This window comes from Malania oleifera, chromosome 13 (assembly GCF_029873635.1).
Source record: "Malania oleifera isolate guangnan ecotype guangnan chromosome 13, ASM2987363v1, whole genome shotgun sequence".
NCBI classification, from domain to species: Eukaryota; Viridiplantae; Streptophyta; class Magnoliopsida; order Santalales; family Ximeniaceae; genus Malania; species Malania oleifera.
Window position 1 is genome coordinate 14,466,550 of NC_080429.1, and position 125,583 is coordinate 14,592,132.

At 36.1% G+C, this 125,583-nt stretch overlaps 3 protein-coding genes across 3 annotated transcripts; 2 read left to right on the plus strand and 1 right to left on the minus strand.

The window, feature by feature from the left end:
• The first annotated feature begins 41,515 nt into the window (after nucleotides 1-41,515).
• On the plus strand, nucleotides 41,516-42,780 carry LOC131146821 (ethylene-responsive transcription factor ERF027). The gene has a single exon (XM_058096617.1). The coding sequence runs from the start codon at nucleotides 41,612-41,614 to the stop codon at nucleotides 42,380-42,382; it is 771 nt and encodes a 256-aa protein (XP_057952600.1). The 5' UTR covers nucleotides 41,516-41,611; the 3' UTR covers nucleotides 42,383-42,780.
• Nucleotides 42,781-67,858: 25,078 nt separating this feature from the next.
• Nucleotides 67,859-68,862, plus strand: LOC131146578 (dehydration-responsive element-binding protein 1A-like). Its single transcript, XM_058096246.1, has one exon. The coding sequence runs from the start codon at nucleotides 68,035-68,037 to the stop codon at nucleotides 68,716-68,718; it is 684 nt and encodes a 227-aa protein (XP_057952229.1). The 5' UTR covers nucleotides 67,859-68,034; the 3' UTR covers nucleotides 68,719-68,862.
• A 479-nt stretch (nucleotides 68,863-69,341) lies between these two features.
• Nucleotides 69,342-109,689, minus strand: LOC131146263 (valine--tRNA ligase, mitochondrial 1). The gene is made up of 21 exons (XM_058095736.1): nucleotides 109,578-109,689; nucleotides 109,372-109,434; nucleotides 89,576-89,632; nucleotides 89,222-89,391; nucleotides 88,509-88,581; nucleotides 84,848-84,913; nucleotides 84,669-84,752; nucleotides 83,732-83,809; nucleotides 83,536-83,619; nucleotides 83,257-83,336; nucleotides 82,776-82,833; nucleotides 82,400-82,702; nucleotides 82,123-82,293; nucleotides 76,729-76,928; nucleotides 75,804-76,206; nucleotides 74,955-75,206; nucleotides 74,369-74,869; nucleotides 73,800-73,891; nucleotides 71,982-72,081; nucleotides 70,265-70,410; nucleotides 69,342-69,763 (listed from the first exon to the last, which is right to left on the minus strand). The coding sequence occupies exons 1-21, from the start codon at nucleotides 109,578-109,580 to the stop codon at nucleotides 69,580-69,582; spliced, it is 3,168 nt and encodes a 1,055-aa protein (XP_057951719.1). The 5' UTR covers nucleotides 109,581-109,689; the 3' UTR covers nucleotides 69,342-69,579.
• Nucleotides 109,690-125,583: the final 15,894 nt, after the last annotated feature.

The window sequence follows — 125,583 nt, forward strand, 5'->3', positions numbered from 1 at the left end:
GGATTAGCCAAGATAAAAAGCACAATCCAAAGCCAAACAGAGGAAGTAGAGAAAAGCAAATGAGAGAGGAGTTGAGATTCAACACCAAATGTCACCCTAGCTAATCCCCAATATGTGTGTGTGTGCGTGCGCGTGCGCGCGTGAGCAAATTAATCAATCAATAATGACTAATTAACAAGGGTATAAACAATGGTTAATTAATGACAAGAAGGAACAAGGAGGTGGTCGCTATATAAGGAACAAGTCAAGGCAATAATCAATTACCATTAGACAAGGTCAGAAAAGATTTAGAGAAGTTTAAAGTGAACAAAGGAAAATATAGGATGGACCTAGGCCCACCCATGAGGCATAAAAATGGGATTTGCACCACCTTGCACGTGATAAATGCATGCAACGTGCCAAGTCAAATCTTTTTTAGGGCAAGCTCCCTCGAAATGAATGTGTCGTGCCTTGCTTTATGCACATGTGGGAACTATAGTACTAGTTTATTCAAAAGGCCTAAATATTGCTACCATAAATAAAATGTTTCAAGAGGAATTAAATGATCAATGACAGACAACTTTACAATACAAGCCAAGTGGCAAGATGCCAAATGTATAGGTAAGGTTTTCGAAATACAAGTCCACTCAAAACCAACAACCTCTCACAATTTTGAAAGGCTAAAGGAATATCTAGATCAATCAATTAGAATCTAATTCATTGCATTTTGCGTATTTAGGCTATGAACTGGACATCTAAACCTAGAATAAGTTGTGTGGAAGAGCTACAATAGGAGATTAAATCTCAATGAACCACAATTCCCTATAGTGAACCATTGAGCTTACAATACATCTTACACTTTTCAAGTTTAATTGTTCAAGTGGTTTGGCATAATTAAGCTATGTGCCTTTCCTAGAGTTCATGAGTGCTCTAGCAATCATGCCTAAGATTAAATAGAAGAGGCACCACTCCATATTAATACGGGTGAATCAAGCATGCATTAAAATTAAACACACTACCCATAAGGCATATGGAATTAACCAAAAATAAGATCTCAACATCATTCAATGCAATATTGTATTATCATTATTCATATGAGTACACAAAATAAGAATCAATGATAGTGTTGGCCAAGTCAACTAGTGACTTGTTATTACCTTACTTCATGGAATCTCCAATCACATTGGTTGGATTACTATTGTAACGCCCCAGACTTTCCACGTGGGGCCCAGAGTGTTATGAGACCAACACACGTCCCTAATACCATTCACGCAACAAAAAATAATAAAATAACCTCGAACATAATATACTAGAGTTCAATATTTGTACATCAACAAACTCATATCATACAACCACATCCTCCATATTACAAAACCTAGATGAAATATATTAAACATAAAACTAAAAACATAACTGCTCTGGTACTACTCACAAAATTACCCAGCCTTGGAGCTATCTAAGCTCGATCACCTGGATAACCTGAAAAGATTTAACCAATGATGGGGGTGAGACATCTCACAGTAAGGAAGAAATAGTTTATAACAGTGTGTGACTGAAGTGTTTAATATATAATTAAAATATCCATCCGAAATGCATTCACGATCCACAAGCAACCAAAATATCATGCTCATATCACAACATGGTCAACGTCTTTGTCATCTAATCACATGCCCACAATCATAAATATTTTACTAATAATTCCCGAGAATAGGGAAGTTTACCCGCCCATACAAGTTGATTCCCTCTGCTCTAGTGCTAACACCAGGGCACTCACCTTTCTCAGTAAGTCCTCGGGTTATGTATTCAGGTAAAGTCACCGAGAATAGGGAAGGTCACCCGCCCATACAAGTGGCTTCCCTCTACTCTGGTATCCACATATAATTACCAGAGTACTCGCCTTCCTTAGCAAGTCATCGCATGGAGTAATCTACTTTACCATAAATAATTAATTAATTAAAGTCACACACAACCAACCATATTCGTTTCACAAAACTCCACAAATATACGCATATCACAATCAATCCACACAAGATAATCATACCGTCTTTAATCATACCTACACAGGGTCTATATCCACATATCATGTAATTATCCACATAGGACTCTAACACACACGACATGCATGTCCACACAGGACTGGTCCAAATAGGACTAACCAATCACATCGATTACACAGTCCATAAAGGATTGGTCCACACATGACTAATCAAACCATATAGCAAATATGTCCATATAGGACTAGTCCACACATGACTAACCAATCACACAGATTACACGGTCCACATAGGACAACCAATCACACAACATATACGTCCACACAAGACTCTAATAAAACCACACAGGTTACAAAGCAAACACTCCGTTCATGGTAAATAGGTAAACAACCTCCTCATACCACTGCCAATGTTTACCTCTCAATATGAACGCTCATATAACGACCTCCTCATACCACTGTCAATGTTATATGACGGTTATACCAGGTACGATATAACGACCTCCTTATACCATTGCCAACGCTATATCATAATTTACATGAACCACAACACAAGTCAACAACAACCAATCATTCAACACATCCACAGTATACACAACATCTGCATCCACAATAAACTAGTATATTCAACCAGGCAAATTTCATAGTCAAACAATATTCGCAGTCTTAATAATTTATCATTCCACATTACTCACAATCATTTAATTATCAAAAATGGTTTCAACCACACGATTTTTCCCAATATAATTTATCTATCTAAAAGTAGCCTTTTCAATACCAGCATAGTTTAAAAAAATTATACCTGGATATGTAGAACTTTATACCTGAAATTAGTCATTTAAAATTATTAAAAAACTATTATAAAATAGTTCCCCTTACCTGCTCCTTGGGATTCGGCCTAAAATCAACAAAATGAGACCCTGTAATCCCAAAAATTTCAAATTCCTCAAATCTTAGTAAAACACCCTTATAATACTTCGTAGGCTCCAAATACCTAATAATAATAATAATAATATCTTAAATTATTTCACTTACCCTGGTTTTGGGATGTTTCCCAAACTTCTCAAATTGAAGATCCGCTCCGCCTATATTGCAGAGAATCTTCCTAAGAGTTTCGTGGTAGCTTCCGATCATCAAACCGAGCTAAATCCAGCCCAAAATCGTAGAGAGAAGGTAGTAGGGCCGAAATTCTAGAGAGAGAGGATGCATGCGAGAACTTTCATGCTAAAATGAAAGATCTCACTATTTATAGGCAGGCTTGTCAACGAGTCCTAGTACACAGTTCGACAATGAAACAACACACTCGTTGACGAATTTCAGTAATGTGAAAACCCCTCTCGGTAATTCCTTGTCGACGAGACATGTGCCCTCGTCGATGAGCCAGGACAGAACACTCGTCGATGAGACCAGTTGGTTCATCGACGATTACTCACTGTCACCTTTACAAATTTATTCTTCCTTCTCTTCTATCCTTCTTATTATTTCAAATAGTTTAAAATTTTCTAAGTCGTTACAACTGTCACCATCACTCTCGACATTTGGTTATAGGCATTAGCCTCATTCCCTCGATGAATCACATACACCAGTTCTTTTCCTAGTGGTTTAGTCAAAAGATCCACCAAATTCATCTAACTTTTCATAAGCTAAGGATATTAAGCTATTAGATGCTTTTTACAATACCATATTTTAGGCATGAATCTCTTCTTCTTCTTTGCACAAGGTATTGCAACCAAGTAATCTTAATGCATAGACACAAATGGTGCTGGTATCATCCTAAAGGGATATTGGCTAAGAAATTTCTCAGCCATTCAGCCTTAGTATGTGCCATCCCTCGGGCAATAAACTCATATTTCATTGAGGACAAAACTCTAAATATCTGCTTGGCAGATTTCCACCCCACAACATCTCCTGCCAAAGGTGAAAACATAACCATTAGTGGATTTCTTCTCATTTGAACGAGAGATTTAGTTCGCATTGATGCATGCTTTTAGCACAATGGGAAATCCACTTTACACGACACCATAATCCATGGTACCTCTTAAGTATCTTAATAATCTTTTCAAATCATTCCAATGGTGATGGTTAGGTTTTTGATTATAACTACTTTGTCTACCAACTACATATGCTACATTGGGACAAGTATGGTTCATTAAATACATTAAGCGACCAATTATTGTGGAAACAGATTTCTAGTCAAGATGACCAAATTTCTTAAGCACTCTTTCTATGCAATGTTATTGTGATAACATTATCTAATGTGTTCTAGAAGTCATTACACTCAATATTTAGATCTTTCATATTAAGCTATAAGGCAAGAAAACACTTATCTAAACAAAGGGTGTTCCCCAAGCCATAAGGCTCCTTGCTTTCAGAGCGGTTGTTTCCTTGGACTCGAATCCATGACCAACCAATCACTAAGGAGCAACCTTTCCATTGATCCAAAGAAATCCCATGGCTATCCCAAAAATTAACATAACATTATATATAGATCAATGATAATGCAATTTCCATTTTCATTCTTATTACACACTTGTTCACATAGGAGTAGAAAAACATTACAATCCAACACTTGATCAAAATTTTCGTGCCATTGTTTGGGTACTTTCATAAGATATTTTACTATTTTACGAACTTTATTTTATTGTCATGCGACCATAGATGCTCAAATTGCAACACATAAATTTCTTCATCCAATTAACCATTCAAAAATGCAACTTGTACATCTATTTGATGAATTATAACGTTATATGCTAAGTCCATATCTATGAAAACTCTAATTGAAGAAATTTTAGTCACTATGCAAATAAATCAAAATAGTCCACATTTTTTTTTTTTTTTTTTTGTGTAGCCTTTCGCAACTAATCTTTTTTTTTTTTTAATTACTAAGGAAGTTCATTAAGGGCATCAAGGGGATGCCACCCAAGTACAAACAAAGAAAACTACACCAGTGTGTCAAAAAAATCAAGGATTACATGGGTGTTATTCAGAATCGTTCCACCATGTCAATTAGAAAAGACAGCAATCCAACTATCTTTGACAACATTAAGGGACAGAGCTGATCCTCCGAAAGCCCTCTTGTTTCTTTCCCTCCACATCAACCAAAAATGGCAAGGGGAATGAGGGAAATAGCTCTCTCCTCCTTCCCTTGCAAGCGTAGATACCTTTCCAACCCCATAACTCACCCTCCACTGTTCTGAACCCACTACTCCCGCACAAGGGAAATGGCCAAATTCCAAAAATTTCTAGTCCAAGAGCAAAGCATGAGGATGTGCTCAACTGATTCAACATTTTCCAAACACAAGTAGCTCCTATTAACTAGAGGCAGGCTATCAATGGTAAGAATCCTTCCAACAGTTGCCCCCCATGTGAACCTTTATAGGGGCTGAAGTTCTCGAGGATGGTCTTCAAAGGAGATAGTTGCTGTTTTTTGCAGGAAAAGTGATATATTTATAATAGGATCTGACTCTGAAATTCCAATTTTTGTCAAGGATCCATTTTGGCTCATTGGGAGTGTTCCGGCACTGGATTTTGTATAGGCAGCATAAAATTCTGAAAAATTGTCGATTTGCGACATTCCTAGTCCACAGAATGTTCCAGGAAGTCCCATGGTCTGTGAGCTAGAGATACTTGCTAATAAGGGCTTCTTTGTCACAAGCTAGCCTGAAGATGGAACGGTGTTTTCTGCTAAGTGGAGACTTGCCACACCAGGTATCGTGCCAAAAGTAAATATTCTCCCAATTTCCCACTCAAAAATAAATGAGAGAAAAAATTTCCCATCCTCGTCTTATGAATTTCCATACATCAACACCATAAGCTCAGTTCACCACCTTGGCGACCCTATCCATACCATGTTTAGAGGCAACGAGTTCCCTTTAGAAATGATACTTCTCCTTCATGAATCTCTAGAGCCATTTCCCAAGTAGGGCCTTATTGAAAGTAAAAAAGATCAAGTCCTAACCCTCCTTTTTGCATAGATTTTTTGACCAACCTCCTATTTGACAAGATGATATTTAAAATCATCACCCATGCTTCTGTACAGAAATCTCCTTTGAACTCCTCCCAACCTCTAAGCAACTGAGCTAAGGATAGGAGAGAGAGAGAAAAAAATATCCCAGGAGGTTTGATAAGGTGCTCTAGATGAGGGTAAGTCTCCCACATTTTGGTTGGTGGTTCCTTTTCCAACCAATGAGTTTTCTCTTAGATCGTTCAATGCTAGGGTCCTAAACTCCTTATCTTTAAATTTGGCACCAAGAGGGAGACAAAGATAGGTAATAGGAAAAGCCCACAGATTACACCTTAACATACCACCAAGGAAAGGCTCCTTGGAATTATTTAACTTTTACCCAAACTCATATTCAAGCCTGAAACAGCTTCCAACCCTAGGAGAAAGCACCCAAGGTTGAGAATTTGTTAAGGGTTATCTTGACAAAAAATGATGGTGTCATCTACAAAAAGAAGATGTGAGACTTTGAGTTTTTACTGTTCCTTCCGATACAAAGCCCATTTGAGAATGCCTCCTTTGAGGTTTATTATCAAGAGGCTCAGCACTTCCATAACAACGATAAAAAATAAAGGGGAGATGGGATTCCTCGCCTCAGATCTCAAGATGAGCAGAAAAAGTCTGAAGGGCAGCCATTAACAAGCATCAAGAAGGAAGGAATAGAAATATATTGGTAGATCCAGCTACACCATAGTTCCAGAAATCCTATTTTTCTAAGAATATGAAGGAGAAAGTCCCAATTTACATGGTCAAAAGCCTTCTCAATATCGGAGTTACAAACCACTACTCTTTTTCTAGTATCAATATTTAAATAAAAAGCATTCATATAATAAGTTTTTGGTTTAAAAACTACTCAATAGAGTAAGGAGAGAGATTTAATGGAGAGGATGCACAATTCTTATTATAGAGTCCAAGCCTAACTCTAAAAATTGTACTAAATATTAACCAAATCAAACGTCATATGTATACAAATTTGATTTGGATAAATTATACATAAATGTAGTTAATTGTGTGAAATAACTGTATAATATATAAGAGATTGCTCGATGATGATAAGTTTAACAAATTATTAGTATTAGCATTTTGAGTGAGGCACTATGAGAGCGGACAATGCAATGCACTTTGGTAATTGTGAAAAATATTTTTATTATTTATTGTCTACACTTTTAAAAAACTAAATAAAATATTTATACAAGAAAATGAGTTTTCATATTATGTTGAAAGAGAATTATTAACACCAGAAACCTTGTTTGCAAGTATAAATGCATTCATTCCCTAAATGATAAATAAAAAGACTTCGTTCCTTCGCGAAATCCTTATTTTCACATATCGATTTTTTAACTATCATTTCTTGGTATCACCCTTTATTTTTCAATGACATTGAATTGTGTAGATAGCATTTATGTTTGTAACTCATAGTGTTGCCTTCTCTAGCAATCAATGAATGTTTATTTTAGTGGCTAATATTTATAAAATTTAATTAGATTAAGTAATCACTATTAATCTATTAAAGTTAACCAATTATCGTACAACCACATAAATATGAAAAGACCGTTTTTATTGATACTTTCATTAATTTTAACATAAAGTATGATTTAATTTTTAACTAAGGAAGGTAGAAGACAAACACCCCCTTAGTTTAATGGCTCCCATTCATTGATGTGTAACAACATCAATGGTTCAATATACATACATATATATATATGCCATGATCTTATTCAAGTCGCTATAACATAAGGCTCTAATTTTTTTATTATTTTATTTTTCCCATTTTTGGTTGGAGTGGGGCAGAAGATCAATTGCCCTCCCTTTTAGAGGACAAAAGCCGTTTTTAACGGTTATAGTTGGGACATGGGAACATGTGTGCGTGTGGATAAGAGAGAGAGAGAGAGAGAGAGAGAGAGAGTGTGTGTGTGTGTGTGAGAGAGAGAGAGAAGAGAGAGAGAGGGCATTGATTGGTGTGGGGAAGGGTGCAAGAGAGGAACCAATGTTAGGTGGTCATATGAGGAGGATTGGGATTTGACCAAAATCAGTAAGCTCACATGTGAACTCTTTTAAAAGTTGAAGGGTCCCCTCTTCAGCCCTCTGCCTCCCCTTGTTGTATGGCCTCACCTGTGGCCACTGCTTTTTGGGTCCATGTATTGTGTATGTAGAGCTATCCCTCTCATTGATTCATTCATTGGGCGGTGTCATCAAAATTTTAGGGTTATTTGCTATCATTGTTATTTTTTGTTTATATTTATTTATAATAAAAAAATAGATTATAAAAATATGTTTGTTTATGTTGTCAATTTTTTATTTCTGTTATTAATTTTCAACCATTTACTAAAAAATTGAAAACTATATTTTATAATTTTTAGTTATTTTCACAACCTTATTGCAATGTTCCAGAGAAGAATCCAAAATGGCGAAAAATAATAATATTAAATGTTCGATGTAGTCGCCACTAACCTGTTATTTTCTTAGGTATGGTTAGCTTGCCTAATTACTACTCGTTGATTAGTTTATAGACTAATCCCAAAGTTAAGGAACTACCATTCTATAAACGGTATTTAATTAATTATGAATTATCTTTAAATTTAATATAATGGTCTTTAATTAACTCATTTAAAATAAATAAATAAAATTTCAAAGAAAAAATAAAAAAATAAAGTGCATTCTAAGAATGTCTAATAAGACTACCAAATGAGAGGATCTTGTTAGATAAACTCCTCTCATAACTAATATAAGTGAGGTCTGAAATATCTCTTTACCGTTTGTTTAATCATTGGGATGCATATATACAAAATAGAATATATATATATATATATATATATATATTATAATAATAAAATCATCAAATTTGAGCAAAAAGAGTCTTTAAAATATTCCAACATTTTTCAAAATTTTCTGAGACTTTTAAAGACTTTTCTTCATTTTTTGGTATTTTTATTTTTCTATTTTTTTTGTTATCTGAATCAAAATAATTCAAATATTTTATTTATTTATTTTTTAAAAAAATATTTTTTTTCTAAATTTTTTACTTTTAAAAAAAAATTAAATTGAACCAACGATTCAAAAATCAAACCGGTTCAACCAGTTTGAACCGGGTTTGACTCAATTAGGGTGGGCCACATGTTTGCCAGCTGTGGAGATACGTGGCTCTATTTTATGTATATTTTTTAAAATTTATTGTAACAAGGTGATGTCAGCATGACGTCACGTCACCCGCCATGTGGCAATTTCTAGTAGGCTATGGAAGTTTGACATGGATCGATGACGTGACAACAATCCGAACGTCCGGAGAAAACACAAATTAGATGCCCAAGATTATGCCACGACGCCTTCCGAAGGCGTGGTCCTAGTTGGGTTAGCTGATTTGGATTTGGCTATGATTGAATTGGGCTAGGAGTATGGGTTGATAGGCTTGGATTTAAGATTGGGTTGCAGAATAATTGGGCATTGGGCTTGGATTTAATTAAATAGGCGCAAAAAAATTGAGCTAAGCTTAGATTTAATTAAATGGTCTGTAGAACAATTGGGTTAGACTTAGATTTAATTAAATGGGGCTTAACCGATTGGGTTAAATCCAATAGGCTCAAACTAGGAAACAAGCTTATCGGTTTTAGTTCACTTGGGCTTGGGATTGGGTTAAAGGTCAATGGTCAATGGACCCAAGTCTAAGTTGGACCTAGGTCTTAAGTCTTCGAATCAATTGATAAAGATTTGGGTCAAGTTGACCCGTATTTGAGTCAAATCTTGGATAATCGGGTATGTATATTTGGATTACGGGTAGTGAATCTGGATGTGGGTAATCAATTCAGATTAAAATATTTACTTGCATTCAAATCACAAAATTTTGAATTTAAAATTTTTTAATTTTAATTATCTAGTAAACGAAACAGAACTAAATAAAATTAAAGGAATCAACCTTTGTCTTCTAACTCTAATTTTTAAGTCTGCTACTTTGATTCTCCACTGCTAATTTTCTCACTGCTTCTGCAATTCAAACTTCTTGATCTTCTGTTTTTGTTTACCTTCTCAATTTCAATCACTCAAACTCTTAGCAATTCTTAAGCATTTTTTCTCTATATTTGTTTGTTTCTCGCACCCTCAGAAGCCCACTATTTATAGGCTTGTGGGATCAATTCAATCAATTATGATTTGATCAATTAGCACATAATTTGATCAATCAAAATTGAATTGAATTGATTAATTTGTGTTTGCATTAAACCAAAATATCACCACATGCTTCTTATGTAAATTCCCGCATGTCTAATTTGTATATACCTCTTTTGCTTCGAAGTTTAAAAATGAAGATGTTGGCCCACTTTATTTCATTTTTTAATTATTTTTTTTAATGTATTCAATTTTTTTCCATGTATTCAGTTTTTTTTTTCTTGTATTTTTTTTCATTTTATTGCATTAATGAATTCTGCCCATTTGTGTTATAGAAGCCTCAAACAGAATGAGGTGTCTACTGTTGTCCCTCTTTATAAGTTTGTTACTTAGGATGACAAGAAGACCTGACTCTTGGTTTCCTGAAGTAACAAATCTATAAAGACAAAAGATGCGAATTTTGGAGTGAGCCTTATATAACAAAACCATAACAAAAGAAAATGTATGGAGTTACATAAATGCATGAAATCTTGGTCAACTCAACAAACATACCGAGTAAGTTGTAAATTGTTATAATTTATGAAAAGATCACTACTACGGGTTTGGGAACAATGCCACATACTACTAAGGTAGATTACAATTTTAAAAATGACTACTTAGATTTGGGAACTAATGTCACATGCCTCTGAAACAGCTAAAACAAGTTGGATGCGACTACTTAGATTTGGGAACTATTGCCACATGCCTCTATGATAGCAGAAACAACTTGGATGCGACTATTCGGATTTGGGAACTAATGCCACGTACATCTGAGATAGTCGAAACAACTTGGATGTGACTACTTGAATTTGGGAACTAATGCCACATGCCTCTAAGATAGCCAAAATAACTTGGATGCAACTGAAATTAGGAATAGCTTCCCAAGAGGGGGGGTGAATTGGATTCTAAAAATTTCTTTTGATTCCTTTTAAAATACCTTAAACTTCTTTTATTTATTTTAACCAATTCTTGACTTGTTTTTTAATTCCTTAATCAATCAAGAACTTAGTTCTTTTATCCAATCAATTAAACACAATCTTCAAACCAAACAATCAATTTATTTGTCAAGTACAAGTTAAACAACAAACAACCAAACAAAGATATAAAGTATTCAGCACTTTGGTAATATAAGATCTTGAGATAGTTTATTTGTTTATATAAGCCCTGTGATTATGAATTATAATTTATGCTTACTGAAGTAAAGCCCTGTATAAATAAATCCAATCACTCTTTCCAAATATTTAGAATTCAAATAAACTCTTGGTAAATTTATCTTTGAGGTGTTAACCAAGTAACGTACTCCCGTATGGTTTCCGCAAGATATGGTGTAACCAACGTACTCCCTTTCGGTTTCCACAACCCAAATCAAAATTGAATTTTAAGTTTACTTGATTTCCAAATATGCATAGTATGTATAATTTAGATATTTAAATCATCCACGCAGTTGTATATGAACTGAAAATAAAGAATAGGGAAAGAGAGAGTGAGACGGAGATTTTTACGAGGTTCGACTTATACCCAGCCTACGTCCTCGCCTTTGGCAAACCACCAAAGGATTCACTAAACCTATTCCGTTGACTGGTGGAACAAAGCCGATTACAACATTCCTTGGTTAAGGCTAGAGCCTGCCTTCTCCAAACGATATTCCCTCATTTGGTCACTCCTTACATAGGTTAGAGTCCGCCTCTCTAAGCAATATCCCCTTGCTTAGCCAACGATCCAAGCACCTTGGAATGTCAATGAACTACAAGAAACATAAGATAAAATCTGCGTACAAGTATACTCTCTCAAAGAGCAAGTTAGTACAATTTCAACACTATATACTTAAATGTAAAATATCAATAGGAAATAGAATGAAGCTCAAGTGTAGAATTCACCAATATCCTTCTTAGAAGAGGATTAGCAGTAGGAATTCAAAGGAAGAAGGATCAACACTTCAGAGTTCTTAGCAAAAGAATTTTCCAATGAGTGAACAAGAGAACTTAGGAAGAACAAGAATACTTTCAGCTTCTCAAAACAGATTTTTCAATTCTTAGTCTCTTATTTGTTTTGCAAAACTATGTATTTATAGGCTTTCAAACTTTCAAAAGTTTCCTTAAAGAATTTCTCCATTTATTATAATATTTAAGGTTCAAACGGCTATAATTTAAAACATTGGAATTTTAAAAATTTGTCCGTTGAACAATTTTTAAATGTCTGATAGCAGTGACCCCGTTTCAGTATTTTGGTCATAACTATTTCTGTATAACTCCAAATTAGGTGTTCTTGGTGTCAAACGAAAGCTAAGAGAAAATCCTACAACTTTCATGTTTATCACTATTTAAAATAATGAGGTTTTGATAGATAAAAATTCACCTCAATGCGGCTGTATAAAAATTGACAGCATTTGGGAAAAAACTCTTTTTGGTGCTCTTTATTCCAAAAATGATTTTAACCTTTTTAAAATAATTTTTGACCTTATAAAAATATTATTCAGGTATTTTAAAAAGTATCTAGGTCTAAGAAGTTAACCTAAGAGTTTCAAAATATTTCAAATGATATTTTAAACATTAAGCACTTACATGAGACTTCTAAAATATTAACATTCTAAGTTCTTAAGTCTTTATGCTTTGTCATATATGAATCCTGAAATATCATTGCTCACATAATTACATTAAATTTCACTTGTTTGTTAGCATCAAAACAAGATAACAAGATTTTAAGCCTTGTAAGGCCAACAGCAACTACTCAGATTTGGGAACTATTGTCACATGCCTTTGAGACAGTAAAAAAAAACTTGGATGCGACTCCTCGGATATTCTAAGATATTCAAAATAACTTTGTTGCAACTACTCATATATTCTAAGATAGTCAAAATAACTTGGATGTAACTACTCGAATTTTGGAACTATTGCACATGCCTCTGAGATAGTCAAAATAACTTGGATGCGACTACTCGAATTTGGGAACTAATGCCACATGCCTCCAATATAGACAAAATAACTTGGATGCGACTACTCAGATATTCTAAAATAGTAAAAATAACTTGGATGCAACTACTCAGATATTCTAAGGTAGTTAAAACAATTTGAATGCGACTATTTGGATTGTCGAGATTGTAACTCCTCGAACCCACCAAGTGGGGCCCAGGGTGTTATGTATTCCATTCACCTATCTCTGATACCAAAAATATCATTCATGCAGCGGAAATAATTAAACATTATCCATTAAAATATCAGAGTTCTATTCTATACAACCCAAAAAGTGTATCCATTCATTTTATATTACATAATCTAGAATTTAAACATAACTTTTAAATGCTTCATATCTTACAACTACTTGCAATTACTAAAAACTAAACCCTGCCTTGGAGCTTGCTAAGCTTGATCATGTGAAGGACCTGAAAAGTTAATAATTCGCTAGGGTGAGACACTTCTCAATAAGTATGGAATAAATTATAACAGTATGTGGCAAATGAGTTTTAGTGTACCCAAAATATATTTGTTTGTTAATCAACAACAACAACTGCTAATACGCTTATATACTATACTCACATATACATATCCAATCTTTATAGCGAAAGTTCTTGAGGATTGGGGAGATTACACGCCTATACATGTAACACCCCTTTGCTCTGATACCATTTGTAACTTTGCCCTTTTAATTTGGATGAGGCTACAACTGATACTTATTACGACACTCACCTTGCTCGACAAGCCCTCGGGCGGAGAGTTTTACTTCACCATAATATTCATGCATTTAAATTCACATACATGTACCCACACACATTCAACATCAATCACACATTTCAGTCACATCCACACAGGATACTGCACAAGTTTCACATCCACATAGGATACTGCACAAGTTCATCACAATCAACATTTTCTGCTACACTTCCCAATAACCTATTCATAGTATATCGGTAAAACAAACTCCTCAGGCCGGCCAACGTTATATCATGATTTATGCCCAGGCAATATGATGAACTCCTCAGGCCCGCCAACGTTCTATTGTGATTTATACGAATAACCACACAAAACAATTCATCCAAACATATCAATTCATTTACCACAGTAATCACAACCAGTTTATTATAAAGAGTTATTCTCATGCCACACAGTTTGAGTGTTAATTATACTATTATATACTGTAAATAATTAATATACCCCACTAACATTGGTTTTTTCCCCTCAAATATAAATTATAATCAAAACCATCATTTTCAAATACCCAACCCGTTCAAAAAATTATACATATATACACAAAATTATATACTTGAATTTAACCGATTCAAATTTGATAAAAAGTTGGTATAATTTATTCCCCTTACTTGTTCCTCGAAGTTCTACCTAAAACGAACTGGAGATGAAAATCCTACCTTTTCGAAACTCATGGAGGACGGAGACCAACAAGCCAAGAGAAAAGAGGCATGATCGGAGAGCAAGCACAGACTCTAATTAGGATTAAGAGAGCGAGAGAAACCCAAAAGAAGACCAAATCCCGAAACCCTAGGTTTTTGAGAGAGAGAGAGAGAGAGAGAGAGAGAGAGAGAGAGAGAGAGAGAGAGAGCGAGAGAGGAAATTTTCTAAAACAAAATAACCCAACTTCTATTTATAAAGTTATTGCCCAAGAAACCATCGACCACTTGGCCTTTGCCAAACCCAAAAACACCCTTATATGCTCTCGGTAGTTATATATGTGTATATGGGAAAAACTAAGTATTTTGAGTTAAGTAAATCCTAGAAGATGATTATATGTTTATTTCTCAGTGATATATATTTTTCCCAGGAAGCTATTATATCATGAATTATCACTCAAAATGTATGACATGAGTATGATTATTTTTACTATGATTAAACATGATGGCTTTTATATAGTAATGAAATGACAGTTTAGACGACTTTATGCTGAGTTTATACGGCTTTTGCCTAATTCAGACAGCTTTATGTCGAGTTCATACGACTTATGCTGAGTTATGAAATGACAGTTTTATATAGAGATATGATATGACAGATTTTATATAGAATTGTGAACATGTCAGATTTTATACAGATTTATGAAAATGAGATAATGTTAAAGTTTATTATATGAATTGTATTATATGGTAGCAGAACCTTGATGGTCTAGTTATGATTCAGAACACAGTACCGTAGCTAGTATTACATGCAGTGCAGCCACTCTATTGGGAAAGTATAGGCGGATGGCAGTCGATTGGCCCTTGAAGTGATGAATAACAGGAGCAGGTTATCCACCGGATCTGGACCAAGTTGGGTGGGCAATCGTACTATAGACAATACAGTTTTGACTCAATCTGGTAGGCCAGTCATGGCTAAATCCAGCCTTTGGACCGCACAACCCAATCAAAGGGGACTATACATGATGTTATATGATAGTTCCAACAAGAAAATTATTTTATGTATATATATATGTAGATATATGAAACCATGATTATCTATTAAGTTAAAGTATGTTTGAGTACAAAATATGTATTTAAAATTATATAGGTATGAGTTATGGTATGTAAATGTTTTTTTTTTCAATTAAAGTTAAATTAATGGTTATGTTTTGCTTATGTAAAAACTCATCTGCCACACATTGATGATAATTTATTCCATCTTACTGACAAGTGTCTTATCCCAATAATTTCAACATTTTAGGAAATCCAAGGAACCAAGCCTAGAGAGCTCCAGGGCAGGACTAGGTAGTGTAGTTTTAGGGTAAGTACTTGTTAGACACAGTTATGTATATGAATATACTTTGTGTATCTCCACTAGGGATGTATTATGGATTTTGGGGATATATGTGTGTAATTATGGTGACATTAGAACTCTGATATTATATTTGGGGTTTATATATTTATGCTTCCGTTGTGTTGTTTAATATGAGTTATGGACAGGTGTCCCGATACCCCACTTTGGGTACGGGTCAGTATAGTTATGGTATCAGAGATTATGTATGAGAAATAGCACTGCGGACCCCATTGGATTCCGGGTGCTACAGTTGTGGTATCAGAGCAGTAGAATTTTCAGGTCGTTATAGGTGACGTCAGCATGGCGTCTATAAAACTAAAAAATAGAAGAAATAAAATACAATATTATTTTATATATGAATTTTTGGCTTACAAATAATTGTTAGATCTTGAAATTTAGGCCATAGTTTAAGTTTTTAATTTGAAATTATATGAGAGTTAAATAAAATTTAGAATAAACAACATAGTTAGACCTCAAATTATTAAATTGTATATTATTTTTTTGAATTTTAAATCATAACGCTTAACTCTTTAAACTTTCATAAAAAATTACAATTGTATTTAATCACCTCATTTCAGTTATATAATGTGACTAACGCATGATTGTATTAGGTGAATTAATCCAAATAATACACCTTAATTTTGTAGGGTAAATAATAAGGCTGACTTTCGAGTCCAACTCAATTATTGGACCCCATTTTTCAACTTTTTTACATGAACAAAAAAAAAAAAATGTTACATTTACCTACCAATCATCATATTTTTTCTTACTCGTTATTTTAAATAATTATACTATATACATAGTATAATACCCACAAAGCAATGACTATATATACGGTACAATTATTATTATTATTACATAGGAACTTCAGCCACCAACAAGCCCTTCGGACCCTCTGGTGCGGCACCAAACCTACGGATTAGCGTCCTCCCCTTAGGTCTCGCTGATCAGGTAAAGTCCAGAATGCGGACACGGCTTCTATGCATCAGTTGGACGTTCGGCTAACTTGACCCCCAGGACACATCTCCATTATCATCCACAGTCCCCACTGGCTCACGGAAAACTCTCACCATTCACGGTCCCCATTGGCTCACAGAGTAAATTCTCACTATCCATAGGTACCGCTAGTTCCCTGAGTGTATCTACTTGAAATTGAACTCCCGATACTCCTTCTTACGTGCTGATGTCTTTCCACCACGCCATACCCGTGGGGGGTATGAAAATTTAATATAATTTTGTATCAAAGTTTTTCAAATCAACACAACTCAAAGTTTTAAGTTTAAATTTAAATTATCTAAATTTGTATTGTTAAGAGGTGGTACAATGATTATTACATATGAAAAACTACTTTGATTTTCTTAATTAATATTCTGCATTTTATGTTAAAGGTATGTCTAAAATATTTTATAATGTATTATTTCTTATAAGAATAACCTCTTAAAATCTTCTTTTACATTATTATACTTTTTAAATATTTTTTCATTAGTATTATAGAAAAATTTTATAAAAAGCATCTTCAGCATATTTTATGAAAATATAATTTCATCATATGTTTTACATCATTTCCATTTAAAAAAAAAAAAAAACTGAACTTTGATGCTAGAACCTCTTCTTTTCTTCAATTCTTTGTCCATTTTCACTCGCCCAAAAATTTGAACCGAAAATATTTATCATAAAGGTCCTAAAAATTAACCATTGGAGTTTCCTTTAACTTATTCTCAATCAAAGTATCGGTAACATTTCTCGCTGTTTCATGAGGACCTTAGAATCATAATCATATTAATCATTTCCGTCCTCTTATTGAAAATATTTCTTCAGTGACTTATCTATGTACTAACCCTATGCCTTGAATCTTATGAGATTCGTCCCATTAAAGTTGTCATTTAAGGTTGAGGCTTAATCTACCATTATATGTATGACCAAAATCTTTTTAGTACATACCATATATTGTTGGGCCGTAACATTGTAATTATATGAAAGCCAATACTTTTAGCCTAAACATAAGTATATATAGATGAGTATCCATATATATAAAATAAAAAAAAAAATCTTTTAAATTTGTTTAGATGAAGGATTTTGGTGTGAAAAGGAAAATGAGAAGAAAAGTCTTTTTCTATTGAATTTTTTTTATTCATATAAAATATTACTAAGAATAAAAATGTATTCTAATATGATTAAAAAGTAAGGAAAATTTAATGTGAATGGTTTATAAAATCAAATATTTGTTCATTGATTCAATATATTTAAAAAAAAATTTTTTTTTTTGATAAACAAACATAAGAAATTAGATTCTTTTCTTTTTTTAGGACTAAATATTGCATAAATGATCATTTATTAATAAGGAATGGAAGACCAAATGACTCTCGATTTTAGAAATCAATTATGGCCACCATTTCAGAAGTTATGGATAATGTTAAAATTTTAGTGAGAGGTGAGAACTCTTTTTTTTGGTTCGACAGGTGGCTGTCATCAGGCCCGTTATCTGTGAGCACTGAGAATATTTTGAACAAAAAACTGTTTATTAAGGATTACTGGCTAAATAATAATTGGAACTCTAATTTAGTATGAGAGTTGGTTGGTGCTGATAAAACAAGGGAAATTTTGCACCAGGTGTCAGCGGGTAAAAGTGGACAGGATATTTTTGTCTGAAAGCCTGCCCCGGACAGTAATTTTTCTACAAAAACAGTTTAGGAGGCAGTGAGGAGCAGAAGTAATAATTTTTTGTGGAATGACTGGTTTTAGCATTCTTTATTGCCTAGAAGAATCTCAATGTATTTATGGAGAGCTTGATTTAGATGCTTGGCTGTAGATGATAGAATTTAGGCCAAAGGAATATCGATGACTTCGGCTTGTGATTGCTACGTTCAGAGAAGTTAGGAAAACATTGATCATATCCTTTCTTTAAGTGAGGTGGTTTTAGAGGTTTGACGTCGGGCTAGTCTGGCGTTGGGGATTCCTTTCCAACGATCTTTTCCCTGGAAAAACAAAATGCCAAATTGGTTCCACTATGCTCAAAAATCGTCTATTAAAGGTATTTTAATCAGGCTGATTCCATGTTTGATTACGTAGTGCCTCTGGAATCGAAGATGTAAAGCGCGAATGGAAGGAGTTTATCAAAGTAGAAATCAGATGTGGAGAAGTGTTCGATTTTGGGTTAGTTTTATTGTTGAGAGCACCAATTCTTTTCAAAAATTGAAGAAGTTGGACATTAGGATTTTGAATGAGTTTCAAATTAAGCATCAGGGAGTTTGCGACAGGCTTGAAAAAATTATTTTGTGGGTTAAACCTCTAGTAGAGTGGATAAAACTTAATTATGATGGGAGTTGTAGCAGCAATCCGGGTACGTCAGGAGGTGGAGAAATTATTTAGGATTGCCATGGTATGGTAAAAGCGATTTTTTCAAGTTATTTTGGCAATGGTACGAATAATAGTGCGGAATTAAAAACTATCAGGGAAGGAATTCGTTTGTGCAAACGTTTGCATTATGTTAATGTGATTTTTGAAAGTAACTCGCAAATTGTAGTTGATTGATTTCGGAAAGGTAGATGTACTTTATGGTATCTTTGAGAATTTTGGGAGGAGCTCGTGGCGGAGTTAGAAGGAGTAAATGTCATTATGATGCATCAATATAGGGAAGACAATAGTGCGACTGATTTTTTTGCTAAAGAATGAGAAATGGGAAACAATATAATTTACGAAGAACAACACCTTCTACCACGTTATCTGAAAGATATCCTTTAGATGGATAGGTGGGGTCTCGTTGCCGTTCGTCGTTAGTTCAATTCTAGAGTTTCGTTTGTTGTATTTCGTTTTTAATGTTGATTGTTTTTATGTTTTTATCTTCTTTGTTAGTTATGTTTAGGTTGGTTTGTCATAGTTTGGTTGGCTTGTTTTAACTTGTAATCACGGTATTTTTCGCCAAAAGTAAGAGTATATTAATAAATAAATGGAGGTGCTGCCCTCTTTTACTAAAAAAAAAAAAAATTCTTTTATATATATTTTTTTCTTTTGCCTCATATTTTTCATGTCCCAAACAGAGCCTTCAAATATGGGACAAATTGCATTACCTTCACCTAAATTCTTTAATAAAATCAAAATCAAACTTTATTTTTCCGGTTAGGAAAAGAATCACAAGGATTTGGGCATGCAATTAGACGCAACTTGTTTGGACCTAGTCTTCCCAATCATAACTGGGTAGTAGTTTGTGCTAGGCAAATGATTTGTAGGTCAAAAGGCGTACGTTTTAGGGGTTTGTTTGGTATATTTTTAATTTTAAATTTTATTCTTCTAGAAATAAAATATTGAAATGTCCTTATTGCATTCCTAGTTTTCTATATCTATTATTAATTTGTAATTATTTTTAAAAAAAAATTAAAAATCTAACATTATGATTTTGAATTATTTTGCAACCTAATGTCAAAATACTTTAATATGTACAATTAACTTTCATGAATTGAATCGTTCATTATCTATAAAATTTTTAATTAAAATTAAAATAAAATGATAGCATGAGTTTAAAATATAATTAAAATAAAAATATTCATAAAATTTCTAATTTTTTAAAAATAAAAAAAAATCCATTTTAAAAATTAATTTCAATATTTTATACTGTGATGCACAATATGATTGTTCTTGTAAAGTTAATTTTAAAATATATAATTAAGTAAAAAAATTTATAATAATTTTTGTTCTTATTATAATTTTTTTAAATTATATTTTTATACTTTTATTATTTTAATCATATTTTTAATCATTATTGATTCACGGAAAAAATGAGTATTTGCTAAATCGAGTTTTATTTTATTTTTTTTCGTTTGAAAAAATTATTTTTTCAATAACTTGAAACTCTAACCTGAACAAGCCCTTCTAAAGTCTCTGAAATAAAGCGTGACTAACCCCACAAGTCCCTCTAAATAAATAAAGAATTGACTTATGTGTAGAACCGAATCTAAAACCCTTTACTACCGGAGAACCTTACATTGTGCTCATGTCTACTTGAGTCAATCCTTAAGGCAAACAAGTTGTTAGTCTTTAATTTTTAATTAAATTTTTATTTTTATTTTTATTTTTTAAAATATTTGATAATGATAGCAACGACTCTCAAGATAATTAAGTTGGATTTTGTGTAATCATTGCTTAATTATATCTTATTATTATTATTATTATTATTATAAGATATAATTAAGCAATGATTCCTCCTAGTTAGATTCAAAACTTATAGATATATTACAAGATGTTAATCGTGTTATTTAATCTACTATTGCTTAGCAAAAAAAATTAATATCCGAGTCATTAAAGTGACATAAAATCCACTAAAGATATGAGTCGTGGGTACCTCAAATCTGTATGGGTTCAAAGGTCAACATGATATTTCATAATCGATGTTCTCTCATTTCAAACTATACGTGCATGAAGAAACTGTTTCTTTTAAGTCATTCTACGTCATTGCGCTTTACCAAACAAATCCCATCCCATTCATGAGCTATTTGGGTGGGTTTAAGGTTGTGTAAAAATTCGAAAAATTGAATTAATGAGAAAATAAAGAAAAGAAGAAAATTTGGTTTGGTGTAAACCAAATCGTCGACGATTTTGTGTAACCGCGCCCCAATAACGGTAAAACGATAAAAATGATTTGGTTAAAAAGTCAAACCGTCGACAGTTTTGTCTGGTAGTACTGAATTAAAAGAGAATCATGTAGCTCATTTCATTTAAAAATAAATAAATCTCTCTCTCTCTCTCTCTCTCTCTCTAAACCTACGAAAACCCTCTCCCTTCTCTCTTTGATTTCTCTCTGATTTCAGCCCGATTTTAAAAATCAAACACCACCATGGGGTCCTAGGAGCGACCCATAGCAAATTAATCGTAGCAATTTTGTGTTTTATGCATTCTAGGCACCACTCCAAATCTCAAGTAAGGGAGATAAATTATCAGTTGTTTTACAGTTTAATTGGTTATTTGGAGTATTTGGGCCTTGGAAAATGTGAATATGATTATAATTTTGGGGTTGAGTTGATTGAACTGGAAAAATAGGATTTCAGGATTTTTAAACTCCGAAACGCCACGAGCGTGGGTTTAGGATCTTCGCTGGAACTCTCTCAGTAAGCTAGTAAGGGGAATAAATTATAACGAAATTAATTGGTTGATTAAAGTATGTAAAATTGAGAATATAAATATTTTCCCTAAGATTATTATATTATGATTAGCAAACAAAATTGTGTGGCATGAGGAATATGAAATAACTGTTTTATACTAGGAATGTGATGAAATGAGATATATAAATGATGTTATGAGATATATGAATACGTTTTTTGTATGGATATGCTAATCTGAGATAAAATGATATGTTTTATACAGATATGAAGATAAGAGAAACACAAATAGGTTTTACTGAGAAATGATAATATATGTGATATATAGATATGTCTTTCAAAGAAATTATGAAATATGATTTACAGATATGTTTTTACAGAGATATGATAAAATGTGAGATATAGATATATTTTACTGAAATGATGATATACGTGATATGCACAGAAATGTTTTATACAGAAATGTTGAATTGAAATACATACAGATATGAGATGAAATGAATACAGATATGATGTAAATGATGAGAATAATACTAATATGATGAGATATATAGATGTAATGAAATGTGAATACAGAAATGTGGAAATGAGAACCCTGATGGACCATAGTATACAAAGCACAATACCGTTGCTAGTATTTGTAATTAGTGCAACCACACATCTGGTACAAAGTATGGCGAGACAGTCGATTGGGCCTAAGAAGGGTTGTGTTACCCCCTGAGGTCCAAACCAGGATTGGGTAGGCCAATTGTACTATAGACGCATTCCCCGTTTTGATCTAACCGGGTAGGCCAACCACGGTTAGGTCCAGCCTTCGGGTCGCACAATCCGGTCATGTGGGGTGAATACATGACGATGTGATGTGAATATCCTCACGATGGTTACTCATTACAGACATGATAATTGTATATCTTAGATACGATGAACAGCCATGAGTTACGTATGTGTAGTGCTATATGCTGGTGGATACTCATGGATTAGAATATGGATATGGAAAATTAAATGAGAATGAACAACCATAAGTTATAGACGTGTTATGCTATATGCTGGAGGATACTCACAAGCTAGAATATGAACATGACAAATGATATGAAAACCTATGAGAATATGAGTTAGAATATGATTATAAGTATGAGAAATGACAGGGTACGTATATGATATAAGAAATGAATGAGTGTGTATATGATATGAAAAATGAAAGAATATGAATATGGTATGAGATATGAAAGCTTATGTATATGATTATGAAAATGATATGAAAGTTTATGAAACTATGTTTATATATATGATTATGAGTACAAACTTGTATGTTTCTCCCAATTGATATAATTATTTAAATGAATGTATTATGATATAACCAAACTTATGTTGCCACACATTATGAATAATTTATTCAGTCTTATTGAGAGGTGTCTCACCCAGAATTTAAACATTTTAGGAAACAAAGACAAACAAGGAGAGAGAGCTCCAAGTGAGAGGAGACCATAGTACCCTAGTCATCATGGTAAGCCTTTTTTAGTTGGGGATGTGTTTTGTATGACCCCCAGAGTATTTTGTGAATTTTTAGGGAATGTATATGGATTTGGGTATGTAAGGATGAATAGAACTCTGGTATTTGCATTTGGGATGATGTATATATTGACTTTCATTGTAAAGACCCGGAAAATAATAGTAATTAAATAAAGAGAAAAAGCAGAATTTAAAGAAGGTAAAGCAGGGTTCTTCTCAAACCTCATAACTCCTCTCAGAGGAGCTATCTTCAAGAATACTCGATCTCCCACTTCAAACTCTAACTCTCGGCGGCGAGTGTCTGCGTAACTTTTCTGCCGACTCTGCGCAGTACTGATTCATTCTTTAATTAGTCATACCTTATCATACGCCTGTTGTACAATCTCTGGACCCAAAACCAGCCTCTCACCTACTTCATCCCAAAAAAGAGTGGAACGACATCCCCTACCATACAATGCCTCGTATGGTGTCATGTCGATGCTAGCCTGATAGCTGTTATTATAAGCAAACTCGATTAGCGACATAAACTGAGTCCAACTACCCCCAAAATCTAGCACATATGCACGAAGCATATCTTCTAATGTCTGGATCATCCTCTCAGTCTGACCATCATTCTAGGGCTAGAAAGTAATACTAAATGCCAACTGTATACCCATAGCCTCTTGAAAGATTTTCAAAAATCGTGAAGTGAACCAAGGATCTCGGTCCAAGACTATAGATACCGGTACACCATGGACGCGAACTATCTCCTGAACATATATTTCTGCCAATCTATCCATGGAGTAGTCGACTTTAATAGGGATGAAATGGGCGGTCTTCGTAAGACGATCAACAATCACCCAAATTACATTCAATCCATGTCGCACTGATGGTAACCCGGCAACAAAATCCATAGAAACATGATCTCACTTCCATTTTGGAATAAAGAGTGGCTGCAACTATCCTACTGGTCTTTGGTCCTCAGCCTTAACCTGCTGGTACGTCAAAAACTACTGTACAAATTCGGCAATTTCTCTTTTCATCCCACTCCACCAAAAATACTCTCACAGATCTTGATACATTTTAGTACTACCTGGATGTATGGTGTATAGGGATCTATGAGCCTCCTCCAAAATATTCTTTTGATTTCAGTATCTGTAGGAACACATAGAATAGTACGGAATCGCATGGCTCCGTCATCTGATATGCTGAACTCCTCTCCCTTGCCATCCCACACTTTAGCCTTTACCTTTTCTAATTCTGCATCATCACCCTGAGTTGCCTTAATTTTCTCATATAGTGTAGGCTGTACAACCAAGCAGGTAAAAAAAGCCCGAGGACTATCCTCTACAAACTCTATGCTAAGTCTCTCTAAATCTATCAGGATAGGATGCTGAACCTTCATAGCTGCTAGTACTGGTGCCACTGATTTCCTGCTCAGAGCATCTGCTACCACATTTTCTTTCCCTGGGTGGTAACTAATAATGCGGTCATAATCTTTAATAAATTCTAGCCACCTCCTTTGCCTCATGTTCAATTCTTTCTGAGTAAAGAAATATTTCAGGCTCATATGATCCATGAAGATCTCGCATTTTCCACCATACAGATAATGCCTCCAGATCTTAAGAGTGTACACCACTACAGTTAACTCCAAATCATACATAAGATAATTTTTCTCATACTCTTTAAGTTGTCTAGAAGCATACACAATAACCCTACCGTGCTGCATCAGTACACACCCAAGTCCCTTCAAGGATGCATCACTGTATATCACAAACCCATCCTCCCCCAATGGGATAGCCAACACTGGGGCAGTAACTAACCTCTATTTCAATTCTTAAAAGCTCTGCTCATAGTCATCGGTCCATTCAAACCTTACATTTTTCCTCGTGATCCGTGTCAACGGACCTGATAAACTAGAGAAACCATTAACAAAGTGTCGGTAGTAATGTGCTAAACCCATAAAACTCCTAACCTCTTGAACATTTCCAAGTCTTACCCAATTTACCACTGCCTCTATCTTACTCGGGTCAACAGATACACCTGCCTTGGAGATCACATGGCCAAGAAAAGAAACCTGCCTCAACCAGAATTCACATTTCTTGAACTTCACATAAAACTTTCTCTCTCTCAATGTTTGCAATACCAGCCTCAAACGATGCTCCTGCTTCACAAAACTCCTCTAATAGACTAGTATATCATCAATAAATACAACCACAAATTGGTCCAAATACTGATGGAACACTCAGTTCATTAAATCCATGAATACCGCTGGTGCATTAGTTAACTCAAATGGCATCACTAAAAACTCGTAATGCCCATATCTCGTTCGAAACACTATTTTCGAGACGTCTTTTGCCCTCACTCTCACCTGATGATAACTGGACCGCAGGTCAATTTTGGAATAAACTTGGGTCCCCTAGAGCTAATCAAACAAATCGTCGATCCTGGGAAGCGGATATTTATTCTTAACTGTTTGTTTATTTATCTCTTTGTAATCTATACACATCCTCATGGTCCCATCTTTCTTCTTCACAAATAAAACTGGTACCCCCTAGGGCGACACGTTGGGCCTGATAAATCATTTATCCAGTAATTCTTGCAATTGATCTTTTAATTCTTTTAACTCGGTTGGGGCCATTTGGCAAGGTGCTTTAGATACTAGTGTTGACCCCAGTAGCAGATCCACAGTAAATTTAACTTCACAATCTGGTGGCAAACCAAGTAATTTTTCTAGAAATACGTCTGAAAATTCTCTAACCACAGGAATTTTAGCTTGTTTCAGCTATTCTTTTGGAAACTCCTTTATGTAGGCAACAAATCCCTGATAGCCTTCTTGAATTAGTTTCTTCATCTGAATAGCTGATGCAAGCTGTGGTGAAGAACGTACTCACGAACTAAGAAATCTGTATTCTTGCTCGCCTGGAGGTCTAAAAATCACTTCTTTCAAATGACAGCTAATACTAGCATAATTAACAGCTAACCAATCCATACCTAGAATTATATCAAACCCCTGCATATCCAATATCACCAAATCAGCTGGCAATATTTTTCCCTCAATAGTCACTGGAAACTCCCTAAGTACCCTCCTGCATCTCACCACTGACCTAGTCGGCGTAGCTACAACCAACCCAATATCTAACCACTGTGCCTCATACCCCATTAATTTTGCATATACCGATGAAATGAAAGAGTGGGTGGCACCTATATCAAACAAAACAACAGCTATACATAAGAAAGCAGTAAGGGTACCTATAACTATGTCTTTAGCTGCAATGGCGTCATCCGGCATCAACGTGTATACTCTCGCCGGTGCAATATTCCTCTGCTGTCCTCCACGGGGCACCGAATAACCACCCCAAAATGGTCTGAGAGCTGGTGCCTAAGCTGGAAATCCCTGACACGACCAAGATCTGTGCCCCGATCTCCCGCATCGGTAGCAAACATCCTCACCCATCCTACACTCACCTGGATGTCTACGACCACACCTAGGATAGGTAGGAACAGCCTATCCACTCTAAAAACCACCGCAACCCGTCATCCGTCCCTGATTACCTCCATATCGATCTCCTCTCCATGGCCCTCGGCTGGAAGTTGCCTGTAGATCATATGTAACGACCCAAAGAATAATGGTATTTAAATAATAAAAAATGAGGGAAATGGAAACAAGAATAAAAGGAGGTAGCCGACTTCGTAGACTAACACAGGGGTTTCGTCGACGAGGGTTCCTCAGGATCTCGTTGACGAGAAGATACCGAGAGAGGATCTTTGGGAAGTCTAAAATTCATCGATGAGGGTGTAGATTCATCGACGAACTTTCTACAGGACTCATTGATGAGGTGACATGGCTCGTCGACGAATCCCACAGTATAAATAGCCTAAATCCGAGTTAAATGCATACTTTTTCAGAAAAATTCTCTCATTTTCTCTCTCCTGCGGCCTCTCCCTTCTCTCTCTTCGATTTCGGCCCCGTTAGTCACCGGATCGACGATCTGAGGTCACCACGATGCTCCTGGGGAAGTTTTCTCCAAGTCTTTTGGAGCGGATTGTCAGTGGGACGAAGTTGAATTTCATCCCAAATTCAGGGTAAGGTCTTTTAAGCAAAATTTGGCTTTCCAGCAGTTGTAGAAAATGTAGTAGACGTAGAAATAATGATGTTTTGTTCTAGGATTTATGATTTTTAGGGTGTTGAGTAGAGAATCCTGCGAGTGTAGGACCCGTCATAGTAGGAGATTTTTAACAGAAATCAGGTAAGGGAAATATGTTATGCTAGGTAATACTAGTATGATTTCAGTATGAATTATATGTTTTCACCAGATTATTATTTCACAGTAGGAATTTATACAGTTTATCAAATACGTTTAAAATGTTTTAAATTACTGTGTGGCATGAGAATATGGATATAGTACAGAAACATGTTTTTACGGTATTTTCAGGAATATGTTTTATAGTATTTTCAGAATACCATGATTATACAATTTTCAGTACCATGACATACAATTTTACAGTTCATTTCAAAAATACAGTTGATACAGATACAGTTTATCACAGCGTCATGGTTAATACAGATACTACAGAATCATGGTAAAACAAATAGATTGTATATAGCAATGTACTATTTAGTATCAGACCTGATGGATCAGATTCAGCAGAGCGCGGTTCTGTTTCTATATACATATATTCAGTATAAAGTGCAACCACCTATTCAGATAATAAGTGGTAGTAGGTCGATCAAATGCCCACGAGTGGACAGACTTCCAATCAAATATGGGTTGAGGAGGGCTGATCAGACTGATGGGGTATAGTGGTTTATCTTGATAAGCCATCCAGGGTAGATCCCGCCTTCGAGCCGCACAACCCTATCATGAGGGGTTAAATCATGACATACAACCATCCAGTGAAGTTTTCAGTTATTATTATGTATGTACAGTTTCACGGAAACATGGAATCTACGTATATCTATGATAAAAGTATCATGTATAGAAACCTAAAATACAGATATGTTAAGCAACATGGGAAGGTAATGGTTATATTATTTGTACTATATTTACAGATTCAGTTATACGTGATTATATAGAAACAGATCTTCTCAGTATTGTAACTCATTTGCAACACACTAACAATAGCATATTTCGTCTTACTGAGCGTCGTCTCATCCCATTACTTTAACATTTTTCAGGTGATCCAGGTAGGCGAGCAGATCGGGTTGGCAGATAAAGGGGCTTCAGTATTGCCCTGTCAATAAAGTGAGTATTTATGTATAGCCCTAACCAGTTAAGGGTATTTTTGGAAACGGTCATATATGTATATTTTGGTTAACATTTTAGCACTCTAGTATTGTATATTTTCTTGATTGTTTTTATATGAATTCTGCTTCTTACTGCTTGGGTTGATGGTTTGGTTTAATCTAATAGGTATCAGAGTAATATAAATTTCATTGTATAAAAAAGAAAAAAAAAACTCAATTAAATAGCAAGTCGTTACAGTTTGGTATCAGAGCTTAGGTTGCTAGGTTCTGTAGACTTAGAGTGCAGCGGAAGCAATACCAGAGTATAGGAAAGAATTTGAGGTTTGCTATGTGGTCTGGGTACAAGATTACCGTGGTGATTTCTGTATTTTTCCTAGGGTGACGATTTCAGGAAAATCATAGTAAACTATTATTGGATCGTGTGTCTAGGTTGCAGAACTGGAAATTGAGTTAAGGTCAGGGAAGGTAGTTAATTTTGAATTGGTATAAGATAGGTCTGTGTAGGAGATAAGGTGCTTCAGTGTGTTTCTTGTTTTTTAGGATGGACCCAGGAAGCAGTGGTTTGAATACTGGACAGGATAGTCCAAGACCTTCCAGCATAGGTGGAGGAGATACAAATGTTGTGCTGCACAGCGTCACTCAGTAGGTGATGGCTATGATGGCTAGGATCTCTGGGGAGCATGGCTGTTCGATCGAGCAGTTTACGCGGATGAAGCCTCCATCCTTTGCTAGAGGAGATGACATGATTGTAGCTGAGAATTGGGTCTAGGACATTGAAGAGATGTTGGCAGTGCTTCCTTGTTCGGATGAGCAGAAGGTAGTGTTTGTAGCATTTAAGTTGACAGGGGAGGCGAAGCGTTGGTGGAGATCAACGTGAGTGATAGAGGAGCAAAGACCGGTTCAAGTTCCAGTGACGTGGGACTGATTCAAGGAGCTGTTTTTTTAGCGATATTTTCCTGCTATCATTCAGAGCGCGAAGGCAGTAGAGTTTATGCACTTGGTACAGAGATAGATGACAGTATCTTAGTACGCTGCTCGATTTATTGATTTGTCGTGTTTTGCTCCACGTCTGGCACCTGATGAAGAGAAAAAAGGCAAGGAAATTTGAAGAGGGATTGAGGCAGAACTTATTTGAGCAGGTAATCGGCTTCAGAGCTCAAACAGTTATGGAGGTTGTAGACAGAGCTGCTATCATTGAGAGTGGTATTCATAGGGGTATAGTGGCTCAGATTCAGAGAAAGAGGCATGCACCTCAAGGCTTTCAGGCTAGCTCCAGTAAAGGTTCATGGAGAGGAGGTCGCGGTAGGGGAGATCAGAGACAGATGGCGAGACCTCGTGAGAATCAGGGTGCACCGATTTTCCTGGTATATCAAACGTGTGGAAGACGTCATTTGGGGGAGTGTCGGGTAGGGAGAGATGTGTGCTATTGCTGTGGGAGACCCAGCCACATGGCACGTGCATGCCCCGATTTGCTAGACCAGGTCCCAGCTCCCAGGTCCTATCGGGGAGGATATCAGGCGCCTTATGGAGGTTCGTAGAGGAATGTGGCCCCGACGAGGGTTTATGCATTGACGACGGGTGATGCCGAGGCTGCTACGAATGTGGTGACAGGTACTTTTACTGTTTTATCACATTTAGTTATTGTTTTATTTGATTCAGGTGCTACTCATTCATTTGTCTCTACATCCTATGTTAAATTATCCGGAAGTGAGACCCAATTATTAGATATGGAATTGTCAGTAACGACACCGTCAAGGTCAGTGAGACGATGTCAGAGAGTGCTCAGAGGTTATCCTATAGAAATTCATGAGAAAGTGCCACCAGCAGACCTGATTGTGTTTAAGATGTGTGGATTTGATGTAATACTGGGTATGGATTGGTTGGAAACTGATCACGCCTGTATTGATTGTCATCAGAAAGAAGTAGTTTTCAGACCCCTGGTGAGCAAGAATTCAGGTTTATTGGCTCTCGTGTACGTGCTCCATTGCAGCTGGTATCAGCAATGCAAGCGAGTAGATTGCTCCTAGACGGAAGTCAGGGTTTTGTGGCTTTCGTAAAGGAAGTGTCAGAGATTGAAGTGAAGCTTGACAGTTACCTAGTCGTGCAGGAATTTCCAGATGTATTTCCAGAGGAGCTACCAGGGTTGCCTCCCGAACGCGAGGTGGATTTTCCTATAGATTTGCCTCCAGGGACAACGCCGATCTCTAAGGTTCCTTATCGTATGGCTCCAGCAGAATTAAGAGAATTGAAGAATCAGTTACAAGACTTGCTGAATAAGGGATTTATACGACCCAATATATCGCCATGGGGAGCTCCAGTGTTGTTCGTAAAGAAGAAAGACAGGTCTTTAAGGATGTGTATTGATTACAGAGAAATAAATAAGGTTACTATTAAGAATAAATATTCTCTACCCAGTATCGACGATCTATTTGATCAGCTCTAGGGTACACGGGTGTATTCTAAGATCAACCTCCGATCAGGGTATCATCAAGTGAGAGTAAAGGCAAAGGACGTTGCGAAGATAACTTTCAGGACCAGGTATAGGAACTATGAATTTCTTGTTATGCCTTTTGGTCTGATGAATGCCCCAGCTATGTTCATGGACTTGATAAATAGAATTTTTCACCAGTATCTAGATCAGTTTGTAGTAGTTTTTATTGATGATATACTGGTGTACTCAATGAGTTTTGAGGATCATGAGGTGCATTTGAGACATGTTCTCCAGACACTCAGGGAAGAGAAACCTTATGCCAAGTTTAGCAAGTGTGAGTTCTGGCTTAAGAAAGTTGCATTTTTAGGCCACGTGATCTCTGGAGATGGTATTTCAGTGGATCCCAGCAAGATCGATGCAATAGTGAATTGGGTTAGGTCGAAGAAAGTGCTGGAAGTCAGAAGTTTCTTGGGACTGGCAGGTTATTACCGTTGATTTGTGGAGGGATTTTCGGTTTTGTCAGGACCTCTCACGCGGTTGACCAGGAAAAATGTCAGATTTGTGTGGGATGAAGAATGTGAGCAAAGTTTTCAGCGATTAAAGCAGCGACTCGTCACTGCACCAATATTGACGATTCCATTAGGAGGTGATGGTTATGTGATTTATAGTGACGCGTCTTTGAGAGGACTCGGGTGTGTACTGATGCAACATGGTAGAGTGGTGGCGTATGCGTCCAGGCAATTAAAAGAATATGAAGAGAACTACCCTACTCATGATCTGGAATTGGCTGCGGTTGTACATGCACTGAAGATCTGGAGACATTACTTATATGGTGAGAGGTGTGAAATATTTTCTGACCATAAGAGCCTAAAGTATTTCTTTACACAAAAAGAGTTGAATATGTGCTAGAGGAGATGGTTAGAACTCATCAAGGATTACGACTGCACCATCAGTTACCACCCAGGTAAAGCAAATGTGGTGGCTGATGCTTTAAGCTGTAAATCAGAGGATACAGCACAGTTAGTAGCAATAATTCAGCACGCAATTCAGATGGACTTGGAAAGGTTCGGTGTGGAACTAGTAGCAGATGATCCTCAGGAATTCTTGGTCGATTTGGTTGTACAACCCACACTATATGAAAGGATTAAATTTGCTCAGGTGGATGATCCAGAATTAGTAGAGGTGATAGCTAAAATACAGGATGGTCAAGGAGAAGAATTCAATATTTTTGACGATGGGGTTTTGAGATTTCGCACCAGATTATGTATGCCTACAGATGACAGTATCACGAGGACGATTCTAAAATAGGCACACATATCTCAATACAATGTTCATCATAGCAGTACGAAAATGTATAGGGATCTGCGGGAGTATTTCTGGTGAAGTGGCATGATGAGGGAAATAGCAGAGTTTGTATAGCAGTGCTTGACATGCAAGAAAGTTAAGGCTGAGCACCAGAGGTTGGCAGGACAGTTGCAACCACTTTTCATTCTTGAATGTAAGTGAGACCATATACTCATGGATTTTGTCACTAGGTTACCGCCGGTGCCGCATGGTCAAAATGCCATCTGGTTAATTGTTGAAAGGTTGACGAAGACAACGCACTTTCTACCCATTAAGGTTAGCTACCCTATGAATAGGTTAGCAGAGATTTACATACAGGAGATTGTTCAATCCCATGGAGTGCCGGTATCTATAGTCTCGAACCGTAATCCACGTTTTACATTGCGGTTCTGGAAAAGTTTATAGGAGGCACTAGGGACTTAGTTAGCATTTAGCACCGCTTTTGATCCTTAGATAGACGGTCAGATAGAGATAACTATTCATATACTTGAGGATATGTTACAAGCGTGTGTAATGGATTTTGGGGGTAGCTGGACTCAGTATATGCCATTGGTGGAATTTGCTTACAATAACAACTATCAGGCTAACATTGGTATGGCTCCTTATGAGGCACTTTATGGTAGGAAGTGTCGTTCTCCTTTATACTGGAGTGAGTTGGGTGAGAGGCGAGTTTTGGGGTCAGAAATAGTACAGCAGACGTACGATAAAGTCTGACTTATTCGAGATAGAATTAGTACAGCATAGAGTCGGTAGAAAAGCTACGCAGATACTCACTGCCGAGAACTGGAATTTGAAGTGGGTGATCATGTATTTCTGAAAATCGCACCGCTGAAGGAAATCATGAGGTTTGGGAAGAAGGGTAAGTTGAGCCTTAGGTTCATTGACCCATTTGAGGTACTCGAGAAGATTGGGTCAGTTGCCTATCGGCTGGCTTTACCATCATCTCTATTTAGTATTCAAGACGTGTTTCATGTTTCTATGTTAAGAAAATACGTCCCAGATCCTTCCCATATCATCAGCTATGCAGAATTGGAACTCAGTGGTAATCTAGCATATGAGGAAGCTCCAGTACGGATCTTAGATAGAAAAGAACAGGAATTGCGCAATAAAAAGATACCACTAGTAAAAGTCCTGTAGAGGAATCACGCGGTAGAAGAAGCCTCATGGGAGCTTGAAGGAGAGATCAGACAGAAATATCCCCACTTGTTTAGTGAATACAACAGTGATGTATAAATAAGGTAATAGTAATTTTCTTTTATTTAAACAGTGGAATTGTAATGTAGTGTATAGGATAGGTAGTATTTTGGTTTTAGGGAAATTTTCTTTTATACTTGTAATCTCCCAGAACTACCTATATAACCACGGTATTCCTCTGCCATAAGTTAGGGCAAATAATAAAATAAGTAGACCATTTTGCCTTTAAGGGATGATAAGTTTTATGAATAGTAAATTTCAAGGACGAAATTTTATAAGGAGGGGAGAATGTAACGACCCAAAGAATAATGGTATTTAAATGATAAAAAAGGAGGAAAATGGAAACAGGAATAGAAGGAGGTAGTCGACTTCGTCGACGACGTTGCATTTTTGATGTGATAATCCCAAGAAATTTTCCAAGCATCGTCGATGAACACAGGGGTTTCGTTGAAGAGGGTTCTTCAGGATCTCGACAACGAGAAGATACCGAGAGAGGATCTTTAGGAAGTCTGAAATTCATCGATGAGGGTGTAGATTCGTCAATGAACTTTCTACAGGACTCATCAACGAGGTGACGTGGCTCGTCGACGAATCCCACAATATAAATAGCCTAAATCCGAGTTAAATGCATAATTTTTAGCAAAATTCTCTCATTTTCTCTCTCCTATGGCCTCTCCCTTCTCTCTCTTCGATTTTGGCCCCGTTAGTCACTGGATCGATGATCTAAGGCCACCATGATGCTCCTAGGGAAGTTCTCTCCAAGTCTGCTAAAGCGGATCGTCGGTGGGACAAAGTTGAATTTCATCCCAAATTCAGGGTAAGGTCTTTTAAGTAAAATTTGACTTTCCAGTAGTTGAAGGAAATGCAGTAGACGTAGAAATAATGATGTTTCGTTCTGAGATATGTGATTTTCAGGGTGTTGAGTGGAAAACCCTGCGGGTGTAGGACTCATCATAGTATGGGATTTTTAGCAGAAATCAAGCATGGGAAATATGTTATGCTAGGTAATACTAGTATGATTTCAATATGAATTATATGTTTTTACCATATTATTATTTCACAGCAGGAATTTATACAGTTTATCAAATACGTTTAAAATGTTTTAAATTACTGTATGGCATGAGAATATGGATATAGTACAGAATTAAGTTTTTACAGTATTTTCAAGAATATATTTTATAGTATTTTTAGAATACCATGATTATACAGTTTTCAGTACCATGACATACAGTTTTACAGTTCATTTTAGAAATACAGTTGATATAGATATAATTTATCACAGCTTCATGGTTAATACAAATATTACAGAATCATGGTAAAATAGATAGATTGTATATAGTAATGTATTATTTAGTATCAGACCCTGATGAATCAGATTTAGCAGAGCACGGTACCGTTGCCATATATAGATATTCAGTATAGAGTGCAACCACCTATTCAGATAATACGTGGTAAGTAGGTTGATCAAATGCCCACGAGTGGACAGGCTCCCCATCAGATATAGATTGAGGAGGGCTGATCAGACTGATAGAGTATAGTGGTTTATCTTGGTCGGCTGGCTAGGGTAGATCTCGCCTTTAGGTCGCACAACCCTATTATGAGGGGTTAAATCATGACATATAACCATCCAGCGAAGTTTTCAGTTATTATTATGTATGTACAGTTTCACAAAAACAGGGAATATATGCATATCTATGATAAAAGTATTATGTATAGAAACCTAAAATACAGATATGTTAAGCAACATGGGAAGGTAATGGTTATATTATTTGTACTATATTTAGAGATTCAGGTATACGTGATTATATAAAAACAAATCTTCTTAGTATTGTAACTCATTTGCCACACACTAACAGTAGCATATTTCGTCTTACTGAGCGTCATCTCATCCCATTACTTTAATATTTTTCAGGTGATCCAGGTAGGTAAGCATATCAGGCTCGCAAATAAAGGGGCTTCAGTACTACTCTGTCTGTAGAGCGAGTATTTATGTATAGCCCTAGCCAGTTGAGGGTATTTTGGGAAACAGTCATATATGTATATTTTGGAGGACATTTTAGCACTCTAGTATTGTATATTTTCTTGATTGTGTTTATACGAATTTCGCTTCTTTCTGCTTAGGTTGATGGTTTGGTTTAATCTAGTAAGTATCAGAGCAATATAAATTTCATAATATAAAAAAAAAAAACCCAATTAAATAGCAGGTCATTACATCCTGAGTTGCGGATCTCTTCCTCTAACTCTGAGCTGCAGCACCTCTTTGCATACCACTCTCTATAATAGCAGCCATATCCACCACTTCTGGGAACGTCTGAGCCAGGAAGCCAATGGCTTGCTCAAATAAATTCTGTCTCAGGCCCTTTTCAAACATTCTTGCTTTCTTTTCTTCATCTGGTGCTAAGTGTGGGGCGAAACGGGACAACTCGATAAATCATGCAGCATACTGCGACACTGTCATCTGCCCTTGAGTCAAATGCATGAATTATGCTGCCTTCGCGCTCCGAACGATAGCAGGGAAATATCGCTCGAAGAATAATTCCTTAAACCGATTCCATGATACTGGCATTGCATCCGGCCTCTGCTCCTCAATCAAACGTGTTGATCTCCACCGCGCTTTGCCTCTTCTGTTAGTTTAAATGACACGAATGCCACTTTCTGCTCATATGTACATGCCAATACAGCTAGAATCTCCTAAACATCCTAAAGTCAATTCTCAGCTACCATCGGATCAGGTCCTCCAACAAAAGAGGGAGGTTTCATCTGCATAAACTGCTCGATCATGTAGCCATGCTCTCCTCCTTTCCTAGCCATCTCAGCCATCACTTGCTGAGTAATGTGGTTGCACTCTATTTTGTAAGTAGCAACGGTACCGTGCTCTACTGTATATATAATTGTCTGTAATTTCCACAGGGTTCTGATATCATGTAATACTGTATACATACATACATATATATATATATATATATATATATATATTTATCTTGTTGTTTTTAACATGATTTCAAAATAACCATAACATTATAATCTGAACTGTAAGATCTGGAATGTCTGATTTAAATATTTATAATATTTGTCTGTAATATTTGTAATATCTGTCTGTAATATATGTATTATCTATCTGAAATATCTGTAATATCTGTCTGTAATATCTATCTATAATATCTGTGATATCTGTCTAAGATATCTATAATATCTGTGATATCTGTCTGAGATATCTGTAATATCTGTCTGAGTGTTATGGTTTTTGGAAATCATGTTATTCTGAAAATGCAATAAATCTTACTTCCTGCTAATAAACTGTATAACTGGATATCTGTAACATTTCATAATCAACTTACTAAACTATAATAAACACAAACCACACATCTGTGTAATCAAAATTTCATGCTTTATATTTGTAATTTCTCTGACATAATAATACTCATGATATTCTAGAAAAATAACTGATCAATATGCTTGTAAATATACATGCATAATCTGCTAATAAACATTCTAAAAATACCCTAGCATAGCTTATTTCCCTTACATAATTTTTGAAGAGTCCCTACTGCACTCTGGCTCTATACCCACAGGGTTCCCCGCTCAACACCCTGAAAACAACATCCCCCAGAACAAAACATCATTATTTCTTTGCATACAACATTTCTTATAACTGTAGGAAAAGCTAATACTGAATAAATTGTCTTACCTTGAAATTGGGATAAATTTCAAACCAACTCCACCAACGATCAGCTTCGGCAAACTTGCAGAGAACTTTACCAAAAGCGTCGTGGTGGCCTCAGATCTTTGATCCGGTGAGAAACGGAGCCGGGATCAAAGAAAGAAGAGGAGGGGAGCATTTTAGAGAGAGAGGGTGATTTTACGCTGAAAATTCTGTCAAAGTCCAATTTTAGAAGTACTTATAGGCCTGGATTCATCGACGAGACACGTCATCTCGTCAACGAGTCCTGAAGAAAGTTCGTCAATGAACCTGCACCCATCGTCGATGAATTTCAGACTTTCAAAATCCCCCTCTCGGTATCTTCTCGTCGACGAGACATGTCTTCGTCGACGAGATCCTAATGTATCCTCGTCGACGAATCCCCTGTGTTCGTCGACGAGGCCCTAATTAATTTCTTGGGTTATTACAGTAATCTCCTAGGACCCTCCCTTGTAACCACGGTTTTCCTCCGCCATAAGTGAGGGCAATTAATAAAATTTCAATATTTTCCATAAGGTTGATAAATGTGATAGATAGCAAATTTCGAGAATGAAATTTTTGTAAGGAGTTTAAGGTTGTGTAGAGACTCAAAAAAATGAATTAATGAGAAAATAAAGAAAAGAAGGAAATTTGGTTTGGTGTAGAACAAACTATCGACAGTTTGGTGAGAGGCCAGAAAATCGTCAACGGTTTTGTGTAACCGAGCCCCAATAATGGTAACAACGGTTTGGTTAAAAAGTCAAACTGTCGACAGTTTTATCTAGCAGTGCTGAATTAAAAGGGAATCCTACAGCTCATTTCATTTAAACAAATCTCTCTCTCTCTCTCTCTCTCTCTCTCTCTCTCTCTCTCTCTCTCTCTCTCTCTCTCTCTAAAGCTACAAAACCCTCTCCCTTCTCTATTTGATTTCTCTCCAATTTTAGCCTGATTTGACGATCAGACACAACCATGGGGTCCTAGGAGTGACCCTTAGCAAATTAATCGGAGCAATTTTGTGTTTTAGGCATTCTAGGCACCACTTAAAAACTGAGGTAAGGGATATGAATTATCAGTTGTTTTATAGTTTAACTTGTTTTTTGGAGTATACGGGCCTTGGAAAATGTGAATATGATTATAATTCTGGAGTTGAGTTGATTGGACTAGGAAAATATGATTTCAGGACTTTGAGCTCCGAAACGCTGTGGGCATAGGTTTAGGATCTTCGCAGGAACTCTCTTAGTAAGCAGGTTAGGGGAATAAATTATAACATATATTTTTGAAAAATTAACTAGTGATTAAAGTATGTGAAATTGAGAATATGGATATTTTCCCTAAGATTATTATATTATGATTAGCAGACAAAATTGTGTGGCATAAAGAATATGAAATAATTGCTTTATACTCAAAATGTGATGAAATGAAATATATACATATACATAGAAATGATGTTATGAGATATACAAATACTTTTTTTTATATGGACATGCTAATATGAGATAAATTGACATGTTTTATATAGATATGAAGATATGATAAACACAAATAGGTTTTACTGAGAAATGATAATATATGTGATATACAGATATGTTTCTTATAGAAATGATGAAATATGATTTACAGATATGTTTTTACAAAGATATGATAAAATGTGAGATACATATATGTTTTACTGAAATAATGATATACATGACATGCACAGAAATATTTTATACAGAAATGTTGAATTGAGATACATATAGATATGAGATGAAATGAATACAGATATGATGGAAATGATACAAAAATGATGAGAATAATACTGATATGATGAGATATATAGACGTAATGAAATGTGAATACAGAAATGTGGAAATAAGAACCTTGATTAACCATAGTATACAGAGCACGGTGTTGTTCCCAATATTTGTAATTAGTGCAACCACACATCTGGTACAGAGTGTGGCGAGACATTCGATTGGGCCTGAGATGGGTTGTGTTACCCCCTAGGGTCCAGACCGAGATTGGGTAGGTCAATCGTACTATAGACGCGTTCCCCGTTTTGATCTAACCGGGTAGGCCAATTGCGGTTAGGTCCAGCCTTCGGGCCACACAACCCGGTCATGTGGGGTGAATACATGATGATGTGATGTGAATATCCTCAAGATGGTTACTCATTACAAACGTGATAATTGTATATCTCAGATATGATGAATAGTCATGAGTTACAGACGTGTAGTGTTATATGCTAGTGGATACTCATGAGTTAGAATATGGATATGGGGAAATGAAATGAGAATGAACAGGCATGAGTTACAGACATGTTATGCTATATGCTGGAGGATACTCATAAGTTAGAATATGAACATGAGAAATGATATGAAAACCTATGAGAATATGGGTTAGAATATGATTATGAGTATGAGAAATGACAGGGTACGCATATGATATAAGAAATGAATGAGTATGTATATGATATGAAAAATGAAAGAGTACGAATATGGTATGAGATATGAAAGCTTATGTATATGATTATGAAAATGATATGAAAGTTTATCAAACTATGTTTATATATATGATTATGAGTACAAACTCGTATGTTTCTCCCAGTTGATATAATTATTTAAATGAATGTATTATGATATAACCAAACTCATGTTGCCACACATTATGAACAATTTATTTCGTCTTATTGAGATGTGTCTCACCCAGAATTTAAACATTTTAGGAAACAAAGACAAACAAGCAGAGAGAGCTTCGAGGGAGAGGAGACCATAATACCCTAGTAATCACGGTAAGCATTTTTTTAGTAGGGGATGTGTTTTGTAGGATCCCCAGAGTATTTTGTGGATTTTTGGGAAATGCATATGGATTCGGGTATGTAAGGATGAATAGAACTCTGGTATTTGTATTTGGGATGGTGTATATATTGACTTCCGCTGTTTGGTATACTTTTATGAGATAGACTGATCACCCGATACCCTATCTCAAATCGAGTCATGTTGATATATGGTATCAAGGACATGTGGTAAATGATGGAATATTATTATTTATTATTTTATGGAAAAAAAATGGTAGAAAATCGCTTCGTCACAGGTTGTTTGTCCAGGAATAATCATGTTATAATTAGCTTCAAATAATAGTTCCACCTAATTATGGATTAAATTTTAGATGAATATTGTCTTAAAAATATATATTAATAATTAAAATTTAAATTTTTTTATATTTAAATTTTTTAATTCAGATTTTGACAAAAAAATTTTGAAAAATAAACTAAAAATTGAACAATTTTCTTTTGTGCAACACCAACTCAATGTGAGAATCCTTAACACACAAAGAGAGAGAGAGAGAGAGAGAGAGAGAGAGAGAGAGAGAGAGAGAGAGAGAGAGAGAGAGTACAATTTTAGTAACATTAATAAACAGTATTTTTTTCAATTTCTCATCATAAAATGCATTTTATAAAGGCGACTTGTAATTTTAGTGATCGTAAGGTCACGAGTTTGATTTTCCTTTTGAGGTATTACGCCGATGAATTACTAGGAATACGTCAAGGGATAAGTGGCTTTCACTACCAAATTTGATGTCGTACCATAATATTCAAAGTGACGCGATAATGGATGGGATACTCGGATAATTAAAAAAAAAAATTATAACCAACAAAATTAAATACTCTTCCCAGACATATTGTAGAACACCAACAATCCGGTGTTGTCATCTTTAATAAACTTAAAATTTCTAACAAGGCACCATCCATTATTTTCCCATTTATAAAACCGCGTAAATTCTATACTTTTGGGCATACCAAATTAAGAATGAGTGGAATGCAGTTTAGTGTCGCAGCAGCCTCCAATCCTGGTTCTAGCCGTCTCTTATATATATTCATTTTTATTTTTATTTTGTATTATCTTTAACGGCGAACTTGAGAAATATTAATGAAGAATGAAAAAGAAAATAGGAAAAATTTTACATTTTTAAATGTTTAGATATATGAAGAGAGAAAGGAGCCGGAGCCTCCGGTGTGGGTGGGGGACTACTGCTGTTACTAAAGTAGGGAACAGCTAATTACTAGCTTTACGCCTAATACGTGTGCGCGCTGTAACCTCTCATATCATAAGACAATATCGCTCCTCCTCTAGCTGACACCAGGGCTCCGCGAATTTCCCACGCTTTCTCCCCCTTCATTTTTCTTTTTTCTCCCCCCCTTAAAAAGCTTAAACCCATGCACATAGTCAGTCTACGCCAGCCCCGCCCACCCATCATTTTCCTTTCTTTTCTTTTCTTTTCTTTTCTTTTAATCCCATCCTCGGCTAATTATTATTACATGGATGATTTCCCATCCGATGTGCCCCAAACCCAAAGTCACCAACCCCCCTACCCCCCTACACCCGTAGGACACCTACTCCATCACCACCCTTCCCCCCCAATCCTTTTGGGTCATGGCCAACCACCGCCCCCCTCCTCCTCCTCCTCCTCCTCCACCATCCCCCATGATGAGCCGCCACCGCCACCGGCCGCGTCGCCAACCCTCCTATCCCTCGGCGGCCCGTCGGGCCACTCCACACCCCCCAACACTCCCAAAGGACACTCCAATTATCGGGGCGTCCGGGCGCGGAGCGGGAAGTGGGTGTCGGAGATACGCGAGCCACGTAAAACTACGCGCATATGGCTCGGAACGTACCCGACTCCCGAGATGGCAGCCGCCGCCTACGACGTGGCCGCTCTTGCCTTGAAGGGCCCTGATACGACCCTCAACTTCCCAAACTTGATCCTGTCGTACCCGATTCCCGCTTCCTCCTCTGCGGGCGACATTCGGAGTGCGGCCTCCAGTGCGGCAGCCTCGCGAAGGGTGAAACCGGAGGGCGGGGAGGGTCCGGAGCCCGGCGGAGCGGCGGAGAATGCGGTTGCAGCCGCAGGCACGGAATGCGCGTCGGGAGAGGAGTTCATCGACGAGGAGGCGCTTTTCGACATGCCGAATTTGCTGGTGGACATGGCGGAAGGAATGCTGGTGAGCCCGCCAAGGATTGAGTCGTCGCCCTCTGGAGATGATTCGCCGGCGAATTCCGAGGGAGAGAGCCTCTGGAACTATGATTAATTGATGAGCCGAGTTGAGGTCTGAGTACTAGTCCACGTGCGTTCATCTATCAATCAATAGAAGAAGACCTGCTCCTGCCAAGCCAAAAAGATAAGAAGAAGAAGAGAACCGCTAGAAGCCTAGAAATATTGGCAGCAAATTTTATATATCCAAAAATTTTATATATATATATATATATATATATATATATAAGAAAACATAGTGACGAGTGGTCAACCCTTGGTGTGTTGGATTTCGGGGACGATGAGGTATGCTTAGAATCTACTTAGCTTTTCTTTTTGCAGGGCTAGGTACTTGATTACTAGGTAAATTATCAGTATTAATGTACATATATAAATTAGAGCGTGATGTCATCCTTAGTCTTTTATAATATATATTTTAAATATATTTATATTGCAGTCTTTCCCTCTGCTTTGGTCTGTCAAAGTTTAACGCGTTTTGGTTCTTGGTCTATTAAGTGTTTTATTTTCCTCTTTCTAATTTTTTCAACTCTTTTTGTGCTTTTGGGTTTAATTTTTCTGTTGTACAAAGCAAAAATTGCCCTCGTTTCAACTTCTAATTTTACTTCCAACAACACACAGGAAATTTGCAATTCATTTCATCAAACTCCAAATTACCAAGCTTCAAAAACACGTAGTTCTGATATATGATTATACATATATATATATATATATATATATATATAGAGAGAGAGAGAGAGAGAGAGAGAGAGAGAGAGAGATGAAAGTAAAAATGCATTCCCTGTGTGCTACTGCTATCTAGCTTTCTGTCAGGTTCAGGGTATTTAACTATTTTAAAATTTTAAAAAACTTGCCAATAATTATGAGATAATAATTATAAAGGGGCCCAAACATGCATGCAGCTTCCATAGCAGATATTCATGAAATTTCCAACGACTGTGTTAATTGAAGACTGCCGGGATTCAACCACTCCCCCCACCACCCTGCACTGCTTGTGGACCTCATCAATCCTCTCACATTTTTTTTTTTAAATATATATATATACACACACACACTGATTGATCAGCGAGTGCGCGCCCGCCAAAACAGTTGACTGTTTCTAAAAATTAAGATGGAGAGCGTATCAGGTCGACTGTATATATATATATATATATATATATATATATCACGCTTATATAGATATGCATATCACGCTTATATATATATATATGCAGGACTACTGTTACGTACTGCGTGCAAATTAAGAAATTAATTGATTAAAGCGGGAGTAAAGTACTACTTTTAACCTATGCATCCGTGAAGATATTTATGTTGTTGTGAAACATTCATAAGTTTTCCTCAACTATTGAAGAAAGCTTTCCATTTTCTCACAGCTGTTGACTGAATTCTCTTGGTTGGGAAAATGGAATTGAAAAACCTGCACAAGGGCAGCTTTAAACTTGCCTACGGGTAAGTTCCTTTTCTCTTCAATGAAGCTTCAATTTTTCCGCAGGTAGCTCCATCGTGGCTAATAAAAACGTGTGAAAAGGATTTCTTTGGAAATTCGATCCGGCCGGCCATAGTTAAAGAAGAGGAAAATAGTTTCCAGGTGGTGTTGATTGATTAGACATCTGCATAATCCATAGAGATACTGGAGCCCTTTCGAGCTAATTATTACTGTGGAACCATTAATGCCACCCACCGTTTTTTGTCCAGACAAACATTGCCCTTCCCAACCTCAAAACTGATGTGGATCCAACACGTGTTTTCACACTTTATACTTACACACACACACACACACACACACATATATATATATTAACTGTTTTATATCTGATCTACCTATTGACAAATTGTATATTCTATTACATGTTAATCGGCCATAGATTATCTCGCTTGATTTGTTTTGTTAGATTCATAATTATGATATTATGAATCAAAATAATATAATTGATTATAAAGACGTTCATGGATTAAATTTATTAAGGAACATGCCTTACTTAATTTGTTTAAAAATAGTTTTTAAACTATTAATTTATATCTTCCATATTTAGAAATATAAAAATTATATTTTAAATAGTGAAATTTTTATTTTTGAAATTTATGTATTAAGAATAGCTATGTTTTCTACTTAAATTTAAATGAAGTTTACATTAATGATTGTATTTTAAAGAATAGTTATGTTTTTTATTTAGTAAGTGTTTTATGATTTTCCAAATTATAAATTCGAACATAACTTCAATTATTATGTCACGAAATAAGTAATGCTCTAAACTATTGGCTATACCAGTCCCTCTCACAATTGGCCTTCAAAGGACAGCTCATCAGCCAGTACTGCAATTGTGTCAAATTTGAATTCTCAAGAATAATTTTCTGTTACACATGTGCTCCATTTTCTATTTTGTAAAAGTTGAAATCTGCTACACAACATATTCCTTTCTTGATATATATAAATATCATTTTTGTATTGGAGATAATACATACAAGAGAGTAATACAATTCCTCTCAAGTCAGTTCATCATTTTGCTACTTTAGCATTCATACCTCTACTTTGTCAAGGTATCAAAGCACGCTAGGACTCATGTCCATCATTCCAGGCCTTTGAGCTCATAAAGCTTTTCTCCTATGATTGAAATTCCAGAACAACCAAAAATTTCTTCATCTCAAACCTCTGATACCTCTCTTTCCTTCCCCACAAACTTAATCATTGTCAAATTAAACCATGAAAATTATCTCCTGTGGAAGGAACAACTCATGCCATACCTCAAAGGACTGAATCTGTCAAGGTATGTTGATGGAACCATCATTCCTCCTCTATTGCTTGATGAAAATTCACAGCAACCAAATCCTGCTTACTTAGCTTGGCAACAACAGGATCAAACCATCATGAGTATTCTCATTTCCTCCTGGCCTCTCCGAGTCTTTGATTGCACATGTTCTTGGGGCTTCCTCTTCTCGCGAAATATGGAATATCCCTGAAGACCTCTTTGCTGCAAAATCCCATGCTTGCATTATGCAATTACAACTACAACTCACAACCCTAAAAGGGTTCAGATTCCATTGATATTTATTACCAGCGAGCCAAACTTCTTCAGGATACTCTTGTTATGACTGGTAAAATTTATCTCCTTCAGATTTTATTACATTTCTCTTTGTCGATTTGGGCTCAGATTATGATTATGTTGTCACCTCCATTACTAATCATGTGGAACCTCAGTCCAACTCAAGTTTACGGCCACCTTCTTACTCATGAATCTCAGTTAACACATCAGCAAATTGGTCTCACGACATCCCCCTAGTTCTCCGCCAATATCACTCAAAAACAACCTAGCAACTCCACCAGCTACCATATGGTCGATCCTCATCCAGATCTACAGCTCCTCTTCAACTTTTGTTTTTAGACGTATGGGGACTCGCACCATTGTTATCTCATGGTGGTTTTAGATACTATCTCTCCCTTATAGATGACTACAATAGGTATACCTGGATTTTTCCAATAAAATGTAAATTCAATGTAGTCCCAGTGTTTCTATCCTTTAAATGTCATGTAGAAACTCTTTTTAATACAAAAATTAAAGCATCACAATCTGATTGGGGTGGTGAGTTTAGATATCTCAATAATGTGTTACAATGTTTCGGTATTTCTCATCACATTTTTTAAATGAAAACCCTAATTTTATTAATAGACCTCACTTATGGCGGAGGAAGACCGTAGTTATAAGAAAAACATATGAGATTTACCAATGAACTAAAAAAAATCATCATAGACATCAAAACCAATACTCAAAAAAAAAAAAAAAAAACCAAAACCATTATCTAACTAAAACAATCTAAACATGCATATATGTAAAAACTAGAGAAAAATAAAGGAAAAACCATATGATGACAATAATGATACCTCTCATTTTACTCGACAGCACATCACATACAAAATTTTCTTATCCCTATGCTCACTCTCAAAAACATCAACACATTTTTTAGAATGGACTTACCCTTCTTGCTCATTCTTCCACACCTCACTCTTACTGGTTTGATGCCTTTGTCGCAACTGTTTTTCTAATTAATAGACTCCCTACTCCCATTTTGAATAACAAATCTCCCTTTGAAGTTTTGTTACATAAAAAATCAGACTACCTGTTTTTAAAAAAATTCGGTTGTCAATGTTGGCCTAATCTTAGGCAATATAATAATCACAAAATTAGCTTTAGGTCTCTCCCGTGTGTTTTCCTTGGCTACAACTCTTCTCATCATGGCTATATGTGCTTTCATATATGTTCCCACTGCACTAATGTACATATCTCATGAGATGTACTGTTTGATGAAACTAACTTCCCCTTTTCCTCCTTTACCCCAAGCCCATTTCCTCCCTCTCAACCCATTTCCTCGCATGTTCCCTTACCCCTCCTTTCCCCTTCTCACCCTCCTGGGCCTTCCCACAATCTTCATTTCCATTATCCTCGGCCTAGCTCATCCGCACATCGTACCATTAGTAATACATATCTCTCACACTTTTCCACTTCAACACCTCATAGTTAAAGCCCAGTTCCACTTAATTACCTCCACCCACCATTGACATCTCCGATCCTTTTTCAAGCCCAAGCCCACCCACTTCTAGGGCACCTCTCCTTCATCTCTTTTGGCGTCACCTCCCCATTCTATTCATCCCATGCAAACCAGAGCCAAATCCAACATCCATTGTCCCAAACTCAGAACTGACGGCACTATTTCCTGGCCTCTGCCTCTGGCCCATGCTACTTCCACTGCTGTTACAGATGAACTCACCTTTTGTTATTGATGCTTCCAAATTTCTCAAATGGATACGCGCGATGCAGCTCGAATTTGATGCTCTCATGGTCACTAATACATGGTCTATTGACTTTGATGTATTCCCAAGAGGGGAGTGAATTGGGTATTTAAAATTTATTCCTAAGTTTAGTTAATTCAAAAATAGTATTTCACAACTTAGGGTCTTTCTATATACACATAAACCCAAATGCGCAGATAATATGTGGAAATTAAATCATGCACTATAACATACACGTGTAGGAATATAAAGTGCTGAGAATATAAAGTACACGCACGATATGTTATCGGGGTTCAACCAACTAAGCCTACATCCCTGCCTCTAGGTCGCAAGCCCGAGGATTCTACTAACGCTTACTTAATGGTTGGAGCGGCACTAGTTACAATCAGGTCAATTAGCGAGGCTAACCTCAACCTACACCTTACCAGGATGGTGCACCTAACTTTCCTAACCGGGTCTAAGTCAATCCGGTACTATTCAACAGGGCTACTCTCCCTCTTCAGACTCATGCCAGGAATACAACAAATATTCAAATTTGCGTACAAACAAATGCTTCTTACACAAACAAATAAGTACCATTGTGCACCAGCATTAATCAATGCACATCAATGATATAGGAACATATAAGCTCAGTGATGTAAATATGTGCAATCAACACTCAGTCTAATAATTATTCTCAAGCAAGCACTGGAGTGTGTAACCTAGTTTTTCTTTGAAACACAATATAGAATATTTCAATATCAATCGAGGGTTTCAAAGATGCTAGCAAGATTATTCAAACAGCGTCAAAAATATTTTCTTAATTTACTAGGCACAAGAGATGTTTGAATCCTAACTTGTAAAAATGATTTTGCACACAAAAGAATGGGCTAAGGTAATTTGCAAAGTGAATGCAAAAACCTACAAACCACTTAGTTTCCCCACACTAGATTTATTAGATTAAATTCGTAGGTAAACTTTTGCTTAACTCTCAATATCAAACATAATCAACAATCAACACAAGTGAGAGTGTATGCGTTAGCATCTATCTTTGAAACAACATGCATATTATAATTTCAATCACAAATATAGTTTCAAAGATTTCAATAGCTCAATCAAATATCTCAAACAAGATTTTCAAAAGCTCAAGCACAAGAGATATTTTTGAAAAATAAGCTTGTCAAAAATATTTTTCTTCACAATACAAGACAAACTTTTGAGTCTTGCAATGAGAATGCAAAGACTCACAAGCTTAAGAAGGTTTCTCCAAAAATGAATTTATGAACTAAATCACTGGGGAAAATCTTTGGGCTTAACTCTCAAGAAAATCAACAAAGCAATCGCAAGTGTGAGAGTATAAGCTAGTGTAGGATCTCTCAAGATACTCTTACTCAAAAGGATTTGGGAAAAGAATGATCATATGGATGAGTACATGGATTGTGTATAAAGAAAGGGCATTCAAAAATTTGGAGAGAATTTTCTTAATCTAACTCCCTAATCTTGTCTTAAATTTTAGCAAATGATCCCATATATATAGACATGCGAAGAATTATGACCGTTAGGGACATGAAGGGTATTATTAGGATTGTTTTAAAACGTTTTAGCAAAGCTAACCCTATTTCAAAAATTTAGCCGCAGTAAAAAAACTTGTCCAACCCGAAAGTATTAGTCTACTGAACTTAAGGTTCGATTGACCAAGTGACAAAGTTCGGTCAACCATGGAAAAAATGAATTGAGAATTTGGTCAACCGGACTAAGGTTCTTAAAGGTGATTTTTCCAAATATCCACGGTTCGGTCGATTAGATGATTTTGAATTAGGTAGTTCGGTCGACCAGACAGTTGGAATACGTAGGGGTTCGGTCAACTAGAGCGCTGCCCATATAAATCTGGTCAGTCGACCAAGGGGCCAAAACATTGACCCAAGGAGGTTTGGTCAACCAAACTGAATAAACTTGGCTAGGTTTGGTCAACCGTACTGTGGTCAAATAGTTTACCACTGGCTAGTTCGGTCGACCAAGCTGAATAAGCTTGGTTGGGTCCGTCGACCGAACTTACTTATTTTGTCCAATTTATTTCAATTATTTCCTCTGATATTATAAGTAATTATGGGGACTATTTTGTGCAAGTGTGTAAGGACTTAGGGTCAGTTTACGATCTAAGATTTTCAATTAAACCTAAAAAACCTAGCTTCGGTTGACTAAAGTCAGCCCTAAAGTCATTTGATTAACCTATGGTCTGTCTACAATATTTCTGAACTTACAAATCCTACATGCATGATATGCAGTAATTATTACAGACCTTTGAAATGAAATTATTACAAACCCAAAATATATTAAAACAAATAATGAATATGTCGGGTATTCACTTCTTTTCAGGTTGTCATATGTCATTATATGAATTTGTCAATAAGAACCTGCACACAAGCTTGCAACCATTAAATACCAGAGTATTTGTCATTATCAAAACTGAGAATGACCCATAGGGTCAACATGGTCATTGGTTCCTACTATCTCTTCTCAGAACATTGTTGGTTGTCGACGGATTTTCAAAACCAAGCATTAGTCGAATGGCTCCATTGAATGGAGGAAGGTCAGATTGGTAACCAAGGGCTACAGTCAATTTGAAGGTTTGGACTACAATGAGACGTTCAGTCCTGTGGTAAAGCTGACTTCCATCAAGTTAATCTTATCCATTGCAATTTCCTTTGGTTGGCTAATTCACCGATGCCTTTTTGTATGACACTCTTGATGAACATGTGTTAATGACTTAGCCACCTAGGTTTGTAAACCCTCAATTCCCTAAATATTTTTTCAAGCTCAATCATGCTTTATATGGCCTTGAACAGACTCCTCGCTCTTGGTATGCACGTCTTAGTTCTTGGCTGCTCGAATTGGGCTTTGTCGCTTCCAAATCAGACACCTTCTTGTTTATTTATCACCACCACTTTGTGGTTCTCTATTTACTAGTCTATGTGGATGATATCATGCACACTAGCTTTGATTCGAGTCTTCTAGCTCACCTTATTTCGATTTTAAGCACTGATTTTCCTATTAAGGATCTGGGGTCTTCACATTATTTCTTGGGCCTTGAATGCAATCGTAGTGATATTGGTCTCATGTTATCTCAAAGGAAATTCATTTTGGACTAACTCAAAAAGACAAATATGTTGAACTGTAAACCTGTTAGAAGCCCCATGCCTCCTTTCACTAAGTTGTCTGCTTTTGATTCTACCTTTGTGGAAGATCCTTCCTTATACCGCAGTGTAGTGGGCATTTTGCAATACTTTCTATTCACTAGACCAGATATTAACTTCTTTGTCAACCGAGTTTATTAGTTTATGCATGCCCCATGTGTCTCCCTTTGGCAAAGTGTTAAGTGTATTTTGCACTACCTAAAGCATACACCTATGGACTACTCGTTACACCTTCTCCTCATCATTTTCTAGCCGCCCACACCTATGCCAACTGGGCAAGCTGCCCAGATGAAAGGAAATGTAAGAACCCGAACCATGATATAGGGGTTAATTATGTAAAATAGGGGTAAAAATGGAATTTCACAAACTTCTTCGACGAAGGCTGAAGGCTTCTCATTGACGAAATTCAGGAGCTCGTCGACGAGTGAATTCCGATAGGTCTAGGAAAATGTGAAATATCTGGCTCATCGACGAGGCTGCCAATTCCTCGACGAGGCTAGTGAAGAATTCGTCGACGAGGACCCCAATTCATCGACAAATCTACTCGGGTCAAAGGTGCTATAAATGAGATTTTGGGTTGCTTTGGGACTAAGTTTCCCCAAAGACTCTCTCTCTCTCTCTCTCTCTCTCTCTCTCTCTCTCTCTCTCTCTCTCTATAACTCTCCCTACACTCTCTCTCTGTAGATTCCTTCACCGATCATTGATGGAATTGGGAATTTGAAGTTACTGTGAGGATCAAGGAAGGAATCTCTACGTTTCTAGCGGATCGAAATTCCGTTTTGAGCGTTTTCGAGTTTCGAGCTAAAATTGAGGTAAGGCTCGGTTTTCGTTTCTGATTCGGTATATGTATAGTAGTACGGATTGTAAGCATGTACTGTACTGTGGTTTGTAGGTTTTGGAGTCTCAGTTCGTAGTTTTGGGGACCGTAAAGTTCATAGTTGGAATTCGGGTTAAGGTAAGGGGATTCAGTTTATATCAGTTCATTTTCGAAATCAGGATCGGTAAGCTTGTAGGCTACGATCGTATGTATGTTTTGGCTACTTATTTAGGGAAATCTATCAAGTAAAATACGAGATTTTCTGGTTATAGTTTTTGAGAAAAATTGAGGATTTCGGGTATCATCCCTACTTTGTTTTGGAAACTGTTGGTTATGCTAAAATTGTACTATTGAGGTGACCGTAATCCATATTTTCATAAACTGTATACTTGAAATTGTAATAGATATGATTTTTCGTAAACCAAATAAGTGTGGTATGTATGAATGTATGTATTTGTTCCAAGTATTTGTAAAATAGTTATGTGGCGGCTTATTATCGTACGCTGAAATGTATAGGAACGTGAGTTTCAAAATGATTCCAGGGATTTGTAAAACAGTCATGTATCGGTTAACTACCGTGGGCGAGAGTGGCCGGCTCTATATCCGGGGTGTGAAATATCACCAGTATGATCCGGCTGGTCACCAAAGGGTGTGTTTTACACCGTATGTAGCAATGTAATCATTGTGGGCCTAGGTCGTTGAAGCATAGTTGTGCATGCGGCAATGTAATCGTTGTGAGACTAGGTGACCTTGTGTAGTTGCGTATGTGGCAATGTAATCATTGTGGGCCTGAGTCGTCACTTCGTAGTTGCATGTGTAACAATGTAATCGCTGTGAGACTAGGTGACCTTGTGTAGTTGTGTATGGAGCAATGTAATCACTGTGCGCCTGGGTCGTCACATTGTAGTTGCGTATGTACCAATGTAATCAATGTGAGACTAGGTGACCTTGTGTAGTTGCGTATGGAGCAATGTAATCACTATTAGGCCTCGGTCGTCGCAGCGTAGTTGTGTATGTAGCAATGTAATCGCTGTGAGACGAGGTGACCTTGTGTAGTTGCGAACTAGTATGACGACACTGACCCTATGTTTTGGGTATCGTATGTACTGGAATGGTTTTGTGAAAATACTGGAACTGTATGTATATGTATGAAACTGTATGGAAATGTTTCAAACTGTATCATATCTTTTATAGTGTTATGAAGTATGTAAAATAACACCGGTATATCACACACTGATATAGCCTGCTTTCTTCCTTACTGAGAGGTGTCTCACCCCGAATGTACGTACAATATTTTTCAGGTCCCTCAAGTAGCCGTAAATAGCATCCTAGCATCTGAGAGCAAGGGTGTCGTAGCTACTCCTAGTATCTACTAGGTACGAGTTTTGGTATCCAGGTTGTCGGGATAGTTTTTTGGACACCTGGGGTATGTGTTATAATTATGGGAATGTATATCCTAGTTTTTATAGACTTTTGTATGATACTGTTTATGTATAAAAGACCGTTTTTCGCTGTGTATTTTTGATGAGTATGGATTGGTATGTATATGTATATAGGGCAACCATGTACCCCACGGGGTCAGACCCTCTTATTTATCATGTACGTTTAAATTGATACAAAGACAGGTTAGGTTACTTAAATTCACACCTGGGATCCACTTGCGGGTTTGGGGCGTGACAGGAAATCAACTAGTGGCTATTGTATCTTTTATGGCAAGATCAAATTTGGTTTCATGGAGCTCAAAGAAACAACTCACTATATCTAGATCTAGTACGAAGGTAGAATATAAAGCTCTTACTCATGTAACCTGTGAATTATTGTGGTTGCAATCACTTTTGTCTGAGCTCGAAATTTTCTTGTCAAAGCCTCCCACTCTTTACTCTGATAATTTGGGGGCTACATATCTCTCCATGAATCTTGTGATTCATTCCCATACCAAACATGTGGATATTGACTATCATTTTGTCTATGATCGAATTCACGCAAAAGATCTTCAAGTCTCTTTTCTCTCCAGCAAGGATCAACTTGCCGACATTCTTACAAAGTCCTTATCAATTTCAAGGTTCTCAACAATTCGATCGAGCCTCACTATTCTTACAGACATGTATGGCTCGCGGGGGCATATTGGCAATACCAGTCCCTCTCATGATCAGCCCTCAAATGACAACTCATTAGCCAGTACTACAGTTGTACCAAGTATGAATTCTCAAGAATAATTTTCTGTTACACATGTGCTCCATTTTCTATTTTGTAAAAGCTGAAATCTGTTACATAGCATATTCCTTTCTTGATGTATATTAAAATCATGTTTGTATTGGAGATAATACACACAAGAGAGTAAAACAATTCCTCTCAAGTCAGTTTATCATTTTGCGGCTTTATCATTCATCTCTCTACTTTGTCATAAACCAAGGAAAAAAATATTCTTAGGAATGATAAGTTATCCCCTAATCACCGTAAATTATCTAATTCGAACTACCACTTAAGTGAGTCAGATATAAATTTAAATTTACTTTCCCTCTAATCTACCTAATCTGCCACGAATATCTGATTCACTTTGTTAAGCCTTAATCTATAAATAGTTATATTTGCAGTTGCTTTTAAGTGGTGCCCAACAACTTATTTCCAATTGATTCTAAAAAAGTACCTTTTACAAGTAGAATCTATAATAGTACAAGTCAAATATCACTTAACTTTTTTTAAAAGTGTTTATTTTAAGTGATAAGAACGATATGCACTTTTCTTTACGTGATTTAAAATGGAGACTGGGTTCTATAAGAGTAATTAGATGCTTAAGTCGAGAAGAATTTTAGAAAGAATGTAAAGAGAATGAAACCTTTGGAGGGTTGGGCCACCTACTTTATCCTTAGGGCTATATTCATTTGTACTCTGGCCAAAAAGTTATCTTAGTATGTAGTTTAGCAACTTGTAAGTTGTAATGGTGTAACAAATTGACCATCACCAAAATTTATGCAATACCTTTTGTAATTTTGTAGAAACCCAAAGATGTAGACTTCAGAAGGAAATGGGTATACCCCTAATAAAGGAGGGAAATAAGGGCAACAATTCCCTCGTAATGAAAATATAACCACTTATTTAAAGGGCATTTATTTTTTAAGGATAAAATCTAGCACAAAAAAAAAAAAGAAAGATAGCACGACCATCGCTACAATTACTAATTAAGATTACTTTAATTTTGAGTTTGAAAGTCAAAGAACGCCCTTTGAAGGGCCAACAGAGGCCTCTCATACTCTTTTCCTCCCTATTGCATATGATTCATTGTCAGCAATTTGTAAATGCAAAGATTGAGACTAGGGCAAATTTTTTTTGGGCCAACAAATATCCTTTTTATCGTAATGGCAAAATAGTTTCTCAATACAAATACATGTCCCAGCTATGCTTTTTTGAGGGGAAAAAACCCTGCAAAAGCAATTTAATTTTTAATTTTCCTGACATTAAAAACCCTAGATTTGAAAAATAAATAAATAAATAAATAGATGCCAAAAGCCCCACAACCTATTGTATTTTCAAATTAATATCATATATATATTTACATTATGTCTAAAATTAAATAATACAAACTTCAAATGATGTGAATATCTAAATAAATTCACATATGTAATTAGTGACTATAAATTTATATTTCCCCAAGCAGTGCAGATGAACAAAAGTTCCATATACTAATAGAAATTCTGTGTGTTCACATTTCATGCATGGAAATGAAGGGATCCTCCGACAAACACTGTTAATTTTTTTAATTAATTTGTTGATGCCTCCCTTGAACTTAATTAGAGTGGGATTGACAACTTTAAAAATCAATAATCAAAATGCAAATGCAAATGCATGAATCCACCCATGTTGGTGCTGGCCGACCTGCGGAGACCTTCCTTCCTACTTCCTTGATTCCTTCTAAGGAAATTAGGACCACTGCCGACCCCAAATCAGCCGGCGCCGGAATAACTTACATGAATTAAAAAACAACGAAGGAAAAGTCAAAAACAGTCGACATCTATGGTGCGGCTTGGACTGCTCCCAAACACAATACACTTCGACTGGTTTTGACCATTGACACCCCACCCCACCCCACCTGTCTACATCCATCCAACCATGCATCTCTCTCTCTCTCTCTCTCTCAGACGTGCACTGATTGGTTTTCGACTGTTTATTACTTTAGATTAATCTTTGCACATCACTACTAAAATTATTTTAGTTAACGTTATTTAGATGCCCACTTTATGTATTTTTCTTTTCTTTTTTTATTTATTACGTCAGGTGTCCTCAGCCGGCATCTACCAGATTACCCTGAAATGCATCACATCCAAGACTAATCCCTCGCTCCACAGAACCCACCCCAATGCCCTGCAAGGGGTAAATCGAGATTTGCTCAATCAGGTAAAAACTTGTTAAAGTTTGCTTCGGTTCGGTTTTTGCATTACTGAACCAATATGTTGTGCTCCGTCAAACTGACTAATTATATAATATTGTTGTTCTCACTTTTTCACTTTCTCACATTTTTTAATGCAAGTATATATGCATATATCCATGTATATGCAATTTTTTTTTTATTTCTTTTTGTAATTTAGTTAACTTTATTTTTTGTGTATGTAGCATTGACTTACTAACACTTATTGTAATTATATTGTTAAACAAAATGTGGCCTCAAAACTAAAATGTCAATATATTAAAGTGTTTTCGAATATGAAGAAAATGAAGATGTTATAAGTATGGAGTAGCCATTAGTTAGTGCTAGAAAAATGAATGTTAGCTAGCTTGTGCAACAAGCTAGGTGACTTTTTTTTACATCTTTATTTTTAGTTCAATCAATATTAGTATAAAGTTACGTTTGGAAGTGTTAGCACCAGAAGAGTCCATATATGTGTGTTATATTTGTATATGACTCTTATACTTAGTGGGATTCACAAATAAAGGAAGAAAAACATGAGTTTTGAAATATTCTTAAGTGGCAGCAGAAGACTCGTCGACGAGTGTCTTGTACTCGTCGACGAGGAGATCCAGAGAACAAGAAAAGCTCAGAGATCCTTAGATACTGAGAGTCGAACATAGGCTCGTCGACGAATGTCTAGTTATCATCGACGAGTGTCCTTCTTGGTCTTGTCGATGAATCTCATGTTCTCGTCGACGAGAAGTTCTCGGCTGCGAGCAATTTTTTGAATTTTAAATTTGAACGTTAGGGTGGTTGGGTAATCGGAGGGAAACCTCTAAAACATTATTATATATATCATTCTAGGCATGTATTGAGTGAGGGATCATTTTGAAAAGTGTATTGTGTACTTCGAGATTTTCATAGTAAAACTTGTGTGTCATTGCTTCTGTGGGTGTAGACTTCACCGAACCACGTAAATCTTATTGTTGTTCTTGTTGTTTAACATTTTCTAATTGTGTTGCATTTACTTGTTGTAATAATTCCACTATGTTTCATATTTACCCTATCCATATCACAACAGTATGTTTGATACATATAGGTGAGCACCAACTTGATCTAAAAACTTAAGTCTATTGGGTTTTGGGCCCAACCATATATATAAACGCCCATCATCCACTCACTTTTTTCAATTTGGGATAAACTCACGAGTGAAATTATCAGCAATCTCCCTCTCACTTATGAGTTCCAATTGCTCCCCCTTAAACGGAAGTTGCCCACTCATGAATTTCAACAATTCTTCCTTGAACAGAAGTCTTTTTATCCCTTATGGGACTAAGAAGTATGAATTTCAGATCATAAATTTGGATTTGAGTGGATTTAGACAAATTTCAGTACTATTTTATCTGACATCTTATCTAAACCCAATGTAAATTTAAATTTAAGATCTCTTCAAATATAAGATAAGGTAGTGTTTGAAAGCATAAATTTCAAATCTTGAATTTTGATTTGTATGGATTTGGACAAATTTTAATGCAATTTTACACATTATTTTATCTAAACCTAATAAAACTTCAAATCTATAAATTTGTTCAAACATAGGATAAGTGGGTTTTTAAAAAAAATGAAAAATCAATTGTATATCAAATAGTTGTTAGAACAGAGCATTAAGTTTATGTTATTTTATAAAAAAGAAGATATTGATGTCGTGCTTTTAGTGTCCAAAAATCATGAAAGAGAATGATAATGATTTCTTACTTTTAATTATAGCTCCTTTCCATACAGGATAGCGGGGAACCAAAAAGCAATATTAATTCATTGGAAAGAGTGGTCCATCCCCTGCATCCGTGCTTCTTCTTCTTGTACGCCATTTCTATCACCATCTTTGTTAATACAAATTTTTAAAGAAAAAAACATGTGACCATTGTATTTCAGTGACTGTTCCAAGAACGGCTGGATTCTATTAGACTTGTCCAAACATTACCTTAGCTTTTCCATTCTATCAAACACCGACCTTGGTAGAAAGTGGAAAACTATAAAAGCCCAAGCCTAAGCCCATCGCCTACTCCAAGCCCAAGCCCAAGCCCAAGCCCAGCTAGGCTTACTTGGTGGGTTGGTCTACCAAATCACAAAAACCCATGAATGGGTTACCCTTTCATGTCCAAACCTAGTCCTCCATAATAATTTATAAAAGGGCGAAAGGCGCTTAACAAAAATTTTCGAAAAATCAAAAATCGAACCCAAACCGAACATTTTAACATCTTGGTATGATTTTTCGATTCTAGTGTTTGGTTTCGATTTTCTAATTTAAAAAAACTGATTTCCAGTTTCGGATTCGGTTACATGGAAAAACCGAGAACCAAAAAACCGAATTAGATATTTTTCTTAAAAAAAAAAAAAAAAAACCAATTTATAACTCTTAAATTATACCTCAATTATTTATAAAATTATACTGGTGCACCTTTGTAAGAAATCTCAAGGAGGTTCCAGTGTTCCACAGCCTCGTCCCGTAGATCGAGCACGTCCTCGTCCGCGTCGACTGCCTCATATCTGACGATGACGCTGCCTCCGTTGCGTCCGGCTCCGACAGGGCCCGTGTCGTCCCCTTCTCGAACATATTTCGTCTCATTTTAGGTAGCATCGTTAACCCCTCTAGGCGCTCGGTCAATTCTTAGGTCCCAAGCGCTCGGTCTCCTCGTCGTCGGTGGTCGCCGTGGGTGGTGGTGCTCACGGCGGTGACAGTGAAGAAATGGATGAAGGCAGGGTGACCCACCATTCGCACACCCAGGTTTTGAAGAACTTCAACGAAATCTGCTTATTCCGGATCGAGTTTCCGAGCGGCGAATTGGGCGTTGACGATGGGATTTTGCTGAAATGGAGTGCTGAATTTGGATAAACTCTTGTTAATTGTGTGATTCTGGGGGCGTCGTCGGTGATCAACGCCGCAGCCATGAAGGTGTCGAATGTTCAATACAATGGGGCTGATGGGTTTTGCGGAAATGGTAGTTATGTGGACTATAAGCTCGCTGATTGCTACCTCCGCGAGGCATTACTTGCTACACCTATAATTGCAGCCTAATTTCCCTAAGATTTGACGCCATTGATGGAGCTTGTGCAAAAAACTTCAAAGAATTTGAAAACAGAGCAGAGAATTGAGTGAACTCGGTGAAGTTTCTTTTGACAATGGCTTGATGCCCATGTCCCACATCGGTTGGCATGTACTTTGTGGGAATCTTCTCCACTTGTGGAAACATGTCTCCTCTCCCAATAATTTATTATGAATATGCTTAATTTATTTTTTAAATATTATTATTAAAAAAATTATTAAACATAACAAATCATCCTAATAAGAATATTTACAATTTTAAAAGTGACTCCGTCAAAACATAATTTTATGAAGAGAGAGGATATTGCTACACCAAGAAAAATGAAAAATGAAAAATGTTTAATATTATGGTATGTGGTGATAGTAAATTTGGTACGAGAGGGAGCTCACTCTAATGTTGACACATGAGTTTGTAGTACCACGGGTTTGTACATAGCATTAATTACCAAAGAAAAATATTAAAAATGCTCAAACATTTTTAGGGAATATGCTTTTAAAGTTTTAAATTTAAATTTAAGTGAATTTAAATATCAAAAAAAAAAATAGTTTTGAATAATGTCATCAAACTCATCACACTCCCACATGGTTATCGGTGATTAAATGAAACGAAGTAGAATCCATTTACCGATTCACTCTGTTGCTATTAGGCCAACACATAATGGTGTCATGGTACATGTACAAATAACATTGTCTATGGATAAATGAGTACAATATTAATTATATATTAGTAAGGGTTAGTTTGGATCTAGAACTTTACTTGGACAGAACACAAGAAAAAAATTTAAAAAAAAATTACTTTTACTATATTTCTCTCTATATCAAATATTAGTTAAAATAAAAAAGTATTTTTATATAATTAAAAAAAATTTTATAAAAGGTAAAAAATACTAACCTTTCATGAGATTTGATAAAAAGACACTGACATTTCCTTTGGTTTCAAAAATCTCATGAACCTGCCTTGATGTTTGTCAAAAAGGTACAAATATTCTCTTATATTTTTTAAAAATACAAGTTTTTTAGAGTAAGTTCGTGTCTTTTTTACTAATTTCAGGAAATGTTTATGATATTTTTAAAATTTAAATGAAGGTTTGTGTTTGTTTTGATAAATTTTAAGAAAGTTTTTTATTTTTTTATCAAAATTCAGGGAGGTGGGTGCCTTTTAAAAAAACAAACGATAATCATTTCAAATCGAATTTAAAAAGTAAAACTCTCCTCTCTTTTTTTTTTTCTCAATAATTTCTAAATTTCAAATCCAATGTAAAGAAATTCATAATAAAGCCCTTCTGTCTTGGACTGTTGCTTTCTAAAATCTTGACTTAAAGGGTGGTAGGAGGACCAAATCAAATAAAAGAACCAAAAAGCCTATAGTCTTCTCATTTCTTGGGTAGGGGTAGGGGTAGGGGTAGGGGTAGGAGGGCGGCTGTGGGTCCCACGGGTGTGGTACAGGGTCGGGCCCTAGGGTGGTCGCGCACAGGACTGGAGGAGCCATTCCTAATTTCGGGAAGGCTGAGGTTCAAGCATGGACCCGCAAGTAGGTAGGTCCATCCCCATAGCCAATGGCTAACCTGACCATTGACCACCGTCACTCCCCCGTCTGTAGAAGAAGAAGAAGAAGAAGAGATTAGTAGGAGTGTCGTAGTAGACAGCTATGTTCAGTTTGAGCGACGCATATAGTCACGTGGTCCACGCGCTTTGAGGGATGGGATAAGGTTTAATCGGTAATAAGCTGTCATATAACTGTCTAAACCGTGTGTGGAAAAATGTTTTTTTAGTGAGAAAACAAAAGGCGGTCGCCGGAGTAAAGAAAAGCTTCCATACGTCTCTTTTCCGCCACGTCATCATCGCAGTTTCCTAGAACCTTCTGGAAGTGACCCGCACCTTCCAATATTACTCGCCGATCTTTTCCCTCCCTCCCCATTCCTCCTCGCCCACAGAATCTCCGCCTCTTACCATTTTTCAATGCGTCCCATTAAACGCTTCCCAAGAACATTACTAAATAAATAAACTTGTCAAGGTGTATATATTCTTACTTAATGTTATAATTTTTTGCATTAAATAAATCGAGTTTGAGGTAGACGATGCTCGACTCGTTAAGTTCACGAGTTAACTTGTTTACCAAGTTTGTAACTTAGATTATTTAAAAACTCAAATGATAAACTTGTTTAATAGACGTAAGAGTTAACTAATGAAGTAAGTCCTTTAACTTTTTATTATATAAGATAAAAACTAGACTTGTCTATTTTCTTGTTAGGAGGTTCATTAATTCATATATTTGATTTAGAGTTTATTTTAAATTGATATTATTTTACAAGTATGTTGACTTTTTGAATTTGATTCCTATTTTGATACTGACAAAACACAAAGATCTAGTATGTGTGTTTAGTACTTGAACAAATTAATAATTCAGAACACACATGAAAGAGAGTCATGGAAGCCAGAAAGAACTCAAAGAACACATACATCTAGGGTATTCCATGAAGTGGAGAGTAAAAAAAAAAGAAGAAGACATTGTTTTAAAGTTGTAAATGTATTTTTGTTTTTATAATTTTGTCTGTAATAATGCATTGCATACATGATATGTATGAAAGTTTAGAACGAACATAGACAGACTCTAAGAACTAACACACTTCACAGAAAATATTTTCTTAACAACTAAAATCATATAGAAATGTTTAAATTGGTTTGGATAAAAAACAGGGCAAAAAATTAATTTTACAAAGACTTCAGTCTACCTTCGGTCAACCAACGTTGCAATTTTAGGCTTAATTAAAAAGCTTCAATCACCCAACCCTTTACATTTTAAAACACCTCAGCCGACCGAACTCGCCTTGAAGGCAAAATTGTAATTTCAGTAAGCTCGGGCGACCGACCACTAAATAAACTGAATGCTCGGCTGACCGAACCTATAATTTTGGTTGTTTTAGTTAACCTCGGCCAACCGAACTGATTAGTTCAAATACGCTTGAGCCCACCGACCATGAAGAATCGGTAGACCGACATTAGGTCCGGTCGACCGAACCTACGAATGTTCGAAATTGCATTTGGCTCAGCCGATCAATCCTTTCCTTGGGCAACCGAACCCACTTTTAAAATTCAAAATTGTGTGAGAGGACAGTCGATCGGCCCTAGCATCAACCAACCGAACCTCTCGGGTTTCGATATTTTTTAGCTTTTAAAAAGTATTTAAATTTTAATTAAATAAATTTAAAAATGACCATTGTGTCCCTAACGGTTAAAATTTTTTAGACTCTATATAGATCCCCTCATAACTCATTTTCTAATCAAGATATTAGAGCGAAAATCTTCCAAAAATATTTTTGATCTTTACACTCTCCTGCACTTATTATTTTGAAAAATTTTCTTTTGGAGAGCTTTCATTTTGGGCATTTATCTTCATACCAAAAATTCATTTACTCCTGTAGACTACTTTGTTTTAGAATATCATTTTAGAGAGTAAAGTTAAAGTTTCTCCACTTATTTCATCTAAATAAATTTTTGTTAAAGAAATTTCATATTGCTAGTGAATCTTGCACAAGACTTTAAAAGCTCACTTGGTTTTATGTGCAAAAATATTTTTGAGCATTAATCAATTGCTTTCCTTGAACTTTATTTTGAAAAATTATTTTTGGAAAAAATCTTGGGATATTGAGAAGAGGACCTTGAGCATATTCATCTCTAAATATTTGCTTGAAAGATCTCTCATGTTGATCTTAAGAAAATTATTTTTCACTTTCTTAATTTTTATTGAGAAAATATTTTTTTGTGAAAAATACACATACTTTACTGAGTTTAAATTTCATATCATATGTGAGTGCATATTGTAACACCCCGACCCCGAGGGGCCTGGGATATTAACTTTTTACTACTGATTTACAGCGGAAGCAAATAAACTCGATTCTTATTAAACCAGAGTGCTAATTATTCATGTTACAATCATTTATTTCAAAAGAAGAAAATTACACAAACGTAAATATCTGAAATCATACTATATTTCTAATTAATCTTTATTTTTTTCTAATCCCCACCCGCATGCTTGCTAAGCCTGCTTGCTAAGCCTGATTTCCGACATGTCCTTCAGAGTTATCTGAAATAAAATATGATTGGGGTGAGACGACGCTCAGTAAGTAAATAAGATTATTATTAGTGTGTGGTCAAAATGAGCTTTTAAAGAATTTCGTAAAATAATATTTAATTCTATAATTTCAAGACTGCTTTTAGAATAAACATAACTTTAAAGATTTCTGCATAAAACTTTTGTGATCAATTTCAACAGTAAATTTTTACAATCATATACTATAACTGCTAAATTAAACTTTTAACTTTAAAACTGTAAAAATATTTAATGATAAACATATACTTTTCCTTATACGTGTTCCTTAGATCGTCATTTAAGTACCAAAATGATCCTTTTCACGTAAACTTACACTTTTCCTTCAAATCATCAGTAACTTTGTACACGTAATTAAATGTGTATAAACATATATTATAAAAACCCACCCTTAGGCCTGTTTGCCGTAAGTCATGTTTACCCCCATGACTGGGTTGTGCGGTCCGAAGACTGGACTTAGCTGGCTGGCCGACCAAACTAAATCAACGTACGTAAACTTTAAGTGAGATTTTCCTTATTAAGTCCTGGACTTAAACCAGGTGTGCACTCAGGAGAAATCCACTAACATAAATAACCACTCTGTAAACAGTGTGGGTGCACTCTGATCCGTATAAACTTTAAGCTGCGGTACCGAGCATCTGTAACTTTGAACTTTCGTTGCCATAAGGGGTTTGAAAATCATCTTATTATAATTTATGCAATTTAAAATAATATCGTGAAAATCTCATCTTTACTCATATTTACATAAAAAAAATGTAACGTAGAAATAAACTCATGCCACACAATTTTTGTGTTAAAAATATATATAATTTTATTTTTGAATAGAAAGAAATGCTGAAAATTTACCCGAGGGGATTGGAACATTTCTTAACCCAAAAATAGATGCAAGTATATTAAAGATAGAACTGGTATAATTAAATATGCGTAAAAATAAACTCATGGAAATTTTGTGGAACTAAGTAACATAATTAAAATTTTCATACAAAATAAGCTCGGGTATGAATTTAAAATAAAAAGAAACTAACATAATCAAAATTTACTTACCTTCTTCTTTTACCGTGTGCTACGAACACAATAGTTATCTTTAAGAAATGAGATCGGAAAAAGTGGGTGATTGAGAATTTATTCAAAAATTCTCTCTCCACCACAAATTCTTTCACTCACTAATCCTTCTCTTCCTTGGAAAATTGTTGTGAAAAATGAAGGTTGAGAGCTCCCTATTTATAGGAAAATTTTGGGGAAGAAATGGAATTTGTAAAAGTGTGGGGAGATGGGTGAAATTATAATTTTTAAAAATTAAAGAATGGGCAAGGGATGGGCAAGGTATGGGTTGAGTGGAGGCTATTTGGGAGTGCTTGCCACCATTCCCACTAAATAAAATTTTAATTAATTACTTACCTAATTAATTAATCCATTACCTAACTAATTATTTTATTATTTTATTATTTTTCTTAATCATTATTATCATTATTATTATCATTGTTATTAATTTTAAACTTGAGTGGAGGCCATTTGGGAGTGCTTGCCACCATTCTCACTAAATAAATTTTTAATTAATTACTTACCTTATTAATTAATCCATTACCTAACTAATTATTTTATTATTTTATTATTTTATTATTTTTCTTAATCATTATTATTATCATTGTTATTAATTTTAAACTATATTTAGTATTTATTTTATTTTATTTTATTTTTGAACAAGAATTAAATTTAAATTTTAAAAACTCATGTGGGCCCCACATGGTCTTGTGGGCCCCATGTAGTCTTGTGGGCCCCACACAATTTCGAGACCCAAATGGATCGTACGTAATTCCAATAACTCTTATACGATTTTATGCATCCTGCATAGTTTTGAGACTTGTGAAAACCTTCATACGGTTTCGGGACTCATGTGGGCCCCACACAGTCTTGTGGGCCCCGCATAGGATACCTATATTATTATTATTTTATCATATATTTCTTCAAATTATATCAGTTAAAACATTGTTTTATGTACTCATTTACGTATATAAACAGTGTCTTGTGGCTCCGGGACTCATGTGGACCCCACATAGTCTTGTGGGCCCCACATATGATACCTATATTATTATCATCTTATTATGTATTTCTACAAATTATGTCTGTCAAAACACTATTTTATGTATATATACTTATTTACGTATACAAATAGTGTCTATCCTGTTTATCCTATGAAATTCCATTTTGACTAGGCCGACCTCCAGGGAGCGACTGAGCCGCAATGGTCTCTGAGCACTCGCTAAGACAAGGTCTTTCTTAGGCATCAAACATGGAATCAAGGATCCTACAGAAAAACACTTCTGTATTGATATTAACTTAATGACTATTTTTATTATTTTATTATTATTGTACTTTAATCATATATATATATATATATATATATATATATATATATATATTTGGGTCATCACACATATTGTGCTTTATTATTGTACACATTTGCTTGTTGTAGAAACACTACAGTTGTACATAAATTTTTATTATTGTTGTATTCCCGACGTGTGGTCGGATGAGGATTACACTGGCCCGTAACATATACCAAATAGACTTAGACTCGATTAAGAAAGTCTCGGACTGGTTCAGACCCAATTAGGAAAACTGGGTGCACTGTCCTGTGAGATGTATTGGTTGGGATCAGCCCTATAATGTGACCTCGGGTATTCCTCGCCCAGTAAAGAGAGGAGGTTGTAATCGGTGACGCTCCATCCGTAAGTTTAGTATTAGTGAAATCCTTTTACTTGTGAGCTTGAGGCGGGGACGTAGGCAGAATTGGCCAAACCCCGATAACAGGGCCAGCTCTTTCCAATATAGGACCCTAGGTGAATGATTTAATTAGGGGACCTTACTATTTTGTTTAATTTTTATTTTTATTTAAAATTAATTTTTCTAACTTTTTGAGATGCAAAATCATTAATTAAAGTTTTATATTCAAGATTACATTGAGACTTGAAAAAGAAAGAATTAAATTGCATTTACTTTACTTTTCAAAACACAATTTCATTTACTTCTGAGATAAAGGAAAAGTCAATGTACGAGAAGAAATGACATCATGAATAATGTTAACATTAAAAAAAAAATTGGGGGCTCCAACTTTTTAAATAGTGGGAAAATCAATGTATAGGAAGAGATTGCATCATAAATAATGTTAGTATTAAAAAAAATTCGGGGCCCAAACTTTTGAGATAGTGGAAAAATCAATGTATGGGAAAAGATGGCACCATAAATAATGTTAATATTTAAAAAAAATTTGGGGGTCCCAAAAATTTTGGAGCCCTAAGGAAAGTGCTCAATGGCCTTATGGTCAGGCCAGCACTGCCCGATAACAAATATTGTGTCGTTCTCTCTTCCCTACACATTTTAATTTTCGCACTTTAATTTCCGCTCATGTATGCTTAATTATATTATCTTGTTTATTTGCATACATTATTATTTGTGAGATTTGAGACTGATTGGGAAAATACTAAGACTGTTATCTGTGTTTAAATATTTGCTCAGTTATATAGTGTTGGGTTTGTAATTTATTAGAAAGACCTTAAGTTTGTGTAATATTGTATGCTACTTCTAACTAAACACACTTAACTTAGGAAGATTTTTTAAATACCCAATTCACCCCCCCCCCCCACCCCTTTTGGAATCACACCAAAGTATATATTTTAAAATATTTTTTCATTAATCATCAATAATCACAAAGTTTTATTTATGCTTTAAAATTTTTTAGAGATGCAAGATAGTAAAACACAACTTAAAATATTAATTTTATATGTTTTAAATGAACAAAACCATTTTATATAATTTTGAATTCATTAATTAACAAGATTAGTTTTGACTCGCACACACCCTATTTTAAGCTCGATTAATAAATGAAATAAATCGAACATGAACAAGGTTAAGCTCAACTCGTTTAGAAGCTAACTCAAGTTTAGTTTATAAGGTTTGTTTAGTAAACAAGCCAAGGCTGAACATGTTGAAACTCAACTCAGTTCGGCTCAGGTCGACCCAATTGTAGCCATATAATTTTCATGAATTATAATAACAAAAAGCATAAAAATTAAAATAGGTTTCATTAACTATAATAGAAACTAACTTACAATTTCTATGTAAAAATGTAGTAGTGATTTAAACTTTGTCAAGCATCTTTTTAAACAAATAGCTGCAAGGTTCAATATTTGTCAAAATAGACGATGTGATATAAGACTTGAGCGAAAACAATGAAATTTGATATCAATTAACCTAATAGCGTTATCATGTATGTGACTTTTACATAGATGCAAGCTCTCCTATAACGATGATATTAGAGACTAGACAAAGAGCTATCTAAACATAGAACATGTATTAGGAAGATTTTAAGCGTATAAGAATTCTCTAAAGTTTCAACCTAATTTTTTTTTTTTTTCAGAAGGATACATTTGATTAAGAATTTTGTTCGAGGAAAGAAAAAGAATGAAAAATAAGAAAGAAAATTATTTTCTCTCTATATCAAATACTACTAAAAATTTTATAAAAAAAAAATTAAATGCTAGTGAAGTATAATTAAAATTAAAATAATATTAATTGATTTGTTATATTTTTAAATTTATTTTCTATTTCCGTCATAATGAAATATAAAATAGTAAAAAAAATTATATTTTATTTTGCTTTTCTTAACATTTTCAAATTTTAAGTGGACACTAAAAGATAATTATGATATTTTTAATTTTAAGAAATTTAATCATCAGAATATAGTATTAAACTTTCTATCAATTTTTTACATGCGAAATTTTTGTAACACTGGTTTTATATATATAAAAATATTTTTGAACAAATTAAAGGGTCCCTTTTAATACGCAAACAATTAATTAATAGGTCAGCAACAATAATATTTCAAAGAACAAATCGGTCCCACACGCAATGCCTCGGCGAGTACTAAAGCTTGCCTCCCCATATGACACCACTCCCCTCTCACCATGACAATTGGCACACACTAAAAAGCTAAAGCTCATTCAAAGGTCCCGAAGGGCCACGTGCCCTGAAGTCAACAGCACACCTGCCACATCATCCGAAAGCCACTCGTCCTAAGCTCATTTGCTGACAAGTGGGTGGCCACAGCTCTTCTTCTAGTAATAAGAGCTCCATTTCCGTGGCGACAGCCTGGCTCCTTATCATAGACGCCCCCCGCGTATCTTCCCCCCTCCCCCCGGGTGTCTATTTATTTGTGAACACATAATTCACATTCTAATTTTAGAAACAAGTAACAACTAATAAACAAACGCCACTCAGTACTTCCTAGGAACTTCTTCTTGTACTTTTTAACTGGTCAAGAATCAATGGATATTTTCTCTTATTTGTCCGACGGTCACCAGTATGGGTCCCCGGAGGCCTCTTCGGCGTCCGACAGCGGCGGAAGTCGGGCGGTCAACTTCTCAGACGAGGAGGTGATGCTGGCGTCGAGCCACCCCAAGAAGCGTGCGGGGCGGAAGAAGTTCCAGGAGACTCGCCACCCGGTGTACCGCGGCGTGCGGCGGCGGAACTCCGGCAAGTGGGTGTGCGAAGTGCGGGAGCCCAACAAGAAGTCCAGGATTTGGCTCGGGACGTTCCCGACGGCGGAGATGGCGGGGCGTGCCCACGACGTGGCGGCGATGGCCCTCAGGGGCCGCCGTGGGGCGTGCCTCAATTTCGCCGACTCTGCGTGGCGACTGCCGGAGCTCCCGGCCTCGGCGGACGCGAAGGACATCCAGAGAGCGGCGGCGGAAGCGGCGGAGGCTTTTCGGCCGTCGGAGTCAGAAGGGGTTTCTGGCGACGACGCAAAGGCGGGTGCCGCGTCGACGGCTGCAGCGGTGGCGAGGACGGCGTATGTGGATGATGAGGCAGTGTTCGGCATGCCGGGGTTGCTTGCCAACATGGCAGAAGGAATGTTACTGTCGCCGCCTCGCTGTGAGACAGATGGCGGGCATAGTGGGTATGACGTGGAAGCTGACGGGGACGTGTCCTTGTGGAGCTATTCAATATAACATCATATAATATAAAAGAATGTAATATAATTATAAATAGCCTGAGTTATTGATTAATTAGGGTGTATATTCCGTACTTTTTTTTTGAATGGGTACGGTTAGAAGATGCACGGGTAAAAAGAGAATTTTGTGATTTGCTTTTTATTTTTTTGGGTTGAATGAGTTTAAAGTGCAACTTTTTTTGCATTCAGAAATTGGTTAATTGTAGAGGTCATGTTCTATTCAAGGGAGCACGTGCAAAGCAGCTGCCCAAAAATATATGATAATTTGTTCATACTGAATATACAAATGTTTGTATATTATGTTTATGTATGGTTTTTGTCTGACATTAGGCTTACCAGGGTAGGAAGAAAAAGACCCTGCAGGTCTTCCATCCATTTTTAGGGTTTAGGATTTCATTGGTATGAACCCGAGCCCAAACCCGAACCCGAACCCGAACCCAACTTTTTATTTTTTCTCTTTTGCAGCACAACTCCGCCAATAAGAATGATTTGGTATGAATTGGCTGCTGGAGAGAACAAAAAAATATATTCACAACGAAAAGCAACCTTTGTTCACATGCAAACGCACTTACGCATCCACAAGTCCATGCATTTAAAATTAAATCTGCCTAGTGTTGAAAATTTTCGAATCTTCCATGTGAATTTTTTTTAAATTGAAACATCATAGACGGTGTGACTATTAATTACAACAAAGAAGCTAGAATCACTTAGAAATAAAAGTACACTACTAGTGTATAAGAAAAAGCAGTTTACTCCATCCATTTTTTAAAAATAATGGTAACTAATTATATTAATAGAACAAAAATGTGCCTCTGCGAGCTTGCAGAGTTCATGAAGAATAGGTGGAAAATGAATTTAATCATTTGGCCTTTGTCGAAACTGCATCGGCAATATCACATTCTAGTTTCTGGCTGGCTTGCTCCAAGGACAAAATTTCTTGCACGAGAGTGGCTAGCTTAGCTACATTGTCTTCGTGAACATGAGATGGAACCTTCTCTTGGTAGCCAGAGGCATTCATCGTCTGACTAAGCTTCTCCTGTTGCCTGCGAACACACAAGCAATGAAATAAAGCTTTCTGAGTTTACTATTTTCATTGATATAATGAAAGAGTTTGAATAGGGCAGATGCACCCCCTCTCGCAAATGTGAAAATTGACAAGGCCCTAACAGAGCCTTTCAAATAAAGAATCAGGCATCATAGAAAATGAGCCTAAATAAGCATATGATTATTGAACACCAAAAACTAAGAATAATAATACATGTAAATTGTGCTCTGGTAAGTGTATTAGATGCTTAATGTGCAATATGTCCTCCTCCCATAACTAAGAAACAAAGGAGCAAGAGTCTTAAATTTTGGAGCTGTCCTCCCAACGCATACATCACTTTTTGGCTTATAAAAGCCAAGAAGCAACTCATTTTAAGCTTCTCAAGTTTCATATGTTTCCAGTATTACTTGCAAGGTCAACACATGTTTGTTGTGTTTCTAGCAATGTTCATAATTTTGCCAACAAAAAAACTAAACCCAGAAAGAGTTTAAACACTCACTTTTTTAATTCCTCCATCTTTTTCCTAAGCTTTTCATGCTCTGCCTCCGCATTTAGACTTCCCTGAAGCTCAAGATAAACAGAGAGGTTTTCATTTACAACTGACACTGCACATCCAGCAGGAGCAGCATCATTCTCATTTATTACCTGTATAAAACAAAGCTCTTAATGACACAATGAAGATAAAAAAACAAAAAAGGAAAATTTCAGTACAAGGAATATGTAAAGGATTATACCACAACATGGCCTAAAGACTCTTATCGCCATATCCCAACAAATCTCACACCCCCACCAACACACACCCCCCACCCCCCACCCCCCACCAAAAATAAATAAAAAAAAACCACGAGGGAGGGGGAAGAAAACAGTGGAAAAAAAAAATCACCATTTAACCACATACCAACAGCCAACAACCAGTCAAGAATCAAGCCTTTAGTCCCACTAGATGCCAATAAGAATCTTTTACTCCCATTCTGCATGATCTAGGGCAATATCCCTAGAAAGTTGGATGTGCTATCATATATGTATTATCTTGGTCCAAGTTATTCTAGGCCTACTGTCCCCTTTCTGCTTTTGGACAACTAAAATCACCCCATCTCACTAGAATATTGTTTGGTCTATGCTCCAAAAGCCTAAATCATAGTTAGCTGCCCCTCTCTTATCTTCTACAAGTGCCTCATCTATCTTACGGATGTATTCTTTCCTTATTTTATGTTTTAGAATTAAAGTATTAAACTGCTCATCCATCTTAGCTATCTCATTTCTACAAGGTTGCGTATCTTGTTTCTCAATTGGCCAAACCAGAGATCTTCTCCCAATCTGCCCTGCTTAAACTTTATGCATCACATCCTTAATTTCTCACCGAGCTTGCATAATAGATCCAAGGTACCACAATCTAATGGTAGTAGGCACTTCATGACCTTTTTTATCTAATAAAAGAAAAATTTTATTAAGAGAAGAAATCATACACAATACAGCAAAAAGAAAGTCCACCCAAAAATAAATAAATAAATATAACAATTAGAAAATAATTTTTTTAAAACAAACAAATAGAAAATAAATTGCAAACAAAACAAACGCCACTAAAAAACTCAGTAAACCAAAGCTTGCCAATCACTCTCCTGTAGAAGGACCAATCACTGAGCCATAGCAAGCGAAGAAACCCACCGTATCCCAAAGTAAATGAAGAAGAAGAATAGTATCCTTAAAAGATTCTGGAATCCTCTCAAACCAAATGCACCACATGTAGCAAGTAAAGCACGATCCATAAAATCAAGCAATCTTGACCATTAAGTTTAATATTTTATCCAGTATTCTTCCTAGGAAGAATATAACTACATTTGACATCTTTTGCCCTACTCTTCTTCCATTGAAACCTTTAGCTCCTAGAGCTTCTTTAAATAATTCCAAATTAGATTCTACTCCACCTTTAGTTTCAACAATGAACATAATATCATCTACAAACAACATAACCATGGAGGCATGGAACCTTATTTTGACAAGAACTCAAGGAAAACTTTGATGTAACATATTGTGATTGGAAACTTCCTACACTCTTTCCTGCTAGTCTGACACTAGTCATTACCACATCAAACATATCCTTGATGATAAATATCTACTATCAACTTCTTTAATGAGTTATAAACATATTAAAAGTATCATGCATCATTCCCCCAAGGGAGAGAATAATCAGTAACATAAATCTCTCTACAACATACCGTAAAAGATGACAAATTGGCAAGAGTTAAAATCTCCAATTCATGGCTGGTAATAATCTCCGCAATAGCATTAGTTCGGCAAAGCATAAATGCTGGTCGCCTGAAGTTAGGGAAAAAAATGTAATCACCAGAATGACCAAAACTTATGAGTTCTAAACTGAAAGCAATACCAAAACTATAGACCAACCAAAAACAATACATCACAAGAAAAAAAAGCACTGGTCGTCAATGTCCTTAATCCCTATTTATTATTATCTGTTGATTGTTGAAAATTTAAATTTTCAATTGAGACCTAGCATAATAGTTCAAGCTAATGTGGATCAGCAATATCTTTGTAATCATCAGAGTGACAAAAATTTATGAATCTTAGACCAAAAGCAAAATCAAAACTATAAAGCAACCAAAAATAATATATCCCAACATGACTAAAATATTGCTCATCCACAATAGATTGGCCTATTAAGGTACATCTCAACAGTACATATAAATTTTCAACAATCAATTGATAACAATAAATAAGAATTAAGAATAACTCTAATTTTTTCATGGATTACAAGCTCAGTAGTTTACCCATTAGCATAATGACTTATTACCAACTTCAATAACTTTTCTTTATTTTGAGATTAGGCTTGCATAACAGTGATTGAACTGCTGAAATGCTATCCACTAGCAGCGCTCTTCCAACATTTAAAGCTAAAAGAACTCCATTGTTACATGATGAAGTGATCTACATTTTAACTTATTTTATAACTTAGTGAAATCATAAGTTAGTCACTATACAACTGGGGAAGATTTATTTTTATCCCCATACTCTTGATCAATACAATTCAGGACCTATACTTACTAAAATTATAGAATTAAAATTTTCATCCAACATAAATTAACAGTGTTATAAATTTGTTGAGATGGACATAAATTTTAAAATTATTATATGCTGATTAGGATTAACTTAACTTGCTTTAAGTAAAAATCTTCAAAACAACATTTATCAAATCCATTTACAGAATTATTTTGTATGAGCCTGCTTCCGAAACATAGCGTCACCTTCCTATATCCTCTGTGTGCCAATTAAAGCCATAAAAAAAATTTGTCCAACAGCTTCCAATAACATAGTAGATTGCGCAACAACTGGAGTGCAAGAGAGGCGCAGAGAGAGAGAGAGAGAGAGGTTCTGGCCTGGTACAGAAAAGGAGGGGAGGGGGTTGTGTTTTGGGATCCTTGTGCATGCAAAGGGTAGGGAGAGTTGGGGAGGGTGGTGTTGTTGGTTGTTGCTCGTGGAAGATGGGTGAGGGAGGGGTTGTATTAATTTGGTGATTGGTTGTTGTACAGAAATTTCCCCAGGACACGCTTTCAACAGAAAAAAAGCCAGAATCTCCACCTCAAGGTCAACTATTAAAAGAGAAAAGCCCTCATGACTTCATGACTGGAGTAATTTTTAAAAACTCTTGTAGGACCAAGCTGGTAGCAATAATATATGGTACTATATGACAGTTCAGCATTTAGTTTACACCTTCGCAGCTTTTGTAACAATTTAATTTAGATATTGAGTACAGGTCCTTAATTGTATCAATTGAGAGAACAAGATCAAAAATGAATCTTTTGCAATAATACAGGGACTAACTTATGATTTCACTATAATTTGATTCTATATACCAGACTACACTGCAAGTCTACAACATGATCTCAAATTGCAAAACATTCTTTGAGGTATTTTCCAAGCAACATGCGTGCATGATGCTTAACAGAAATGGAAAGGCTTGGGCACTTAACATAACTACACAAAAGACTCCCACACTCGAAATCAATTCAATTTTTTACCGTTCACGTCTTTCTTTAGCAAGTGATCTCAGTGATTTCACAGCAGCCTCAAGGAGATCCATATCATGTTCTATCCTTTCATTAGTCCAGCACTGTACAATGACAATGGATAATAATCATATGTGAGGAGATTAAGAAATAAACTAAGAAATAAGAATAGTGTCATGGTAACTGCTTAACAAAAGCCTATCAACAGCTTGAACAGCATAGACAATACTCAAAATGTATGTAATGGAAGAGGGAAACCATGATGCAGTGACGAGAGCTGAACCAAAAAGGTGCAAAATAATTTTCAAATTTCTGTTACTTCTTAGATCACTTAACAACAGCCAGACATGCATGATATTTTTAACACAACATAAATCTTTACCATGTGAAGTGTACAGCAGCATAGACAAAACAGGAAATCTATGAAGAGGACAGAATCATGAATTGAAGAAATTTTTTTGTGTCAAAATTCAAAATTAATTGCATCAAGTATTAAATTATCTTTTAAAGGAAACTTTATTATATTAATATTGTTGTTGTTTTTGCATTTAAAAGGATAGAGGGGAAAAAAGAAAACTAACCTCAACAACTGAAGGGTAATCACATATCATAATGGACTCTTTCCTCGTGGAATTGCTTACAGAAGGCAGGCGCTGCCACAATTCTTCTGTGACAAACGGCATAAATGGATGAAGCAATCGCAGACCATTTTCCAGACATACCCACAAGGTATCTTGTGCAAAACTCCTCTCAGAGACAAACCTTGTATCATTACCAGCAAAGTAAGGCTTAATTGCTTCAATAAAAACGTCACATAATTGATACTGCCACCATGAATACGCTGCAGTGGCAGCATCTGAGAACTCATATGACTCAAGTGACGACACAGTTCTAGATATGGCTTTGTTCAGCATGGAGAGGATCCATTGGCAGCTAAATGGCATTTTATCTGGAATTAAATTTATGCAAGGGACGTAATCATCTCCCAATCTGGTCATGGCAAATCGTACAGCATTCCACAATTTATTACACCATTGACGATACCCAACAACTCTTTGGATGTCCAAATTTATTTTATCAGACTGGAAAGACAAGATTACGAGTCATAACAAAAAAAAAATTAAGAGTTTCATTTGAAAAAAAAATGGATAGGAAGAAAGGATCAACCTGAGCTGTGTATGAAACAAGTGCAAAACGAAGAGCGTCAGCACCACATTCAGGAATACCATTAGGAAAGTCTTTCACCTGCCCTTCTTTGGCAGTAACAAGTTCAGCAGGGTCCAAGTTGCCCTCCTCCAGCCTCTTCTGCAGACCGTCCAGGGATATCCCATTTATTACTTCAAGGGGGTCAATAACATTTCCCAGGGATTTTGACATCTTTCGCCCATGTGCATCACGAATCATGGGATGCAAATAAACCTGCAGAAAAATTAAACTTTCACTTGAAGCGTATCCACACAAAAAATGGGCACACAAAACATAACAACAATCTATAGGACCAGTGTCATTTGACATCCATCTGATAAAAAGTACCAATTTCAAATTCCACTTTCACTCCCATTTCAAGTTCTAAAGGTCCAATTAAACATATACATGAGACAAAACAATCAGTCTTGTCTTACTACGACAATCCCATGGGGAGAGTGCCAAAAGGCCAATCAAATTTTTAAAAAAATCAACCAGTATACACAAACATGCACCATCTCAGATCTTGTGAAAATAACACTAAATTTTTTTTTAAATAAACATAATCTCTAGGAGTAGGTCATTTCAGTCACAAACACTACAAGATGTTGCTATGACCAATTGACCATCCTGGAGTTACAATAAATATTGCATTTCTTTGATAATTATTTTTTCTTTTATTTTATTTTTATCCTTCCTATTGTTTATTGTTGTGTAAAGGCCAGAGTCTTTGAGAATTTTACAGTACATCATATAAGTCAAAAAAATGGCAATGGTAAATACTTACATACAACATGACTCCACATATGCAATAGGATAACTTTCACTCACCTTTCTAAAAGGCACGTCACCTCCCAGTTTCATTCCTAACATCACCATCCGAGCAACCCAGAAAAAGAGAATGTCATGCCCAGTTTCAAGGACTGAAGTTGGATAAAATGCCTTCAGATCCTCCGTATTATCAGGCCATCCCAACACAGATAATGGAAAGAGACCAGAAGAAAACCAGGTGTCAAGCACGTCAGGATCTTGACAGATCTGAAACTTCTTTCCAACAAATATTCTGTTCGCCTCCATTCGAGCCTCTTCCTCATTTCGAGCAACCACCCAGTGGTCATTGTATGCACCAAGTTCCTTCAATATATCATCCTCCAAAGTAACATACCATGCAGGAATGCGGTGACCCCACCAAAGCTGCCTCGAAATGCACCAATCACGAATATTATCGAGCCACCTGTAGTATATGCAACTCATAATTTGAAAAATATTTACCATCTATTATGCAATTATGATGTCATATTACTCTTTCAGAAACAAGAAGAAATGGAGCCATGCATAGAGCATGTGATTGTGAGGATAAAAAGTAAGAACCCACAGAAGGATCTTAGCAGAAAGTTTTCCAAGGTAGCTTTGGTAGCTTCCTAAAACCAATAAGAATGACAGTCTTTCTGAACCGCATTCCATATTTTCACAATGCAAATATATATGATCACAACATCAGATCAACTTCAAAATACAACACAACAAAATTGCGTAGGTCAAAAATCACAAAAATATTGTTGAAAAACTTGTACATATGTGATGTCTATAGCAAAGCTTGAGATTTCTCTCTCTCTCTCCCCCCCCCCCCCCCCCCCCCGGGGGGCGGGGCCCCAAAAATAAGAATTTCCAGCCTCCCTGTGATATTCTGATATTGATTCTTTGTAAATGAACATTAGAAATTTTGTGGAGAAAAGAATCAGAATATATAAAATACCTCTTCCAATCAGCACCATACTGTTTTGGAATTATCTCAATCTTCCTGTTTTCATCATTCATGGCAGCATCAAGTGCTTGCTTGGCCATACTATTACAGTTAACATACCACTGTGGCTTTATTAAGGGCTCTACAATGTCATTGCTTCTAGAACAAACACCAAGACGCATCTCATTAGCTTTAGCACCTCTATAGAGTCCCTGAACACAAAGCATAACATGTCAATAACACTTTAATACATAAGCCAGAGTCGACAAGATAATCAAATTAGGCACAGGCAAAGTACTAAAATAGGAGAGAGAATATCATGACAGCCTAAATGAAGATGCATGATTTTATAAAAGGGATTAACCCCCTGTAGCTTAAAAGGGTGATTTTCGGGCATCATTTCTCTTTCTGAAAATTTTTTCTCATATAGAAAACAGAATCAATTAAAAAAAAAAAACACACACACACACACACAAATACAAGCATCATCATTCAGGCTAGCTTGTTTTTATCATTTACATAAACCAAAAAGGAAAAGTAGGGAGTAACTAGCATTGGATCCTGAGATACTAGAATATCAAAACAACTTTGAAAACATTTGTGTCAGATAATGCATACAGCTATGACAGCAATAACACCCCCCGCCCCACAACAAACAAGATGTTAAATTTTGTTCCATTGTATTATTTCAATACACTTGACAAACAAGAATATTTCAGTCTCCACGAAGAAAAAAAATGGAACTGAAAATGCAAGAAATTACTAACTTGTACACCTCACATTTGTTGCCCTTATTTTATTGAATTAATTTTAGTTATGTGACATGAGCTTGAACATTTGGAAATTGCACACGTTTGCAGGTCTGCAGAAAATAAATAAATAAACTTGAGCCTCAAAATTATAAGAAACTTTTTTTTTTAGTAATGAACCTCATCATGTGGGGGTATGCAGAGCATTTAATTTTAACCAATATCTTGGAGTTGGCATGAGTAAGATTTTGCTGGAATTTTGGATCAGCATAAAAATATATATATATAATGGATCTAGGAATGCAATTAAGGGGATGGAGCAGCACCCTCAAGCAAAAGGATAGCAAAAATGTTTTCTGCATTTTTACATGATCATAGGGAAGCTGGCACAGCAGGGCGCATGCTTCTTTCTTCCAAGGAAGCAATGTCCACCAATGGCACAGCAGAAGTGCCTTTCCCTCCAGGTCAACTCTTCTTCCAAGCGGCACCCATCTACAGCACCATAAAGGCACATTTCCCTCCATCTGCTTCGCCAGTGATCCAATGTTTTAGATGTTTGGTCTGTGAACCCTTCTTAGCTGACTGTAACTTTTTGGTTGCTTAATCTTTGATTTTCAAAGCAAAATCTTATCCTTCAGCCCATTCACTGTCTATAAACAAGACCCCAGGGGTGGGGGGGTGGTGGGGCATCCCAGGACCATCTAGAGAGCAAGAAGGGGGGGGGGGGGGGGTGATAGAGAAGGGATGTCAGAGTGAATAGCACCTGAAACTTTGAATATTCCAACCTTGCTGGATTTCATTTATTCATTAGTTTGATTAATTTTCAAGACATGATGTTTCTTTTCAACTCATTTTCATAATCAAAGAAAAGCATGATTAGGGTCATTTATCGTTAACAGAAAGCATGTTTCAAATAGGTTTAATTAGAAGCATATGTTAAATTTATTTTCATTAGAAGCATGTTTTGGGAGCATGATTTAGATAAAAGTAAATGGGCGCATGTTTACTATTTTTGCGGTAGTCATGGTAGCTTATTCCCCCCCCCCCCTTTTTATTGTGAATGATTGGATTACATGATGTATGCATGATTTTCATAGGTGTGTGCATGTGCATGTTAGTATTTTGGCCCTCCTCTTCATAGGGGCTTTTGAATCATTACAAAATTGATTCCCCATCATATATAAGTAGGCAGCTTAGCATTTCATCCCAAGTCCAAATCCACAGCAAAGACCCTCTTGGATGTTTATGATAATTATCATTGTTTCTTTTAAGTTAAGATTAGATATTGAACTAAGGAATCATGCTGGTTTTTTTTATTGTATAGGATTACTCAAGCTTAGTTTCCTTTATTGTTTAATTAGTTTATTTGTTCATGATGCTTTAATTAGATAAGCGCATGCCTGTTACTTTTTTTTTATCACTAATGAGGAACTTTTATTAGCTGAGCATCAAGGGGATGCCAACCCGTAGTACAAAATGTCAACCACTCTGTAAAGTGTCACAAACATCCAAAATTACATTATGATCATTCACAATTTGCTCGCTATGCTAGCTGGAAACAATAATTTTATTTATGCCTATGCTTAATTTATGGCTGTAAAATTAACACCAATATTTTGCTGCAGAATAAGAGACCTTCTAAAGCTCTGTTGCCAGATATGTGTCTCATATGCGGAAATACTTCAGAGGATGCATCTCATTTGTTTATTCATTGTCCTTTTGCAGAAAACTTGTGGTATATTATTGTTGGGCTGCTTGGTGGAATGTGGGTCTGTCCAAAGTCGGTGAAAAATCTATTGACTATTTCTTTTGCTGGTTTTGGAAAAGGCAAGGATGTTAAAATGGTTGTCCAGATATGGTCTTAGCGCTGTGTTATGGGGAATTTGGCTTGAAGGTAATGCTAGAATTTTGTCTCACAATAAATTATCAGTGGGATTTCTTCAGGATAGGATTTGGTATCGACTTCTTTTTAGGCTTATTGTGCGAGCTGTTTCAAGGATTGCAGTTTTCAAGATGTTATCTGAGACGAGAAACTCATAGAAGTTTTTTTTTTTTTCTCTTGAATGAGGACTTCTTGTTCTTCTTTTATCCCTTTTTACAACTATTTCTTCTGCTTCCCATTACTTTTTCAATCAAAAAAAAAATATTAGGTCTGAATTCGAGTTAATTTATTGTCATTACGAGGATTAAAGATATCAATTTGTCAAAAAGCGGCCTGAAATGAACAGCTGAGGTGCTTAATGATTTTTTTTCCCGAAGTTCATAAACCTTCTCAATTTGTAACTTAATTCCCAAACCCCTAAAATTCTTTATAATGTCTTTCCAAATTTGAAGTTAAGCATAGACTTTTGCATTTTTACTTCCTAAAAATAATGCAATGGCGATTCCATTAGTTTAAAAATTCCCATTTTTCAAAAAACACATTGATTTGGGATGATGGCCTTTATGATAGTTCCTATCTACGAGCTTCACTATCAAGTATCAGGAGATAATAGCCAGGATCTATAATTCCTATGAAATAATTTAGAAACGATGGCCCACTTCAGGATTCCTGCCACTTAATTTATTTAATTTTGGGATGATGGCTTATTTTATCATTAAGCTTGGAAAGGAATCTGAATCATTTTTTGCTAAAAAAAGTCCATATTTTCTATTAAAAAAAATCATTTTTAATAAAAATTAAAAATAATTTCTTAAAATCAAATATATATTTCGTTTTGGTGGGCTCAAGGGAAGAGGTCCCAGAATCCAAAGACACGACACTATACTTGTTCCAATTTGGAACCTATATGAAATTGATTCAATTATGGAATCATCAATAGTCGTTGGTTCAACCAGTCCCCAGCACATAGTAATCTATACTGTAATCTATACTTTGTTCTTCTATATAGATAGGTAGATTTTTTTTTTCTGAAGAAGTTTCAGCAAGAATTCTACTTCAATTTTGTTTTTAATTATTATTATATGAAATTATATGAATATAGGGTTAATAACATGTCAGGACATCGAAATCAACCTACCTGCCCATATGATATGAATGGAAGACAATATTGTACGAACCAATGACAAGATTTTCATGAATAGAAAAACATGAGTACATGATAACCTGGAGTAATAATGATTTTCAAATCACATAAATGTATAATAACATACACCACCATCACATATAATAAAATAATAACTCAACATCCAAATGTTGATTCATAAAAATGAGGCTTGCTTGCAAAGATAGATATATTGAAGATATGCAGGCATAAAGTCAGAGAATGCTCGAAACTGAATTAAAAGTTACTATAGGAGGAAACTTAAGCAATTCTAACACTAGTTCAAAACCCAAAATGTGTTAAAGATATGCATACCATATGTAGAATAAAATCAACTAAATATTGCAAAATAAATTCTACACAATATATTAATTTGGAGCACATCAAACTTGGAAATTTGGTTTATGCTATAAATTTATATGGTTACATAATATACACCTATCAAAATTTAAATTTAACTCAAATCAACAGATAAATAGTGTACATTATGAATTGCCTAACAAATAAATTAAATATATAAATTTTGAAAAATCTTCGAATTAAATTGAAATCTTATTTGCAACACAATGGTCTCTAAATCTTTAAATGTTATACAACTGTTCCACAAAAATCAAAATATTGATTTTAAGCCTCAAATCCATAACATATATCAACCACAGCCAATCGAAATGCATCAAAATCTGCATTTTCAGTAGTTCTACCGGCAAAAAGTGAATTTCATTCAGATCACCAATATTAATCATTTCCAATTATTAAAAACTGCAACATCATACTCATCCTTCCAATTTAAGATCGGCTAAAATTTGACCGTGTTGGCAAATGTCAAAGAAGTTTGTAAGCATCAAAGGGAAACATTTCAAACATAGTTATAGCATATTTCACTGGATGCATTTTGCTACTAAATTTTTTAAATAGGTGAAAATATTAGTTACTAACTTGCTTATCATCCAGTAGCCACAAATTTTCAATTCCTTTCGGAGGAATATTTTCAGTGTGCACCCAGCTAAGCACAAGGCCTGACAACCAGATGTTAGCTAGATGTTTTAATAGCACAAGAAATTCACTAAGTAGGAAAGAACTACAAAACCAAAGAGAAGAAGCCCTTGAGATTAAAAAATATACAAATAAAAAGAACAAGAAAACAAAAAATAAAACAATATCTTCTTGACCCCTGTCATATGCTTATAAGCAAGCTATTAGAAGGTGAACATGCATGATCCAGATGCATGTTTAACCAGGGAGGAGAGGAGGGGGGTGTTCACAGAATATTTTATTAATTTAACACATTAGGATCTAATCCAAAACACTAAAAGTTGCAGTCAAAATATGCTTCAGCAGAGCCAACAAGAGATCCACATGAATAGATCATCTACAAGACAGGGAAAGGGAAAAGGGGCAAAAAGTTTCCTTTTACTGCTTTGTGTTTTGTGTGTGTTGTTGGGGTGGGAGCAGTGACCAGCCCTGCACTATCAATACAAACACTAGAATAATCATTTACTCCTAATACGCTCGTTATGATTATCATTTGTTCCTATATCTTCATAAGGTTAACAGCTTGTTATGCATAATATATAACCAATTACTGCAATATTTACCAAAGAAAATATCATTACCTTCTTTTGTAATGCTTCAGTCACCGCCACACGAGCTTTGAAACGTGGCATCCCTGCAAACTCAGAACCACCATTGCTATTTATCTTTCCATCATCAGTAAGAATGTTGATGAATTCAAGATTATGACGCTTTCCAACCTCAAAATCATTGGGATCATGGGCTGGAGTAATCTGCAAACGCATGAAGAGATTGATTAAACAATATGTATATCCAAAAAGGAGAATCAGGGAAGTAAGATTCAGAGAAAGCATCCATGGTGTGAAAATAGAACTTTACCTTAACAGCACCAGTGCCGAAATTTGGATCAACAAGTATCGCATCACAAACTATGGGAAGTTTTCTTCCATTAAATGGATGAAGGGCAAATTTTCCATGAAGATGACTATATCTTGAGTCATCAGGATGGACAGCAATGGCAGTATCACCAAGCATTGTTTCTACTCTTGTAGTGGCCACAACAATCTCACCCACTTCTCCATCCAAAGGATAAGCAAATGATGTTAAAACACCAAACTCAACTGGGTTTTCATATCCAGGAACCTTTAACAGAGTCCTTTCTTTGATGTCCTTGTATTCCACCTACATAGACCAAGCAACTCAACAAATGTAGCATGAACTCCAGTTACTATACCCCACTTATGATTCATATTACCTCAATATCAGATATTGCTGTTCTCAAAATGCAATCCCAATTCACTAGCCGTATATCCCTGCAAAAGAGTAGGGAAATTGTACAAATCTTAAACTATGTTTCTTTTCAAACAGAAGGAAAATGCATATATAATCATATTAATCAAGCAAAATGATAGTACATCTAAGATCGAGTGAAACCAAGACAGTGAAAGAAATAACTGAACCATCGTCCAAAGAAAAAAAAAAGTCATGTGAGTACTTCTATCTCCCAACACCATGGAGTCCAACAATAATTTGACTGACATGATTTCATCCTTGGCCAACACATCAATTTGGGCATATCCACTTTGTCAACAGTGTCTCATGTCAAGAGTTTTGGGGACATCAAAATCAGATGGACACAAGACACTAAATTTGATGAAAAATGCATTACTGATGCCAAGGCATCATGACCATTCCAACGCTAAGTAAGAAAGAATATTTTCCCACATGAAGCATACCTATAGATAAGGCCCTCCTGGTAAAGCCTAACAAAAGCCTCTGTCACGGCCTTTGATCTTTTCTCATCCATCGTAAAGCACTGGTTTGCGATCCAAAAAAAAAGGTAAAACAAATCAATAATAAAATAAGCCCCACATTTTTTAGTGTGTTGGGTGGGAAATAGGAAAGAGGGATTACTTGCATCCAATCAAAGAAAAAAAGACGCAACCGAACTGAAGACTGACATGTTTTCAGCCAAAATCCAATTAAAACATGTTATAACAATGTCAAATCCATACCTCCCGGGACCAATCAAGAGAAGCACCTAACCGACGTTGTTGTTTTAGTATGGTGCCCCCGTACTCATTCTTCCAGTTCCACACCTTTAACAGCAAAATTAATAAGAGTACAAGGATGAGTACGGACAAAACTTCAAGACACTAGAATTATCAAGGAAACTGAAATTAACAAGTACTATGGACATTCAAAACTCACTTCAGATATAAAGTTCTTGCGACCAATATCATGCCTGGTTAATTTTCTCTCACGCATTATCTTCTTCTCCACAACCACCTGCAAAAACACCATCCAAATATTACATTCAGATGATGAATAATGTATGACTAACAAAATCCACAAAAAAGGCACAGCCCGGGGGACAAAGCTCCTGCCAACACTAGGTGTGGGGAGGTTGACCTGATATATGCAACAACCTTAGTTCTGTGCAAAGAAAAGCTGTTTCCATGAGTCAAACTAATGATTGCCCAAATCAAAATGTAACAACCTGGAGGTTGAACCAAAGCCCAATCCACAAAAGAGCAACACGGTGCACAGGGGGTCCTGCCAATGTAGAGGTCCAGGGAGAGAAGCCAAACATTCATAGCCTGACCCCTTGCACATGGAGGAAAAGCTGCTACAAGTCAAACCCATGACACCCAAGTAGATCAAACTTGTCAATGAGCCAAAATTAAGGTCAACACAAGAACCTAATCCGCATGTATGGCTAGGATCAAATGCTTAAAACACAGGTGGTGCAGGAAACAGATGAAGTCATTTTCCTCACGCTAGGCATCAATTCAAACCCATTAATCAGAACCTTTCATCTAGTCCTTCCTCTGGAAAGACTCAACCAATAACTCATCAAATCATTGATCTATGCAATTTGGGTCCAACAGTCCTAAAGCATTTTAATAATGCTATAAATCATAATAAAATTTATCTGGCCATATGGGTGCATCTTTCATTGCATTCCCAGGTGTGTCATGCTTCAAAGGGTTACATGACATGTGCAAGCGTAACCCCCGCCCCACCCCACCCCATGAGCCCCCAAACCCACAAAAAAACAAAACAAAAACAAAAACAAAAAATTGGGGGAAAAATCACTTTGAAAATTTGAGGGCTAATGAAGTAATAATATTACAAAACACACTACCTGTGTTGCTATCCCAGCATGGTCCATTCCAGGCACCCACAGCGTATTGTATCCGGACATTCTCCGCCAGCGAATAATTGTATCCTGCATGCAACAAATACTATCACAAATTAAACACAATAAAAAAATCCATAAAGTAAAAACAGAAAAAAATACATAAAAATATCCGAATGCAATACCTCTATAGCTGAAGTAAGAGCATGGCCTATATGAAGGGCCCCTGTCACATTTGGAGGTGGTAGAACCTGTGGTTATAAAACAACAGAGTAAATAGGTGTTTGAGAGAAGAAAAAAAAATCTCTTTTATTTGTTTCAAGCATTATTTGCAATTGGATTAGCAACGTGGTAAAGTCAGAAATTTATATAGGCTTGTGTTAGGATCATTCCTTATTACTCGTTTGCTTCATGGATTTTTTCTTAGCATAGTCATTAAATAACATGACGTGCTGGCACCTTCGAAGGCTTCGCCTCAACCAGCCAAAGCCACATGAGTTGAGGTGACACCTACGAGCCATGGTGAGGCAAGTGCCTCAGCAGGGGCAAAGTAACATAAAGCTCACCTCATGCACTTTTTATTTTTTTCCTATTTAATTTATTTTCTTTTAATCCCACCTTATTTGAGTGTAAAACGATAAAGATGTGAGCAAAAAACTGCATACTGTATTTTATTATTAAATTGTCCAAAGGTGAACAATCTCACACTCCAACTCTTATTGCGAGCCTATTAGCTACTCTTAGCAAACCCTAGCTACAACTAGAAGAACTCCCCCCATCGTCTAGCAGGCCCTTCCTTCGCCCTGTTTCCCCTCTCTTCTACTCATTTTTGGAGCTCAATCGTTCTGCTGCTGTATTTTTCTGGGCAGCTGTGATCCCTTTGTTTTCCAATCACCAAATAACTGTCTTCCTGCTCCACCCCCCCCCCCCCCTTTGCCATGACCAAATGATTCCTCCTCTTCCGAAAATCATGACCAGTCTCCACTTCCCTTTTTTCCCCCTTTCTCAATTCTGTTTCCCCATCCACTTTCCGTATTTTTGTCCCCTTCTCATTTTTTGAAATTCAGACTTCAGGCTATCTATTCTTTTTTTTAACTGGGAAACTATAATCTTTATTTCATGGGAGAGATGCTGAGAAAGCAATTTTGCAATTAAAAAGCATTCTTACTTCCCCCTTTTTTCTCTTTTACCAAACAGACTCGCAATAGCTGAGTTCCCTTCTTACGTTGACTTGAACCATGCTTTTTTCTTGGATAGCAAAAGAAGTATTATTGAAGAGGAAGGAATATACAAAAAAAAAAAAGCAAAAGAAATTAAACTATTAAACTACTCCTAAAAGATTAAGGGGAAAAACTTGGTAGTCCTCGTAGTGACAATTTTTTTAATAACTATATTACCCTTTGAGGGCCATTCATTTGAAAAATATAAGTCCCTATTATGTCCAAATTTGTAACATAACGCCCAAATTATCCCTTTTAAATTTTTTTTAAACTCCAGACAGTTCCCCTTCTCAACATCACTTTTTTTTGCCTCCCCATTCTTTCCGCCTTCCCTATATCATCATATAGATCTCCCTCTTTTACCCTTGCCTTCCCAAGACATGATCACCGGCTCATCTTCTCAAATGCTTATGGACCTATGTGGTAATTTGATTACAGGCTTACATTGCCCAAAAAGAATTAACAATACATAAGACGAGGTAAACTCTTAGTCAAATTTTCTCTAATTCTCCTTTCTTTTCTTTAGCTGCTAAATTGTATACATTTGCATTGCGAACGTAGAGCTCTCTCCTTCCCTTTCTTTTGTTTGGGTTGAGAAATAGTAGATGGAGCATTAAGAAACAAAATGATAATTAAAAGAATTAATACCCAACAGAGCCCATAAAATTCTTGCTTTAGTTAAAAGGAAGGTAGCTATTGATGGTGTCCCCAATTTTGTGGGGAAGACTAGAGGGGCTCTAATTCAGTGGTTCATGATCCTAACATTTGGATTGCTTGAAATTTCGGCTCTTTACCTTGGAGGGATGCTTGTAATATCTGTTTTACTTTTGGCAGGAATCTTATGAAGAACCACACACTTCCTTTTGTTACCCACTTCAAGACAATTCTATGCGATAACTTCGCACAGAGGAAAATGTGCAAACAAAGGATGAGAATATGGAAGGGTTTTTTTTTTTTTTTTTTCTTGTTGTGTTAATTGTATTTCTTTCTTCAGACTAAGTTCATGTTTGTAACAACAATATTTCTTTTTGGAAATTAAGCATGCAGTACTGGCTAATAATTATTCTAAGAATTAGTATAGCTATGTGTAAATCAATTCTAATTCAGGGAATTTTTTATAACTTTACAAACAAAAATGTATAATGATTAATCATACAAGTTGCAGAGCTTCATTTCATAGAAATTATTATTGTCAATAGTTGAAATTTGCACCTTTGTGTGCTAACAATAATATTAGATAATTTGCTAAGAGTTAAATTCTTCTAAGCCAAGAAAATATATATCATTGTTAGTAACATATAAAATATGTCCCACATGCAATACACATAACTGTAATAGTCCTCCTTTTAAGAGAAAAAGACCAAAATATATATATCAAAATAGTACTGTCATCCAATCATGCCAACGATCTGAAAAAGACAACCCTTTAAAGCAATCAGCTGCAAAAGCCCACAATAAAGCTATATACTGAACCCTATCCCAAAGCATAAAGCAAGACATCTTCTTCCCCGATAAAATACGAGCATTCCTCTCCAACCAAATAGCCCACAAGACAACAAAAAAAACGCACACCATCCCAAAACCAAACCATCTCTACTCCTCTTCAAAGTCCAAACCTTTAATTGAGGTAGTTAATAGATCCTCACCAACTCCAGAAAAACCAATCTCTCTCCAAATATACCAAATAACTTGTTCCAAACTCTCCAAGAAAATTAACAATGTAGGAACTGGTGAAAGCAGATTCTGAGCTGACAAAACATTAAGTACATAAATCTGGAGATAAAACCTGAAGACTTTAATAAGAACAATTAACCAAATAAAACCCTTGAACTTAGAGGATTAGGCCTTCCAAGCGGAAAGGACAAGTTCTCATGGATCAAAAACTCAAAAAAGAATATATGAAAAGAAAAAAAAACAAAAAAGGCTTGCCAGATTCCCTCTTGAAGACTCTAGTACCCACAACTGATTGTCCCTCCTAATGGAAGGACAGCTACCTCAAGTACCCTCCAACAAGCACAACAAAGAAGGGAGCTCCAACACCTACATATCGTTAAGGGATTTACATAAAAGAAAGTCCCAAGAAATCTCATCCCTGATGAAAATACAAAGCAAGAAATAAATCCATCATGAAAAGAGGATAGCCTATACAACTGACGAAAGGAAGAGGTAGTTGGTGGTCTTTGTACGTGGAAAATGAGGGTTGACATTTTATGCATAGTAGTCGGTGTTTGCCCAACTCAAGTAGGTCAAGAAATGCCATCCTTTCCCTAAATTCTTCAAGAGATATGAAAAAGGTCAAAAGGATATGAACCTATGAAGATCTGAGCCAATCACTACCAACGACCCTAATGAGGAAAATTGCATAATCAGCTCCAAAACTGCAGACCCCAGGTTTTAGGAGGTTTCAAAGGAAATATCTACACCTCCTCCCTGACAAAATACTCTCTCCAACTTGCCCCCCAGTAGAACTGAAGAAAAAACTTTCTAACAAAAAAAAAAATTAAAAAATTATAAGTTCAAAAATTAACCATATATTTCTTTTCACAGCTTCTTCCAATCAAACACAAGAAAAATGATTTATAAATAGGGGGGAAAAAAGCATACAAATATCCAGCACATTACTCACAATTACAAATGGAGGCTTGGAGCTGCGAGCGTCAGCCACAAAGAAGCTTGATTCCTCCCACCATGCATACCATCTAAGTCATCAAGCAATATAAAGATCACCAAAATTGCAAATAGGAATTGATTGTGATTATGTTTGTCACAACTTATCAACAATAAGCACTTCCCACAGTAGCACAGGGTCAAAATGAGTACTGCCCTAGGTAGCGTTCACGGTGATACACTTGTTTAGTGCTTATGTGTGAAAAATATTGTGAATGCAAGTAAATTTTGGCTGGAGAGAAAAAAAAGAGACTTCTTTGAAGCTTTGAGCATTAAAGAAAAATGGCACTTTTATGCAAATTATGTTTTTGTCCTTGGAAAAATGCAAAATATAAAATAAACATAAAAAAGAAATACTGCTAGGTTGTGATGAGAACATTTCAGTCATTTGCTTGATGTACAAGAACAACTTACCACCTGACATATTTTACTGCTAAAAAGTTAAAACAAAATTAAAAGCATCACCTTTTCAACTTCTATTTCTATCTTATTTTCAAAAGTTACAGCATAATCTATTATGCTTTTTAAGTGATTCGTTTCTGCACTGAGTAACACTATTTATCAGGCCAAAAGTTGCTTTTTTGCCACGACTCCAAGAGTGCTTCTTTCTAAGTCATACTAAATTCACCCTTAGTGGAGGAGGTAGAAACACAAAATTAATAGCATACTTACGATTTTTCTACTGCAGTAGGACTGTACTGTTTTGCCATTTGACGAGAAAGTAGTTTCTTCTTGCCGAATGGAGTTTCTGGGTCAACAAAATCCTCAGCATTCTCTTTCTCTGCATCTCGCTTCAAGTTCTTTCGTTCACTCTTTTTAGGGGCATTGGATGCTTGTTGTGCCTTCAAAACATCATGTACAATTAAACCAAGAGAGTTTAGAGTTGTTATTGAAGGAAGAAACAGGCCAATCAGTATTTACATTCTTCATAGACACCAATATATAGATTAAAGGCGTATGGCCTAAATGAAGAGCATGAATAATTAACAAAAGTCAGGTGCACACAAAACAGTGTACTATCATTACCTGAAATTTGGCTGCTTTTTGTGCCGCCTTAAGTTTCTTCAATTCTTTCTCTTTTGCCTACCAAATAAAGAAAATATTGTCACTATGGCATGAAAATCAAAGGAATAGACAAATGCAGTCAAGCAACTACAAAAGCAAGAAGGACAAAACCAAGGTTGATCATGAAAACAAAGATCAACTCAAGAATTGCAAATAAATAAAAACAGAGTTAAAAATGCAAAAGCCCTAACATGAGACCAACTAAGAAAGCTCCAGAATTCCCAACTACATAAAAACAATAATACTCGGTCAACACATGATCTTCTAAAAATACTACAGCTCAACACAAACTACAACACTAACAGCTATCTATTTCTTTTTCAAGTTAGTAATGTACTTTGTATTTCTTCTCATACTACGGAGAGTCTGGCCTATGTTCTTTGGATGAACTTACCCTCCTTGGGTAAAACTTGCAGAGGACCACTTAGGCTTCTGAGGCATTTGATTCTCACCAATGACTGCATTACTCGAGCCAGTATTCTCTCTTCCACTTCATCCACCACTGCTCGCGCAGGTGCTCCCCTTTAAGGTGGAATGATTCCCTACCCCTACCAATACATTTTTACATCCCACTGATTTGGCAGATCCTTTAGTCCTGTTCATATTTGGCGCAAGAGCGCTCCTTTTAGAAAGTAAATGTTGGGACTTGGATGCAACACGTTTGATTGTTTTTAAAAGTTTTTAAAAAGCTAACTTTAGTCTCTCTTTTTTTTTTCTTTTTTTTTTTTGGAGTTTTTGAAAATTGAGGATTTGGAACTTTTAAAAAGATAACGGCTGACTTTTTTCTAACAGATTATTCTATTTCATGAGTGTCTCTATTGTTTTAAAATATTATAAATTACTCACTCTCATTAAATAAATAAAAAAACCGCCCATATTTTTTATGTATACAAAAATGACATTTTTCTTGGTAATTTCAAATATTTCAGGCAGCTTACAGATTTTTTGCCATACATTTAAGATCAGCTTTTTCTTTCCAATGGACTTTTTCATAGGGACAAGCAATTTTACAGCAACGTGAATTAGCTCCTTCTCATCAGCCACATTGGGGTCAAACTAATAACCCTAAATGCAGCATAAAGGTAAAAGAAAAACTTCAGCTAGCTAACTAGAAACTGCCAAATTCATAATGTAATGCTTAGCTCAGTGCAATAGTTCATGCAAGTCACATACATTATAAGTAGGCCGTTAAAATAATTTGTACAAACCAGCTCCATGTGTTGTAATCAAGATATTGTTTCCTATATACAAAAACCCAACTTATTGCTTTTTTAGTCTTGCAGAGGCTTAGGATCATATCTCACAAAGACACAAACATCAATATTTACAGCATTTAAAGAGTTCCTTATAAATCCCCAATTAAAGTCCAAGTTGTCGCAAAACAATTTGAAAACCTCTTGAGGATTAGAAAATAATTCAGATGAAAAATCCAAGTGTACTTGTAGACATGCATATGGTTCCCTCAAGCATTTGAGGTCTCTCAACAAACACAAAATTGAACCAATCACAATATGAGGAAATGTTAGTACTATGTCTGAATGAGGAAACAATAATTTTTGGTTGCATTTTTTAATCAGTAAAAACAAACTTTCATTAAAAAGATTGTTGGGAAAGCAATCAAAGATACAAAAGACTACGAATCTCTGAACTTTACAACTGAACCGAAAACTATATGGTTTCCCTCTTTCCAAAGGACCCAAAAGTGGCAAGGGGGTTAGAGACTGAATCTTTGATGCAGGAGCAATGTCCAACACAACTTAATTCTATTATCAACTCCTAGTATAACAAATACGAACATGCAAGTAGTTTTAGAAAGCTAAGGGTCAGTTTGGTATCATTTCTATTTTCTATTTTCGTTTCTATATAGTGAAGAAATAGATTATGACAACACAATTGTTTGTGTTGCCAATTTTCTGTTTCTGTAGTTGGCTTTTAGCTGTTTCCAAAAAAACTGAAAACCAGATTTTATAATTTTCAGATGTTTTGGCAATGCTATAACACCAAAATCCATAACTAACTTTAGTGGATTAATTAATTCATTTATATATCATTTTTTTTTACTAAAAGTAAAATAGAATGCCCACGTGAAATTTAAAATATAATTAAAGAAAGCCACAAAATTTCTAAAATTTTGAAAATAATAATAATAATAATAATAATAATAATAATAATAATAATAACAAGTCATTTTAAAAATATCTCTACAATTTTTCAATTGTCATGTACAATAATATTATTCTTGTAGCACTACGCATGGAATATAATAATTAGCTAAAATAATTATAATAATTTATATTTTATTACAATAATTTTTAAATTTATATTATTTTTATTTTTACTATTTTAATTATTCAAAGAAAAAAAGACCATTTGTTGAGTCAAATTTTTACTTTATTTTAGTTTTAGAAATATTAGTCAAACAAGTTGCCGGTTTCCAACTTTTAGTTTTCTTTTAGGGTTTTGGTTTTCAATTCATGTTTTTGTTTCCATATTTTTTTAGAATGGTACCAAACAGCTCCTAAATAGACTTAAAAACTACTTTAACAACAACAACAACAAGCCTTCAGTCCCACTAAGTGCAATCAGCTATATGAATCGTTTTCCTCCAATTCACCCAATCAAGAGCATTTTCCTCCTCTAACTTAACAGCTATTAAATCCTTTCTCACTACCCCATTCCAAGTTATTTTAGGTCTACCCCTACTACTTTAACAACAACAACAAGCCTTCAACCCCATTAGGTGTAGTTAGCTACATGAATCGTTTTCCTCCAATTCACCCAATCGAGAGCATTTTCCTCCTCTAACTTAAGAGCTAATTAAATCCTTTCTCACTAGCTCATTCCAAGTTATTTTAGTTCTATCCCTACTGTTAACCTTAGTGGCTACATAATCCTGATTGTCGTATTTTGATGATAACAACCCATTAGTGATTCTAAGTTAAACTAATCTTTGCATATCAAGTTGTGATAGGCTTAAGTGACGAAATCATACAAATACAGGTTAAGTGTAAAGATCAAGCGAATACTCTCATAGGCAAAGATCGAGACACTCAAATAGGCAAAGATAAGAGGACACTCAATCGGGAGATCTCAAGCACATCCGATGAAGCAAGTGTAAAATCATATGTAATGGGGAGTGTTTGAGGTAGTATTTATTGTAACTCTTGTAGTTTTGATTCACGCGAGTTTATTGAGCAAGAGTTGAGCAAATTGCATATGCATACTAGTTCATAAGAGTACATAGGATATCACTAAGTCATAAGGTTAATACCTATGAGTTTTCAAAGACAAAACAATGAGTTTTATTAAAATATCAAAATATCCTATACTCAAATGTATTTTAATATGGGACAAGTATTAAATGACCTTAGTGTTGTAAACTTTTATATACTTGGTCCCAATTGGGTTAGAACCATGATTATGCACTTAAATATCAAGTTTGTGAAGAAACAGGGCAAACTGTCGACGATTTGGCCTAGGTGCATCGACAGTTTCAGGAAGAAAGAAAATTGGATTTTGGCATGGAGTAAACCATCCACGGTTTGAGCAAACCGTCGACAATTTGGGGGAAACCGTCAACGGTTTGAGAAATCCGTCAATGGTTTGTGTCGGGATTCCAAGCCCAACGGCTATAAACGGCTAGTTTTCAAATATTAAATTGTTAAACTTATCCAACGGCCATAAAACGGCTAGAACCCAAGTTGGCCTATAAATACAAGGCTAAAGACTTGTTCTAGCATTGATCTTAGTGATTAACATCTAGTGAATATCATTTCCAAGAACTTTGCATTTTTTAGTTCATCATTCAAGTGTTCGCTATCTCTCTTACTCTCTAATCTTTGTTCTGATTCATTACTTTAAAAGATTAGTGTAAAGTTATCATTGTAATTGATATCAACTCAAATTGAGGAGCATTATTTGCTGCTACTTTGTTTATCATCTTCAAGTTGTAAGGATTCTTTGTGAACCAAGTGTTAAGGGATTGTTCCCTTGTAAAGGCTCTATGCGAGCGTGAAGGGATTTGTTCCCTTGCGGTGTAAAGGCTTCTCCATCCTTGAAGGAGATTGCAAATAGTGGATTGAGAATCCTTGAGTGTGTCTCAAGGCGTGGACATAGGCAAGGGGCTAAACCACGTTAATATCGTTTGTCAAGTTTTTCTTCCCTATACTCTTTAATTTATGTCTTGTGCATGATTTACATTGTATATATAATCATTTGTATCTTGCCACGATTTTGTTATTTTGTAGAAAAGAATAAAAATACGCAAAAATGTCTATTCACCTCCCCCCCCCCCCCCTCTAGACTCAACTCTAGGGCCAACACCTACAATTTTAGGTCTACCTCTACCCCTTTTAATACTAGAAACAATAACTAACTCGCTCCTCCTCACGAATACACTACTAGGCCTGTGTTTCAAATGTCCAAACCATCTAAGGCACTCCTTTCTTATCTTGTCTTCAGCCAATGCTATGCGTAGTTTATTCTTTATATGTTCATTTTTTTATTTTACCTTTTAATGTTATGCTACTCATTCACCTTAACATTTGCATTTCAGCAACTTTTACTTTTTGTACATGTTTCTAAAATCTAAATACTACTTTCTTATGTAAAAATATTCTAAAATCTAAAAGATATGATCCTATTTTTTTTTTTTTTGGATAAAAGAAGACAATATTATTAAAACCAAGAAACATACTACAATACACCAAAGAAAAGAAAAAGGGAAAACAATGCAAATAACCATCACAAAAGGGCTGCCAGCCAGTGTCTTATAAGGTCACACAACGATACTCCCCAAAAATATCCAAAAGAGTGCACCAATAAGTAGGTGAGGGAAGACACTACATGTACATCCCATAAAAGTCATAAGCATAAGAGACTTTAAAGATCCTAGCATTCAACCCAATCTATAATGTCCAAACAATGGTCAAAATAGTTGCACTCCAAGAGCTCTACCATTTCTATTCTTTTACAAACCCCTAAAGTTAACCAATAGCAACTCTCCCACCTTTCTCGAAGCCACCAACTCTTCTCCCACCAATGAAAAAAGGGTGTCCCAAAGTTGCGATACATCCTGCAAAGCACAATGTGATGAGCATTCACTTTGTTGCTTTCACAACACATGATACACATGTCAGGAGTATAAACTTTATGAGCCTTCTCCTCAAGCAAACCATGCATGATAATCCTTTCCAGAATCATGTTCAAACAAAAGCCCAAAATCCTCCCAAGCACCTTAGCCCTCCAAAGAATGTGGTTCCAAGGAAAAAGGTTAGGAATGGATGGTTTCAACAGTTGCAAGAGAAAAGATTTAGAAGTGAACATACCCAAAGAATCACCCTCCCACACTCTTTTATCCTCATAATTAAAGGAATAATATAGGCTAACAAAGAAAGAAGGATAGTCAGCTCATCACCCTCTCTTTTATTTAGATTCCTAAAGAAATGGAAATCCTAAGAAGAACCACCCTCACAAAAATGAAGGAGTTGATGGGAGTGTTATGTAGTAATGAAAGCTTAAATAAACGAGGAACCTTCAACTCCAATGAAGACTCCCCCACCCACACTTCCTCGTAGAAAAAAACTTCTTTAGACTTTATCCACTTTGAACCGAATAAATGTAAAGAACTAAATAGATACATAGGACACGCAAGAGAGATGATCCTACTGCTCCTCATCACTCGAGTCTCACCCATTCCATTTGATCCCGCACTGGCTCTTAATCACCTTATGCCATATGGAATCAACTTCACAAGGGAACCTCCAAAACCACTTGCCTATAAGGGAGATGTGTTTGGATACCAAGTTTGCAATGCCTAGGGCCCTCCTTTTGACTTGGGTTTGCTAACCACTTCCTAGGTAACTAGATGGTCTCTCCTACCCTCCCTAGGACTCAACCAAAGGAAATCTCACATCAACCTCTCTAGAGATTTGGCTACTTACGAGGGGATCCTTAACAAGGAGAGGTAACAAATGGGAAAATTAGAGAGCGTTGTACTAATGGAAGTGGTTCAGCCCCCAAGCGAGAAATATGCCCTCTTCCAACCCTCCTATCTCCCAGCCACCTTTTCTAGCACAAGGTTCCAAAAGGCTTTAGAGTTTGTGTTCCCTCCCAGAGGGAGGCCAAACAAGGTTAGGGGCCACTGAAGGGAGTCACAACTCTCAATCAATTTAAAATTCTAAAGTTCACCCCCCCCCCCCCCCCCAACGTTGATACTAGTTGTAACACTCTTGGCTAGGTAGATTTTAAGCTCGAGATTTGCTCAAAGATAAAATATAATCAATTCTCCATCCGATTGCATCAATCTCCCCCAACTGAAGAAGAAGAAATTGACCTCGAGTTAAATCAAGGCAGCAAGCATGCATTGTAGCTAACATTACCCTCTTTTCATCTTCATCCCTAAAATATTCAAATGCATTCACAATTTCATCATAAGTAGAGCACTCCGTTGTCCTAGGCTTGTCATCCCAATCACCAATAGCCTCCATTATGTTTATGGCAACTCAAGTCTACTTAGGACAAATGTGATAATACACTACTATAGCAAACACTTAGAAAACATTCAACCCACTTTCAATCAATCAGCTTGGTGGGGGCAAAATGTGCTTATGTGGAAGTGTGAATCTGATATTTTCTAACTACTATCCTTTCAATATTTGCACCTTTTCACAACATTCCTAACAAAGGAGATGGCTTGATCAACAAAGTTAGAGTTTGTACAATTGCAACTCAATATGTAAACCGTAGCCAATCCGCCAATGCATCGAATAATACATTGTTGTTCACTTCACCAAAAGAACATCAAGTGACCAATTTGTGAAGCTCCTATGCATGCCCCAACAAGAAGCCAATGCATACAACTTAAAAGTACATCTCTCACACATGATTGATCCAAATGAATTTTCCTTCCATCATTTGCCAAATAAGATTCCACAAAATAATTGGAACTTGCCTCTAATGAACAAATAACAACTACACCAACCTTTTCTTTAGATTGAACAACTCAATAGGTAAAGATATTTTCAATTTCATTGAAGCACGCAAATAACATCTCTAGATCCCCCTCTCTTGTGAACTCATACATAATTTCCCAAATTTCAAAACCTAGCTTGTTAAAAAGCTTGCACTAGAGGATGGACATTTGTGCATGTTGTATTTGTGTTTGTGTGTGTGTGTATTTTTATAAGCAAAGATAAAATTCATTAAAGGGGATCGAGGGATGCCACCCCTTGTACAAATATTTACAAGAAAAATCATTTGTAATAAAGGATTCAAAAAAATCTAGAATTGTATATCATGAACAAGCCACTATATCAACTAATTAAATTTGTAGTCCATCTATCTTCAATGATATGTAAGCACATAGGTGATGCTTTGAATTCTCTTTAACTTATTTCCCTCCACATAATCCAAAAAATTAGTAAGGGAAATACAAGTTGAATCTTTCATTCTTTCTTCACTTAAGCAAATGACTTTCCAAGCTCATACTTCTCCCTCCAATATTCTAGCAATATCCTATTGCTGCCTAATCAGTGCAGTTGCTAAATCTCCAAGATTCCTGGTCCAAGAACAACACAAGAGGATATACTCAACTGTCTCAACGTTTTCCATAGAGCCTAACCCCTTTCTACAAGTTGTCTATTATAAGAATTTTCCAAATAGTTGCCTCCCATGCCCGAAAAAAAAAAAAATTACATTTGTAGGGGTAGTGGTTTTCCAAATAGGCTTCCACAGAACCAACTCCCCGCTAGAACAAGAGAAGTGAGATTCCTATATGGAGCTGACTGTAAAGAAGCTATTTTTTGCTTGAGCTCTTTTAGGTTATTAGGGATGTTTTGAAAGGGAATATTGTACAAGCTCCAAAGAAATCCATAAGGTGATCAATCTCCCAACCACAGGCATTCCTCCCAATCTGTTGTGAAAATTAAATGCATGGTGGAAACAAATGATCTTACAACGCAGCAATCAACAGTGAAACATACAGAACCACAATCACAGAAAGTATAATGAAAGCAATAAAACAATGACACGAAGTATTACGTGGTTCGGCAATGCCTACATCCACGGGAGCAATCGACAATGAATTTTTACTATCTTGAGTCCAAAGACCCTGAGTTACATCATACAACATGTATATATAACTTTCTCTGAGGCTTTACCTCCAAAACCCAACCTATCCAACGTCCCAATTCAAAATTTGAAAACCAACGCTGAGTAACCGAGTCAAACCGTTTATAGTTTCAAACATACTGTCGACAATTTAATAAACAATCGATGTAACAAGACAAAACAGTAGACTGTTTCTCTACAACTGGACCAAACCGTCGACGGTTTCCTTCTGTAAGTCAGGAATTTTTCTTCTATGTTTTCTCTTGTACATGCCTTTCACTCAACATATGAATTACATATTACAACAATCTCCACCTTGAAAAATATACGCCCCTTAGGAGAAAAAACTGAAAACATAAACCCGCTACTCCACCTTGGGACAATAGGTTGGGACCGCCTCCAGTCTAGCATCTGGAGACATTTAGCAAGTCCAAGCAATGCTTAAACTTATCCATGGTAACCAGCTTAGTCAAGATATTTGCTGCATTTTCAAAAGTGTGAACTTTTTCAAGCACAAGTTCACCCAAAGAAACCAACTCCCAGATCCTGTGGAACCTCACATCTATATGTTTGGTTCTTGTATGATACACTTGATTCTTCGTCAAATAGATGGCACTCTGGCTGAACTTTACCTTGTTGTATGCCCAGCTCCTTGACTAAACCAGTAAGCCACAATGCTTCCTTGAAGATTCGGCAACTACCATATACTCCGAATTAATTGTTGATAATGCAACCAGAGATTGTACCACGGACCTCCAACAAATAGGTCCTCCCACAAGGGTAAACAAATACCCTGTTGTTGATTGTTAGCCTAAGTGGCTACATGATCCTAATTGTCGTATTTTGATGAAAATCCTTGCATACTAAGTTGTGGCAAGTATAAGTGGCAAAATCACATAGATACGAGTTCTAGTGCAAAGATCAAGCAAACATTCTCATAGGCAAAGATCGAGTGGACAATCAAATAGGCAAAGATCAAGAGGACACTCAATCGGAAGAGCTTAAGCACATACCAATGGAAACTAATGTCGAAACATATGTAATGCGGAGTGTTTAAGGTAGTATTTGTTGTAACTCTTGTAGTTCTATTTCACACATGTTTATTGAGCAAGAGTTGAGAAAATTCCATGTGCATACTAGTTCGTAAGAGTACATAGGATATGACCTAGTCATAAGTTCAGTACTTATGAGTTTTCAAAGTCAAAATAAGAGTTTTATAAAAATATCCTTTACTCAAATGTATTTTTATATTGGACAAGTTTTAAATCATATTAGTGTTATAATCTTTTAAAGACTTGGTCCTGGTTGGGTTTAAAACTTCATTTACACACCACTCAAATTTCTCTCTCAAATTTCCTGAAACACCCTTCAGCATTTGGAGCATAACTTTTGCTAAAGAACTAAAAAAAGGGCGATCTTGGGATCTACGGAAAGCTAAGAAAAAATCCGACAACTTTCGTGTTGAAGATTTTCACAGATGAGAAGGTTTGGATAATGAAGAAACAGGGGCAAACCGTCGACGGTTTGGCCAGGTGCATCAACGGTTTCAGGCAGAGAGCTAAATGGTTTTCTTGCCTGAGGAAACCGTCGACGGTTTGGGAAAACCGTCAACGGTTTGTGTCGGGTTATGAACCCCAACGGTCATAAAACGACTAGTTTTTAAAGTAAACAAATATTTTACTAAGCCAACGACCATATAACGGCTAGTAGTCCAGTTTTCCTATAAATACAAGTCCAAAGACTTGTTTAAACATGGATCTTAGTTATTAATATCTTTAGAATATCATTCACAAGCACTTTGCATTTAGTTCATCATCTCAAGTGCTCAAAATCTCTCTTGCTCTCTAATCTTTTGTTGATTCTTTACTTGAGAGATTTGTGTGAGGTTTGTGTTGTATCAAATATCTGCTCATTCAATAAGCTTTGCCTGTAATTCTTTTTCATCTTGTAAGGGTTCTTTATGAACCCAGTGTTAAAGGGATTGGTTCCCGTGTGAAGTTTCTTGGTGTACCTTGCTGAAAGGCTTTGGTTGAGCAACGTGTGAAGGCTTATCTGCCATTGAAGGAGGTTGATAGTGGATTGAAAATCCTTGAGTGTCTCAAGGCCTAGACGCAAGCAAGGGGTTGAATCTTGTTAATATCATTTGTCAAGTTTCTCTCCCCTATACTCTTTAATTTACGTCTTGTGCATGACTTATATTATTTATATTGTGATATAATTGCTTGTATCTTGCGAAGATTTATTATTTTGTAGAGAAAAGTCTAAATACGAAAAAAAGTCCATTCACCCCCCCACCCTTCTCTAGACTTGACTCTAGGGCCAACACCAAGCAATGCTTGAACTTATCCGTGGTAACCGGCTTAGTCAAGATATCTGCTGCGTTCTCAAAAGTGTCAACTTTCTCAAGCACGAGTTCACCTAAATAAACCAACTCTCGGCACCTATGGAACCTCACATCTAGATGTTTGGTTCTTGCATAATACACTTGATTTTTGCCAAATAGATGGCACTCTAGCTATCACAACGCAGCTGAACTCCACCTTGTTGTATGCCTAGCTCCTTGACTAAACTAGTAAGCCACAATGCTTCCTTGGCAGCTTCATTGACTGCCATATACTAGGCTCAGTTGTTGATAATGTAACCAGAGATTGTACCATGGACCTCCAACAAATAGGTCCTCCCACAAGAGTGAACACATACCCTGTTGTAGACCTTTCGTCATCCAGATCCCCTAGATAATCTGAATTAACATATCCTACAACTGATGAATCACTCTGTAGCACGCCGAACATGATGCCATAGTGAGAAGTACCCCATAAGTATCTAAAAATCCATTTGACGACATCCCAATACTGTCTACCCAGATTTGAAAGAAACTTATAATGCTGACAGCTTGCGACAGGGTCGTTCTTGTACATACCATAGCATACATTAAACACCCCACTACACTAGCATAGGGGACCTTTGACATATCACGGATATCATCATCCATCCTTGGGCATTGAGCGGTAGACAATTTAAAGTGATTCACTAACGATGTACTTACCGCTTTTGCATCAGCCATGCTAAACCTCTCCAACACCTTCTCCACATAACCACCCTGAGATAACTACAATCTCCCTGCATTTATGTCCCTGCAAATCTCCATCTCAAGAATTTTCTTGGCTACACCCAGATCTTTCATGTCAAACTCTTTATTCAACAAAGCCTTCAATTGATTTACCTTAGTCATATCCTTTATAGAAATTGCATGTCATCAACATAAAGCAATAGAAAAAAGAGAGAACCATCATCAAGATTCTTTACATACATGCAGCAATCATACTCACACCTCCTATAGCCTCTCCAGATCATATAAGAGTCAAAACGTTCGAACCATTGCCTCGGAGATTGTTTCAAGCCATAAAGTGACTTCTTCAATTTACAAGTCAAATGTTCATGTCCAGGTTGACTGAACCCTTCTAGTTGTAATATATAAATCTTCTCTTCCAAATCACCATGAAGAAACGTTGTTTTTATCTACATTTGCTCCAATTGCATATCTCAATGCGTCACCAATCCCAACACTACCCTAATGGAAGTGTTTCTGACCACAAAAGAGAAGATTTCATCATAATCAACCCCTTTCTTTTGTGAGTATCCCTTTACTACTGACTGTGCTTTGAACTTCTATCCTTCTTTTTCTGATGTTGCTTCCTTCTTACTATACACCCACTTGCAACCTATTGCCCTCTTCCCTTCTGGAAGCTCCACCAAATCTCACATCTGATTCTTATGCAATGATTCCATTTCCTCCACCATAGCACCCATCTATCTAGTTTTATCCTGGTTGTGTACCGCCTCTTGAAAAGTAGTTGGATCCTTGCAATTGAAAATAAAAGCATAAAACACCAAATCATCAAATCCATACCTGGGCGGTGGCCTGATAGTGCGTCTAGGTCTGTGTATAGTGATACTATCATCCTATTGATTTCCCAAGCTAGAACTCCATGCATTCTAAATACTGTCATCACTGCCTTGAGTCTCTACCTCCACCCGCACAACATACTCATCTCTGCTCCAGTTTTCTGACTTCTGTTTCTCATCATCTTCTTCATGAGTACGCTTCACCATGGCTTTCTCATCAAAAACTACGTCTCTACTTATCACCACCTTATTTGCCATTGGATCCCACAACTTGAACCCTTTCACACCTTTCTGATACCCCAGAAAAATGCAGCGTCTAGACTTTGCATCAAACTTTGATCTCTCCTCACTAGAAATGTGTACATATAGGCTGGACAACCAAATACTCTCAAACCGAAGTAGTCTACCTCATTACATGTTCATACCTCCTTTGCAACTTTCCCTTCTAGTGATGCCCTTGGTGATCGGTAAACTAAGAAACACGCCATACTCACTACCTCAGCCCAGAAATTCTTAGCAAGCCCTGCATATAACCTGAGACACCGAGCTCTTTTAGTTAGAGTTCGATTCATCCTTTTTGTCACACCACTTTATTGTGGTATTCGATGAACTGTGAAATGTCTCCTTATGTCATGCTACTCACAAAACTCCATAAACCTTGAATCAGCGTACTCGATTCCATTATTTGCCTGAGGCATTTAATTATCCTCCCAGACTAGTTTTCCACCTCAACTTTCCACAATTTAAACCTAGCAAACGTCTCTAACTTATGCCGCATGAAGTACACCCAGACCTTCCGTGAGTGATGATGAAACTCACAAAGTACATATGTCCACCCCGTGATGCAACCCACACCAGTCCCCAAACATCCGAATGAATGTAGTCAAGAAAACCTTCCATCTTGTCAGTAGCTGTATTGAACTGCACCTTGTTCTGTTTTCCAAAAACACAATACTTGCAGAAATTCAGCCTACATGTTTTAATACCCTTTAAAAGATTCCTCTTATGAGGTTCTCACCCATATGCCCTAACCGCATATGCCACAAAACAGTATCATCTAACTAAGAATCTACAGCTGCAACTCCACCTACAACTGTAGTGCCCAGCAGTGCATAGATATTTCCTGATAACTTCTAGCCTTTCATCACTATTAGAACGCATTTACACACCTTCATAACCCCACTTCCAGACTTGTAACTAAATCCGTTACAATCCAAAGTGCCCAATCAAATCAAATTCTTCCATAGATCTGGTATGTGCCTTACATCACATAATGTTTATACAGCACCATCATACATTTTAATTCTAACGTTTCCTATTCCTACTATTTTGCATGAAGCATCATTTCCCATTAGAACAAAAGCAGAATTAACTGACTTGTAGGTGCTAAATCATTCTTTATTTGGCGTCATGTGATAAGAGCACGCCGAATCTAGGATCCAAGAATTTGTGAGGCGATCTGACCCTTATGAAACAGAAAGTATATCACCATCACTGCTTTTTGAATTTCCTTCTTCTACTACATTCGCTAATTTTGAAAAACCCTATTGGTTTTCAGCATTCCCCTTCTTCCTTTCCAGACACTCCGGTTTTGTCCCTTTTTCCCGCACTTAAAACACAGAATATCCTTCTTCTTCTTGGATTGCGACCGAGACTTGTTACCACTCGATCTATCCCGAAGCTTGCTTCTCCCACGCTCCTGGTTACCTTTTACCACAAGCCCTTCACCTTGTGAAATTTCATCGCTAGTCTTCTTTCTTTGATGAAAACCCAACAATGCGCTTGTTACCTCTTCCAAATTCAAGGTTTCTTTGCCCCATGTTAGTGCCATAACCAGATTTTCATACGTGTGAGACACAAGTAGGGAATTCAATAGCATCAACCCTTGTCTTCTTCCTCGAACTTCACATTAACTCGCATCAAATGACTTACAATCTGATTGAATGCATTGATGTGTTGGTTCAGATCTGAACCTTCCGCCATCTTAAGCTGAATCTTAAGCCAATACAACTTCAACTTAAGATACAATTTGTTCGTTAGAGACTTGGACATAAACCAGCTTTCAAGTTTCTGCCAAATAGCTGCAAGAGATTCCTCATCCATGATGTGATATAGCACGTCATCGGCCAAACAAAGTCTGATAGTCGCCATAGCCTCCGCTTCCAATTCCTTCCAACTTATCCATGCCTTCCGATTGAACTCCGTATAATGCCTTCACCGTACCTTACAGCACTAATAGATCTTTAAGCCTTCTCTGCCATAGTCCGAAGTTTCCCACTCCATCGAACTTAACAACATCAAACTTTGTGGAAGAAATTCCTGAAGTCATTACAACAGAGCTCTAATACCAATTTGTTGTGAAAATTGAATGCACAGCAGAAACAAATGATTTTACAACGCAACAATCAACAGTGAAATATACAGAATCACAATCACAGAGTATAATGAAAGCAATAAAACAATGACACGAAGAATTACGTGGTTCGGCAATGCCTACATTCACGGGAGCAATCGGCAATGAATTTTTACCATCTTGTGTCCAAAGACCCTAAGTTACATCATACAACATGTATATATAACTTTCTCGGAGGCTTTCCCTCCAAAACCCAACCTATCCAACATCCCAATTCAAAATTTGAAAACCAACGCTGAATAACCAAGCCAAACAGTCGATGTAACGGGACAAAAACAGTCAACCGTTTCTCTACAATTGGACCAAACCATCGACGGTTTTAGGGTAACCATCGACTGTTTCTTCCATGCTTTCTCTTTGTACATGTCTTCCACTCAACATATAAGCCACATATTACAACACAATCACATGCATCGGAATAGATAGATTAATATAGATATTAGATAGGAACAGAAATTGACCCACTAGAATGAAAATTAGCTTCCATAAGTCCCATTTTTCCATCCGTATCAACAACATTTAAGAGAGTGGAAATCTTGGACTTAAAAGCATCAAAAACTTGTGATCGGAACTTAAAGCCAATTTGATTTTGAAAAGTAACAACCAAAGAGTTGAGAGATGCTAAATGAGAGGTTAATCGTGGATAGGGTAGGGTTTTGTTGTCCTGCTTCATATTCAAGGCTAACTCAATGATGCAAAGGGTGGTTGTGATGCTTCAGTGATTGGGGCAGAACCATGGCTTGCTCTTTTAGATACTAAGTGACCCAAGAATATTCATGCCATTGTGAAGCTGCAAGTGCAGCAGTGAACAATGGCTTGACAACTCAATTGCAAACAAAACTCGGGCACTAGTCTAGCAAATGATGACACTAGCCCACAAACTGAAACTGACAACAACAAGATATCACTAATTGACAACAAAAATGACAAGAATCTTAAATGCAAACAAAAATAATGGACCACAAACTGAAATTAACAACAACGAGCTATTGCTAATTGATGATGCACTTGTCAAAAAGGCTTCGACTGAAGTGAAAATCAACAAGCATTGATGTCAATATTTTTTTTAGATCTAATATGGATTGCGGTTGAGTGGGGTCTACTAACTCCAAATTGCAAAGCCTACAGTTTTGAGACAAAAATTGCAGTGAATTAGTCAAACACTAATAACTATGGCACCTTGAGTGAAAATCATGAATCTTGCCAAATAATGACAATGGTATCATGTCAGATCAAAATCTGCTCTCATACCACATTATGCAAGACCAACATCCAACATAACTTAATTCCAATCCCAATAAAACTAATACAAAGGAGGCCTTTTATAAGCTTACAATGCTCATAGAACAAGAAAATAGTCTTAAAAACCTAAATAAACTTGCATACTAATTTATTTACTGAAAATATCCCAAAATCTAAAAGATATTATCCTAATAAAATACTTCAAGTAAAAAAAATGAAAATAAAATTGACTCTCTATGAAGACTACATCTTTTTCATCAATTTTCTCCCAAAAGTCCTTTCAAAACAACAAGCCCTCCCTTCACAAAATTTGAGCAAACCAAACAATGCAAAAAGGATGTGACATGTAGAATCCCCCCATTGCTTTTCTGTAGAATTCCTTTCCATGCAACTTTATCCAAACACTAGTTCTCCAAATCACACTCGTTGGAAAGCTATTACATCCAAACTCATCATGTCTTGCAATAAGAGCCTCAAGGAAAGATTTCACTGCAAAGATACCATTGTTCCCCAAGCCCCAATTCTTTCATCAATTCTAGCACACGTCTCATATAGTTTTGTTTGGGGGAGGGGGGTTGCAGTTTGAAGGCCTTACTCTCCCAAACATCACATTCAAAATAACATTCCAAGATACAGAGCCCCTACTTCAAAATAATCACTCACCAATGCCTCCTTCTTTTCCAGCAATCCACAAGAAACTACTCCAAAAGCTCAAATGGGAAATGGAATCTTCCTACCTCCCAAACATCATTTTTAAAATAACATTCCAAGATACAGAACCACCTACTTGAAAATAATCACTCACCAATGCCTCCTTATTTTGCAGCAATCCATGGGAAACTACTCCAACAGCTCAAATGGGAAATGGAAATCTTCCTACCTCCAGCCTCCTCTACTCTGAAACCCTGATGAACCCTGATGCACAACCCCGTCGGCATTCTATTAAAAGTCTCCATTACTAGAATGAATAGAAGAGGAGATAAGGATCACCTTGTCCTGGGCCTCTAAAGGCAGAAAGAAAATGAACCTAAAAGGAAATCATTGACAGGCATGGTGAAGCTGGAGGCTGACATGCACTAATAATTCTTTTGTATGACAACTCTCCCAAACCCGCTAAAACCCATCTTCCATAGCACAGACATCAAGAAGGCCAAACTCACAAGAGCATAATCCTTCTAAATGTCAAACTTGCTGATAGCCCCACTCTCTTCAGTCCTCAGTTTTAACTCCAAACACTCACTTGCAATAACAGACACAATATGAATTTGTTGCCTTCCACAAAAACATTTCATAAGCTAGGTTGGAAGGCCAAGCCTCATCCCAGATTCTAGAAGCTTATACACATATCACACTAGACTAATGAATCTTAAATATTTGATACAGCATCCTCACTCATTATTTGGGATAACTGCAATGAAGGTAGCAGTAAGACTCAGAGAAAATTTCCTTTTCCATCGAAGTCCTTGAGCATCTAAAAAATATCCTCTCTTACAACTTCCTAATTGACTCTCAAAAATGCCAATCATTCCATTGGGTCCCAAGTGTTTATCACCAATGGACTCTTGCAAGGCTTAATCTCCCCTTCTTCATAGAGTTTCTAGCGCCATCCCAAAAGATCCATTCAATGGTGGCCATGTCCATATCCTCAATAGAAGGGCACCACTAATTTGTTTATTCCAAAAAAAAAAATTATTATAAACACTAAAACCCCTCAACATGGTCTCCACTCCATCTAACCATTCAAAACTATTTCCATCTCACGCATAAAGCCAATGGAAGAATTTGTGTTTCTATCCCCCTCCACAAGCCAAAGATATGAAAATTTTTGCCTCATTAAAATCTCCACCAACGGGGCCAAAACCTCACTCATTCATCCCTCGCCACCCTCCCTTGCTCTCTTATTTTCATCTAACCTCCCAATCCCCACACACTCATTTTCATCAATCCCCTCAATTTTTTTTCCAACCTTCTCAAGTGGACATCATCCAACATCTCTATATTCTACTTCTTTTAGCTCCTCTTTTAAAAGATTATCTTTCATTGCAAACAAAAAACAAGCACGATCTTCAACCTTGAACCCATTCAAGCATTTTTTTTAGCTAGCATCTCAAAAAACTCCGCTTATGGTCAATGTTCTTGAACTAAATGGGAATTCTGCTCCTAAAACCAGCATGCTCAAAAAAGAATGGCAAAATCATCCAAGGACTTGGTAGCTGCCTTTGCAATGGATCCAAAAAAGTGCTCGTTCCATTCAACAAAGAGAGGAAGTGGTCAAATAGATCCCCACCCACATGCAAATGTCAATAGGAGTGCATAGCTAGGGAGGATTCACAGGAATTTCTCACATTCCATACATAACTCTTCCCATATTAACTCCTCGATTGCTTCATGCCACTATTACCCTGCTTGGTCACTGACATGGCTGCATACGACTCAGACCACTCAAAGATCAGCTCAGTAAGTGCTTCTTTAAGCTCACTCATCAAGACTTATGAGCCCAGCCCAAGCCCAATTTTGGAGCATACTGAATAAATGACCCAGGCTTAACTCATGCTCGAGATATTACACCCATGAATCAGCTCATTTATTATGAGTAAGCTTATGCATTAACTCAGGACTAAGCTGATATTTTAAATTAGGTATAAGCTCATATAAAGATCATCAACAGCTTGATTTAAGGTTCATCTGAACTTGTATATACAATTTGTAAAAAAGAACTCAATTTGTAAGAAAGACCTACTAGAATGTTTTATAAAATTACAAGCTATTTTGATTATCGAAGTCATTTTACTCCCTTGTAAATTATAATAAGGTCCCTAATAGTCATGCAATTAACTGCATCAATATTAAATATATATTGTTACCCTGTCGAAATTCTGAACTAATATTACAAAAATGGCGACTCTAACAAACAAACCAAGCTTTAGTGAGCCTGTGCTCCGTTCATTTTAGCATGTTAAATAAATCCAACTTAAGCTCAATTTTAAAGTGCATTTAATAAATCAGCCACAAGGCTGAACATGTTGAAGCTCAACAAGGATTGGCTCAATGGCAGCCCTATTTTTTATATTTGAATATATATGATATATATATATAATACAATAAGTTCAATTGCAGCCATACTTTTGCTAAGTAGAAGTATGCAAAAGAAAAATAGCTAAATTAAAATACCTATAGAGAAAAATAGGAAATGAAAGAAAACAATTTTTGAATCAAACTTGAATAAACAAACTCCATCACCACCACCCATCCACCCAGCCGCAGCCCCTATCCACCCTGCCCCCAATACACACATACACACAAAAGAATCAATCATAAAATGCAGGAAATAACACTGCTGCACAGTTTGGTTGCTCAGAAAAATAGTGGAAAAAGAAAAAATCAAATTTTAACAATATGTTCAGTTGGACATAAGGAAAAAGAAACTGAATAGAAAGAGCATGGGAAAAGAGAAATTACGAGGGCGAAGAAGAGAAGAGGAGAGACAATGAAACACCCCTATTCCTTTTCTATCCATTTCTCTCCAATTTCAGAAAGAAACTCAATCCCGTTATCTTCTTTTCTCTCCACTTCACTTCTTTTTTCTCCCTACTAAAGTGAAACAAACAAGAAAAACAAGTTTCTATTCTCATGTCACCCCTCGTAGGTTCTCTCTCTTCTCTACCCATTAGTAAAAGAAGCAAACACCCAAAGGATAGAAGTTGAAATAAAAATAAAACTTTCATCCTCTTCCTTATAAACTTAAATTATTCATCCTCTTTCCCCTTCTCTCCAAACATGTGGATAAATTATATAAAAATTTAAATATCCAAATAAAACTAACAGATGTACTCTCGGTTGAGGTGAGTTCTCAATTTTTGAACACCAAATGAACACCAAATCCAGCCCAGAATATAGGTAACAACATTAATGTGTTGTTTGGTTGCCAAGAAATGCAGGGAAAATTCAACTTCAATATCATATAAAAATTGTTAACATCAAACTTGATATCAACTAGCTCAGTTCTCAATTTTACGGCCAATAAGTTAAAAAAAAAAATTGAAAATTTCCTTGTTCGGCCTCTGATAGTAAGTTTAATAGAGCAAACCTTCTCTTCCTTCTTCTTCTTCCTCTCGAGGTCTTCCATTGTTGGCTGCACCTCCGTCTCCACCTGCGTATTCAATCGTTCCACTGAACAGATCAGCCGAAAGAAAAGAAAACGTGTGCATGTTTTTTATTTTTCGTTTTCAAATAAAACAATTTCAATTCTTCAAATTCGTTTCCATCCATGAGTAGAAACATTGAATCACTCACCATCTCGGCGATGATTCTCTCTCTCTCTCTCTCTGAGTTGCGGTTCTTAAACCCTAAAAATTGGCACGATGGACGACTGTTGTCTCCACGCGCGGATCAGTGCTGTTTGGACATTTGGGGAATTTTTATTTAATTATATCAATTTTAAATAATATATAATACTGTTAATACAGTTGCATTTCCATATTTTTTAATAATTTTTCCAAGTTTTCATCAAATTTCATGTAATGGATTTCAGAAAAAATTACGTACGTTTCTTATCTTATGTTTTAAATTTAACATTAAGTTGTCTTTGGGATTTGGTAATGACCATATAAATGAAATTAATAATACTAATATCATCATATAAATGAATAAATTTCCAAATTTTTTATTTTTTTGTAGTATTTTTTCCACAAATTTTGAGGCAAAATCTTCTTTTAGCTTTAATTATATATAAATTTATTAAGTTTATTTGTGATATGGGACAAAAGTGGTATTATAAATAAATTATTAACATCATCGCTTCTGTATCGTATTTGGCATCTTTGAAAAAAATTATCATATCCTCCACGAGGACTTAAAAGTTATTTAATAAAAGAGATTAATCGATATCCTTCAAATTTAAGGAGAAATATGAAGATGTATAACTTAAGTAACTTCCTATAGCATTAAATAACTTCTATTGATAGGGCATTTAACTACCAAAATTAAGGTACATACAAAGAACCACAAGGAGATGGTGAGGGGTGATTATAGCTATGTACTCAATCTTAATTCTTACTTGAGTGTCAAAGGAGGCCTTGAAGGCCATCGACAATCTCCTAAGCTTTTTTTCTTTTATTTGCATATGATCTCCAATAATTTGTAAATGCGCAAATTGAGACTCAAACTTTGGCATCAACAAAGTGATGCACTAGGTAAGGGAAGTGTGCTTCCGAGAATAATAATGACAAATCCAATAGCTAGGCTAGAAAAAAAATCATCAATTGGCTTCTGAACTACAATCATCATATTCACTTAAGATTAACAATTTCGTCTTTCTTTGGCATCGATCATCGAGGCATCACTAAAATTTCTATTGGCGAACATTATCACAACCAACAATATGCATTTACGGAGATCTAATAGTAAGAATAGACATAGCCACCATAATGTCCTTATTTGGAAATTTTCTAAGAATAAAACTAAGAACATTGTATTGGATGTTTTATTAACCATAAGAGGGCATATTAGCCCTACAATAGGGTATGTGATTTTGGGTTCTTATTAGTCCTAGGCACCATGCGATGTTATACCCATGTTTGCTTTGGTATAATGACCTGTACAAACACCAAAATAAGGCCAACTTGGCAAATAGGCCGCCTCTTCATATGGTAACCTTAACAAATAGCCTTGACGTGCACGCTACCTTCTAAGACGACAAACTTGGGAAATAGCTTTGAACATCTTAGTCTAAGAGAAAATATGCAACCCTAAGAAACACCCGCGAAAGAGCCAACCACCTTGGTTGAAAGTTTAGATGAGGTAACCTTGAAAAAATGCCTAAGAGATAAAAACTCACCGTAGTGGCTAAGGTTGGAAGGAGCAACCCTTGGGAAATGCCCATGAAAGAGCATGTCACCTTAGGCAAAAGATTAGAAGATGTATTATTAAAAAAAAATGCCCAAAATAAAGAATGTCACCTTAGTTGCTAAGATAGGAGTGGAGAAACCTTATGAGACACCCATAAAAAATTAGGTCAAGTCAGTCAAAAAGATCCAAAATAGGAAACCTTAAGAAATACCACAAATAAAAAAGACCGCTAGATCTAAGTGACTAAAAAACACTTCGGAATAAGAATGTCCAAGAAGTCCAATAAGCCCACCACCTCAGTCTTATTTACCGAGAAGCTCCTAGACTAAATGGGACAAGGCTCCGAGCAAGGAGAACCACATTGGAGACCACCTCTATTTAAGAGACCTCGGTCAATGAAAAAAAAAAAAAAACAGGCGGAGCACTGTGAATCCAATAATCAAGGAGGGTAACCGAAAAATGAGGCAGGGAGAACCTTAGCTCCAAGGCCCAAGGAGCCATGAAAATAGAAGGTCCTAGGCCACCTTTGTAACACCCTAACTTGGGTCTGTCAGGAAGTACTGCGTCTTTCCTCCTCCACCTGAATCAGACAACAGGGGGCGGGCCTTATCGGACTAATGACTGGCCCCACAGATCAACACGTGTCCTTTTCAGTATGTTTTGTCCTTACACACATTTTGAGAAAACTTCTCAGAAGGTTACCCAACCCAAGATTATTCTAAGCCAACCACGCTTAACCCTGGAGTTCTTATGGGAAGGCTCTTGGAAAAAAAAAAGGTGCACCTTGTTGATGTGGATAGTAAAATCTAATCCTTTTTTTAGGTCTTTATTCCACAAGGTATCACAACCTTGGTGACTCACTTGAAAAATGAGCAGCTCGGAAGTTATCCCAAGTATAGGAATTCAGTAATGTAATACTAGCCCAATGGCCAAATCATCTTCTTAGAGAATGCAGTTTAATTCCAAATTTTATGTAATTCCATTCAGAAAATAAGAAACAAAAAAGTCACTAAACACAATTCAAATTCGAGTTTCTGAGATGTTGAGATTTTCTTTTAATAAATTAAACGAACATGCAATTTAAACTATGAGTTCTAACACGCACTAAATTCAACAATGAGAAACGAAAATCCTAGTTTAATAGCTAAGCAAGAATTGAATCCTACATTGAACTTCGGACAAGGATTAAAGATGATAACTTCCCTAATTAATTTAAGCATGCAATTCTAACAACCTCAATCAACGCAAAAAGAAATAAACTTTAACACTATCAAGAACGAAAATTTAACTTTTTAAAAACTTGAGCAATAAACTAAAACACAATAAAAGTTAAAACTTTAATTAAACTAAATTTAAAATAAATGGAACCCAACAAATTTAAATCCTAAAGAAGATTTTTTTCTTTTTGTATTTTATTATTTTTTTTTTTTCAAGAAACCAAACTGAACTTTAATCAATAAAAAGAATAACTCAAGTAAAAATTAAATATAATGCTAATAGTAATTAAGAAGAAAAAGTAAATAAATAAACTTTAATAATAATAACCCAAACAAAGATTTAAAGTTCAAACTTTAATTGAGATTTAACTGAAAGATAACAATGATCAATCAAATATTTAAAAGAAAGAACAAAAAGAGAGAAAAAAAGAGAGAGAGAGAGAGAGAGAGGAGAGAGAGAGAGAGAGAGAGAGAGAAAGAGAGAGAGCAGTGTGGGTTCATGAGTTAGTAGCTGTGGCAAGAGCACATATGGATCTCGGGTTCTTTGGTTGCAGCAAGAGTGGACGGCACAGTAAAAGCAGGGAGGGTCCTCGGGTTGCAGCAGCTTCGGGTCTCTCCAACAGTAGCAGTGATGGACTCCTTGGGTTGCAGCACAGCAGCAGGGAGAAGGGCCAGCAGCAGGAAGAATAAAGGGAGGGAAGTAAGGGAAAAAGAGAAGCAAGAGAGAATAGGGGAGAGAATAGGGAGGACGAGAGGGAGAAAAGAAAGGAAAAGAAGAGACGAGAGAGAAGTGAGGCAGAGAGTTTGAGAGGGTGAGAGAAGGGCCGGGTGAATGACTGGAGAAGGGAAGAGTTGAAAGGGAAGAGAGTTGGAGAAAAGGAGAAGAGAAGAGAGGAGAGAAAGGAAGAGAGCTGAGAAAGGAAGAGGTGCGAAAAGAGGCAGAGGAAGAGAAAGGAGAAAAGAAGAGAGGTTGGGGAGTGAGGTCGGCTGCCAAAGAAGAAGGAGAAAAAAAATATATAAAACCCCCTTTTGAGACCTACCCACCACACAAAAGACCCACACCCGGCTGCATGGCCGGGTCAAATCAATATATATTTTCTTTTCTTTTCTTTTCTTTTCTTTTCTTTTTTTGTTTCTTCTTTTTGTTTCCTAGTGAACAAACCCAATTTTGACCATCCTAGAGTTCGTATCTCTTAAAGATTGAAACATGAAAGTCATAGAGTACTTCCTCAGATTTTCCCAGAATTTTGAATCACTTCGATCGGAGCTCGGATGGGAGAATTATGTCCAAATTATGAAGTTAAGTTGGTTTTTAACTTCCAATAGTTGCCCTATAATAAAAATACCAAAAATTCCTAAATTACTCAATAAAATCCAAATATTATAAATAGAACACAATGTTAAAATATTGAGAGTAATTAGGCATTTAATTAAAAATATAATTCGTAATGCATGAATTAAAACACCTAATTACGCAATTTAGGCGCGTAATCACACCCCCCCCCCCCCAAAAACTAAAGTTTTGCTAGTCCCTAGCAAATAAAAGAAGAAAAACTAAGAAAACTACCAAATGCTATCTACCTCCTCTTTCATGGGAAACACGGTTGCATTTACCAAATGCAACAAGGCTTTAAACCCCTAGGTCGATCATAGTGGATGAGTTGTAGTCTCGTGAGGGTTTCCAAGACGATACCCACAAACATCAATTTCAATGAATACTCAATGAATACACATGCAATACAAATATACCATTTCACATACAGGAATATCACCAAATTACACACAAGCTCATACAATTCATGCAATTCCGAAGCAAGTCATTCATACAAGTTTCATCATTATATAATCATTAGGAACATGATACTCATAAATAGTTAACCAGCAATACAATTCGAAGTTAATGTAGTCATATAAATTCGAGTATAAACAGGTGAAATATCAAGGTATGTGTAATGTGTATGACTCGTCACACCCAGGATACCAGTGGACACCTACAGAACAGTCATTTTGACTCGGCCTAACTGGTATACTCTAAAAAACACTCAAAAAGGATGGGTTTACTTGTCATATGTGAGGAGAAGTGTCGCGATCAAACATCTCACATATTGTAAGGAAAAAATGATAAATGTATGGAGTGGACTAGCTTGAAAATGATCCAACCTATTTGTGAGGTGTCGGGTTCTTCACCCTAACATCTTCTCACCTACTTGACATATCCAACAAAGGTCACCCTAGATCAACTTCTTCACAAACCAGGCGTGAATACAGTTGAGGCATTAAACGGTTGAAGAGTCTTCATATGTGAAGAACATGTGTCGTGTCATTGACTTTGTGTGGTATTTGTATGGAGTAGGTATTAATCTTTCATTTCATGTGTATTTCTATTTTTCTTATTCTTTCTTCTGCTCATTCTTCTATTTCTGTCTTTTCATTGTCAATTAGGACAATCATTACACTTCTTTTATTGTCTTCATACCATCAATGGGAATTAAGCTCGAACAGTAGTCCATGAACTAAGTCTATCTCTAGGGGTGGCTCAACCTTCACATCTTGAGTAGGCTATAAGACCTCGGTTTCTATCTCCTCACCTTTAGGCTAGCAAGTCAAAAACAGAGACTAATGTACAAAGAATCATCCAGAAGAAAAGAGAATTGAGTTTCATGAACTCCAATTTGATGTTAACGCTCAAAAGAACGATAAATAGCTCAAGGATACCTCACAAGGTGTCATAGTCGCCACGGGTGTTCTCTCAGTGCTCATAAGGAACCCTAAGTGCAATGAATCACGTGAATGTGTTTATTTAGCCTTATGAGACACCATGTAAATACAAGATTTTATATAACCAAATTAACATAAATGAACTACTAATCAACCTTCATGGAGTTACAAAGTCATATAAAGAGAAACTACCCATAAATGACTCGAGTGTATAATTCTTAGGTTATATGCACGTATGTGAAAGGTATATGTCAGTGTTAATCATGACATAATCATCTATCCTCAATACCCTCTCTTTCTTTCTTTTTTTTTAATTAATTAATATAAAACTCAGCAAGTGGATGTGCACAGTGTCACATGTAAATTCTCACCCCCCAACTAAAGTGGAACATTGTCCTCAATGTGAAAGCATAGGGGAAATAGAAAAGATGTGCACGGGAGAAGTAGAGCATACCTAAGTGGAGAAGTAATGGAAAAGAAAAATTGAAACTACAGAAAAAATGTACCTAAAAATAAAGCAAGGTAAAACAAATTAAAAAGAACGAAAAGAAAAACATCATAGTCTATCTGGTGGAGGCTCTAGAAGAATTTCATCTGATGGGTGCAGGTCTATGAATTGAACAGGCGAGTCTCCAAATTTGAGCCGCCACAATGAATCTATCTTGTACCTGCATAAAAGTTAGCCTCAAATAAATCAATATGTTCCAAGGTACCAGACAAAACATGTGTAGATTGTTTTCCTTGTTTTAACAAGAAAGAATCTTTATTCAGTATATTTTCCAGGAATTCACTTCTTTAAGAACCAGTCTTTGAGGCAAAGTTGTCAAAGTAGTTACCTTTGGTTCTTCAGAAGTATCAACATTAAAAATTTTATCTGGTTCCTTGAAAGTTAAATTCTCACCAGTCTGCTCACCCTCTTTATCGGGTGTACCCATCACCTTAACACTGCGGGGATTTGCTTTAGTATTGCACTCCTTGACATTTAATCCAATAGGGAATGATGGTTCTACAACTATCAATCTCTGAGGGCAAGGTACCACAGGTTGGTACTCCTTACTGGTCTCGATCTCCACGTTAACTGACTCCTTCAATTCTAGGCTTGCTTCCTCTGATTTTTCTTTGACCTCATCTTAGTTGTAACTTCAGGTGTCAAGACAACTGTTGGTCTATCAGTGAATATCTCAGGTTGGGAAACTTCTTTTCCACTTCTCGAAGTAATAACGGGCTCCGTTGTCTCAAAAGAAACATTATGTATTTGTTGTTGTTGTTGGTGCTGGTATTTTTTAGGATTAGGTTGAGGTTCTACCGAAAATTTCCCTTTTTTTAAGATATTCAACTACGTGCTCATCTCATTAATGGTGTCCCACAATTCATGCATGGCATGAGTGTGCTGATTGTTAGTTGTGACTTGAATCTGCATGACCTGCTGAGGAGCATCCTCAAGAGACTTCTCTAGTGGAGTAGGTGATGCATTAGAATGAAATCCTAAAGATGCATAGCTCTGAGAGATCTGTTATGGCTAATACTGATGTTGAAGGGCAACCTGACGATATAACGACTGATAAGGGGGCGCATAGGACTGGGAAAGTTGATTCTAAAGTTGCTACGTACTATTTTCCTTTTCCATCTCCATAGCCTCCACTCTTCTGCTGAGTTTAGCCAGACATGCTTCAATACAAAAATCATCTTTCAGTTCATTCTACTCTCCACTATGTATTGGTCTCAATGGTTAAGCTGCAGTCGATCTTCTGTCAATCCTAGTGTTCCATTGCTGAGCATAGTCAGCTAAATGATACAAAAAATCCAATGCCTCATCAGGCTCCTTATCGAAGAAATATCTTGAACACATAATATGAACGAATTGCTTCGATTCAGGAGTCAATGCAGTGTAGAAATAGTTGACCAGGTGCCATGATTCAAATCCATGGTGGGGACACATATTAACTAAATCTCTAAATCTTTCCCAGCTTTTATGAAATGTCTCATCAACTCCTTGCATGAATCGACTGATCTGTTCCTACAAAAATTGAGTTTTCTGTAAAGGAAAAAAATTATGCAGAAATTCATTTTGCATATCAATCCAACTAGAGATAGAATTAGGTCTAAGAGAATTAAACCACGTATTAGCATTGTCTTTCAATGAAAAAGGAAATAAATGCAATCTAATTGTCTGATTAGTAGCAGTCTCATCTATGAATATAACACATGCAAGCTCAAAATCAGTTAAATGTTGTTACGGATTTTCACACTCCATCCCATAAAATTGGGGTATCACAGATATTATTCCAGGGTTAATGTTAAAGTTCTGTGCATTCTCAGGTAATATGATGCAAGATGACTGTGTGGTTTGTGTGGGTTACAAAAAATTCATAAGCGTGCATGGTGCAGGTGTAGCCATATTTTCTTCAAAACTTTTCTTTTAAAAATTTTTTTCTCTTTTTTTTTCTTTTCTTTTTCATAAGAAAAATTAAAATAACGGGAAACACTAATTTGAAACTAAAACTGACATTCCCCAGCAACAGCGCCAAAAACTTGACTCACTCGAAAAATGAGCAATTCGAAAGTTATCCCAAGTATAGGAGTTCGGTCATATAATACTTAACCCAAGGGCCAAATCATCTCCTCAGGGAATGCAATTTAATTCCAAATTTTACGTAATTCCATTCAAAAAATGAGAAAAAAAATGTCACTGAACACAGTTCAGATTTGGGTTTCTGAGATGTTGAGATTTTCTTTTGATAAATTAAATGAACATGCAATTTAAACTATGAGTCCTAACACACACTAAATTCAATAACGAGAAACGAAAATCCCAGTTTAATAGCTAAGCAAGAATTAAATCCTACTTTGAACTTCAGACAAAGATTAAAGACGATAACTTCCCTACTTAATTTAAGCATGCAATTCTAACAAACTCAATCAACACAAAAAGAAATAAACTTTAACGCTGTTAATAATGAAAATTTAGCTCTTTATGAACTTGAGCAATAAACTAAAACACAATAAAAGTTCGAACTTTAATTAAACTGAATTTAAAATAAATGGAACCCAACAAATTTAAATCCTAAAGGAGATTTTTTTTTTTTGTATATTATTATTTTTTTCAAGAAACCAAACTGAACTTTAATAAATAAAAAGAATAACTCAAGAAAAAATTAAATCTAATACTAATAGTAATTAAGAAGAGAAAGTAAATAAATAAACTTTAATGATAATAACCCAAATAGAGATTTAAAAGTTCAAACTTTAATTGAGATTTGACTGAAAGTTAACAATGATCAATCAAATATTTAAAAGAAATAATAAAGAGAGAGAGAGAGAGAGAGAGAGAGAGAGAGAGAGAGCAGTGTGGGTTCACCGGTTAGCAGCTATTGTTGGAGCACATATGGATCTCGGGTTCTTTAGTTGCAGCAAGAGTGGACGGCACAGCAAAAGCAGGGAGGGTCCTCGGGTTGCAGCAACTTTGGGTCTCTCCAACAGCAGGAGTGATGGGCTCCTCGACTTGTAGCACAGCAACAGGGAGAAGGGCCAGCAGCAGGAAGAATAAAGGGAGGGAAGTAAGGGAAAGAGAGAAGAAAGGAGAGAAAAGAAAGACCGAGAGGGAGAAGAGAAATGAAAAGAAGGGACGGGAGAGAAGTGAAGCAGAGAGTTTGAGAGGGTGAGAGAGGGGGCCGGGTGAATGACTGGAGAAGGGAAGAGTTGAAAAGGAAGAGAGTTGGAGTGAAGGAGAAGAGAAGAAAGGAAAGAAAGGAAGAGAGCTGAGAAGGGAAGAGGTGCGAAAAGAGGCAGAGGAAGAGAAAGGAGAAAAGAAGAGAGGTTAGGGAGTGAGGTTAGCTGCCAAAGAAAAAAGAGAAAAATAATATATAAAGTCCCCCTTTTGAGACCTACCCAGCACACAAGAGACCCACACCTGGCTGCATAGTCGGGTCAAATCAATATATATATATATATATATTTCTTTTCTTGTTTCTTCTTTTTTTCTTTTTTTTGTTTCCTAGCGAATGGGCCCAATTTTGACCATCCTAGAGCTCATACCTCTTAAAAATTGAAACATGAAAGTCGTAGAGCACTTTCTCAGCTTTTTTCAAAATTTTGAATCACTTCGATCGAAACTCGGATGGGAGAATTATGTCCAAATTACGAAGTTTCGTCAATTTTTAATTTCCAATAGTTGCCCTGCAATAAAAAATACCAAAAATTTATAAATTAGTCAATAAAACCCAGATATTATAAATATAACACAATGTTAAAATATTGAGAGTAATTAGGCATTTAATTAAAAGTATAATTCATAATGCATGAATTAAAATACCTAATTACGCAATTCAGGTGCGTAATCACTTGGCTTCACGGCCTAATGATCGAGAGAGAGAGAGAGAGATGAGAAGCATCCTGTGTCCAAAGCTGGATAAAGGGGTGGGGTGGAGCACCTCATCTACAAGGCAATGGTGGATGTATGAGGGTTGGAGAGGGCAGCCCCCAACCTTCCAAGCTGCCAATTTTATTTTATTTTTTATCATTTAATCATACAAAATTTCCCACCATCAACAGAGGTTTTCCCCTCCCCCCCAAGTTGCCAAATGAGAAATATTTTATCTTTTGGGCATTTAGGCATTCCAACTGTTCTACTCCCATCCCACTTCCTACTCCACCCTTAAATTCCCCATATTTTTTTTTCAATCATAAACCTATTTTTTCCCAAAATTTAAAATCCCCTCTTTGTTTGCCTCCTAAACTTCTTGTAGAGATATGTAAGTTAGGTATATAAACAATTATATTGAGTTTTAGGTTAATTTGGTTTGTGGAATACCTATTAATAGAAACAAATTAACTATAATAAGTTAGTGACAATTAGTCACACAAAAAATTGAGTTGTTCAAATGAAGTGATTTTAACAAATCTATGATGAGAAATTGAAAAGAAATAACTATTTTCAAACTTTAGTATGAGAATGTCTATTTCTTCCTTTAAGTGATAACTACTCCCTCTACTATTAACCTTCTCATTATATTTGAATTATTAACATGCAAACTAAACTAATATTAGCTTTTAGACTTCTAATTACTTTAGGCATACTAAGCAAACACAAGTAATGAGAATTAGGAACACGATGAAGTTAGAAAAAAATAATTTTATTTCAAAAAACGTGGCAACTACAGTTGTGGTAGTTTGAATTTCAAAAATTCGGCTCTGTGAGGCTCCTTGAAGATTGGAATCGGATCTTCAATAAGTGCACAGCAACGGTTTGAATTATTCTTTAATTGGTGAGGGATTTGCTGAAGTGTTTTCACGGATGGAATTGAAGTGTCTTCATGGGTGGAATTGATTTCTTCATGATTTGCTGAAATGTCTTCATGGGTGGTATTAGTTTCTTCATGATTTGCTGAAGTGTCTTCATAAGTGGAATTGATTTCTTCATGATTTGCTGAAGTGTCTTCATAGGTGGAATTGATTTCTTCATGATTTCCTGAAGTGTCTTCATAGGTGGAATTGATTTCTTCATGATTTGCTTAAGTGTCTTCATAGGTGAAATTAATGTCTTCATGGATGGAATTGATTAAGGGGAGTGTGTTGCTAATACCTTCCCGCAAACCTTGTCGGGTTTGGAGGCAAAGTTTGGTATAAAAATAATGAAGAGTTGAATTAGACATTGGCTTTGTAAATAGATCAACGACCTGTTGAGTGGTTGAGACGTGTTGAGTGATGAGCAGACCACGTGTAACATGTTCGCACACAAAATGATAATCTAGCTCAATATGTTTGTTGCAAGCATGGAAAACAGGATTAATGGTCATGTGAAGCACACTGAGGTTGTCGTAGTAGAGTATGGGAGGTGAAGGTAACGTAATTTGAAGGTCTTGGAGGACAAAGGTGATCCAAGTGAGTTAAGCTTCTGTGTTGGTCATGGCACGGTACTCGGCCTCTGTGCTTGAAAGTGAAATGGTGTGTTGTTTCTTTGCACACCACGAGATGAGGTTCCCGCCAAGGAATGTACAATAGCTCATGGTTGATCGTCTCATTGTATGACATCCTACCCAATCTGCATATGAAAAAGCAACTAGATCAAGTGTAGTGTGTGAAGAAAAATGTAAGGCCATGCCAATTGACCCTTTGACATACCGTAGGATACGGCAAATATTTTGTAAGTGTGTCATTGTGGGAGCATGCATGAATTTTGAGACATAATTGACACTAAATGAAAGGTCAGAATGAGTAAGTGTGAGATATTGTAAAGCGCCAACAAGTCCTCGATAGTTGCTAGGATAGTTGATGAGAGAGTCATTGGAAGGAAGTTTAGTTTTAGCTTCAAGTGGTGTACTCATGGGTTTACAATCAACCATGTTGGAGCATTCAAGAATAGTGAGAGCGTAGTGTGATTGGGATAAATGAAACCCATTGGGTGTTAAAGTAATTTCTATGCCAAGGAAGTGATGAATAGGCCCTATGTCTTTCATCGCGAATTCACTACTTAAGAGTTGAATGAAAGATGTAACAAGTGTTGGAGCAGAGTCAGTGAATAATATATCGTCCACATAGAGAAATAAAATTAGGGAACCAAAATTAGAGTGAAGAACAAATAGGGAAGGGTCGGCTAAGCTACAAAAAGAAACCATATTCAAGAAGAAAAGCACTAAACGAATCAAACCAAGCACGGGGTGTTTGTTTTAAGCCATAGAGTGCGCATTGTCGTTTACAAGCATATGTTGGATGATAGGGATCAGCCATCCCTGGTGGCTGTTACATATATAGATCTTCATAAATGAGACCATGCCAGAAGGCATTTTTGACATCTAGCTGACGAACCATCCCTAGTGGTTGCTGCATATATAGATCTTCATAAATGAGACCATGCAAAAAGATATTTTTGACATCTAGTTGATGAATAGTCGACTGTTGATTGAGAGCTATTGTTATAATCATGTGTATGGTGTCATTTTTGATGACGGGGGAAAAAGTTTCAGTGTAGTCAATGCCATTAATTTGATGGTACCCTTTAGCAACCAGGCATGCCTTAAGTCGATCTAAGGTGCCATCAGGTTTGAGTTTTTACTTAAACGCCCATTTGGAACTAATAATATGCATGTGAGGTGTGCAAGTAACAAGTACCCAGATTTTGTTTTGATGGAGGGCAGTGAGTTATTCATTCATGGTTATTGTCCATCAAGGGTGTGCTAGGGCTGCCTTTATGTTGTGAAGTTCATGGGTGAATGGTGATCGATGTGAGGGTGGTCAAGGCATACTTTGGATTTGTTTTGACTATACCAAGTTTAGACCGAGTAACCATAAAGTGTGTTTTTCTTAAAGGGATAGGGTGTTGGTGAGATGATATAGCTGATTCAGGCATGGGTTGTGGGTCTATGGTATGGGATATTATTGAGTTATCAGGTGGTAGTGAGTCACGAGGCGGTGACATGGTTGGTGAAGCTATGCTGTGAGGTAATGCAGGATAAGTTTGTGCTAAAGCATCAGTAGTGGTTGGAGACATTGTGTTGTGAAAAGGCAAAGATGGAGGGTCGGTTGATGTGGAATTTTGGGAGATGGATGTTGGTGCATGTTGGGATGGTTGTAAGGTACTTACCCATTAAGATATGGACGGGTCTGCGGTTGAGTCTCCAAGCAAGTGAGTGGTATTGTTAGGTAGCCAGGTGTCAAAGATACTAACTGCGTGTGGTGTTGTTGTTGTCAAGCAGGTGGTGTGTGTAGACTTATAGGGAAAAACCATCTCATCAAAGACAACATGCTGGGAAATAAAAATTTTCCTACTTGATGGATGAAAACATTTATATGCTTTGTGTTGGTCTTTGTAACCAACAAAAATGCAGAGAAGTGTTTTGGGGTCAAACTTGTGACGTATCATATTCCAAGTGTAGGGAAAACACTTTGATCCAAAGGTTCTAAGTGAGAAGTAAACTGGATGGGTTCCATGTAATGCATAATATGGAGTTTCAAAATTGAGGGTTCATGAGGGCAGTGGTAGTGAAAGCTTCTACCCATAAATATAAAGGTGCACCACAATGAAATAGCATGGTCATACCTAGTTCTCTTATAGCCCTATAGCGTCTTTCGACCATACCTATTTGCTCGGGCGTATATGGAGCTAATACTTGATGCACAATGTGTAATAACCAAAAAAATAAAAATAAAAAAAATAGTTAATTAAAATTATTAATCAATTAATTATTTAAATAATATTAAATTAATGTATTAAATAAACAAATTAAAAAATATGAAAATAAAATAAAATAAAATAATTATTAACTAATTAATTAATATTATTAAATTAAATTAATTAAACGTTATTTAATTGAATTAATTAAGTAAATTATATGATGAGTATATATATATATATGGTTAAAGCAATAAGTATATATATATATATATATATATATATATATATATAAAATATAAAATAATCTAATGGTTGAATTAAATGAATTGGATTTCAATTTGAAATCTAATTCAATTGAAATCTCCTGTGCCCTCTCTTTTAATGCTCTCAAATCTCTCTACATCTCTCTCAGCTTCTCTCTGTCCGTCCACTCCTCCGTCTCTGTCTCTCTCCTCAATTTCTTGGCAGATATTCGACGGATCGAGAAACAGAAGGTACCATTGTGTTCCTAACTCCGCCACTAACATTTCTACTGGAGCGGAGTAGGCACCACTCCTAGGGAAAGGTGTATTTCCTCAAAATCCTTAATTTCTCCTTAGATCTTCAGTCAAATCAACGATCAGACACCACCACGGGGTCCTAGTCGCGATTGTCGTCATTTTGGTTGGAGTAAATTTTCAATTGGGGTTTTCTAGGCCCCACTCCAAAGTGAGAGTGAGATTTGAGAAATTTGGTAAATTGGTTATATTTGAGGGTATAACCATTTATTTGGAATTTATGACCCTGAGAAATATTAAAATAATATTTTATTTAGGGTTAGTTTAATGGAATTATGATTTTTGATTCAGGGTTCGGGTGAGCGCCGTAGGTATTTTTCAGGGTTCCTGTTGGCGTAGTTCAAGAAATCAAGTAAGGGGAAAAATATATATTAAACCATAAATTTTATGAATTTAATGAAAAATAAATTGTGTTATATATACGTGTATATGTTTTGGTATGGGTTTAAAATGCCAACCATTTAAATTGTGTTTTTCCGACTTTAGAGCTGTTTATTAGATACATATATGCGAAAATGGACTGATGAAAGTGAAAAATATTTTCAAGATAATTATGTAAGAAATGAAAGGTATTTTCAGTATATAAACGTTAAATGTTAGTTGACTTATTTTATAGGCAATGTATGAATTTTATTACTAAATTGTGTGGCATGAGTAAATGTAAGTTCTGTGCAAATATATGTTAAATGTATAAGATGCAAGCTAAGTAAGTAATGCATTGAGAATAAAATATAATATGAACTATGTTGTTTGTGTATGTTAACGCAATCATGTAAATGTAAGACAGCTGAAAAGAGTCGTGTTAGCATATTCTAGCGTACTTCTATGTGGACTAACTGATGATAGCTAAAAGGAGTTGTGTTAGCAAATTCTAGCACATTTCTATGTGGACTAACTAATGATAACTAAAAGGAGCTGTGTTAGCATATTCTAGCGCATTTCTATGTGGACTAACTAATGACGGCTAAAGAGCAGCTGTAGTACGAATGAATGAAATGAAAATGGAATGAAATGACAATAGAATGAAATGTGAAATGTGAACGATGTAAATGGGAAAGAGTCACTTAAAGTGAAATGCAATGCAATGTTTAAATTATGAACATGAACAGATGTGAATGGTTGAATAATGACAGAAAGAATAATGTATTATGATATTAGAATTATTTATGCTCGTAGAACATGTTACGATTGGGCAGGGCGTACTCTTTGTCCGATGGCTTGCTGAGAAAGGCAAGTGCGCTAGTAACTTCAGATGTGGTAGTAGCTACATAACGTACTAGGGCAGAGGGAACCTACTTATATGGGCGGATAGATTTCCCTATCATTGGGACCTTTGCTGGTAAACCTTTGTTTGAACTATGTGAATGTGAGATCAATCTAATACTCGAGGGCTTACTGAGTAAGGTGAGTGCCCTGGTATGCTTCAGTAACGATCCTTGGGTTGCCGAATGTATCAAAGTAGAGGGGTGCTACTTGTATGGGTGGGTAATCACCCCTATCCTTGGGTAATCTCGCGGGGTTAAATATTTTGTATGTATTTGATTAGGCTCAGAGAATGATTTCAGAAATTATGTTAACGATTTTCAAATGTTAAATATTATGTTGTTATATAAACTCGTGTTAGTCATACACTATTTTAATATATTGTTTCTTCCCATATTGAGATATGTCTCACCCGAATATGAATTCATTTTTTTCAGGTCTTCCACATAATTGAGCTTAGAGAGCTCGAGGTTATTATAGCATTTTTGAGTTATAGAAATAAAGGGTATAATTTTGATGATATTTTGGGATGTATAAAATTTATGTTTTATGTCTTATGTTTTAAGTCTTCTTAGGAAATGGTTAGT

What these genes read in the sequence shown, in the direction of transcription:
- LOC131146821 (XM_058096617.1), top strand. Translation starts at nt 41,612, where the DNA reads ATGGATGATTTCCCATCCGATGTGCCCCAAACCCAAAGTCACCAACCC.
- LOC131146578 (XM_058096246.1), top strand. Translation starts at nt 68,035, where the DNA reads ATGGATATTTTCTCTTATTTGTCCGACGGTCACCAGTATGGGTCCCCG.
- LOC131146263 (XM_058095736.1), bottom strand. An exon ending in TCGGCACTGGTGCTGTTAAG is followed by an intron (nt 82,294 to 82,399) that starts GTAAAGTTCTAT and finishes ATGCGTTTGCAG; the next exon opens with ATTACTCCAGCCCATGATCC. An exon ending in AAGATGGAGGAATTAAAAAA is followed by an intron (nt 69,764 to 70,264) that starts GTGAGTGTTTAA and finishes GTGTGTTCGCAG; the next exon opens with GCAACAGGAGAAGCTTAGTC.